Source organism: Arachis stenosperma, chromosome 4, assembly GCF_014773155.1.
Source record: "Arachis stenosperma cultivar V10309 chromosome 4, arast.V10309.gnm1.PFL2, whole genome shotgun sequence".
NCBI lineage: Eukaryota > Viridiplantae > Streptophyta > Magnoliopsida > Fabales > Fabaceae > Arachis > Arachis stenosperma.
In genome coordinates this window covers 147,482,094-147,626,272 of record NC_080380.1, presented here as the reverse complement: position 1 = coordinate 147,626,272, position 144,179 = coordinate 147,482,094, and the positions used below count along the sequence as shown (strand labels likewise).

Here is a 144,179-nt window from a genome sequence, read left to right as displayed (position 1 = left end):
CACAGCTTTAGACATGGAAACGATCTAAACTTGAAACCTCTCCACAAGACCGGTCTATAGGAAGCAAGATAGTGATTAATGATTCCCTAAGCATTGATAAATTCAAATTTCACCATCCATAGACAAAAGTCACAGTTGATTAGAACTTGATGCATAATGCATATTACTCATTACTTATTCATTAATCAGAATGCAATAACTAACAGGAACAGCTTGGGACAAAGGCATAGTTACATACCGTGTTCCTTCCTCTTCAACTTCTTGTTATCCTTATCCTTAATGTCACTAGGAAGTGGCAAGAGACTCTCTGTATACATAGCATCGGCTGCACTGATGTCATGCTTAGAAAAAAGATATTTAACACGTGGGAGCAGCTCTCCTCCCACATTATATATGAGAAACTCTTTCTTAAAGGCTCCGTTAAAGAACAACCCCTCAGGTTTAAACTCGTGGATTATCAAGGAGGGTATGGGCAGTGCAACATCAATCTTGGTCCATGAATTAGTCCTCAACGAAAAACAATGAAGCTGATTTTTTCTTAACGGCTATAACTATTAAGTAATCATCATTTGATGCATCATGACCGATGCCTTGAAGAACCGCATTTTGATTATACCAATAATTCTTTTCTTTAACAACATTATAGTAAGATTTTTTTTGTGGCATTGGGTCAATGGATTCCATAGAATAATATAATATGGTTCATAGTGGTGTAGCAATACAAACCCTCTGCATGATCCAAGAACAAGAAAACGGGAATGCTCATTCTTCTTCTTCCTTGGGAAAGGGAGAGAGAATTCTTCTATTGAGGCGCCAAGTGCGTGTAGGTCAACGGAGCCAACCAGTTCAAATTTCTTGGTGAAGAAGTATGAAGAGATGGTGAATACTGATGCTCTTATGGTTGTTATCCATGCATGAAGCAAGCTCTGTTTTGTTCTGCTTGGTTCTTATGGAATTGATGAACAGTGTCAGGGAATTAAGGGTTGTGAAACCCGATAATTTACTGATATTCTTGGTTACTACTAATTACTAGTATGACATTAAGTTAAAGCCTCTAACTCTAATTTCATTGGATGTACCTAATCTTGTAAGGATAAGCCATCCGCTAAAAATTATTTATAAAATGATTATTTATCTATAGTAATTTACTACACTTTTTATTTTTAATATTGGTTTAACAATAGTAAAATATTGGTTGTTTAATAGCTAAAGATTAGCTAAAGAATCTTGTAAATCAATAAGAAAACGGAGTGAATATCAATGAAAGAATACTGTAGTTTGTCGAGAATACATACAAATTGATAAATTTTCGAAGTGTTCACATGTCAAATCTCATTGAAATGTGATTTTCTGTTTAGACAATACACCAAGTATTACATTATTTCTACCAATCACAGCATAGAACAAAAGGCAATTAATTATGTTTCCCTTTATAATCATCTAAACAGCGGGGTTAATGCTGAGAAAACAAAAACCAACAACTTAATGATAGATCACTCAAAGATAATGCAGAAAAAGGAAAAGAAATGTACATTAGATAAAACACACAAAAAGCAAAAAGAAAATTTTCAACATATATAGGAATAGGAGATGAAGAACAAAACAGATCATCTAAGAATGTTACTATCAGACTAAACATACAAATGTTACTATCAAAGATAATGCAGCAAAAGGAAAAGAAATGTACATTAGATAAAACATACAAAAAGCAAAAAGAAAATTTTCAACATATATAGGAATAGGAGATGAAGAACAGAACAGATCATCTAAGAATGTTACTATCAGACTAAACCAAAAGATATATTGGATTAACAAGATGTTAAGCTCCCTTTTCACTTTTCAGACATACGAGTTTTATCCCGTTCATATTTAGAAAGAAAATTCTAATCCAAAGAAAATAAAACTAAAGTTTCTTGAAGCTTCTTCCCGCTCAACTTTGAGAACCCTGCTCTTCATTTACAACAAAATCACATGTCTAAGTTGTTCACTTGTATGTTGGCTCCCGATTCCCTTTCTCTACTTGACCCCTTTGTGATTCTAATCTTTGGCAACATCAAGTTGTTCAAAACATTCACGGTGAACTTCATGGCCTGCAGAAAACAGCTCCACAAGATCGGACTATAGGAAGCAAGACAGTGATTAGTGATTCACTAAACAGTGATAAATTCAAATCTCACCATCCATAGACAAAAGTCACAGTTGATTAGAACCTGATGCATAATGTATATTACTCGTTAGTTTTTCATTAAACACAATGCAATCAAAACTAAAATGAATAGCTTGGTGCAAAGCATAGGACTGATAGGAGAATATACATACCGTTTTCCTTCCTCTTCCTGTTTTTCATCATGTTCCTATTATCCTTATCCTTAATATCACTAGGGAGTGGCAGGAGACTCTCTGTATACATAACTTCGGTTGCACCGATGTTAAGCCCACAACAAAGATATTTAACACGTGGGAGCAGCTCTTCTCCCACATTATACATGAGAAACTTTATCTTTTTTATTTTATCCGAAAGAATTATTTCTCCAATAATACCACCATTATTGAATAAGCACAGAGGCTGAAAGAAAAGAAAAGGAATCTGATAGAGAGTCCAAGATGAGTGCACTTTATATTCTTTCATCACCCATATGTCAGTGCTACAGCTATCACGACTGTGATAAAACAAGGCTAGGCATCCCCCTAGTAGGGCGAGACCTGGATAGGACTCATAGGAGCATGCCAGTTCCGGCTCAGACATGGTTGAAAAAGTCCTTTCCTTCAGATCAAAGATAAGAATAGCATCCCTGTGATCTTTAATAGGCAAAGGCACCCAATGAATAGCACCATTCAAGAATAACCCAGCGGACGTGCGCTGAAAAACATGCAAGGGTTTGGGGAGTGCAGCATCAAGATGAATCCAGGAATTGGTTCTCAAGGACAAGCAATCCAAGTGATCTTGTCTTTGCCGCTCGCTCCAAGCTGCAACAACTAAGTAATCATCCCGGGATGCATCATATCCAAATCCATACAGACGGGCACTGTCGGGAAGCCTAAAGCCATTGTAGATAGGAGAATCAATACCAGAGTAAGATATTCTTCTGCTGGATCCAGTCAGTGGGTTCCATACCACTAAACATTGAGGGTGACGATGTAAGAGAACAAAGCCTCAGCAGGATCCCAGGACCCAAAAATAAGAAGGTTGTTTCGTATTGAAAGGGATACTCACCTCTTTTAGGTGTGATGCATCATTGTCATCACTAAATACTAGTGCGTCTAAATAAAGTAAGTAAGCCACAGTGCCGTTTTTTATGCAGAAGAATGCATTGGTGGAAGCGGGAGAGTGGTGAAAATGCAATTCAGCAAAGTGTGGATCGGAAATTAGAGAGTACCACAGCTTCGAGACGCACCTGAGGCGAAAGAGATGGCTGGCCGGCACTCTTAGTAAGATTCTGTGAATCAACTCAAGAGGGAGGATGTCATGAATGCTCTTCTTCTCCATGCTCGATTGCTCTTTTTGTTTGTTCAACGTGTGCTTCTGCCACTTCTTCTTCTTATAATATTATTATCCGTGCTTGGAATGTTGTGCTTTTGGCAATTCATAATACTAATTCACGAAACCCGGGACTTGAAAATTTCCTTGAACCCAGAAGACCTTGGAAGGAAGGGTCAGTTTTGGATTGGCGATTCGGAAAAAAAAAGGGAAAATAGTTCATTATTTGGCTCATTAATTTAAATATGGCTCTGAAGGTGGTGTTTTCCTTCTTTATGGAGGAAATATGTGTTTTACGTCTAGGTGGGCGTTTGGGGTGAAGGCCACCACGCAGGGGGCGGGGTGCAGGATACACGTGGAGGGCGGGAAGTTGACGTGGCAGCATGTGGTTGGAGGAAGAGGGTTTTACGTGGGGGGCGTGATGACGTCAGCACGCGGGGGCGTGCTGACGTGGCAGATGGTGGTTCGTCGTTTGGAGTAGCACGTGGGGGGCGTGCTGATGCAGAACGGGGGGGCGTGCTGACGTGGGCCTATCACGTAGGGGGCGTGATGAATCAGCACGCGGGGGCGTTTTGACACGTGGCAAGCTGTGATTGGATGAGAGAATCATTACGTGGGGGGCGTGGTGAAAGCTATCCTCTATATAAGGCAGTGCTCTGGTTCATTTTCATTCTGAGTAAGAGTGTATGAGTGTTCTTTGAGTGTTTCTGAAGAGTAATGGAGGGTACTGCAAATTTGGTGGTGTATCGCAACGGTGAGATAATACGTAATACTCATGAGGGAGTTCGGTTTGTGTGCCAAAATCCGTTTTCGTTTGTGGTTCCATGCACGATGACGTTAATGGAGCTTCAGAATGGTCTCTGTCAAAGCATGGAGAACAATACGTCAATGAGAGTGAGCAGAATACTGTACCGGAATCCGGTTATAGTTTTTGGTGGTTTAATACAGTTTGATACCATGCCAATCACAGACGAAGTGAGTATGCAGAATATGTTTCAAATTCACCGGCAGACTCAGATGCGACAGCCACAGATTGAGCTGTATGTTGAGTTTGAAACCGTAGAGGCGGAAGGGACTCAAAATGATTTAGAGGTGGCGGATGATAGAAACGCAGTGTATGAGGGAATGAATAGTGACAGTGACGAGGACTTCGAAGCCACTTATGAAGCCGGAGATGAGGATGAGGATGGTGATGTGGGAGTTGAGACAGCAGCGGAGAATGTAGTGGTTCATCCCTCGACCAGTCAACCGATGAACGTGCCAAGTTTTATGCGTGAGGTGGATCTCGACGCCATGCATGCACCGGAGTTTCCGGAATATTCAAACATAGGTGCGTGATGATTAAATAATACGTTGTTGTTAATTTATGCATTGGATTAATTAGTAAAGGACGATTTCTACTTTCTGTAGGCGTTGCTAATCCTGAGGATGGAGAGTTTCGGATTGGAATGGAATATGGTTCTAGAAAGACGGTCGTGGCAGCAATTAGAAGTTACACTATCGCTAGAGGAGTTGACTACGACGTGTATGAGTCTGAGCCACAGACCTTCTATGCAAAGTGCAAGATGTATGCGCGCGGGTGCGATTGGCTTATCCGAGCCAGCTTGATAAGGAAAAAAGGTTGTTGGGAGATACGCAGATACAACGGTCGGCACACGTGCTCAATGGGAATGATTTCACAGGATCATTCGAAATTGGACTCGGATACAGTTGCGGAGGCTATAAGGCCATTGGTCGAGACTGACCCGTCCATCAAGGTGAAATCTATAATAGCCGAAGTCCAGTCAAGGTTCAACTATACCATCAGTTACCGAAAGGCTTGGTTGGCAAAGCAGAAATCCATAGCAAAGGTTTTCGGTGATTGGGAGGAGAGTTACCAAGCCTTGCCATGGTGGCTCTCGGTTATGGTTCAGAAGATGCCTGGGTCAGTTGTCCAAATAGAAACACGACCACTATTCAACGGGAATGAGGAGGCGCAAGGGGTAAAAATACTCCATCGCGTATTCTGGAGTTTCAATCCATGTATTAGGGCATTCAGGCATTGCAAGCCCCTAGTTCAGGTTGATGGCACACACCTATATGGCAAGTACAAAGGTACACTTCTGGTCGCTGTTGCACAAGACGGGAACCAGAACATTGTGCCTATCGCTTTTGCCTTGGTGGAAGGGGAGACAGCCGACGCGTGGCACTTCTTTCTTAGAAATCTGCGAATGCATGTTGTAAGAAAAGATGGTGTGGGAATGATCTCAGACCGGCATGAGTCAATTCGGGCAGCAGTGAATCGTTCCGGAGGTGACTGGCAACCTCCAAGGGCATGGTGGATGTTTTGTATAAGGCACATCGCCAGCAACTTCCTACGAGCATTCAAAGTCCCTCACTTGCAAAAGCTTGTGGTCAACATCGGGTATTCAAGAACGGTGGAGGAGTATAACATCAACTATAAAAGGTTGGAAGAGCGAGGCGAGGCATATGCCAGGTGATGCGACGACATCGGACTTAGACATTGGGTACTGGCGTTCGACGAGGGACATCGATGGGGCCATATGACGACGAACCTTGTCGAGTGCATTAACTCAGTGTTAAAGGGTGCTCGTAATTTACCTGTGTTGGCACTAGTCCGAGCAACATATTATCGGCTAAATGAACTTTTACGCGGAAGAGTGCCGAGAGTCACGAACGCAAGCGTGCTGGATTTACCTATTCCGCATTTGCACAACAGCGGATTGAGGCAAATATGCATCAGGCTGGGAATATAGTTGTGCACCGGTTTGACAGACGGAATGAGGTATTCGAGGTGCGCGAAATGACTAGCGGAAAGGTGTTAGTGGTTGATCTTGCGCGACGGAGGTGTGACTGTGGGCACTTTCAGGTGGAAAGAATACCATGTCGCCATGTTATTGCTTGTTGTGCTAACCAGCGTCTCGATTGGCAGCTGTATGTGCATGATGTGTACAAGATGACAGAGATCCGTAAGGTATATAGATTCGAGTTCACACCATTAGGTGATGCCGAGACATGGCCTGATTATGAGGGACCCACATTGGTCGCTAATCCTGCCCTGAGGCGAACGTCGAAGGGTCGCCCGAAATTGACCAGATACTTGAACGAAATGGACTCACGCGACATGCGTGGTCCTCGGATATGTCGTCTCTGTGGTGCTCAGGGTCATAGTCGGAGTCGATGTCCTCAGCGTCCTGGACCGAGTGGTGCGGGAGTTTAGGGTTTTATTTCCTTCATGTTTGTATTTTTAAATTTGCAATCTGTCAACTGGGGTTTTTTTATATTAGTCGTCAGTCGTTTTTGTATTTCCAAATCTGAGAATTTCCATTGATGTTTAACAACAACTTAATCTAAACATTTATTGCCTTCGTGAAGTAAATATACGAAAGATAAATAAATTTTACATCGGCTAACATACACAACATTAAATACAAATTACATCGGTTAACATACAAAACATTAAATACGAATTACATCGGTTAACATATAGAACATTAAATATGAATTACATCGGTTAACATACAGAACATTAAATATGAATTACATTAAACCTTAGGAATATATCTAAAAAACCCAACCTAATGCTCACTTCCTACGACCCATCCAGTGCAGTGCCTTACCCATCATGCCCTGACCTGCCCGCGACGGAGTATACCTATCTGGCGGATTTCGCTCCGTCCGTAGGTCATATGGGTGCCCCGGATCCCGATCATCTGCACCTGGAGCGACTGACCCACCTGCCTCTGCCGGAGTAGTCGACCCTGCTGCCTGTGCCGGAGGAGCCGACCCGCCTGCATCTGCCGGAGGAGCCGACCCTCCTATCCATGCTGGAGCGGATGAACCGGGGTAGTACTCGTCAACTACTGTGTATGTCCGCCGAGGGAATCCACTATCACACGACGCACCCACTGACGAGTGCTCGGAAGCATGACCCGGCAAACCATGTGTCGGACCGACTGATGCCCCATGTGGATCAGCTGACCCTGACGGTGAATGCATAGCACTAAAATCTGACCAACCACCCAAACTAGCGTGACCACCGGTGGAGAAGTCAAACCAATCATCACCGTCTGGAATCGTCAGTACGGGCTGAGAGTGCTGAGAGTGCTGAGAGTGCTGAGACTGGCCCGGGTGGCTTCCCTGACTGTGATGGCTACCATGACCCTGCTCCGGTGGCTGTGGTACATAATACGGAAACGGCTCAAACACTGCATGCTGAGGTGCAGGTGGCTGAGGTGCAGGTGGGTCCTGAGGAACATAATCCGACAATCTCAGCAAATGTCCGTACGATTGCACATACCAATCCCTGTACTCCCTGCTCGGTATAAAGTCCCAGGTCGGAAGGGGGTGCAGATCCCGCAGTCGAGTGTTTCGCCTGTCGCCCCACTCCACTATCCATGGCCCATGCAAAACTGTCCAGTCATGCAGCTGCACTCCGCGAAGAGCAAGGCAATGCTGGTCCAATGGAATGACCCTTGCTCCTTGCGGGGGAGGCTGTGCGAATCCAAACTGACGCATCACTCGGTCCGCAGGGTGCCACTCGATACACTCGAACGACAACAACGGAGCAACGGTATCGCACACATCAAGATGTCCATGTAACTCACCGGGTATGATCATTCCTTCGTACGGCCGCCACTCAAACTGTCACATATAATTCGTACGTCAGAACCCTAACATTAATGTTTGGAAATATGAATCACAGGAACCATAAATATTTACCTCCTGCATGTAGTCTATATCAACCCTAAAATTCACTACGGTCTTCGCTAACCACGATGTGGTCCGTTCCGAATGGCTCCACCTAATACATCATACATTGAAAAAAATTACATAAGTAACCTAAATGGAATATGCATAGCGAATATAATCTCCGACAAGAACTATAAATATTTACCTCATGGCAACTGGTATCTCAGCAGGTGGAAGGGTATGTCTCGGTACCGGCGCAAGAAACGGCATTCGCTCCCATGCCCACACAAACAACAGATTAAGAGGGCCATCCATCTCCTTCGTATCATATCGTGACGCACGGCACAATGCTCTGTAAAGATGTGCAAGACATGCTGACCCCCAGCTATACGTATGGATCCGCTCGAAATCGCGAAGCAACGGTAGATACTTCGCGTGGGCGTATGCGGTCGACTTATCTGTGAATAGCGTCGACCCTAACAAACAGAAGATCTGGCATCTGACGTATCTCCTTATGGACTCTTCAGTGTCCAACTGTTCCGCATCTCTGATACGTCGAACCCAAGCAAGCTTTATATAGGATTTCGAATTACCACTGACTACTGGTTCGCGTCCAAATACTGCCATGCTCTGACTTTGAACGAAGTCACTACTACTGTCAGTCCATCCACTCACAGGTTCACCATCGATTGGTAAGCCAAATATATGTGCGACATCTTCCAATGTCACTGTAACCTCACCCACCGGCAACACAAAAGTGTGACTCTCCGGCCTCCACATTTCAACCAAAGCAGCTAACAAGGGGTGAAATCCTCTTATCACCCCAATCCTCGATACGTGGTAGAATCCCGTGGCGCGTAAGTAATTTTCCACCCTCGGGTTCCACGTCTGTGGCGGATCCAGTTTACGCACCAACAAATTCCTGTTAGGCTGCATTAACAAAAATATATTTATTAGATAAATTATAAATATAAATTTTTTAATAAGCAAATATAAATATTAACATATTTATTTATTTTAATATTTTATTTATTAAAATCATTAACGTATATTTCAATATGCATTTATATATTAAAACCCTGAACCATATATCTACCCTATACAAACCCGTTTATTATTATTATTATTATTATTATTATTATTATTATTATTATTATTATTAATATCTTATTTTTAAATTAATATTAATATAATTAAACCTACTAGGCGATACTTATGCAACTATATATTTTTTTAATATCCAATAACAATGCATATATCTAATAATATTTATTTATTTATTTATTTATTATTTTATTCTAACAGTTATATTTTTTTATTTATTTACAGATTATATTTATTTATTTTACTATATTATTGTAATAAAATACTATGGTAGAAAAAATATATTTTATTATAGAATTTTAATTATTATATCATATAATATACATTTTATTCTACTATATTTTTATAACATAACACTAATCCAAAACTAACAGAAAAATAAAATAAAATTCTGAAATAATATGTTAAATAACAAAAAAAATTAAAACTTAACACATAATAAAATTATAAATTACCAACTTACATAAACTGGATGATCCAAATAATTTATAATATGTTCTTCCGGAGCACTATAATTACGAACCATTTCTTCAAATAAAACCAAACTATTTTTTTTTTCTTATTTTCCAATCTTTTTCTTTTTTCTACAGCAACCTTCTTCCCCTACACACCTCTTTCCCTCTATATAATGTTAAACCCAAAATCACTCTTACTTCAAACACTCTTCTTTCTTCTACTCTCCCTAACGTTACCTGCTGCTTCTTTCTTTACACACTTCGAATACTTCTACTACTTCTATATATAACCATTGAAGGCTTAAGCATGCAGCTTGCTTGTTGTTTCCCGGGGAGGAACACTGTTCCTTGCATGGCAGCAGTCAACACGCCCCCCCCCCCCCCCCGTGGTGCAGAGCATCGGAACTCCGCGACGCCACGTCCTCCACGCCCCCCCCGTGGTGCTGCATGCCTGCCACGTCCTCCACGCCCCCCCCCCCCCCCGTGGTGCTGCATGCCTGCCACGTCCTCCACGCCCCCTGCGTGGTGCTGCATGATTGCCACGTCCTCCACGCCCCCTGCGTGCTGCATGGCGTCTGACACCCACGAGCGAGCGCAGCACGCCCCCTGCGTGGTGGCTACTCCCTCCATCCTCGGGTAAATTACTCCATTCTCCCATAACTTGCAAATACACCAACACCTTTTCCATATTCAAAATAATTTCCGTCATTATTTTATCTTTTTTTTTTAAACAAATAAATAAAAAAAAGTTATTTCATGAATAAACTTTACAAGAAAAAAGTCTTAAATATTAAAAATATTTAGTTTTATTTAGTTGGAGAAAAGAAAATACTTTATAAATTTAATTACAAAAACGATAGGTTGAAAATTACAGTTTACATCATTTTAATTTTTGAAAAGCTTTTAAACTATATTCATAATTTTACAAAAATACCATATTCTTTTTACATTATACATGACTGAAAAAATCTGGTTACAATTACAAAGTAAACAAAAGAATAAGAAGTTTTGGAATTAGAGTAAAGTTCATAATTACTCACAAATAATACGAAAATAAAATTTTATAATTAAATTTGAAAAAAAAAAGTTTTCTAGAAATATGTGCTACTAGTAAAATTCAAGTTAAGTTTGGTAAATAATTTAATTAAGTTTTTTTTAAAAATAATTTAAATAATAAATAACTATATTAAAAATAATTTATAAATAAGTTATTTTGTATTTAAATTTTTACTTCTAAATGCTTATTTTTAAAAAATGTGATAAAAAAATAAGTTAAAATTTTAAAAAAATTACTTTTAAAATTTTTAGAACGAGCCATTAGCCTTTAAATTTTTTTTTTCTAAATCAAAATAATGACAACCTCGAAGACTTTGAGGAAAATTTAGAATTTAAAGTAAAAATTAAATTTAAAAAAATTAGGATTAAGAATATATAAATTATAATACAAATATGTTATCCGTACATAAAAATTAATTATCCATATAAAATATATATTAGAAGGTAAAATATACGCTTAAAATAAATTAAACAATTTATATATTACACAAAAATATATAGTGACAAATTTAATAATTAGTATTTAATATTTAGATAATATTTTTATTACAATTATTAATTATAATAAATTATAATTTTTGATAAAAAAGAATTATAAATTTCTTTCACTTCTACTTTCTTTTACTCATACTCGGGATTTGAAATTGCTTTGGAAACAAAAGACTAAGAGTAGGGTAAAGGAAGGATCAGTTTTGCATTATTCAAAAAGTAAAATCCCAAAAAATTTATTTTATCTTTTGGATAATTTTAAAATATAAATATAGAAAGTATTTTTAGATTTGTTCAAATAAAAAAAATTATTCTTAATTAAATTGCCTAAAATAATAAAATTAAATTTGACAACTACGAATGATAAAATAATATTTAGAAATGTTTACTCAATATTTAACTTGTTAGATTTGATATACAATTAAGGAAAATTAACTAAAGATCTCAATAAAATTAATTCAATAAGCCTGTTAAATACCAATTTAAATAAATTTTTTCTATTTAATATATTTTTCCTTCTCACATTTTAATTATTTATTTAATATTTTTTACTTCTATCTTTTATAGAAATTTGTGCAATTAACATCAAAATATTTATACTATAATAAATTTGTCAAATAAAATAATTTAATAAATAATTTTGTAAATTATAATCAATTCCTGAATCCCAAACAACATTTGTTTTATTTTCTCTTTTATTAAATTGTCTTCTGCTCCACTACATTTTGTGTGCAAAAAATCTGCCTTAGAAAACTTTATTACATGCTTCATAATAAATTTTTGTGGGTTGGCATAAGCAATAATTTTGTGTGATATAGCGTCAAGATTTTTTTTTTCTTTTTGAATTTGCCATAATTTACTTGAAAATACTTAAAATCAATCATGTTAATAATGAGCAAGATTAAAAAGAAAATTGCATATTTTGTCTATATAATTGATAAAATAAAACATCTTAAATTTTATAAAATTTGATGTTTAAGCTAGTATAAATCCCAAAAAATAATGCTCATTACACCGAATAATATAAAATTAACTTAAATCTTTCTTATAACGGCATAGAAGTAATTTTTATGATATAAAATTAAAAACTAATTCTATAAAAAGGATAGTAGGATACGAGGTAGATATGATTATACTAGTTCGTTTGGGAACACCAAAAAGTTACTTTTTTCAACTTTTGACTTATAAAAAGTTATATTAATGTGTTTGGTACAATTTTTTAGATAAACTTTTAACTTTTCAAAAAGTTATTTAAGAGCTTTTGAAAAAGTTAAAAAATGTGACTTTTCCTATTTTCAAAAGCTATTTTATCACTCTTATTTAATGCACAACTTTAAAATAAAGACTTTTATAATAACTATCCAAACTCAAAATAACTTATTTAAAAGTTATTATTAATAAAAGTCCTTATATTTTAAACTCATTTTTCAAAAGAACTTATTTAAAAAGTTTAGCCAAACTGGCCCAACATTACAACATTCTTTACCTAATGTTTAGCTATTAAACAACCAATTTTTTTTTTGTTATACATATAAGTATTTTTGGTTTATAAGTCCTACAAGTTGGGCTAAGCCCAACAAAACACACACGTTTTACTCCCCCCACTCGAGTGTAAAGACACGCGTGTCAGTGAACCGTTTCCAAAGCGCGTTCATTATGAAAGACTTTTCTTCTTCTTCGTCAATCAAAACCCCAACCCTCGAGATTCAAGCCACATTCGAAACCAACCGCAACTCTAAAGAAACTTTCAAACTTCTCGCCAAAAGTAGACGAAATCAACAAGAAAACATTCAAATCTCCATTAAAAAATACCAAAAAGAAAGAAGAAACACTATTCAAGGTACTGTTTGACTGTTCTTCTACGTTTTTCAGATTTCACTTTCTGATTTAGAAGGCGAAGCATTATATCGTCGTATTTCTCTTGCTGTTTCATTGTTCTTGGTTTAGGTTTGATATTACTATTCTGATGAAACTGTTAAAGCCGTTTACGCTGTTTTATGTACTTCTAGTGAATGGTTTAACGTGTGTTTTCATCTGTTTTTGTGGATGTTTTGTGCAAGTTTACATGTTTTTGAAGTAAGTTTATATACGTATAAACTCTGTATTGTATTTCAAGTGAAATTAACTTTGAGTGTATATAGCCGATTTTTTGGTATTTATGTCAGAATTCGAATGTGACTGGTGTTTTTAGTGGCATTTTGAACTTAAATATCATTCTGAACTCATATAATGTCATGTAATCCAAAAAATAGAGGTGTATGGGACTGATATATATATATATATATATATATATATATATATATATATATATATATATATATATATATATATATATATTAAGAGTATTAAAGTGTAACTGGTACTGTTGTAATTGTGCTTAATTTTGTAGTGTCATTGTATGCATGTTTGGTTGAGTTAAATATCATTTTGAACTTATTTAATTTTGCGTAATCGAAAAAAATAATAAATGTGTATAGGATTGACTTTGGTTGTATGAGGCTGGTATTTAGGTGTATGTGTTTGATACTTACCTGTTATTTTTATCTGTTGACAATATTTCTTATTCCTTGCATAAAAATGACAACCAAAAGGCAAGGTGAAAAAAAACACAATATATATATATATATATATATATATATATATATATATATATATATCTTAGAACAACAAGTCAATTTTTTCTAATGTAAATATAGGTTATTTAAATGAGTCTTATCATTTTGCTTTGTTTACAGCAAACTAAAAACTTGAAATGTGCCACGCGACTTTTGAGTAGAAAGTTTGAAAAGATAAGCGAGGCAAAGAAAGCCATCGTTCACGAATTAGGATTTGGCGGCCTCATGCACATCCCACCAATGAATGTGCCATACAAACTGTTAAAGGAGTTGGCTAACTCCTTTAATTTGGATAAAAATAAACTGGAGACAAGCTATGGTTCGTTTAAAATTAAACACAAAACAATAGAGGCTGCCCTTGACCTCAATACATCAGGTAACTGATTACAGAAAACCTCTATAGTTGCATTATCTTTAATCTATTCTTTGTAATATCTTATTCTGATCTTATGTAATCAAGTAAAAAGTTTAGGTGTATATGAGTGATATTTGGGTGTATTTCAAGTGGTTTAGAATTAAAGTATTTTCTTTTTTATAGGAGATCTATTTTCCGATAAAGTGAGTTATAAGAAACTTTCTAAGGAAAACAAACTGATTTTTAGAAGGTTCCAGGGGAACACATTAAAGAATTTGACCGATGAGATGATGAATATCGGTGTTGACAACGACCAAGATCGCTTGAAGTTCAAGAGGATTTTCATCCTCTATATTCAGATGGCGTTCTTGTTGCCAACTACGATAAACAAAGTATCTCCTGTGCACCTAGCTCCAATTTTTTAGATGGACAAAATAACGAAGGGCAACTAGAGCGCCCATGTGCTCAATTTCATCATCAAAGGCATAACCAATTACCGTTTGAAAAATAAAAAATCGATTGACGGATGCCTATATGCCTTGATAATAGTCTATTTCCATCTAACAAAGCATGCAAATAAAAAGGGAGAAGCAATCTTTGGACTGTCCTAGATTAGCAACTGGAATAGAGAGCTGATGGTTGTGAGGATCAGAGCAAACATTGATGGTGAATTAGTAACTCAACAGAATACCTTCTCTAATTTGGATTTATTTTATTTATGTAGATGGTGTAAACTAACATTTATACTATTTCAGGGAATCGTCAAGAAGGCGGAAACGAAAAAGAAGTTGAAAGAAAGGAAAGAAAAAGAAAAGAAAGAAAAAAACAAAAAAGAAGAAGGCAAGTTCATCCGAGAGTGATCCATCGGAGAGTGAACTTGATTTTTTCTCTGAGTCTGAGTTTGAAGAAGACTCAAAGGAACCAAGAAGGAAACAACTCACCAGGACAGCCAAAAAGTAAAAAATATTTTTGGGTGTATTTTGTCATTTTTAGGGTATTTTTTGCTAATGATTGTTTGTCTTCTAGAATGGAATCCAGAAAAAGGAAGCAGATTTTGGAGGATTCCACTTTCAGAAAGTGAAAGTGAATCCAATGATGAGTAAGATTCTGAAATTATCATCGCTTTTTTTTCTATGTATTATCAAAATTTGATGTATTAATAGAGTGTTTCTCATTTAATTTCAGAAGTGAAGAATTATCACCAATTAAAAAACATAAATCAAAGAAAAAAATTCAGACTCCCCCCAAAAAGTATGCACTGCTTTTGAGAGTAATAGAATCGTCACCTTATCATCAATTTTATTGTGTTTGTCTGATTCAAAATTTTTTTATTTTCAGGACACAATCCAAAAAAAAGCAGATAGTTGAGGATGAAGAACATATTCAATCCTATGATGAGTAAGATACCTTGTAAAGTTATCTTATCCTTTATAATCAAAATTATATTTTGTTAACATGCTCTTTTGAATGTACTGTCAGAACTGATATTAGAACTGAAGTAATAGAAGAATTATTAAGAGAATAAAAAAAGAAAAAAACTAGTGAAAAGGATGCTGCACAGGGGTATGCTGAATTTGGGTGTATATTACCCTTTTTAAGGTGTTTTGGTTGCTGATAATTGTTCTTGCTTTTCCAAGATGAAGAAAGCTGGGGTCCCATCAACGGAAGGCCACTATGACTCATCCGAAACATAAAATCCTTTATTTGATAGAATTTTAATATCTTGATTTAACTTAATAGTATTTTTACTGAATGATGTTTATTCTATACTTAGAATGCCGGAGGTAAACTTAGAAAGTAAGAATGATCCTCTGTTTCAAGGACAAACAGATCAAAGCAGCGTAAAAAAACCTGTGGATAGCATGTAATTTCTGTTTTCTAATACCGGTTGCTTAATTCTTTTTTTACCATTTCCTTCTAATTTTGCATATATTTTTTTAGAGAAAAAAACTCCTTTAATGTTATATTCAAGAAAAAAAATGCACGAAAAAAAAATCTGCAACTACGTAAGTTCTCAAAAAACAGAGCCTGTGTTTCTTTTTCAATGCTTCAGGTTTATTTTAACATTATTTGGGTGGATTTCAGGTTGAGTCTGGAAGAAGAATTGGTGAGTGATCCAACTCAACAAAAGATGATCGTTTTTCAATCGCCCTCTGAGCCGCTTAATATGTGAGTTTTACAACTAAATTTCAACCTTCTAATCATTTATTTTAAGGGATTTTCTTAACTTTTTATTTTTGTCTTATTAGAGTTCTGATTCAAGTTTGCATGCCTCTGTCCCAGACAACAGCAGCAAGTCCTGTGCCACCATTTGAACCATTCCCCCAACCGAGAAAATTAGTTAAGAAATAACTAAGTGATGAAGAATAATATTCGGGTGTATTTGGTTATTATTTGGGTGTATTGATTTCTTATTTGGGTGTATATCATCAAAATTGAGCTGTAATTAGTTATTTTATAATTTGATTCGTTTTCTCTAACCCTGCAGCACTCCACAACCCCAGAAACTCGATGAAAGCACATTCACGGTACCACCAGCTTCATCTAAAATGTAAATTCAGCACAATATAACTCTCTTTCGATATCATTCGTCTATTCTTATTCTTATAGTATCTTATATGTCAACACACAGTAATACAGCCCCTGTAATTGGTTTTTTATAATCTAATTTGTTTTTTCTAATCCTGCAACACTCCACAATCACAGAAACTTGATGAAAGCACAGCCATGGTGCCACCAGCTCCATCTAAAATGTAATTTTAGCACAATATAACTCTTTTTTAATATCATTCGCCTATTCTTATTCTTTTAGTATCTTATATGTCAACATGCAGTAATACAGCCACTGTTGCACTCATGATGATGGCCAACACAGCATCCTATGTACCTAAAGAATTTTCGATACCATCATTCAGCCTTGGCTTTACTGATTCAAGTCAAGAAGAAACACTGACCCAAGAGGGGCAACCAGAACCTCAGAAGGAAAAAAGTCCTGAGACACCAATACTAATCGAAGAACTAGGGGGGCTAGTGGAGAAAATTGCAAACAGTGGGGTAAAGGCAGCATTGGATTTTGCAGAGGATAAAAGTGCTCCGATCGAAAAGCAGCCTCCTGGCCAAATTTTTGAAAAGTTTGAAACTCCTGCAAAGAGCAAGCTAATGTTGGGCGAAATAAAAGAAAAATGCTACCTATGGGCCACACGTGTAAAGACATACGGGGATGGAAGTATGAATGAGTATGATGCAGTGTGCACCCTCAATGCCCAACAACCATTGCTATTGTCAAAAGTCCACTTTGCGTCTCTAAAAGCTAGTACATATATCGAAGTTGAGGTAATATTAGAATAAGATTAATGATTTTATTATGACGTGTGACTGCAATGTTGATTGATGTAATTAATTTGAGTTTTTGTTTTTCTAGATTGTCAATGTTATGTGTTTGATCCTGAAACAACAAAATATTAAAAGATTTGAAGAAGAAATTTACTGTCTCCCGCTAATATTGTGGTAAGGTGTATTGTAATTAAATTTAGGTGTATTTGTGTAATCTTTTGGGTGTATTAAATATTTCTTTTGCTGTTTCACAAATGTTGCAGAACATGGCTATTGAAAATCATGGAGGTGGGAAATTCTTACAACCGAAATAAAAAAAAGCCATTTATGATTGAAGACTATAAAATGTTCATACCCTTTTTGGACCTGAAAAAATTAGCATCACATCCATATGTAAGTTTTCGTTTCTAAAACTTCTTATCACAATTCCTTGGCTATGCCAATTAAACTAAAATACTGTTCAATGTGGACATGCTTTAGATATTTGCACCTATTTGCTATATGGAGCATTGGTGGTTATCGGTGGCTAACGTTAGAAAGAAAAGATTTTATGTCCTTGACCCATATCATAAGACATGTCCCTCCGAACCCAGAATGAAGCTAAATAAATTTGTTGTAAGTTGATTCTGTTTTTTGTGTTTTAATATTTGGATGTATCTCTGTTCAAAATAAGGTGTAGTTTGTGATCCTTTAGGTGTATTCATTTAATAGATTTATTCTCTCTTATATTTTGCTTTGTTTTTTGTTTTTAGTGGTATGTGATTTTTAGAATTAGGGTATATGCTGGAGGCACCTCTCAAGAACATTTCAGGCCACCATATGTTGACATTTCAGGCAAAAAAATACAGTATAATTTTTTCACTCTGAAAATTGTGTTTTCTCTTGTTGTGCTATCTTAATTTGCAAATTTATTTTTGGTTTTTAGCTATGATTGTGTTGTTTATGTAATGAAATGGCTTGAAATAATCCAGCCTCAAAACATTAAAAAGAAAAAGTATGAATAGGATAATTGGACTCAAGTAATTGTGTTTAAAACTATATAACTCTCTATTACTTTACTAAATTAACAGAGTTGATAAAAAAGAATATTCTTTTAAACTGTAGGCAGAGGTGGACCACTTTAGAGTTGAATTTGCTTCCCGTATTCTGTTTTATGAGATGAATCGAGATAAGATACAACCATTAGGAAAAGTGAAGCAGTGAGATTGTCCAAGGCATCTGCAACATTGTTGAGTCCATGTTGTCAAATAGATTTAGATGATATTGAGAGTTATGATATTGATAGTGACTAATTTGTATGATATGTAGGTTGGGAATAGGTTGAACAACTTTTGTATAATTTGGGAATAGGTTCAACAACTTTTGTATAGTTTGTGAATATTTAATTCAATCTTATTCTAAATTTTGTTTGCATAAATAAACTTTTATCAACCTGTCTGTTCTGTATTCAAAAGCTGTCAATTATAGGTTCAAAAAAATCAAGAAGAAAGAAGACCAGACATACTAATACGTCCAATTACTTTTAGTATACACCCAAAAATTGAGTTCTTACATATTTCCATGGAAAAACTAACTAGGAGTTATGGAATTTCAAAAATTGTATATGTATTGTAAATTTTAAACAAATAAATCCCTTCAAATATTTCAAAACACTAATTTCCAACACAAATAGCACCATCATATATATATATATATATATATATATATATATATATATATATATATATATATATATATATCAAACATAAAAGAATACAAAAATATACCAAAAAAATTGAGCGTTACACCAATATACTGTTTTTATACACCTAAAAACCTATCCCATGCTACTGAATCCCTAAACTGATAATTCATAACAAGTCCGTGATATTGGTTGGAATTTGGTTGCACCACTGATGCAGCATAAAAAAGGTTTAACTGGAAAAAAATAAACTCACATATTAGCAAAATTATTAACAACAAAATTAAACTCAATTACCCACTATTTAAAGAACATCACTTTTACCTCGCTTAAAGCTTTCGTTTTCTTCTTTTTTGAGGTATTTGCAATCTATTTGTCCAACTTTGAACCTAGCCTTTTTTTTTATGTCCTCTTGTTCAAACCCTTGGAGGGCTTTGAAGCTCGTTAACGGATTCCAAGATAGCATCTTCGTGAGATAACGAACATGTCCCCTTCCTTTTGGCTTTCAGTTCTTCCATCTCAACCACGATGTTATCGTAGGCGCGGTGCAGAATGGCGATGAGCTCCTCGGATTTCGATGCAAATTCACATATATTTTGCGAACGAAATACCAATTTGTCAAACCTCTTGCTTCTTGGTGCCAACAATGGCTCGTCGTGGCTGCTCTTGATGTGTGTATGTCTCCTCTTTACGTTCTTGCTCAATCGTTTCAATATGTATCTCAGTGACACTTTGGTTACTCGTTCAAAGCTTAACACGCTTAGGGTGCAACGACACAATATTCCTCTTGACTCGAATAATAAGCATTGGCATTTCACTTGGGCTGCTATTGAGTCGTAAATAACCGCAAACTTGTTGAATGTTGAGCTGGAAATTATTCTCCAACTTCGTATACCGAATAGCCTAAAGCGGAGTTGGTTAATCTTATGATGCAATTCACCTTCCCTCTGAATTGTGCTTGGACTTCCCTGAACTTTTGGTAAGTGTACACATGTTGAAATTGAACTTCTATGGAGGATTTTGTTGTACACGGTATGACGGTGCGAAAATCTGCAACATCCGATTCTCTCTCTCTTTGCTCCCTGCTTCCGAGGCAATTATCGTATTGTTTGACGAATTGGATGAGTGAGCTGTTCCAGGTAATGAATTTGTTAAAAAATACATGCATACTCTCGCTCTTTTGTGTGCTTCTCATCCCGGCCTAAAAGTGGTGATCCAGATAAATTGGAATCCATATATGACGGTCTTCGTAAAGCTCTGCAAAAAATACCCAAATCAGACTATAATACACTAAAACACATGTAATTTACACCTCTACTGCAGATTGTAAAAGACATTACGTGAAAGCCACTTATTATCCACAAGACCATACTTCAGCAGAAAATCATTCCAATTCGTATCAAATGATTCTTTAGTATAAGCGTTCTAAACAACATGGCTCATTTCTTGTTCGATTTCTAAGTGTCCCTTATAGCTGTTTAATTTGCCTAAAATCTTCTTCATGATGTGCCAAATATACCAACGATGAATTATTGTGGGCATACAAGCCTCGATAGCCCTTTGCATCGAATCGCATTGATTGGTGAGAATCCCTTTCGGAGCATTTCCTCCCATGCAACGAAGCCAACATTGAAATAACCATTTGAATGATTGAATATCTTCGTTATTCATCAAAGCGCATCCAAGAAGTATTGACTGACTGTGGTGATTCACCCCGACAAAAGAACCACAAACCAGATTATACTTGAAACAAATTTCAAAAATAACAGAATTAAAATCATTAAAATACACCCAAATAATAACCGTATACACCCAAAAACCTCCAATATACACCTCTATATCATAAACCAGAATAACATGTTACCTGTTTGTATTGTAGGTAGTGTCGAATGAAATCACATCTCCGAAATACTCACAGGCAGCTCTGCTCCTTGCGTCCGCACAAAAAGCAAGCTTAATCGACTGATCGTCCTCGAGTTTGAGCTCGAAAAAGAAATTCTGATTCTTCTCTTTCATTCTTAATAAGTATTTCCCGAATTCTTTTGCATCATCTTGTTCTGAAACATTCCGCACTTCTCTCATCATGTAACTCCTCACGTCTTTTTCGATAAAATTTAACTCACGATGACCCCCGCTGCTACAACAAATGATTGGTAAGTTTTGCTTGGTCTGATACCGACTTCCTCGTTATTCTCTATTGTACAGCGCACTGACATGCTTAGTCCCTGTGCTGTTTGAGCATTTCTGCTTGATTTGGACAGCAGGGATGTAAATGATGTAACACGACCTTGGAAATGATCCAAACACCAATGTCTTTCAATATGTGTATATAAATTTTTGCAGGACAATTTAAACCAGCTGAGGGATTTGTCTTCTCGGTCGGAGATATTTTCAATTTCCATTTTTCCTCTCTGCTACATGTAATCAACTTATTCTTAATTTCGTTTTCCTTCTTATTTGTGCTCCGAACTCTTGTAGAAAAACCTGCAGCCTTCGAATAATCCTTGTAGAATTTTGCAGCATCTTCAAGGGTGTTAAAAGTCATCCCAACTTTGGGAACAAACTGCTCATCAACACCATAGAGGGGCTGCAAAATACACAAAAATACACCATCATTAAATAGATACTAAAACAATTCAATTAAAAGAATACCCTCCGTCAGATGAAAAGTCATAAACTGTAAATACACCCAAACTTTCCTAAAATACACCCAAATATACCTGATTTACACCCGAACGTCTATTATAAAATGCACAAAATTCATTAGAACTAGTACATTAGATTCAATTCAAACAAGGAATAATTAACAGCAAATTTCACAGGCAAGGTTCACGCATTATTCAGCTACACAATCATAAACTACTAACAGGATTCAAATTCAGACTCAATTATTAACTGAAACTAAACCATACCTCAAGAACTTCATTCGATTCAAATGCAAAATTTACTTCGCTCTGGTTCAGCTGACAATCTGAAGTTAAATAATCCATTATCTTCAAAACGATTTCAGAGCTTGATTTCAGAAACAATAGAATTCGAGAAAAACTAAGAAAGAGAGAGAAACACACGTAAACGACGAAGGAGAAGGCAGATTGAAACGTACGTAAGCGGCGAAGGAGAAGGCATAGAAAAACGCACGAAAGAGATCGAATAGAAAAGGCAAGAAATTCGAAAAAGGAAGCGAAATCCTTTCAAAAAAGAAAGTTATATATTCACGCATTGATTGATTGAAAAATTTGTTAAAGAGACGCGTAAAATATACGTGAAATAAGAGGCGCGTATTAGGGGTAAGTGAATATCAAGATTTGTAAAACTTGTATAGTAAAAAAATTTGTATGCGGAGATTAATTCTTTTTTTATAATAAATTTAGATATAGTATATATTATTATTTATTAAAACACACGTAAATACGATTTAAAATTTGTGTGTCAGTGTGTCCCGTATCTGTGTCAGTGTCCGTGCATCGTAGTAAATAAGTGATTCCTATTAAAAATAGTGTAGGCATTGGATGAAATTTAAACTACATGTGAAGAATTTTCTTAGCTTCTTCTTATATCATTTTTCCACTTGTGGAATTTGAGCATCTTACTAAGAACAAGTCAATCTCTAAATAAATTTAGAGATATTGTATTTTGCCTGACAACACTCAAATTCTTATATACTATTCAAACATTTTTTCCACTCAATAATTGAAGTTTCTTTTCCTAGTGACGATTGAATGGTTGTGATTCTTCTCCATACTTTTATACTGTACAACAGTGATGATTTCTTATTTTCGTGAACCACCATATATGAAACGAAATGAGGAGTCATTTTTATATAAACTTAGCATCATTCCATGATTTAATTTAATTTCCACCAGAATTTTCGTAATACTAATTAGGGGATGTTTATGGTGGGGTAAAACCGAGTTTATTTTGATTCAGATCTTATTTTAAATATATACTGATTTTATTTTTTAGACTCTAACCTGACCTTAAACTCGATGAAATCTAAGTATTTTTAGACCACAATTATAACGGGTCCAAATAGGATGAAAACCAGGTTTTTAAAACTCTAATAATAATTTATAAAAAACTTATTTACAAATAAACTTATTTATAATGCGCTTATTTATAAAGAAGAAATTTGTTACTGAAAAGTTGATATCCATATTTGAATTTGAATTTGTCCATAAATTCTAATTAGATATTTTTTGATTTATTTTCTAATTTAACAAGTGTGATTAAAAATAAAATAATAAACTTATAATTAATATAACATAATATTAAAATTAATTTAAAATATATATATCTTTTTTAGTTCTCTTATAGTGCACATAAATCGGATAAAGCCGAATTCGTTTTGACTCAGATCCAACTCAAAATAATAACTGAGTCTATTTTTAAAACTTTTATTTAACCCTAAATCCAATAAAATTATATCAAATTAATCTTTAAAATATTTAGAATAACCAGACCAAACCTTTAAACCGAAGTACACCATGAACACAATACTAATAACTAAGTCACAGTACTCACAGAATTTTATTTTGTTAGGGTGCCACCGGTAATACAAAACGACACTATAAATAGAAACTCAATGAAAGATTTTTTTAATCTTATATTATTTTATACTTATACCTTGTGGAATTTGAAGGTATGGTAAAACATATTTTACGACAAACTGGTCAAATTTGATGGTAATAAAATATCCAAGGACTATCAAAGCGTAGACTTGTATGTATGTATAGTAGACTTGACAAAGTACAGCGACCAATATTTATATTAAGGGAAAAAGACAGATATGTCCCTAACTTTTTAAACTTTTGGCAAATATATCCTTGACAAAATTTAAATACAAAAAAGTCTTTGACTTTAACAAACGGAGGACAATTTAGTCCTTCCGTCTATTTGCCTCTCATACACCTAACGGAACTGGCTGACGTGGCTGAAACGGTGTACAGGTGTCCGTTACGGTGCCACGTTGGAAGGGAAAAAAGTTCGAAGGACAAATAAGTCCTTGACGTCATTTTACAAATAAAGTTCGAAGGACAAATAGGTCCTTGAGAATTTTTTTTTTCATTATACTTTTATTATGCTTCTATTATGAGAATTTAGTTTATAAAATTAGGCTAATTTTTTTTTGTATGGACAAAATATTGGTGTTTTTGTTGAAAATGGGAGAATGTAGTGTAATTATAGATGGGTTGATTTTTTTTGTGGGAAGTCAACACGTGGGGGGCGTGGTGAACACGTGGCATCATTTTGGCCAACACGTGGGGGGCGTGTTGAACACGTGGCAGCATCTTAGCCAACACGTGGGGCGTGTTGAATAATTTCCATAATACTGTAATACACTTCAAATGTCAATATTCAACCAAAACACCAATTTTCTTTCCATATTAAAAATAATTTCTGATAAAATTATGCTTGTATTTTGAAATCTAGTTAACTTATTTTATTCTACAATTTAAATTATTTGTATTAAAATTGTAGAAATTGGGCTTGTTATGTTTCTACTCTTTTTCTTAAATTGCATTAGTTTAGTTTTAGTGCATTTGTGTATTATATTAGAATTTGTTAAATTGCATTAGTTCAGTTTTCATCATACCAGTGGCATTAGTTAGCATCAGTTCATTTATGCATCAAGTTAGCATTAGTTCATTTGTGCATCATTCATATATTAAGTTAGCATTAGTGCATTTGTGTATTATATTAGAACTAGTATTTTTATGCATAATAACATTACGAGAATATATTTTTTTTAAATTATAGTTCACTTTGTTCTAACAGTATAAATTATGCATGACACAAAAGATTTATAAAATCAAACTACTTTTACAAAAAAGTCGTAAGTTGACAAAAGTTTTTGACTAAGAAGACCAAGATATCTGCAAATAAAAAATTAAATAATAAGATTTTTAGTTATTATTTTTATATGAAAAAGTCTAATTTTTTATTAGTAATTAATTTTAACATTCGTTATCTAAAATTTAAAATAATTTAATGTGTATAATTTTACATTTAAAATATTTTAATTGTAAAAAAATATCGAATGACATATTTTGATTTGTCAAATTACTAATATAAAATATAATTATATATAGAGTAAAAATAGTAGAGAGAAATATAAAAATGGAGAGAGGTAGATGAGAGAATTTAGGAGATGAGTTTATTAATTTTGAAAAAAAAAAATTTTCAAGGACCTATTTGTCCTTTGAACTTTATTTGTAAAATGACGTCAAGGACTTATTTGTCCTTCGAACTTTTTTCCCTTCCAACGTGGCACCGTAACGGACACCTGGACACCGTTTTAGCCACGTCAGCCAGTTCCGTTAGGTGTATGAGAGGCAAATAGACGGAAGGACTAAATTGTTCTCCGTTTGTTAAAGTCAGGGACTTTTTTGTATTTAAATTTTGTTAGGGATGTGTTTGTCAAAAATTTGAAAAGTCAGGGACCTATTTGTCTTTTTTCCTTATATTAAAAAGCATATTGACAATGAAATATATGCTATTTTAAAGGATAGATGTGAATCGGAAATTTTGATCGCATTAAATTTATCGAGTCGGATCGGATTTAATATATGCAATTTTTAAATTTAGATTTAATCTGATCTGTATATTTGTGGATCGAATCATATATCGGATATTGGATATATTCACAAATCACAAAAATATTTTTAAAAGTTTATTTTTATTAAAAAATATCAATAAAATTTATTTTTTTATTTTTTTAAATATGTTTATTTTTAAAAAAATAATATTAAACATACTTTTCTTAAATAATAATTAAAATAATACAACATATATGATAATTATTAGTTGAAATAAAACATAAAAAAATATTTATTTTTTTTGTGGATACGCGGATATGCGGATACTTATACAAAATTTACGATCTAATCCTATTAGTGTACGGATCGGATCCGATTCGATATTCTTGCGAATCGGATCTATATCCACAATTTTAAAATTGGATTCAGATAAATACTGCGAATGTGCAGATCGAATTCGATCCATGAATACCTCTATTATTTTTAGTAATTTCATATATAGAAGAAAGAATAATTGAAATGTAAATGGGAATTACTGGATTAGCTAGCATTAACTTTCTACCACAATTATTGAAATGAAATATATGGTTTTATTTCACAGGCAGTCTTACTATTACAACAAACTTAAAGCTATTTGAAAGAAACTAAGAAGGTACATTGAGATAGGATTGGTAGGAGTATCCGAACCTATGAGTACCCGACCTGCTTTTATTTGGTCGGGTAGATAATAATCTAGTCCAAGACGGATTTTATTTGGGACAGACGTTGAATGAGACAGTAGAAACGAATTTATCCTAAATCCATATATATATATATATATATAGCGGGATTTAAAATCAATTTGGATCGAATAAAATCAAACCGAAAAAATCAAAAACCAAACAATTCGAACAAAAATTTTTGTTGTTCAATTTTTGGTTCTAATATTAAAAATTCTAATCAAACCGAACCAAACTGGTTCATCTAAAACACCCTAACAAAACCATTAGACCAAGTGACCCAAATCAGATAACCTAAAGCCCTAACCTAGCGACCCTCCCTCCCAGCAGCGCGGAACCCCTTCTTTTCCGCCATTGACGCCGCCGGACAGCACCATCGCGGCGGCGCGGCCCTTTCCTCTTCCTCTCCCTTCCTCGTAGGCTCGTAGCGCTTCGCTCTCTCCCTCATCGTCGACGGCTCCACACACCACCTCTCCAGCAGCAAGCCGTCTCCTCCACGAACTAACAGCCGCCGTCGTCCTGGACGAACCGCAGCAGCACGCACCAGATGCAGTCGACGCTGCCGCCGTTCGTCGCTGAAACCGTGTCGTCTGTCCAGTCTCTTCTTCTCCGTCATTGAAGCAGTGTTGTCCTTCCATCTCTGGTTTTTGTTTCGTCGCCGCCGTCGTCTTACCATCCTGCACCTCGGACGTCCTCTGTAATGGAGCCTAAGCCTCAGGTTTGTTTTTTTTGTTCTGATTCTATTTTTTTTTAATTCTGATTTAGTCTTCTTATTGATTCTAATTTGTAATAAACACTTGGTTGGCTTGTTCTTGATTCTGTGGTTGAGATTGTTGATTCTGATTTTGTTTTTTTAATTCTGGTTTAGGGTTGATTCTGAACTTTTTGTTTATTTAATGTTAATGCAGGAAAGGGGAAGGCGAAAGAGGAAGAATTTGTGGAATTGGTGCACCACATGAAAATTTTTGGAATTAGTTTGGTGGTATTTCTGATTCAGTTTGGTTCTATTTCCGATTCAGTCTCTTATTGCTTTTCGTTGCTTCTTAATTTTCCCGAGTCAGGTTGATTACTCTTCCATCTGCTTCCGCTGTTTTTGCAAAATTGTTAATGATTTTAATTTGTTGTGCTGCTGCTACTTTGTTAGTGATTTCTGAGTCAGGTTGATACCTAGAGAACTCCAGTCTATACCCAGAGAACTGAGAAGTCTTCTTCCTCTCGCGAGCCCCTTGCCGTCGAAGTCTTCTTCCTCTCCCGAGTCCCTCGCTGTGTCCCGAGCATCTTGCCGTCGCTGCATCCCGAGCCTCTCGCCGTCGCTGCGTCCTCTGTTGCTGTCTTCCTCCTCTGTCTTTCTCTGTCCGCAGTAAGTCCCCCCCCCCCCTCTCACATTATGAATTTGAATCTATACTTCACTGGATGTTTGAATCTTGGTGAATTTGTGAAATAATTTGTGAATTTCTGCTGTAATTTTGTTTATATATGTGTACTTTGTGAAATAATTAGTGAATTTGTGCTGTGATTCTGTCAATTTAACATTTTCCTTCAATTTTTGTTCTACTGGGAATTATGCTAATGATTCCGTACAAGGGAAGTCCAGGTTAGTTCATGACTTCATTCTCCATGTCAATTAAATGGAGTACTTTGTCACTATGAAACTGTTTAATGAGTTTCTCAAGTGGTTTTGAAGGTGCGTTTTCTGCAATGATGTGCTATTCCACTCATTCTTTTTACATCACCCCTTTTATTGTGTTGATTTTGGATATAAGAATATAAATTTTTTATGAAAAGAAAATTTAAAAGATTTTTGATATGTTTATCTTTATAATTAATTTACTTTATTTAAAGATTTTTTTATCTCAGGAAAAATATCTCTGCATATTTGCAGAATTGTATATAACATAGTTCAACTGGTCAACGAAGATAGTTCTTTGGTAGAGTTTTTATTATTTTGACTACTAATTATACTGTTATCTTCTTATGTGGGATTATTTCTTTTGTGAATTTGTTCATGTTCATTTTAAATCGTTATCCACTTTGGTACTAATCGCAGATGTTGGCATGTTGCAATTTATATATGTTAATGTTGCAATGGTATACTCAGATTTTTCAATAGGTGCTTCATATATGCTTTGCTTACTTTTTTTCATTTTTTTTAATGCAGGTCCTTTAAGATTGATAACAGTAAGTACACAAAAAAAAAATCAGAAGCATATAAGAATCAAAGAAAATCAGTAAACCAATCATAAAACCAATCCACACAATCAGTAATGAGTAATGACAACATCACTGACAGAATATCAGAAAAAATGAAAAATCAGTAAACCACAAATCAGAATCAAGATTCAAGAACATCATCAACAATCTTAAACCAATCAATGATAATACCAATCCACAATAATGATAATAAGTCAACAACAATTGAAAAATCACAGAGGTGAGGGACTGGAGGGTTACTGGGCAGCAGAACTCGATAATACCAATCCACAATCATGACAATAAGTCAATAACAATTGAAGAAGAAAAATAAAAAATCAGAGAGGTGAGGAACTAGAGGGTTACTGGGAAGCAGAACTCGAGAAGAGGTGGAGCGTCGACGAACTACTGCCAAGGAGTCGTGGAACTGGAGTAGAGAAGAGTTGGAGCACGGTGGAATAGAGCCGGCGCGGCAGAACAGCGGCTGTGGGACAGAGGAAGGAAGCGAGACGAGTTGTAGTGGGAACGGTGCCTTCGAGCAGTGGCGGAGACGACCGTGGTGGGGAAGGCGGCTTTGACAGCTGCGATGGGCGGTGACACGGCGGTGGCTGGACAGAGCAAGTGTGGCAGTGACGAAGGAGCTCGAACCTCAGAGATGCTGCTGCCTGCTGGGTTACCGTTTTGGCTGGGTTCCTTTTCTTTTTCTTTTTTTTTTAAGGAATGAAAAGTTGAAAACAGTGTTGTTTTGGTCCAAAATACAAAAACTGGCCTGATTCACATGGTCTTATACGTTTTCTCGATTGCTTGGATTCAAAGGCATTTATTCTTTTTTATTTTCTATTATACGACATTAAATCAATTGTTGTTGACTTATTGTCATTATTGTGATTTACTGAATTTTCATTTTTTCTGATATTCTGTCAATGATGTTGTCATTACTCATTAGTGATTGTTGTGGAGTGATTTATTGGTTTACTGATTTTCTTTGATTATTACATGCTTCTGATCTGTTAATTTTTTTGGTTGTGTACTAACTGTTATCCTTGAGATTATTGGGTTGCTGTAATATTGTTAATTGTTATTGGGTTGCTGGTAATTTTTAAGTATGAATGAGAGTATCAATCAAAAAGCATCTAGCGATAATAATGCATATACTAAGAATAATTTGGCTTCTAAGCTCTTGTTAGGTTGTTGTATGTTTGTCCAATTGTTGATTTGAATAATTATTCTGATCTAAATTCATGTTATTGATCTTGTTAATTTAGTAATTTGATAAATTGTTGTTGAAGTGCTCTGTGATTGTTAGGTTGCTGTATTTTTATCTAATTGTTAATTTGAACAATTATTCTATCTTAGTTCATGTTCTTGATCTTGTCTAGTAATTTGATAAATTGTTTTTGAGGTGTTGTTCTTTGATCCTGTGATTGCTAGATGGCTGTATTTTTGCCAATTATTAATTTGAATAATTATTCTGATTTGAGTTCAAGTTCTTGAATTTGTTAATTTGATAAATTTCTGTTGTTGTGGTGCTATTTTTGATTTTGTGATTGTTAATTTGTATAATTGTTATTTTTAATGAGACATTGTGGTTGATATAGTATTTTTAATTTGGATAATATTTTAAAGTTTATATTAGACTATAGTTATGTTTTAATGTGTTTATTTATATTTTATTTATTACTATAATATGATTTTTTCAGTTGAACCAATTAACTAGTAACCAGAGCAGTTGGATGACTGGTTTAGTTTTCTAAACTTTGATCTTTAAACATCATTTTGGAACTAATTGACATGAAATATATAAGGATGGTTCTGAAAACCAATTTGAATCGGTTGATCGAACCGTGAGCCGATCGCAAATTTGGTTAGGTCCATAGTAAAAAACCATCAAGTTTAAAAATCAATTTGAGAATTGGAATATCAATCGAGAACTAGTTAGTCAATTGAATCGGGACCCCGAACGGTTTTGAAGCTAGAACCAAAATAACGTCGTTTTGGATTAAAAAAAAAAAAGGCTGAAGAGAAGAAAACTTGAAATCAGTAAGCCATCCATTCTGTTCCACTCTCAGCCAAACTTCCATCTTCCATTCCCCCCATCTAGCTGCAAGTCCCCATCGTCATCAGCCTCTCCTTTCCGTCCTTGTCATCTTCTTCCCGTTCTTGTCATCTCCGGCTTCCATACCATTTATGCCGTCGTCCTAAGAACGCTGACACTTGTTTGCTTACGAATGACGCAAAAGTTTAAAAGCTACCATTTTTTGTCATAGCTGCCGGTCACCTCTCTTCGAATCACTCTCGTTACTTCCTAGGTATGTTTTCCACTCTCTCTCTCTCTCTCTCTCTCTCTCTCTCTCATCTTCTTTTTCGATAGTTCTTGTCTGTTTCATCCACCAACATATCAATATATATTGACATAATCACCATTCACCATATTTCACAAGTCAACAATCTCGCGTTGACTCCAACAAGATGGCGCTGCACGCCCTCACCCTACTACTGTGCACCTTCTCACTCTCACTCTCCTTTGCTGTAGCTTCGTCCCACATGGCTTCTTCTTCTTCTTCCTCTTGTTCCGTTGTCACGCCATCCACTCCTCTTGTTTCCTTCCTCGAACAGCTCCAAGAAACGGCGCTCCAAACCTTCGGGGACTCCAACTTCGATCCCAAAACCTACGTTGACTTGCCCCTCAAGTTCACCCTCTCCGAGACACACCAAGCATTCCAGAACCTTCCAAGACTGAGTTCCAACGGGACCGTTTCTGCGGAGGTGCTGAAAGGCTTCATCAATAGGTACTTTAAGGGCGCAGGGGATGATCTGGTGTGCTGGCAGCCACATGATTTCGTTGCAGAGCCAGAAGGGTTCTTGACGAAGGTGAAGCACCCGGAGGTGAGGGCGTGGGCTTTGAAGGTTCATTCGCTTTGGAGAAACTTGAGTCGCAAGGTATCCCGTGAAGTCGAAAAGAACCCGCAGCTGCACACTCTGCTTCCCCTGCCGAATCCTGTTGTTATTCCTGGTTCACGCTTTCGTGAGGTCTATTATTGGGACTCCTATTGGGTCATTCGGTTCGTTCTTCTACTATTTCTCTTTCTCTTTCTCTTTCTCTTTTCAGAGCATTATAAGGAATAATGATGCATTCATTTTTGAGTGGTGCAGGGGCTTGCTGGTGAGTAAAATGCATAAGACTGCTACTGCTATTGTGATGAATCTTGTTTCTTTGATAGAAAAATATGGATTTGTGCTCAATGGGGCTAGACAGTACTACACTAACAGGAGGTAACCACATTTTCCATTCCTACAAAGATCTAGATCTAGGAAAAAGGATAGGTAAAGACACATTAATTTCTTTTAAACAAATAGCTTCCTAAAAGAACCACCCATATGATTGGACTTTCTAAATTTGTCATCATTTTTGTTGACTGGTCTAAGTCTAAACTTGGACTCTGCCTTTTGCTTTTGCTGAATAAAAATGTTTGGATATATTACGTGCATGAAATTATGGATGTTAAGTTAAATAAGGCAACTTTATGTTATTGACTCCCAAAGTTTCGGTTCACTGAATTATATTATATGCTATCATTTTTTGCGATCTTGCATTAACTTCACTAATAAGCTGCAAAAGGATAGTGTACTATGAGTTCTGTTATAATAATTTTGCCTGCATATAATGTCATTCTCATTACTACACCGTATGTAATAAAAGAATTTGTAATTATAATTCTTGCTTTTACAAACGAGAATAGAAACTATAACCTTGAATATGATTTTACAGTCAGCCTCCTCTTTTAAGCTCTATGATTTATGAGATATACCGCAGCACTGGTGACATTGAGTTAGTTAAAAGATGTTTACCTGCACTGCTTAAGGAGCATGCCTTTTGGAATTCAGGTATTAAACCACAAAATTTCACCTTATATTTATCGACTATGCTTGTAGAATACTTTTATGTGTTTGCCTCTTAGTCTTACCCAAGTGTAATGGCTTTATCTTATATTTTATCTTTAAGATATACATAGAGTGACCATTGTGGATGCTCAAGGACACTCCCATAACTTGAATCGCTATCAGGCAATGTGGAACAAACCCAGGCCAGAGTCGTCCACAATGGTGTGTGTGCTTTGTTAACTACTGTGGTATTGATGCAGTGGTATTTCATTCAAACTTGTAATTTTGGGTAACAAATTCCATGGCACAGGACAAGAAATCTGCTTCCAAGTTCTTAAATATTTCAGAAAAGCAGCATTTTTACCGTGATATTGCCTCGGCTGCTGAATCAGGATGGGATTTCAGCACAAGATGGATGAGGTACTATATTACATAAAATTAAGATTTTTTGCAAAAAGGGGGAAAAACACAACTTTAAGTTCTTACCGACGTATTTATGTTTTTGATGAAACCATGTTTTGTTAATACAGAGTTCCACCTGACTACAGTACACTAGCTACAACATCTGTAATACCTGTTGATTTGAATGCATATCTGCTTGGGGTATGTCTTAGACCAATTGACTAGAAAAACCTGAAATCAGAGTTCGAAACCTCATTTAATTCTGATGAATATTGATCCAGATGGAAATTAATATTGCCTTCTTTGCAAAAGCTATTGGAGACGAAACCACTGTGAAACACTTCATGGAACTTTCTGATGCTAGAAAGAAGGCAATAAATTCTGTTTTCTGGAGTCCAAGCAAGAAGCAATGGCTCGATTACTGGCTCAACAGTGGCACATGTGAGGTATTTCCTATTGCTCCTTGTAGAAATCCGCCATAAAGAGGGATATCATAGCCTTCTGCTGCTGCATTGCTAATCTCTTCGACACTCTTAGGTGGCTCATGTTTGGGAAGCTAAGCATCAGAATAAAAATGTATTTGCTTCCAATTTTGTTCCTTTGTGGATGGAGCCATTTTACTCAGGTATTCTTGATATGATATCTTCATCAAATAACAAGTAAATATAATTGCATGATTGGTTATCCTAATCATTGTGGTATCAATCCCTTGTTAATTTTGAACTAGCAAGCCTGAACTTTTTAGAATCAAACATGCACGCGGACAGTTAGTAACTTAGGATTAACTAATACAAGAGTAAGCCTTACAGTTAAACCCATCTGTAACTTCTTATAGTTATCCCTCCAAAAGCGTGTTATGTATTAGGGGAGTATTTTGGGGGAGGAAGTAGTGCATGAGAGTGTATGCTACTGGAACTCTCAGAGGCACAATCAGGATACCATATTTCAAAGCTTTACATTTTTTGTTCAATTTATTTCGGTAGAATTTCCTGTCTTGTAAGTTGAAAATTTGGTATATTTTATATTTCATTAGATGGTTCGCTTGTGGGTAACGTTGTTCATGCTCTCAAAACTTCTGGCCTGATTCGTGCTGCTGGAATTGCAACTTCTTTGACTGATTCAGGACAACAGTGGTAAGTAATAAACAATTTGGATTTGAGATATATTCTTGTACATCAAATTGACATGCATTTACCATCCAATAATACAATAGTGTCTATAAGCTAAGTGTTTTTAGTGACTCATTTGAAACGTAATAGGGACTTCCCAAATGGTTGGGCTCCACTTCAACACATGCTAGCAGAAGGCCTGGTAAAATCAGGGTCAAAAGAAGCAAGGTTGTTGGCTGAGGAAATTGCTATCAAATGGATTAGAAGCAATTATGTTAGTTACAAGAAAACAGGGGTAATGCATGAAAAGCTTGACGTGGAGAAGTGTGGAGAATATGGAGGCGGGGGTGAATATGCACCCCAGGTATGTCCTAATTAATATAGCTGGCTTATAAAATCACAAATTGAAGTTGCTTTTCACAAACACTTTTTCATGATCTGTGCCATGTGAATCTGACTATGTATTGGTTGGTAACTGTGTTGCAAATGCAGACTGGATTTGGTTGGTCTAACGGGGTTGTGTTGGCATTCTTGGAAGAGTTTGGTTGGCCTCAAGATCGGAGTATAGATTGTTGATATGTGTGTTCAGATTCAAAGTTTGAACAAGCCTTGAGCCTGGTATTGTTTAGAGGATGATGCGCTTAAATAAGGAAGTGTCGACTGTTGAGCACTTTTTCTTGCATCAATAATTTTTCTTGTGTGTAAGAGACTTGCTAAATGATTCCAATAATAGTTTACCCTTCATGTTTCTGCTTTACTAAGCATTTTAGAGAAGCCAAACCAGGTGTTCTAGTAGTGGCTAATTTAGTGTGTGAGTGGATGGGTGAGTGTATTTGTGTGAACAAAAAAAAAACAAAAAAAAAACATAAGCGAGACTATCTTTAAGCATCATTTTGGAACTAATCGACATGAAATATATAAGCATGGATCAGTTGGTCGAACCGTGAATCGATAGCAAATTTGGTTAGGTCCATAGTTAAAATTACTATATATATATATACTAAAAATCTTTTTTCTAAAATTAAATAATTATATCCCTAATAACATTCTATAAATGATTAGAATGAGATAAGAGTTCTTACCCTTTACTACTGGAGCTGCAAGTGTTGAGGAGGGAAAGAACATTACGGAAACCAAAAACAAGAATATTGCAAAGAAAATCGGCTTCATCTTATGATATGATATGATTATTATGAAATACCTATTTCTGAGTGAAGATGAGACTACACTTCACTTTTCCTTATGCATGGCAATATATATTATTATCATGCATTTATAGTCTTAGAAGATTGAAGGGTATTCAAGCAGATATGTTTTGCAATTTTTCTTGCATATTAGTACCGCATGCGTCCTACTCATTTAGACTAAGTACATTATCACAATTTTGATAATCCTTCATGGTCAAGTCGTCACAAGCAACATTATATATTTTATGTTAGCCCTTCGTTATTAACAAACGATAATATTAGACAGCTAATTAGGAGTGCAGTCAATTGCAGTTAATTAGTTAAAAAATAAGTCAGTTATATAAAAAAAAACTTCTACTACTCTAATTTTTTGAATTTTAAAACTAGAAATAAAATGAGATTGATTGAGTTGACTTATATTGTAGTTGATTTTCTAAATTTTTTCTAATTCAAATTGTTCGAAAAGTTGAATTGGTCATTCATAATTTTTTGCTTGAATAAATTTGTTTCTTCTCTTTTAAATTAATAATGTATATCTAAATTAGTCTATTATTTTTTAAAATGTCAAACAATTTGATCTATTAACCATTTTATATGTTTTTTAAGAAAAATTAAAGACTTTATGACTTTTTAAAAAATATTAGAGATTAATTTATTTAATATTCTAAAAATATATATATATAACCCTAATTTATCCAGAATAAAAATTAATAAGCCCCAATTTGATATTTCACTCAAATAACAAATATAACACACATACATTTCTTAATAAATTGATCATGAGTAGCAATATGATGCTTGTTACCTATTTTTTTTTATTCGTTTAATGTTGATGATAATTAATTATAATAAAAATATATAAAAATACATAAAATTAACCGCATAACATCTTTTTTTAGTTTTCAATCTTCATTTCCATTTCTCCCCTTTTTATATTATATACTCCTCATTTAGCACTATTATAATTTACTAGTGCTTGGTTTAAGTTTAAAGCACAAAACACAACAGGAGCGGCAACAAAAAAAAAAGGACAAAACAGCTCCGGCTCCATTTTGATTGTGATATACCAAAATTTTTTTTAAGAACTTAGTTTTGCCATGATTTGATCAATTTTGCCAATTATACATTTTTTGAGATTGGTGTATTTCTGTAGATTTTAAATAGTGTTATTCATGTTTTTAATTTTGACAATTGAGTTGTTTATGAAATATCGTTCATTATTATTGCAAATAATTTAAGATCACTTTTGAGAAGTGTATGAAGCAGATTATTTACTGTATTTACAGTTGTATTAACTAAATTGGTTAATTTATTATTTTGGTAAAGAGTACAAAAGATAATGAAATCACTTAATAAAATTAAGTTCTGTTATGATTAGTTATAGAAAATATATGTCTAACATATCAATTGAGATTAATTTTGTTAAAAAAGAGTCTTGGGCAGAGTCTTAAATATATATGAGCAGAGTCTCTATGTGCAAACTCAACAGCATTGTTAATAATTTAATATGTTCATTTTTTAAATAGCAATTACATAATATTCTAGCATTTTAAATTTTCCTTTTTTTTTTAAACAGATTTTGTTTATGTTCATCCACAAGATCACTTCAGGCCATATTAAAATTGTAAAATTATTACTTGTCCATTATAATCAATCTTTTTGTGCTAACAATTTTATTAAAATTATGCATAAATAGTGACTATCTTAATAATATAATTGAGTATTATATTGTTATTAATTGATGAGATAAAAAATTATTTAACTTTAAATTTATACTTTGACAAAATTTAAGATTTTAGTTGATGTAATATTTTAAATTGGGATCATAATTTAAAGTTTATATTAGACTTTAATTTATTTTTAATATGTTTATTTATATTTTATTTATTATTTTATTATAAAATAATTATTTCAATTGAATTACAGTTAAATAAATTGGATCAATAAATTAATTAATCAATAATTAGAACAGTTTGATTATCGGTCCGATTTTTAGAACCTTGTATAGTAGTATCTTCTTGACTGAGTACTACCTGAAGGAATAATAAAATAAGAATAAAGCTTTACATTCAAACAAAATACTTATCTAAGTCTATTTAAGTTGTTATAACAACTTTTTAAATCACGCGCTCATTTTTCTTCTCCTTCTCCTCGTCTTTTTTTCTTCTTCTTCTTCCAAATTCGCGCAAGTTCTTCTTCTTCCCTTCTTCTTCTCATCCTTCTTCTTCTCTTTCTCTTTCTTCTTCTTCTTCTTCCAAATTTGCACACGCAGATTCTTTTTTCTTCAATGTTGCATCTTCTACTTTTTCTTTTTTGTTATCGTCATCACCAATAATACCAACATTTTGCAAGCATTTTTATTAGTTCTGATTTTTTTTGCTACCATCATTAAATAATTTCAGTGCATTTCTTAATTTATTTCGATCATTTTTGTGTTAATTAAGATTCACTTGATGCTGCTGATAAATATTGACCAAATTTTTTATTTCTTAAGTAATTTCGGTTTATTTCTTAGTCTAATTGATGAGATTCATTTGGATCAAAGATGAATTCGATGTGTTTTTGTTAATGATTGAGTCTTTTTTTAGCAAAAAAGAATAAAATTATTTATTATCATTTTATTCAATTGTATTAGATTTTATTCAATTCCATTCAATTTGTCTTGAAAATCATTCCAACTATTGGGACAAATTATTCATCGACAACACACCTGAACTGCAAATAAATCGAAAATATTATTAAAGCAAACCATGGTATAATACCAAATGAACCGAATACCATATATGAATCTCACCCAATCATATTCTGAATTTCACAAATTTCAAGCTTGCTTGAAATAAAAATTGGGAATAAATATATAGAAAACTGCTACCAAATTAAATGATTTGTTAATAATATTAGTTTTTGCGCAAGAAATTATACACTAATAATAACTATAACTATAATTAATATTAATAATCAAGATTTTATCTCTCAACTGCTTGCTTCTTATTCTTCAAGTGATTCGTGGTTTTAATTGCGGTATAAAATGAGAGAATAGGTAAGTAATCTTACTTTGCCGTCATCATAATATAAAACCAATTATTGTTTTATAAATATTGTTCTTTTCTTTATTTTTATTAGATACTTATGTTATTTTTTATATAAATTCGAATTCAGAAACATCTGTATCTAGAATAAACTGAAAATATTATCAAAACAAAACCATTATATAATACTAAATGAACCAAATATTTGTTTATTATATAAATTCGAATTCAAAAATACTTGCGTCTAGAATGAACCGAAAATATTATCAAAATGAAATTACTGTATAATATTAAATGAACCAAACATTATCCATTATATAAATTCAAATTCAATTTAAAATGTTGATTTTTGTTAACAAAATATTGGTTGTTGTTGGTGATTACGATAACGAAAGAGAAAAAGGAGGAGGAGGAGAATGAAGAAAAAGAACCCGCGTGCGCGAATTTAAAAGAATGAAGGGGAGAAGAAGAAAAAATAGAAAGAGAAGATGAAGACGAAAAAGTTGTATTAAAATGCACCTGTGATACACGCTAGTGTGATACACGTTGGTGTGATAAAAATAATTTTTTATTGAGTTTAGACCAACTTAATTAAATTTGGATACAAAAATATTTCAATTTGTAATTGAGCTGATAAAATAATCAACAACCGGTGGTGTCGGTGGTGTTAGTTTAAAGGATTATTTTGTTTAATTATGGTGCAGCGATTTTCAAGTTGACTTGATTATATGGATGAAAACTCGTTTAGACAAATTATTCTCCTTTAAATTTAAACAGTACACAAATTGAGACCAAACTTATAATTTATTGGAGACGCCATAAATTTAAAAAATGGGAGTGGGAAGGAAAGAAAATACATTAAAGGGAATATAACGATGGTGATTGATATATTTTTTTCGTTTTAAAATAATTTTCCAAAACTAAAGAACATATGTATTGAGAAAAATAATAAAATATTTTTTTAATGTTTGAGATTATATAGTAAAAAAAGTTATTAATTGATATATATACAGAGAGAGGGAGGGAGGGGGGAGTGGAGAGGAGATAAAAAAATTAATGTGTATTATTTATTATACTTGATAAATGATTAAATACAAGTATTTATAAGATAAAAGTATAAATTTAAAATTTAATTTAAGTTTAGAGAAATTATTTGGTGTTTATGAAATTTATGTTTAATTTATATAAAAGTAGAGATAAAATAAGATAAAGTTCATTTTTTTTAATTCTATGAGTAAAATTTAAATGTCATAGAAGAGATTTAAGTTTTTAACAAGCAAACTTTAAATATATAAAAATATTATATGGTTAATAAAATTTATTATTTTTTGTTAAATTAATATTTTAAATAATAAAAATAAAATATTTAAAGTGTTAGTTAATATTGATAGAAAATATTAACCTTTTTCATAAATATATTATATAAAATTAAATTAAATTTAAAGTTCAATTTAATAAATTGTTAGTCATATCATTGGGGTATGATATATATTACTCCTATATATATATATATATATATATATATATATATATTGTCTGGTAGATATTTTTTCCATTGACTAAAATAACAAAGGCGAAGACTTGCAAAGAAATCTCATAAACGAGTGAACTTTAAAATCGACGTCAATTAACCAATTTTCTTTTATAAAAAATCTTTTAATAGACAAATCATGTCATGCTCATTGCTCAATCAATATCAATCAATTAAATTAATTAATTATATGATTTTCACAAGCATTCAAGTTAACATTTTGATAACTTCAACCGTGAATAATAAGAATAATTGGTTCTGTTTAATTTTGCTGCAGATTTCTAGCTTTGCACAAATTTACATAAAGTAGTCTTCTTATTTTACCAATTTAAAAATAAAATTTTGGAACAAATCTTAATATTGTAGATTAATTAAACATTAAAAAAAACAAAACTTTTATTTCCCTTGAAAATAAAACCTCAAAACACACACACATATATAATTTTGATGTATTATCTATGTAAAATTGTTTTACATCGCATCCAATTATATATAATACCACATTAATAAAAATAACTATTTTTTTACATTAAACATAAATAATCATTTAAATGTGTAAAACTCATCAAAATGGAAAAACTGAAAACTAACACAAAGTAAGTGTTACATATTATTCTATATATAGAAAATGGAAGGAGTTTATTATGCGACCTTTAATTAATAGAAAAGTATATGGTACTGTTACGGTAGGTACCCGGAGATTAATTAGATAGATGGCGTTTGATGGCCCAAGTGTGTGAAGGAGGAGAACTCCGGGTGGATCTGCAACTCGGGAGGCTCCGTCCGACTTGTGTTCGTGAGTGAATGGGGGGTGGTACCTGCAAAGACACTCCGATGCCTAAGTTAGCGAGAGTGTAAGCAGGTCTAGAGAGTATTGGACTTAGAGATACCTGAGGGGTGTCAGTGTATTTATAGTGGTGAGCCAATAACCACCGTTGGTGTAGTGCCGTATCTTTAGGGCGCTAACCGTCCCTATTATCTTGGGGAGGTTAAGATATGGCTTTATGAAGCGATTAGAGAGATTTTAGGGGCGGTTACTCATTTGAATGAGTGTTTATCTGCCAACTGATCTCACATCCGACTTCTTTAGACCAAGTCGTGGTTGATACCGACTTCTTATGTGAAGGTCGGTACTTTAGCTAGGCTCAACCCTTCAGGTTAGGCCTTTTTAGTTGGACCTGGGCCTTTGTATTGGGCCAGGGTATGAACAGTGCCCCTACTTGAGCCCAAATTTTCTTTAAAGTTTGGGTTCAAGTATTTAACTCGGGTACGTAGTCGACTTGTTTGAAGGAAACACGGGTCTTAGAAACCGACGTGATTTTCGCGACCTTTTGTTTCTGACAGTTACGTCAATTCAAGCGTCGTGTCCGTTGGGGAAGCGTTAAGGGCTTTGGTAACGGTGCAATCTCATTAATGACTGCCCCGTTTTTACCATTATGCCCCTTGGCATGTTTATAAATACTTTCCCTCTCTTTCCATTTTCCGTTTCTGCAATCTTTCAAGCTTCTTCTTATCTTGTTCGTGCTGCATTCTTGCGTTCGAAGATCACTGTTCTTCTCCAACCTTCATTTCTCGGATAAAGGTTAGTTTTGTTTCTTCCATGTCATGCTTTATGTTTGCATGTTTTTGTTTTGTGAGTGGATAGGTTAACCTATAGACTCTAGCTTCGTATCTCTCCTCTTTAGGGGCCGTGTTTTTTGATTTTTCATTTTCTTTTTCCCTTTTGTAGGTTTCTGCCACTTTTCTTTATATAAAAAATGGCTTCCGTAGACGTTCTTTCTCAGTGGGTAGATGTTACGGTCCTTGGGAAGGAACCGTTGGTCGATGCTGAGTTCATCACTCATCTTCGTACTCATCACAAGCTCTGTACTTCGGAGGAGGACGAGCCAAAATATGAACTGATAATCCCGGGTCCTGAAGACCGGGTCTGTTTTGGGAGAGAAAATGAGGCGGTCCCTCATTTTTTCTTTATGTATGAATGCATGATCACCCGCTTGGGTGTTTTTCTTCCTTTCTCGGATTTCGAGATATCTGTTTTGCAACACTGTAGAGTTGCCCCTACTCAACTTCACCCCAACTCTTGGGGTTTTTTGAAGATCTATCAGTTTGTTAGCCACGCTCTGGACTTTCCGACTTCCTTGAGAATTTTCTTTTATCTTTTTCATATGACTAAGCCCTTTAGTGGGCTAAACAACAAACAACAATGGGTATCCTTCCGAGCCATACAAGGTCGGAGAATTTTCACCCTTTTCGACGAGTCTTTTCATGACTTCAAAAACTTCTTTTTCAAAGTACAATCTGTGGAGGGTCACCACCCCTTTTTCCTGGATGAGCGTTCCTCCCCTCGCTTCCCCCTTTATTGGTCGCCGCCTTCCTCTTGTGAAAAGTATGGTCCTGATGACCTGGATGAGGTGGAGGCGGCCATTGTGGGGTTTTTCCGAGAAGCGTGGGGGAGGGCCCCATACTTGGATACCAGGAAGATTCTCCAGGGGACGCCGACTTTTGTTCAATCTCAATTAGGTAGTGCATGCATTCCTAGCTTCCGAGTTGTTTCTACCGACTTGAATGTTGCCGACTTACAACTATTGGTTGTTTTTCTCGTAGATATGGCAAAGAAGAATGCTCAGGAAGCTTATCAAAGGGTGCAGGAGGCTAAAGCAAAGTCCCGGGCTAGGTCCGGGGGTGCCAAGACAGTCGTCTCTCCTCCTCCTCCTCCTCCTCCTCCTAAGAATGTGGGTACTCCCTCTCAACCCATTATTATTTCCTCCTCAAGTTTGTCCCGACCACTTCCTTCTGCCCAAACTCTCTCCGAGCCAGAGAAGAAGAAGCGCAAGACTTTAGAGTCTGGCTCTTCTTCTTTTGATGGTGGGGTTAAGGCGGATGCTCTGGCATTCGTCCGAAAGAACATCTATCCTTTTATAAGTATGGATGATGTTTCTGTTCGAAACCACCTTACCGCCATGGCCGAGGAGAGTTTTAGGACAGCGGGTGTTTGTGGCAAACTTTTGGACATTTTTGAGAAGACTCCCCTCAGCTCCCTGGGGGCATCCTCGAAGGTTGAGGAGCTAGAGGAGAGGCTTCTTATGTATGAAAAACATGAGAGGGAGTTGAAGGAGGAGAGGGATAAATTGAGGAAGGAGAGGGATCACCTTAAGGAGGAGGAGAGTAAGCTGCGGGCTCAATGCACTTTGGAGGCTAATCTGAGGAAAACAGCACAAGACAGCTACCACAGTTTATTTCAAGATATATATTGTTGCTGTGAGGAAGGACTTGCTGAATTCTCGGAACGCATACGCCGAGTTGGAGGACTCTATCGCCGAGGGCGCCGAGGAGTCTTGGAGAATTTTCTTGGAACAAGTCAGAGTTATCGCTCCCGACTTGGACCTTTCTCCTTTACATCCTGACAAGGTAGTTATCGATGGCGCTATCGTTGATCCTCCTGTCCCCGAGGTCGTTTCCGAGTCAGACCTGAAGACTCGGGGGCAGAGGATTATTGAGTCTCCTCCTCGTCCTAAGGATGCTCCGAGTTCTTCCTCCGTTCCTCCGACTGGTCCTGGTGGCGCCCCTCCGAAGTCTGGAGGTGGTGATTCTTCTACTCCCTTGAAAAGATAACTTTATATTTTTTATGGCTATATGGGGGCCCGGCCTGTGGGTCCCCCCCTTTTTTAAACTTTATTTCTCTGTTGGTGGTTGTGAACAATTTCTTTCTGGCCTTTTAAGGCCGTAAACAAAATATTCTGATCTGTGCCCTTTTTTGGATAAGGGTTTTTAAACAAAGTAGGTGCCCTTTTTTTGGATAAGGGTTTAAGTTACCTCGGGCGTGCACATGCTTTTCTGTTTTGGATATGTTTGATCTTTTCGGGAAAACCTTTTTGTTTGCTTGCATTGTTTTCTCGAGCCTTTTTCGTTCAAGGGCTTTTATGCAGCCTTCAAACTTTTTTCAGGTTTTCCTATCTCTTTTCTGTATCCTTTATACTCAACTTTGCTTTTTGATGAGTTTTTCATGACTTAGGTTATTTTTGCGATGCGTATTTCCTTTACTCGGAGCTCGGTTTTCTTTTACTCGGAGCTCTTTCGAGTTTGTTTTACTCGGATTTTCATTTCGACTTAAGAGTCGGATGATTCCCGAGTTCTTACGATCAACTCATATAACCTCTTTACGCCGACTTGTACCTCGTCGTTTTATCCTGACGACCATCTAGGTCGGTTCATGGGATTTTCACGTTTTGTCGAGCTTAAGTCGGCGCATTTCGTAGAAAGACTTATAAAAAATAAAGAAGGATATTAAGAGAGACATAGTAAATGAAAAAGATCTTTATTAATTGGGAAGGTACCTTTTTGCTACTAAGGGTCTTGATAGCATATTATCCCTTAGCCTCTACTGTGATGCCTCGTTAAAAACCCTTCTCCAGAAAAAACCCTTTTTGGGGAAAAAATCATGAAGTTGGGAAAAGAGTACATCAGGGAGTAGAGTTCGCTTCTAACTGTAGTACCTTTTCATATTACAAGCATGCCACGACCTTGGTAGCTCAGTGCCGTCCAGGTCGGTTACTTTATAATAACCTTTTCCTAAGACTTCCTTGATTTTGTATGGCCCCTTCCAATTTGCAGCGAGTTTTCCTTCTCCTGATTTGTTGATTCCAATGTCGTTTCTGATTAGGACCAAGTCATCTATAGCGAATGTTCTTCGAATGACTTTCTTGTTGTATCTGGTAGTCATCCTTTGCTTTAATGCCGCTTCTCTTATCTGGGCACGTTCTCGGATCTCGGGGAGCAAGTCGAGCTCCTCTTTGTGCCCCTGTATATTTCCGACCTCATCATGGAGAATTACCCTTGGGCTTTGCTCATTGATTTCTATTGGAATCATGGCTTCTACGCCGTAGACTAGTCGGAAGGGTGTTTCTCCTGTGGCGGATTGGGGGGTTGTCCTATAAGCCCACAGCACTTGGGGGAGCTCGTCAGCCCAAGCCCCCTTTACTTCCTGCAATCTCTTCTTTAATCCTGCCAGTATGACCTTGTTGGCTGCCTCGGCCTGCCCATTGGCTTGTAGGTGTTCCACCGAGGTGAATTGGTGCTTGATTTTCATACTGGCTACCAGATTTCTGAAGGTGGCGTCGGTAAATTGGGTTCCATTGTCTGTGGTGATGGAATAAGGTATTCCATACCTTGTGATGATGTTTTTGTAGAGGAACCTGCGACTTCTTTGAGCGGTGATAGTGGCTAATGGTTCCGCTTCTATCCACTTCGTGAAGTAGTCTATTCCCACGATCAAGTATTTGACTTGCCCTGGTGCTTGGGGAAAAGGACCTAACAAATCCATTCCCCATTTTGCGAAAGGCCAGGGGGAAGTTATACTGATGAGCTCTTCTGGTGGAGCCACGTGGAAATTTGCATGCATCTGGCATGGTTGGCATTTTTTCACAAAGTCTGTGGCATCTTTCTGCAAGGTCGGCCAATAGAATCCTGCTCGGATTACTTTCCTGGCCAGCGACCTTGCTCCGAGATGGTTTCCGCAGATCCCACTATGTACTTCCTCCAACACCTCGGTGGTTCTTGAGGTCGGTACGCACTTCAGCAATGGTGTTGATATCCCTCTTCTGTAAAGGACATTTCTCACCAAAGTATAATGTTGTGCTTCCCTTCGGATCTTTTTAGCTTCTTTCTCCTCTTTGGGGAGGATGTCGAATTTCAGGTACTCGACTAAGGGATTCATCCATCCGAGGTTTAGTCCGGCTACCTCAAGTACCTCTTGTTCATCTTCTGTTTTTGATACCGAGGGCTCTTGGAGGGTTTCTTGAATCAGGCTTCTGTTGTTCCCTCCGGGTTTGGTGCTTGCTAACTTGGATAGGGCGTCAGCTCTGCTATTTAGATCCCGAGTTATATGCTTAACCTCGGTTTCCGCAAAGTGCCCAAGGTGTTCCAAGGTTTTTTCCAAGTATTTCTTCATATTGGGGTCATTTGCCTGATACTCTCCACTTATTTGGGAGGTCACCACTTGTGAGTCGCTGTAGATCATCACCTTTGTAGCGCCAACTTCTTCTGCTAACTTTAATCCGGCTATCAAGGCTTCATATTCTGCCTGATTGTTTGAAGCCCGAAATTCAAATTTTAAGGAAACCTCTATCTGGGTTCCTTTTCCATCTACCAGTATTATGCCTGCGCCGCTCCCTGTCTTGTTGGAGGATCCGTCTACATAGAGTTCCCATGTAGTCGGTTTTTCCTCTTGTTCACCTGCATATTCTGCAATGAAGTCGGCGAAGCATTGGGCTTTAATTGCTGTCCGAGTTTCATATCTCAAATCAAACTCGGAGAGCTCTATCGCCCATTGAACCATTCTCCCTGCAACATCCGTCTTTTGGAGGATTTGCTTCATGGGTTGGTTCGTACGGACTCTTATTGTGTGAGCCTGAAAGTAAGGTCGTAGCCTTCGTGAGGCTATCACTAAGGAGTAGGCAAACTTCTCTAGTTTGTGGTACCTTAGTTCAGGACCTTGTAGGACCTTACTGGTAAAGTAAACCGGGTGTTGCCCGACCTTGTCTTCTCTGATCAGAGCTGATGAGACAGCCCTGTTTGCTACGGATAGGTATAGGACAAGGTCTTTTCCCGGTACTGGTCGTGTTAAGATAGGAGGTTGACTTAGGAATCTTTTGAACTCTTGGAACGCCTCCTCGCATTCTGAAGTCCATTCAAATTGGCATCCCTTCCTCAATAAAGAAAATAGTGGAAGGGATTTCAGTGCCGATCCCGCCAAAAATCTGGAGAGGGCTGCAAGTCGGCCATTGAGCTGTTGAACCTCTCTCAAACAAGTCGGGCTTTTCATTTCTAGGATGGCTCTGCACTTGTCGGGATTGGCCTCAATCCCTCTTTGTGTTAGCATGAAGCCTAGAAATTTTTCTGCTTCTACTGCAAAGGCGCATTTTGTGGGATTTAGTCTCATCCCATGTAGCCTTATAGTGCTGAAGACTTGTGAGAGGTCGGTTAAGAGGTCGACTTCTTGCTTAGTTTTTACTAACATGTCGTCGACGTATACCTCCATTAGGCTTCCTAGATGGGGGGAAAACACTTTGTTCATCAGCCTTTGATACGTGGCTCCTGCATTCTTTAGTCCGAATGGCATGACCACGTAGCAATAGTTGGCTTTTGGTGTGATGAACGATGTTTTCTCCTGGTCGGGTTCATGCATCGGGATTTGGTTATATCCCGAGTAGGCGTCCATGAATGATAAGTATTGGTACCCCGAGCTGGAATCCACCAGGGTATCAATACTCGGTAGAGGGTAAGGGTCCTTAGGACATGCCTTGTTCAAGTCGGTATAGTCGACGCACATTCTCCATTTACCATTCTGTTTCTTGACTAGCACTACATTGGCTAGCCACGTTGGGTATTTGACCTCCTTAATAAAGCCGGCTTCCAAGAGCGCCTGTACCTGCTCTTCTACTATTGAGGCTCGCTCTGGGCCGAGCTTGCGTCTTCTTTGCTGTACAGGTCGGGATCCTGGGTAAACCGAGAGCTTGTGGGACATGAGCTCGGGATCAATCCCGGGCATGTCGGAAGCCTTCCATGCGAAGAGGTCGGAATTAGCTCTTAGGAGTTCACCCAACCTTTGTTTTAGGGTTTCCCCTAGGTTGGCTCCTATATAAGTATTTTTTCCTTCCTCCTCACCGACTTGTATCTCCTCGGTCTTTCCTCCCGGCTGGGGTCGTAGTTCTTCTCTGGTCCTTGTGCCGCCTAGCTCTATGGTGTGGACTTCTTTGCCCTTCCCTCTCAGATTTAGGCTTTCGTTATAGCACTTCCTTGCCAATTTTTGGTCTCCCCTTACCGTTGCTATTCCTCCTGGAGTCGGGAATTTCATGCAAAGGTGGGGAGTGGATACCACTGCTCCAAGACGATTAAGGGTAGTCCTGCCAATTAAGGCATTGTAGGCTGACCCTTCATCGATGACTATGAAGTCTATGCTTAGAGTCCTTGATTTTTCCCCTTTTCCAAAGGTGGTGTGAAGGGGTAAAAATCCCAGTGGTTTTATTGGCGTATCCCCTAATCCGTAGAGGGTGTCGGGGTAGGCTCTCAACTCTTTTTCATCTAACCCTAGCTTGTCAAAGGCGGGCTTGAAAAGGATGTCCGCCGAGCTTCCTTGGTCTACTAGGGTTCTGTGGAGGTGGGCATTGGCTAGGATCATAGTTATCACCACGGGATCATCATGCCCGGGGATTATCCCTTGCCCATCCTCCTTTGTAAATGAGATAGTGGGGAGGTCGGGTGTCTCTTCCCCGACCTGATAGACTCTCTTGAGATGTCTTTTGCGAGAAGATTTGGTGATTCCACCTCCCGCAAACCCTCCTGAGATCATATGGATATGTCTCTCTGGGGTCTGTGGTGGCGGATCTCTTCTATCCATATCATCTCGCTTCCTCTTTCCATGGGTGTCCGACCTCTCCATGAGATATCTGTCAAGCCGACCTTCTCTAGCCAGCTTTTCTATCACATTTTTGAGGTCGTAACAGTCGTTGGTGGAGTGACCATATATTTTATGGTACTCGCAATACTCGCTGCGGCTTCCCCCTTTTTTATTTTTAATAGGTCTAGGGGGCGGCAGCCTTTCAGTGTTGCAAATCTCTCTGTATACGTCCACTATAGAAGTCTTTAGAGGAGTATAAGAGTGATATTTCCTGGGCCTCTCGAGACCGAGTTTTTCCTTCTTCTTGACTTCCCTTTCCCTCTCTTTAGATGAAGAAGTGGGTCCAGGTCGCCAACTCAGGTCTCTTAATTTTGCATTCTCTTCCATGTTGATGTACTTTTCAGCCCTTTCTTGTACATCACTTAGAGAAACGGGGTGTCTTTTAGATATGGACTGTGAGAAGGGACCTTCTCTGAGTCCATTGACTAACCCCATTATGACTGCCTCTGTGGGCAGGTCTTGGATCTCCAAACATGCTTTATTGAACCTTTCCATATAGGCTCGTAAAGACTCTCCGACCTCCTGTTTTATTCCCAGGAGGCTCGGTGCATGTTTTACCTTGTCCTTTTGGATTGAGAACCTCATCAAGAACTTCCTTGAGAGGTCTTCAAAGCTGGTGATGGATCTCGGGGGGAGGCTATCGAACCACTTCATCACTGCTTTCGATAAAGTGGTCGGGAAAGCCTTGCATCTCGTAGCGTCGGAGGCATCAGCTAGATACATCCGACTTTTAAAGTTGCTCAGATGATGCTTTGGATCCGTGGTTCCATCATAGAGGTCCATATCGGGGCTTTTAAAGTTCTTTGGAACCTTTGCCCTCATTATGTCCTCGCTGAAAGGATCTTCTCCGCCAGGGAGTTGGTTTTCTTGTTCGTCGCGGGAGTTCTTGAGGGAGGATTCTAGCTGTAAGAGTTTTCTTTCTAACTCTTTTCGCCGTTCCATCTCCTCTTTGAGGTACCTTTCAGTTTCCTTCTGTTTCTCCCGCTCTTTCTCCAGTTGTTCCAGGCGGCTATGGACTAACTCCATCAGTTCGGTTACGTGGGGCGGTCCGCTCTTTTCTGACTCACGCCCGTCTGAGGAATTTACCTTCGGATTCTTCACTCCGGAGGTACCCTCTCTGTGTTGGTCATTATCTCGATGTTGGGCCATGTCTCCATTGTCATTACCCATGTCTAGATTCTCTTGTTCAGAATCTGTTTCTGCATGGCCTTCTTCGTGGGATCTATCCGCCATCGATGGATGATCTCTCGGGTCCCCGGCAACGGCGCCAATGTTACGGTAGGTAACCGGAGATTAATTAGATAGATGGCGTTTGATGGCCCAAGTGTGTGAAGGAGGAGAACTCCGGGTGGATCTGCAACTCGGGAGGCTCCGTCCGACTTGTGTTCGTGAGTGAATGGGAGGTGGTACCTGCAAAGACACTCCGATGCCTAAGTTAGCGAGAGTGTAAGCAGGTCTAGAGAGTATTGGACTTAGAGATACCTGAGGGGTGTCAGTGTATTTATAGTGGTGAGCCAATAACCACCGTTGGTGTAGTGCCGTATCTTTAGGGCGCTAACCGTCCTTATTATCTTGGGGAGGTTAAGATATGGCTTTATGAAGCGGTTAGAGAGATTTTAGGGGCGGTTACTCATTTGAATGAGTGTTTATCTGCCAACTGATCTCACATCCGACTTCTTTAGACCAAGTCGTGGTTGATACCGACTTCTTATGTGAAGGTCGGTACTTTAGCTAGGCTCAACCCTTCAGGTTAGGCCTTTTTAGTTGGACCTGGGCCTTTGTATTGGGCCAGGGTATGAACAGGTACTAATATAAAATCTGTTAATTTATTGCTAATAATGATTATTATTATATTTTAAACATATGTATAAAGTGACACATATAAAAAATACATCTATAAAAATATTTCTATTAAAAACAACTATAAAAAAAATATTTTTATTAGATACATCCGTAAAAATACTTTCATTAATTAATTAAGGCTTTATTAGGTGGAGATCAGAGCAGATAGGCGTGTAATCATCATTGCATCCTCTATCTGGCAACAGGTTTAGGAGGAGGTTTTCTACGTTTTAGACGTGGACGATGAGGAATAATATGAAGAGGACTAGGAGGGGGTGGATGTGCTGCTCTAAGATATGAATTTTTTCCAATATAAGCTGCTGCTTCTCTGTATTCATCACCTCCTGCATAATAATAATAATAATAATAATAATAATAATAATAATAATAATAATATTCTAATTTAATTTTTAACATTTTTTGTTTGGACATAGGCTTTGACAAAAAAAAAAAATTTAATAAATTGATTTTTATTTTTTTTATGATAATATTAGATAAACTAATTTGTTATCTATTAAAATTTTAATTATATTAATTTAGTTAATTATCTCTCAATTTAGCTAGGGCATGTTACTATATGAATGATTAGGAATGAGATAAGATGAGAATTCTTACGCTTCGCTACTACTGGAGCTGCAAGTGTTGACGATGGAAGGAACATTACGGAAAACAAAAGCAAGAATATTATTATTGCAAAGAAAATTGGTTTCATCTTATGATATGATTTGATTATTAGAAAATACTTATTTTTTGTGAGTGAAGATGAGAGAGACTACACTTCAATTTTCCTTAGTTATGCATAGCGATATCATGTATTTATAGTATTACAAGATTGAAGGGTTATTTCAAGTAGATATGTCTTGCAATCTTATCTTTCATATTAGTGGGAGACATGCGTCCTATTCTCTTTTTGACTAACAACACTAGTGAGAATTTTGATAGCCCCACATACAATTTAAAGATCGATCTATAGCGGCTCGTACCTACCAAACTTTTGTTTATTTATTTTAATTAATGAAGATAATTTAGACAATCTAAAAATTTTTAATAGTATGAAATTAAGTTTCAGTTAGAATTGAATTGAATTTTAATATTTGGAATATTTATTAAATAAATTAAAATTTTATAGTAGATAATTTTTATTAATATAATATTATATTTAAATAATAAATGTGCTTACTTATTAAATTATATAAAATAATTAAAAATTTTATTGAACTAAAATTTGTTTATTCTTTTAAAAAAATAAAAATTAGATTAATCTAAAAATATTAAATTTAACAAATATTGTTATTAATTAAAAAAATTAAATAGTTCTACTTCATAATTAATTCTAACAATAAACTAACTACAAAAAGTAAACATAAATTATTAAGAACTAATTTGTTGAGTGGTCTAATGACATAGCATGTTAAAAAAAAATAATTATTAATAATAAATTATAACAACTAATTAAACACCTAAAATTTATATGTGTGGATATTTTTTTTATTTATAATAGATCTTCTTAAAAAAGGTATGTAATATATATATATGAGTTGAAAAAAAAGAGAGAAAAAGAATAAAAGTGGTGGAAAAAGAGAAAGAAAAAAGGGAATAAAGGTAGTGAAAAAAGAGAGTGTATGTATTAAAAGATGGAAAGTATTGAAATAAAATGAGCGAAAAAATTTAGAAAAAATTATTAAATTAAAAAATTATTTTAGATATATTTTAAGTTTTAAGTAAAAATTTAATAAGATAAAATTTTAAATTTGATATATTTTAGTTGTAATTGATTTTGAAAAAAAAATTAAATTGAATTTTATCTAAATTAATTTAATTATTTTTATTTTAAATACTGAAATTAAATTTAAATTTAAATTTAAATTTATAACAAAGAATTGTACCTACCACCTTACTTACATGGTCATTGGTCAAGTCGTCACAAACAATACATGTTATGTACTTATGTACTTATGTTGGCCATTCATCAACCTTAATTGTTTGGTAAGTTGAATTGGTCGTTGACAATTTATATTCGAATAAATTAACTTTTAATAAAATTAAATTAATATATTAGCTAAATTTATCCTTTATTTTTAAAATGTCAAACAGTTTAATCAATTAGCTATGCCGCAATTTTTATTGGCCATTTTTCTTTGAAAAATAAATATTTTTTATTATTTTGATAACTAGAGATCTCATTAACACAATATGTTAGAATTAATATATCATTTTTAAAAATTTAAGAAGAAATTATTTGCTTAATTGTATATTTTATATTTTGTTGTTTTAAAATGTTTAATCAAAGTTCATGATTAAATTTAAGATAAAACATTAAAAATTAAAAAAAAATCGGTACTCTAATTTTTTTATTAGTTAATTTAAAGAGTTATGAAGTATATTAAAGAATATATTCATTCTGACATGAAAAGGGATCACTCATTTATTTATTTTCATTTTTTAGTTCAAAAATATGACTAAATAATTCATATTATATATTTTGTCATTTTATTCCCCAGAAAATTAAAGCTGTCTCTTTTATATATTTTTTAAGTTTATTGAAAAATAATTGCTTTCTTAATAGTTAGACTCGTAATAATAATAATAATACTCTTGATCATCGCCGAAATAAATTATTGGTGCATAAATCTACAAAAAAAATTAATAGTGCTCTTGGTTCACCAATTTAAAAATAAAATTTTGGAATAAATTTTAAGTAATCTTGAGCTAATATTACTGCAAAATTAATTAAACATAAAAAAACAGCAGCTTTATTTCCCTGAAAATGAAAGCTCATATATATGCTTTAATAAAGTAGAAGAAGAAGTAATCTTTGATTAATTTAATTATTAACAGCACTAGAACGTGGAGGTGGAGGTGGAGGTGGAGGTGGAACTCCTCCTCCTCTTCTTCTTCTATATAAATCACTTCCAACAGCACTAGGAGGAGGTGGAGGTGGAGGTGGAGGTCGTCGTGGTCCTCCTCCTCTTCTTCTTCTAAATCTATATGAATCACTTGCTCTTATGTATCCTTTTTCATCACCTGCATATAATATTTATACATTTTTTTTTGTCAGAATTCGAATTATTGACACTTATTTAAATAGATTAGTGTACTAATTATTAGACCAATTCAAATTGATTCTCATACTAACTAATTTACCTTTGATTGGTTGAATCTCTCGAATTGCTAGAGTAGCTGAAGAGAGCAAGAAGGCCATGGAAGCCAAAAGTAAGAATGCAATAAAAATGGCCTTCATGCTTGATTATAGAGGATATACCTTGTCATTTATATTTTCTTTCTTTTTGCGTGGTTATATATCGATCATTATATCTCAAGTTGCTGTGTATTTATATTGTCCATAACCGTGTATGAACTATGAAGTGGGGGGAAGGGATTTCAATTATGCCTCTAGAATTATAGAATTTTTTTTAAATAGTAATTTTAATTAATATTCCAATTAATAAGAGGACTTATAGAGAAAACATAAATTAATGGAAAGATTTGATATATGCTCAGTGTATTATGATAGGTTAATTAATATGATATTTTAGATATTTATTGATGTAGAATCGTTAGTTAGCTAGAAGGGAGTGATAGAGAGAATAAAAAATTATTATCAAATATTCATCAAGATTTATATATTATCTATTATTAAAATCAGATTTCTTTAATTAATAGCATAGTTGATCTAACATATTCTTAAAGATATTTTTTTAATTTGTTTTATTTGTATTAATTTTTTGTTTTATATATTTTGATTTTGTTCGATTTTGGTTGAATTGTTTTTTGGGTGATTTTTTTTTTCGCAAATTAGTTGCGAACTACTTCAAGATCAGACCAAAATATATAAAAATACTTTTAAGTTTGGAACAAATCTTCGAGCCAAATCGAACCGTATGCACCTTTTCGATCCACAACTAACTAGCTTCTCATATAATGGCATAAGAAAAATTAGTTATATTTGTAATAGAGACCACTTTAATAAAAATATTAAAAATGTTTTTTTTTTTAAATGTTCATATATGTCATGTTATTATTGGACATTTTTGTTAAATTGGTTAATTTATATTTTAATAAATTAGAATAAAATCAGTTTATTATAGCAACAACAATAAACTTAATTTTTTGCATTATAATTATTAGACCCGATTTGATCTGATCGAATTATACAATCTAAATCAAATATCTTTAATTTTTTGATAAAAAAAAATAAATATATCCCTGACTTTTTATTTTACGAACATTTAAATTTCTAAAAATTTAAAAATATAATTAAATTCTTAAAAAAATTGAATTTATTATTATTGTTATAAAAAAATTGATTTTATTCTAATTTGTTAAAAAGTTCAAAAATAACTTATTCATTAATACGTCTAATAATATACGACACATATATATTTTTACAAAAAGACGTTTTACGTTATGGAAGTATACTCATTGGTAATATATATTTCCATATGACACAACGAAACTTCATACAAATCACTCACAAATTAAAGCTCAAGTACCGGGCGAAAAGATTTTTGTTTACACATAGGTAGTAGTCCAAGAAAGGGTTATTCACACATAAACATAAATAGTTGTAACACTCAAACATTCAAACCAAGAAACTATATTTATTAGTTATTTATTTTGATATGGTCAGCATGTAATTGATTTTTTCTTTTTCTTTTGTAAAACAAAATAACAAAATTTGTAAGTATAATACCCACACTATATTGGCTCTAGGATCACTCATATAAACGACGCTATCATATTTTTCATCTCTCAAACTCACTAACACTCATAAAACAAGGGAGAGAATTTTTACAAACATACCCATTTCATTATGAACACACATACAATACACAAGGCATATGTGTCTTTATATAGGCAATGCTTCCTACTAAAATAATAATTTATGAATCACAAATTAATTTTGTAATGACTACCATTTTATGACTTGGTTTCATGAATCTTCTTTCAACTTGCATTGTAGCTTCTATAATCTTCTAATTTCAATTCAATTTGATTTTGAATTCTTTAATGTTGTAGAATGTTGTAGTTATACTACTCTCTTGAATGTTCTTCAAAAATCTTCAAGCTTCCAACATTAGCTTCTAGCAATATCTAGCCAATTGATGATTATTGTATTCAACTCAAACTTTGCTTCTTCAATTCTTTAACCATGCTTCATGAAAATTCTAATCTATGCAAGTTGATAGATTGCACAAGAAGTTTGTAGAATCTTGGTGATGAACCATGAACTTGTAACCACTTTGAATTCAAATTGAATTTTGCCTTTGACTTTTCTAAACTTTTGTTACTTGATTTAATTTTCTAACAAAATTGAGTAAACTATCTTCTAATTTTAGTGATTTATGATGGGTCATATATAGAAAAATTATTTTTCTACTACTCTAGTTATTTTATATATGCTCCAAAGAGAAAAGGAAATCTAAGTAGCAGCAGAAAATAGTGCTCTTAGGTTCACCAATATATAAAAATGAAATTTTGGAATAAATCTTAATGACCTTGAGCTAATATTTTAGATTAATTAATTAATCAAACAAAAAAGAAAAAGCCAACCTCTGATAATTGAAGCCCAATATATGGTTTTTATTTCTGAAGCACTATTACAAACTCAAAAGAGTACACACAAAAAGAAATTGAAATCAATACATGATGAGGTCGGTTATTCTACGTAGCAGCCAATAAAAAAAACATACAAAACGAAACAGTAGTTAATATGAATTGGAAAAGTATATGAACCAACTAATAATCAATTAAGAATGGAACAATATAATTAATTATAATTAGTTTTATTAATTTATTTTTTAAATTATTGTTGACCACGTTCAAAATATGAGGGAAGATATGTTAGTGATAGGAGAGAATCACGGAACAGATGTTTTGATCATTAATTAGTTGATTCTATATAATTAATTATGTTTTATTAATGCGTAACACATGAAATATAGAAATCATATCTAAAACCATCTAATTTACAAGAAAAAGAAACATCCGTGTGCCTATCAGTAGCAATATCCGGTTAAAGTCACCGATACCTCTAATTTATCAGTTGGTTCCTAGCATTGTTGATATGAATTATATTATTATTTCTCCTAAGACGACCTCAAGTATTAACTAATTAATTAAGGCTTAGGTGGTGAGCAAGGACCACGCATGTATGGATTATTAATGCATCTTCTATATGGAGTATTGGCAATAGGATTAGGAGGAGGATTTCTTCCACGTGGATCATATGGTCTTTTTGGATGATATACTTCTTCATATGAATTACTTCCTGATGGACCAATAGGAAAATCAGGAAGAGGAGGAGGAGGTGGATGTAATGCTCCTCCTCTTCTTCCATATCTATATGTTCTTCTGTATACTCTTCTCTCATCACCTCCTACATATATAAATAACACAAATTTAAATTAGCTGACACTTTTTTTTATATATTAATTAACCTTTTCTTCTTTTAACTAAAAATGTTGACTCTCTAATATTTTTTTAATAAAGTTCATAATTAATTTTTAATAATTTTTGTTTCGGACATATTAGGATATTTTGGTTTGTGTTTTTATTTTCATCTGTGTTTTTTGTTTTATTTTCTATTTTCACATTTTTTTTGCAAAATTAAAAAACAAAAAATCATTAAAAATAAAAACACAAACTAAATGCACTCTTAAGTTTTTAACTAATAAAAAATTATTTTTTATTTTTTTAAATATTAAATAAATTAAATATCTGTTAAAATTTTAAATAATTTAATTTCTCAATTATATTATTTTTTATAAAAAGATAAGACCAATTTGTTATTTTTAAACAATATTGGAAATTAATTTATCTATTATTCTAAATAATTGGAAACTAATTTATTCAAACAAAAAATTATGAAAGATTAATTTAAAATTATGTTTAAATAATAAAATTCAAAGACCAAGCATGTAGAGATGTCCTAATGTATATAGTATCTATTAATTATAACTATTTATAGACATCTATTGTCTCTCTACTTAAATAATTATAGTTTCAATATATATATATTCTTTTTTTACAAATATATAGGAGCTTATTTTAAATTTGAAACGTGAATTTAACATAAATCTTTTCTTTTAAATTTTTAAATTTAAACTTATATTAAGATTCTTTATTTCTTCTAAAATTAAATGCTCATATCTCTAATAAGTAATAACACTCTATAAATGATTAGGAAGGAGATAAGATGAGAGTTCTTACGCTTCTCTACTACTGAATATGCAAATGTTGAGGAGGGAGGGAACACTACGTAAACCAAAAGCAAGAATATTGCAAAAAAAATTGGCCTCATCTTATGATATGATATGATTATTAATTAGGAAATATTTATTTGTGAGTGAAGATGAGACTACACTTCAGTATTTAACTATTTATAGTATCACAATATTGAAGGGTATTCAAGTATATATGCCTTGCAATGTTATCTTGCATATTAGTAGCCACATGCGTCCTATTCATTTAGACTATGGAAACTAATGACAATTTTGATAAACCAGCATACACTCTATAGATCAATCTGTGGTGGATCGTATCACCAAGTTACTTTAATTTCATGGTCAAGTCGTCCCAAATAACGTTATGTTAATGTTAGCCACTCATCAACTCAAATTGTTTGGTACGTAATTAGTTAGTTGAATTGGTCATGCACAATGTTTTATTCGAATAAATTAATTTGTATTAAATTAAATACTTTAGTTTCTTATTTTGTAGCCACGTACCATACGTTGTCTACCTCATTTTCCGTTTTGATTTGCATGCATGGAAATATAACTGCGACATCATGCATCATGCATTTTTTTATAGTGCCAAGAAATTAAAGATTAGATATTATAGTAGCAGCATGATGCGTATTGCTCAGTGTAGTTTAAAGGATTTTTTTAATTATGGTGCAGTGATAGATGTTCAAGGTGACTTGACTATATGGACAACGAAAATATATATAAAATATATATAAAGAATGGTCGTTGATAGACTCTTTAAGTTTTAAAATAATTTTCCAAAACTAAAGAACATATGTTTAAGGAAAATAATAATTTTTTTTTGGAACGTCTGAAATTATATAGTAATAAAAATAGTTAATATTAATTGATAGCACCATTATGTTTATACTTTATAAAGATGGATTTTCTTAGTGGCATGTGGGGCAAGTGTCCGGTCTCATTGAGTTTTATAAAATTCTCAAGTAATATATATATATATATTAAATTTTAGTTATCTTATTATATAAATAATTTTGATTCCATTTTTTATAACTATAATATTATTAAAAAATATTTAATTAAATTTTTTTATAAATATATAAAATTTAATTTTAACTATTTAATAAAAAATAATTAAAGAAATAATAATAAAAAATAAAAAGTCAAAATAAGCCACCCTAATTCTAACTATTCCTGAATCCAACTTTCTCGCTGCTATTTTTTATTTTTTTCCAGTTTTCTATTTTTCTATTTTCTCTATTATATTTTTTTATTTAATTAAAAATTTATTCTTATCTTTTTGTAATTTTTATTTTATTAAATTATACATTTGTTTTATAATTATCCTACCGTGTAATATTTTTATTTTTTGGTTAATGGCTATTGTATAATAAAATTTTATTAGTATTTTTTTCTTATGATTAGTTTGCTGAGTATTTTATATTTATATTATACTTGTAATTTTTTTGTGAAATTATAAATTATATTTCTATAATATTGATATTTATTAATAAATTAATTTAAGCTTATAAATCTCTTTTTTAGCAACAAAGAAATATTAAAAAAATCATTATCATTAGAATTTAAATTTCAAAATAATTTATCAACCTCTTCTAGTAAAAAAGATATTTTTAAAATTTAAAATAAAAAGTCTTATAAGATATTATAGACAATGACCAAAAATTTCAAATTTTATTTTATAATAATAAAATATAATTATAAAAATTAGGATAAAATATATTTTTTTTAATATTTGTATTTTTTTAAATATTTCTAATATTTAATTTCATTCAATTTTTGTTCTCTAATATTTTTTATTCATTCAATTTTATTCTTAATATTTTTTATTTGTGTCAAAACTATTTCTAAAAATTTTCAATTTATTCCTAACATTTTATATAAGTTGACATCTAGGGCCGGGATAATTTTAATACAAATCAAAAACATTAAGAACAAAATTAAATACAGTTAAATATTAGATATATTTTTTAAAAAATATAAATATTAAGAATAAAAAGTACACTTTATCTTAAAAAGTATCTTATTATATATAATTTGTCCTTATTAACAAAATTTTTTGAATTCGTCACTGTACATATATACAGAGAGGAGATGACAAAAATAATGTGTATTATTAACTATACTTGATAAATTTATCAAATACATGTATTTAAAGTATTTACAAGATAAAATTTGATTTTAAAATTTAATTTGAATTTATAATAAAGAAATTTTAAATATGTATTATGTAAAATTAAATTTCAAGTTCAATTTAATCACTTGTTAGTTGTTAGTCATATTGTTTGGATATGATATTAGTATATTACTCATATATATATTGTGTGTGTAGTCATTATTTTTCCATTGACTAATAAAATGACAAAGCCGAAGACTTGCAAAGAAGACTCATAAACGGGTGAAGTTTAACATCGTCATTGATTAATCAATTTCCTCTTCAATACGAAAAGAAAAATCTTTAAATAGACAAATCAACAACATGTCATACTCAATCAATTGAATTAATTTATTATATGATTTTAACAAGCATTATATTCAACGTAAAAATTTGATAACTTCTACCGCGATCTTTCATTTTGTTTCGGGTTTATACTTTATAGCTTATTCCTTTAGGTTGTGTTTATTTATTAACACGAGACATAAAAATATAAAATTATGTTTAATAAATAAAATATAATTAAAAATATTATGTTTAAAAATATTAAATTAATGTATTTTACGTTTATTCTGCTAATAGAAAGGATAGAAAAATACTAACAAAAAATATAATTTTTTTATTTTTATTAATTTTTTATAATTATTTTTTTAATTAAAAAAATAAATTAAATTTTTATAATTTATTATAAAAATATAAAAATATTAATTTTTATATCTCTATTATTTATGTTTTATTATCAATATTTTATTTTATTTTGTTTTTAGAACCAAATACAGCCCTAAGCACGTTGGTTAAGGTTAACTAGATTTTCAAATTGATAATTCCTCCATTTCAAAAGTATGCTTTTTTATTTATCTTTTTATTTTTTACGTTCATTGAAAAGTAGTTAAATTTCTAGTAATAATTAAGATTCATAATAATACCCTTCATCACCGCCAAATTAAATTATTGGTGCATAATCTACATAAAGTAGTGCTCTACCTGATTTACCAATTTAAAAATAAAATTTTCGAACAAATCTTAACCTTGACCAAATATTATTGTAGATTAATTAAACATAAAAAGCTAATACTCCTTTCCCCCGATGAAAATTAAAGCTCGAGATCGCTTATTCTACTGGCTAGTAAAATAAAAGCATACACACTGGTAATTGGTACGTGCATACAATATAGAACAAGGAGTTCATATTATGCATTTGGACATCATCAAAACTGATCGTACACTTATTTTTATATGAAATTAATAATAAATTTTTTTAAAATAATTTAAAAAATTTAACTAATTTTACATATACGATGACAAGATATTATTTGGAAGATTTTGAGAAGGAATCAAATAATAGAACATAAGATAATAAGATATCACATTCAACTCAAAACCTTAAGGTAATAAGTTAATGAATTTCTCATCTTATAAATTCCTTATTTTTCTTTGCTTTCTTTGATATGAAATTATCTTCTTACACTCCTCACACTTGCAACATTAACAAATATGAATTATTGTTTGTTCTTAGACGACCTCGATCAATTATTAATTAAGGCTTAATTATTAGGTGGCGAGCAACCACGCGTGTATGGATTATTAATGCATCCTCTATATGGAGTATTGGCCATAGGATTAGGAGGTGCTGTTCCATAAACATAGCGATTAGCAACAGAGACAGGAGGATTAGGAGGTGGTGGATGGTGTGTTCCTCCTCTTCCATATGGATTAGGACGAACACCAATAAGATGATTGGGACGAGGAGGTGGAGGTGCTTCTCCAGGTCTTGCTCCTCTTCTATACCCTCCCTCATCACCTGCAAGTAAATTATGTCTTACTAGCTAATTAGTAGCCACATAATACTATACTTAGTATGGTGGAAATTAAGATGCAGTCAACTTTACGTGAAATTAATAATTGAGAGTCGTTAGATGACTGAACCTAAATTTTCACCTACTTAGTATAACTAATTTAAGGAGTACTCTATCTTACTTTTGATTGGTTGAACTTCTCGAGCTGCTAGAGTAGTTGAAGAGAGTAGGAAGGCCATGAATGCCAAAAGTAAGAATGCAATAAAAATGGCCTTCATGCTATGATTTATTGTGTATATGTTGTCACTTATATTTTCTTTTTTTTTTTTGCATGACTATATATCCCAAGCTGTTGCGTATTTATATTGCCCCTAAACCGCGTATGAAGTGGAGGGAAGGGATTCAATTATGCATATAGATGATAAAGTCTAAATAATAGACTTAATACATTAATAAGAGTGATGTTAACAAATGTCCTAAAATTACTAATTAATTAAAGTGTTTAATAAAAATGTTTTTTTCTTTTAAATTTATTAATAGTAATTTTAATTAATATTCTAAAGAGTACTTGTTAGCAAAAACACATAAACTAATGGAAAGACTTGGTCAGCGTAATATGACGGATTAATTAATATGATACTTTAAATATTTATTTATGTGGATTTAAGTAGATGGTCAAAAGCTACTATCTTATCCTAAGACATGAGAATATAATATTTGCTGATAAAATATTAAAGATATAATTTTTTATATGTATTTATTTTTTTATTAATTTAAATTTATTATGATAAAGTAATTTTATAATATCATATTAAAATTTTTATAATTTAAGTTGTAGAATTTGTTTTTATTGACCACCAAAAAAATAGTGCAATGCTGATAAAAAAAAGAGAGAAAGACTTTGCAAAAAATTTAAGCAAAACTAAAAAAAGATCAGACGTGTTAAAAATATTATTATTAATATATTTTTTTTATAAAAATAGGTTCATCACATAAAAAGACCTAAAATCTGATTTGATTCAAATATAAATTAAATTGGATTTATAATAATATAATGTTATTAGAAATTTATTAGTAGACAATAAAATTAATATTAATTGATAGCGCCACGCTATCTCGTCTTTATGAATATGACAACATATTATTATCTAATGTTATTCTGCCATTGACTGAAAAAATTATGAAGATTCTGATATAAACACTAAGAAAATATAGAACAAGAAAGAACTAACGGCAAGAAAAGAAAATAAGAATAATTGAAAATACAGAGAACTAATATTGAAGTGAACAATAAATTTTTGAAAGAATAAAGTATACAGTACAAAAATAAAGTGTTCTACCTATTATTATAAGGTGGATGCTCCGGTAAAGTTGTCAAATTTAACTTTTTGTAAAGATGTTTTTCATCTTGTGGTTGTTATTGATTTAAAAGCGTATCACTAAAAGTGTTGCTTTAAAGAGAAAGTGTTATCCTTAATCGTTAACTTGGCTCTGATACCAATTTTTAACGTCGACTTTTCTAATTTTTTAATTTCTTTTTCGGATTTTGATAAAAAATAATTTGCAAATCCATAATCTAAAGTATTGACCATCTTTTAACTTTTCAATCTTGTTTTAGTTTATAATATTTTTTTTGCATGGATTATTGTATATAAAATCTTTTATCTGTTTCTCTTTTTCTTTAATATAATTTCTCAAATCCTCAATAACTTCTTTTATTTCTACACTTTCTCTTGTTTCTAAATATCTGTTTAATTTTTCAATTTCATTCTCCATTTTTTCTTTCAACAACTTTAATTTTTTTAAGTCATAATATGGTTTTCCAAGCATTTATAAATTTTTTAAGTTTAATTCCAATTTGTTTATATTTATTCTTATTTCTATCCTTTTTATTATAAGATCATCAATTTCAATCTGAAGATTATTTAATTTCCTTTTATACTCCTTTATTTTACTTTTTAATTTTCTCGTCCTTTCTCTTTTTATTTTATTTTCTGGTTTTTCAATCTTTTTATGTTTCATTATTTAAAATTTCTGCAAATTCTATCATCGATTCATCACTATTTTCTAGAGATTCTATTAATTTTTCTAGCTCTTCAACTTCTCTTTTCAACCTGTCATAGATTATTTTTAAGGCTTCAAATGCTCTTAGATTTATTTCAGAAAACTGTAAATAATTCAAACGATTTTCTCTTTCAAATAGCTCTTGTTTCTTATCTTGATAAGTTACATATATTTCTTCTTTATTTATTGTCATAATTTAGTGTTTAGGGTTTCATTTAATTTTTCGACCTTTTTTGTTAGTTCTTTTATTTCAGAATTTTCTTCTTTAATTTTTAACTTAGATAAACTTAAAGGGCTATTAATTTTAGATTCTCTTATTTGAAAATTTGATGAAACTAATTTTTCTGATGGTTCTTTTAATAATAGAACTGGGTTTTCAATAGCTTTATATTTTGGTATTTCTGTTTTTACAATTTTCTGAAATAATTCATCAACATAAATTCTTTCTCTATTTTTAAATATTATACTATAATGGCTATTTGTTAAAGCATAATTTATTACATATGTAATTGAAAATGGTTCATCATCTTGTTCCATTAGATTCTTTCTATGAAATTTATAAGCCAAACTTATAGATCTTCCAAGGTTTTCAGTTGATAAAGGTATAGCGTATCCAAGATGGGCATTAAATTTAACATTTACGTTTGCCAAGTTTTCATGAACAATTCCAATTATTTGATCTATTGGGTCATCAGTAATTCTTTTGTCACAGATTGCTAAGCTTATTGGTGAATTAATTCCTTTCATATATGTAGATTTGATTAGGACTTGTATAGTACTAATATGGATCCATCCAATTTTAGATCTTTTTTGTTGATCCTTAATTTTCTCAATCTGTTTACTCAATTTTTCATCATTTATCAAAGCTATTTCAAGTTCTCCATTGGCGGATTTTATTTTTATAGGGGCTTCAAGTTGAATTTTTCCATAATATATTATATTTTTTCTATTAAAAACTTCTTTTAAAAGATTTTGTTTATTAAAATTTTCATTTGATTTGAGATTTAATTCTGTTTTTAGAACAACCTGTTTTTCATTATCTAATAAGGCAGATAATCTATAATAATCAGATTCTTCCGTTAATTCTAAACTTTCTAAATAATTCATAACTAAGAGATTAGGATAAAGGCGTACCTTTCTGGAGAAAAACTTCCTTTATTTAGAATATTTTACATAAGATGTTTTTATCTCCAGAGGGGAGATTGTAGATACTAACTCCAGAGGGGAGTTTAGAATTGGTTTTTCCTAAGGGAATTCTTCTTCAGACTATAGAATCGCCTCGGCAGCTTCCTCCTTGCTCTCCTAGCATATGAGTACTCTTAGCTTCCTACTTTCTATTGTCTGATGTCTTCTACAATTGCATAAGCAACCTATTTATAATGGTTGGGTCTGATGGACAATTCTCATCCTTACCCTTCTTATGACGTCATTGCTTACGTCATTGTTTATTATCTTGCACCAGCTACATTGTTGGTGCTCTATGACCTAAGCGCTTACGTCACTATGCAATAATGTTGAGAGATGCTTCAGATGTGCTGTCCTCCTCTTTCATTATGTGACCTTCAGATGCGTTGTCTTCTTCCTTTATCATGTGGGTTGATTCCGTTTCATTATTGTTTTTTTCAGATAACTCTGAAACACATAGCTGGCACTTGTGGTCTTCTCTGTCTTTTATCAAATAGCAGAGATTCCTCTTTATCCCTTCGGGGAGCTTTTCTAAGAGTCCAGATAAGTTGTACAATGCTGATTCAAATTCCACTAAGAGTCTCATCTCTCTTTCCTCAATTTCATTCTTTTTACTGGACACAAGCAAAGTATTTCTGCTTTTATAATTGATTCTTGTGTGAGATTCCCTTGTTATCTTTTGAGTTCTTTCGAAGACCCTTGCTAGTGTGCTGGCTAGTCTTCCTTCATGACTGTAGATTGTTAAATCTTGAACTTGATCAATTGGTTGAAAGTTTCCTGGGAAGACGGACATGAAGATTACTTGATGTGCTGGAACCAAGCATTCTTCTTCTTCATTAAAAATAGGTTGACTATTCGTAAATTTTAGGGATATATCCCTTGGATTTACGTTGTCAATCATATTTTCAAATCTCTTTACTGCATCAATGAATCCTGCAGGAAACTCATTAATAATTTTCAAATCATTAAAAATTAAAATTGTATCAATTAATCCATACTGGAAAAATTGATAGGTGTCAGATGGGGAAGCATCTGGAAATATAACCAGCTTTGTTAGCTGTTCTTTGGCAATAGGATAATATCCCAAGGTTGCCCTTTTTTCTTCAGTCCAATTCAGGACTATGTTAAGGGTTTCTCTGAGATTTGATCTACAGACCCTTTTCTTTTCCTTGATTTCAGCCCTTGTAGGAATGTTTCTTATTATTCCTGTTCTCTGGGTTTGAATTGGAGCTTTATCTGCTCTTTTTAGGGTTTGCTCTGGATGAAGAGCTTCATATTCCCTGAAAGATTCCTTTGCTTCTTCCAGTGTTAAAAACCCTCCTTTATGAATTATCCTTGATTGATGTGTAAATGGTGCTGCTTTTTCCCAGGCATCATATACTCCTTTCATGGGGCCATTATAAATTACATAATATTTTTTATCTTGGGTGGATTTTTTGATAATTTCAGCAATTGTTTTATTTTCTGGAATTTTTTCTTCACCTGATTTGTCCACCACGCTTAGCTGGCTGAACTCTGATGGTTTTGGTTGTTGTGTTGATTTCATTGCTTCGATGACCTTCTTGAGGGATTGGATCTGTGTCCTTATTTGCTGACAATGCTTGCATTTTTCGAGTTCTTGTTCGTATTTCTGAATTTCTTGATCTAATGCGTTGTAGACGAACTCCATTCTCTTGTTAATGTATCTGCAATAACATTTTTGTCACCCTTAATATATTCAATTTTTATTGGATATTGAAACAAAAATAATTGCCATCTTACCAATCGTCCATGATTATAATCAACTTTTAAGTTATATCGTATGAAACCTATTAAGTAACTTGAATCTGTTCTTAATGTAAATTCTTTGGGTAGTAAATCAATTTTCCATTTCTTAAGAGATTTAATTGCTGCTAGAGTTTCCCTTTCATGAGTAGTATATCTTTGTTCTGTTGGAGTAAAAATCCCTGAAATATACCTGCAAAGTAATTCCTTTGGGGGATATTTAGAATCTAGTGATTCTTTTTCTTGTTCCAAACTTTTTATAGCTTTCTTAGCTTTTAGAAATCCTGACCAGATTATGTCTGAAGCATCTGTTTCTACTATTAAGTAGTCATTTTCTTCTGGAATATAAAGTTCTGGAAGTTTTTCACATAATTCTTTAATTCTTTGAATTTGTATACTATCTTTTTCATCCCATTTCCATACTTTTTTAGTACTTATTTTTGGAAATAAGCTTTTAGTGTATTCTGTTATATTCTTTAAAAATCCCTGATCAGAAATATAATTTATACACCCTAAAAATCTTTGTAATTGTTTTCTATCTTCTATTTTATTAGGAAATAAATTTACCTTTTCTAAAACATTTGGTTGAAGTTTTAGCTTTCCTTGAGTGGATAGAATTAATCCAAGAAACTCTATTTCTTGTTTTGCTATTCTTGCTTTCTTTTTACTAAGAACTAATCCTTTTTCTTTATATCTTTCTAAAACTATTAATAATTTTTGAAGATGATCTTCTTTATCCTGTTTTGTAAAAATTAGTATATCATCAATGTATACTAAAACAAATTCATTTAACTCTTTTAGATTTTCTTCCATAAATCTTTGATAAATACCTGGGGCTTGTTTTAATCCGAATGGTAATACATTCCATTCATAAAGCAACACACTTGTTGATTCTTTTGTTGGGCAAGTAAAAGCAGTTAATTTCTTTGTTTCTTCGTCTAAACGAAGTTGTCAATATCCTGATTTTGCATCAAGAGATGAAAACCAAGTTGCTCCTTTGATTTTTTCTAAAATAGAGTCTTTTCTTGGAAGTTTATGAGCATCACCAATAGTTGCTTCATTCATCTTCTTATAGTTAATAACCATTCTTCGTTTTCCCCTTTTAATTTCATTATTGTTTTCGACATAAAAGGCTGGAGCCGCATGAGGACTTTTACTTAATCTTATAATTCCTTTTTCCAAAAGATCTCTACATTCTAATGAGAACTTTTCTCTATCTCTTGCGGAATAAGGAATTTTATTTGAAACATTTATCTCTTTTGTAGGATCTTTTAATTTAATGCTTACTAATTCGTTATTTGTATTTTTAATATCTAAAGGATTTTCGGCACAAATTTCATCCAAAAGTTCTTCTATCTTTATTTCAAGATTATTTTTGGGAATGTTTATCTGAAAGTATAAATTTAAATAACATGTTTCTAATATAGAAAATATTTTAAATTTTAAGATCTTATCTATAGTAGTAGTTGGTATTTTTATACGTTTTGATTTTTGATTTATTGAAGAATCGTGTGGAGTTTTTAAAACTATATATGTTAATTCTTGAATGAATGGATGATATAGCTTTAAAAAGTTATTTCCTATGATAAAATCCATCCCGGAATCTAACATATATATAGATGGAATAATGAACCTATAATTTTGAATAAAAATTTCAGCCATCTCTGCTTTTTGGTCAATTTTATGTATTGATTTGTCAGCTATTCTAACTCTTAATGGTTTCTTTAATTTTTTCCAATCAAGTTTTATATTTGAACTAGCAAAGCATTGTGTTGCTCCAGAATCTATAAAAGCATTTATAAACTTTTCTGTTATTTTTATAGTAATAAATGTGGCATTATTACTCAGTCTCTGAGTCTGTTTCTGAGACATATTCAAAAATATAGTCTAAGTTATCATCAGATTCCTCTAAAGGTTCCATGAAACAAGACTTAGCAATTTCTATTTGTTTAGTAAGATCTTTTTTATCCTTCTTTTTCGGACATTCATTTGCATAGTGTCCTTCTTCTTGGCAATACCAACACTTACAGTTTTCTTTTTTATTCGGGCAATAGTCACTTTTTTGTCTTTTATTTTTATTGTTATTTCTTTTTCTAAAATACCTCTTTTTTCTCCAGTTTGGATAGTATTTTCCTTTTCTAAATTGGTATTTTCTTTTTCTTTGAAAATTTTTATTAAGCCCATATTTTTGGGGTATCTCTTCATTATCCTGACAGCAAATTCTAATTATATTTGCAAATCTTTTTTGAGTTGCTTCTTGCATACAACGTTCTTTTATTTCCTCTCTTATTGCAGAGGTTGCTCCACCAAAATTATTTTCAATTGTCCCTCTATTTATTTCTCTTATAAATCTTCCCATTATAAATTCATTAGCAGGATATGGAAGTTTTGTTATATACATACTAAGATAATGATTTTTATCTTCTTCTTTTAATTTGTAATAATGTATTCTATATTCACATATATAAGACTCCACATTACATAGATCATATATCTGAATATTAGTTAAATAGTTTTTTGCTTCTTGATATTCTTTATTATAGACTTCTTGTCTATGATCTATAATATTTTTTTCAAAAAATTCTTTATATAGAATCATCATTATATATAATATCTTATCATAAGCTGTTGTTTTTGTTGCTAATTCTTCTATTATTTGGTTTTCTATTGATGTCATATAATCTCTTATAGTTCCTTTAGTATGAAATCCTATATAATTCCAAATATCTCTTCCAGACAATTCACTAAATTTTGGATTAGTAAAGGCTTCTAATAAAAAGGAATTTAACCAATTTTCGAAAATTTTTTTTTCATTCTTTTTACAGTCTAAGTCAAGCATTCTTTCTCCTTCCATTTCCTGGATTTTAGGAACGTATTTTGATGGTATTTTTGTATATTTTGAATCTTTATTTATAAATCCTTTTTTAAAAGCATAATTATCAAAACCTGTTTCCCATTTAAATTGAGATTGATTATCCTTAGATGTTCCAGTTTCATTTTTTACTTGAATTGGAATTGCTGGTTCTTCGTCACTTGAATAATCTAGGATGTGTTCTTCATTTTCTATATTTTCGGAATTTACTAATTCTTCTTCTATTTGAAATCCATGTTCCATAATATTATTTTCTTGAGCCATTTTTAATTGTTTGAAAAGCATTGTAACTTCTTCTAATTTTTCTTCAATATTCATAATTTCAATGGTGGTTTTACTTTTAAATCTGTTATGTTAATTATATTTTGAAATTTTTCTTCTTTGGGATTCTCTTTTTCTTTATTTCTTTGAAATTTTATGGATACTAATATTTCTTCAAGCATATCTACTATAGAATTTAGTTGTGGGTTAAAAGTATGATAAAGATGTGGGGAATCATTTTCATGGTAACATTTTTTAGAAATTTCATATGAAAAATAAGTTTTTTCAGGTTTTTGAAGACCTTCAATAAAACTTATAGTAAAATAAAGATTTTGAGAAAAATCATTTTGTATTGATTTTAAGAATTCGGTATCATTACAATTGACATTAGTTAAAATCATTAATTTTTTATCTATTAATTTTGATAACTTAATTATTTCTTCTCTTAAATATTCTAATTTACTTTTTTCTATTAGGTGACGCTTTTCTTGTAAAGGGCTACGATTTTTAAGTATTATGTAGTTAGAAATGTGGTTTTAGAATATATGGCTTAGATTTTGCCACGTAGACATCTTTAAAAAAAGTTGTTTTTGGCAACTTTATGTGAGTGGTGCCTTTATTATAAATATACATAGCTCACTCACATAACGATATATTATTAATACCAAGGGCACACTAGGTGAAACTAACCACAACTAATTACCAATCAATCTTGATTTAATTATTAATCAATTTTTATTTTTTTTGTTTGTCTGTTAAGCAATTCTGATACTTTAGTGTACTGTCACTGACAAAAATGACAAAGTCAAAGACTATACTTTAACTCAACATCTATCAACTCTATATATAAACATGTCTTGCCCAATCAACATATAACTACTCAACGAAACATCATACAAATTACAAACCACTCACAAAGCTCAAACACCAAATAGTTTGGGCCAAGATTATAGTTTTTCTTTTGGGCTCATATTAAAACCAATAAAAGGCCTTTAATTTGACAAACACTAATTAAAACTCCAAATTCATGACAACAAAAAAACTTCAAATTAAAGTTACAGTCTTAGTTTTGTATATATTTGAATTTGAAATTAGTAAATTACAACACATATGCATGGAGAAGTGACAGCATTAGTGATTGAATTGTCCATAACTGATTTTTTTTTACTTTTACCTCATCAAAAGTTATAATATTAATATGTAATATAATTTTTAAAATTAATTTACAACTTTTCAAAAAATTATTTAAAGCATTTAAAAAAAAGTTAAAAAAATTATAATAAAAAGTTTCTTTTAAAATAAGTAGTTTTGTGAATAAAAAATTAAATACAAAATAATTTATTTATAAATTATTTTTAAAATAAGTCCTGTTTTTGTTTTTAATTCTTTTTCTAATTTTTAGTGAAGGAGTGAAAATCATTACTATGACCCGCTTTTAAAAGGCTGGTTTACACTGACTTTCAAGATAAAGGCCATGAATAAATCATGAATCAATTACGATGTCTTAACTTTTTATTTGTCTTATGAAATTCTTTCTTCTAGAGTTGAGTCACCAAGAATCAAATTATAAACTTTTAGGTTATCATTGAAGTTATGATATCATGATAAAATCAAATTAATAATAATAATAATAATAATAATAATAATAATAATAATAATAATAATAATAATAATAATGAAGCTGTATGTTTTTGTTTATTAGGATGAGTTTACAAAGGCACACGTTTAATTATTTTTTCACCTCCTAAACTAGCTAGAAAATATGTATAGGATCTCAGCCAAGGTACACTTTAGGATTTTAAAGAAATACATTCCGGAAATTGATAACAATAAACCGTAAATCATAAACCGTAATCCACAAAAATTAAAAAGGTACAAACATATACACACCAATAAGAGAATATATTTATTTATGGAATTTTGTGGTCATTGGCAAATTATGTTTTTGTTTTGGACACACCGGGACCTCCGGGACCACCGGGTTTCAGTGGTGTGTGACCAGGACCAACACAGTTACTTGTATAAGGGCCGCATCCAGCAATCGGAGATGGTGTGCTTCCTCCTGCACAACATAATAATAAATTAATAATAATTATCATTTAGATATTAATACTATTGTTAGAGTTGGTATAGTTTCTCTTATAAATCTATAATTTGTTCTTATCGATCTTCTAAAATTTAAACTTTTGAAATAAGTAATTTGATATTCAAACTCGGTAGCAGTAGTGTGCTTACTTACCATTGGGTGGTCCAGGTCGACCAAAAGTTGAGGTGGGAAGAAACATAACACAAACCAAAAGAAAGAATGTAATAACAACAATAGTACCCTTCTTCATGGTCATCGCCAAATTAAATTACTACTGCATACATCTATGCCTTCGTATCTCTGTATTTATAGACACAAACAACAGCTTTTTTAATTAACATTATAACAAAATTTATAATATCTTACTGCCAAATATGTATTGTCAAAGTCTTATCTTTTAAATAAACACATGCTAAGTAATTTACAAAAGGACTTGGTCAGGAGGATATTTGACTATATACATATTTATGCGCGTGATCAGTTCACTACCATGAATAAAGAAAATGCAGATTAAACCAAGCAGTACTCCAAAACGAAATCTTAATCACTGTTACACCATCCTTATTCAACCCATGTACAAATTATTTCAATTTTTCTCATGTTGTATTCAATTGTGCAATTTTATTTGAAATGTATGTGAGCATCTTACTATAAAACAGGTCAATTCGTAACTATGATGTAGAATGGGAAAAGAATAATGATGACCTTATATACTAACAGACAATTTGGCTTCTTGACGTTGGACTAACAACACAATTAATTGTTAATTTTAACGTTTTATCTTATTTATTTTTTGTTAATGGTTGAAATTGTCTACACTATCCAGATGTCAGTAGAAGCAGGCAAATCTCTTGCCGAAAAATAAAATAAAACAAAGGAACGTAAGAACTAAGGATTTGAACCATTCAAATTTCAAGAGTGATAAAATGGATTGAAAAAATAAAGTATGGAGGAGGATTGGTAACTATTGTGAAATAAACAATAATAATTGTTTCACCCTTCTTGTGATTAATTTGGCTTCAGAAAATATTTTGGGGATTTAATTGATAAAGATTACAACTTATCAATTAATAGACATAGGTAGGAAGGGTGATGAATAATCCTATTTTAAGATATTGATCTCTATTCTCTAAAGTCCAAATAATATACAAGTGTTGATCCATACTCATTTTCAAGTAGGCATAAGTCTTTCTGTTGGAGGGAAAAATTTTCACGATACAAAAACTAAGCTGATGAGGTGATTATATCTGACACATAAATACAAATTGTAAAGAAGAAAAATTTCCAATCAACAGCGATTTGTAGCAAACACACGCGAATAAGACTAAGACTGGCATTGAGCCTCAGCTTCAACTAATTTACCAAAGTTGCAACTTCAATTGTAACCACTTATCCTTCCTATTTCTCATGAAAAAACAAATACAATAATGTGATCACCATCATAGAAGAACTGTATAGATTAAATCATTAAACCAAGCACTAATGCAAATGAAATTGGTCATTCAGTGTTAGACCCTTATTCAACCCGTAAGAACTATTTCCAGTTCTCTATTACTTACTGTGACCAAAATGCCTACTTTGATCTTTCATATGAAATCACTTTCTGTTTCAAGATTTTAGATGTCAAAATGGCTACTTGGGCCTTCATATGAAGTCACTTGTATAAGGTGTTTCTACGAAATTTCCAAATAATATTATTGTCTTTGAATCTTCCAGTTTCCCGAGGATCTACCTGAACCACCACCTTTGGACTGCGGAGATTGGACCATCCAGGAATGGTGCATAGCGGTGGATAATCGGGATAAACGTCCTACCAATTGTAGCCCATACATTCCGATGATAAGCAGAGGTAACAGGAGCTTGATACATGAGCTTCAAAAGCTACAGGAAGCAAGACAGCAAAATAAAAGCGATTACACTTTCTATTAATTTGATTGTGTTGCAGGCTGGGTTCTGCAGAATACTTGCTAGCAAAAGTTGGAGAAGATTGCAAAAATTACATCTTTCTAATCAATTAACCATTCTTTTTGGGTTTCATAAACTAAAAAACATTACCATATTGCAATATAAACAGTGATGAAAAAGAAATATCTTGATTCTGTGCAAAAATGTATTCCACTATCCACCTTACCTTTTGGGTGCTAATTGATGCATGAACAAAGAGAACACTACTTAACATCATTATTCAAACAAAAAACCCAGTATGTCCAGAGATTTAAACAGAAATAAGACAAACCTGCCAGTACATAAATGTCTGTATTATATTGCGCTGCCACCTGCATGTGTTGTTCAAAACAAGGGTTAAAAACAAAGTAAACTAGTCTTCACAGATAAGGAACATTTAGCAGAGGAAAATCAGGAAAAATAATTAAGGAAAAGCTTAGAAAACTAACGAGAACAGCGAGATGATCAGCAGGAATCCCAGACCAATCTCAGCATGTGATGCGAGTATGTTGAGGGTAGTATTGTTTGATTCCACCCAAACACATGGCTCTTCCAAGTATTTCCTACTCAAATGAAAAAGCAATAAAATAAGATGTCAAACTGATGTTATATTGTTATCTAAAATCAAAATTTTAAAATGAACAAGATCCTAACTACTAAAGTTCAAAATAGAAACAAGATAGAAGAAGTAAGCCTAGTGCATTTAATTGAGCAGTGGACTACAAGTAGTTAACAGTTCATTCAAATTTAAAAGTATGTCAGGAATCAGTGAAGCACAATTATCAGCTCATGCTCCCAGATCACTTACACATATTACTTTAGACTCTACAGCTTAAAATTTTGACATCACATAAAAGGCACCATGACTGAGTAAGTAGGAGATACTAACCAGCCCCACTCTTCAGTATTAAGGCTTGTTTGCATAACACTAATTACTTTCTAAAATGTCATTTTAGTACTTCTAGAGAAGCTAAAATATCAAGCTGCTGCAAAATCACATTTGAGCAATCAATACAAACACAGAATAACTTGTTTATAAGATCCTTTCACATACGGACTTACATAAGCTACTTGGCCAGACAGACCCTACGTTAAAGTTTACCACAATAATGCACATCTATTAGCAATATATTCTTTTTAAAATTAGTAACATAAACTTTAAAACAGTTATTCACCTGTACAAGGTAGAGCGGCTGAAATTGCGTCTAAGGAACTTTGCAACATGTTCTAATGCCCGACAAATGATAGGGATCAATGCAACTGCAACATATTTAGGGAAAAGTATTAATAAACACAGAATAAACACTGAATATTCTAATCAGGGTAATTAATCAAGGGAAACTCACGTTTGAGGCAAAGATGTGAAGTAACAAATGAAAGGCAGTAGACGAAGGTTATAAAATCTTTTGTTGCAATTATTGTCTGAAAGTAAATTTGCAATCCCTGCAAATTCCATGCTGTTGGTTTCTGCAATAGAATAAGGCAATACATTAAAACAAAAGCAGAGACCCAAATCCAAAGATAACATTAACTCTAAATACAAAATAATCATCTCTAAAATCATAACAACAAACTTACCCCATATAATGAGTACAAGGAAAACAGAGAAGAGCATGTGGTACCCAAAAAAGAAAGTCGATAAGCCCTATTAGAAAGATGTCCTGGCACCAGTGGAATGAGTGAAAGGGCAGCCACAACAAAAACCTATACACGTGATATTAAATAAAAGCATCAGCACATAAGTAAACTTAGCAAATCTGCAATTCAAATGCCTCATACAACAAAGATCCTTGTCCTAATGTTTAAAATCTAAGGTCTCAGCATTAAGATTTTGAACATTAAGAAAAACAAAGATAGCCAGCAGTGGCATCCACTTGTAAGAAAATCGAAATCAACATTTTCAGTCATTTAACAATATTACTAAACCTTAAACTAAACTTTCTAAGCTCCACCTCATCTTTCCTTCTCTTAACTAATAAGTCATAACTTCAGTCAATACTCAATAGGAATAAAAAATTTCACAATTTAACCAAATTAAAACCTGATCATTTAGCTAAAACCCTATGAAGCATAAAAAGAGAAAGAAGCATGTTTATTACTGGAATAAGAGTTTACCCAAGCATTAACAGAAAACTGAACGGTTTGGCGATCCCAACGCAAAGGTGCTGCATTAGGAGCTTGCGTCGCATATGTTCCCGAACCCGAAGATCTACCTGAACATGCACACAGAAAGAGAAAAAAAATAAAAAACAAAAACTAAAAACTAAAAAAAAAAGGAAAAACAAAAGGAGAGAAACTGAACCTGAATTACTTCGTGAACGAACGCCTGCGTTGGATGAAGTAGTGGAAGACGAGGTGGTTGAAGAAGAACGCGAACTACTGGTAGAAGACATTGGCTCTACGACGAGATCGGGATCCTGTGAAGCACAAAACAGAGTTGAAAATCCAAAATGTTAAGTCCATGTTTGGATTAGCTTACAGAATCAGAAGAAAGCGTTTTGAGAAAGTAGAAGAAAGCGATTACGATGTAGCGTTGGTAGAATTTGTGCTTGAAGTGGTTGATGACGTCAGGGCGGGAGGCCATGTTGGGAGGGATGAGGACGTTGGCCCAATAATCGGCCCATCGAGAATCGCCGTCGTAGTCGTACGACGCCGCCGCCTCTCTCTTAGCTCTCTGAGCTTCATCTCCCATTTTGCTCTGCTCTCTGCAAATACCTGCTTCTGCTGCTTTATGTGGCGGTGTCGTTTTGGTGAGTTGTGAGTGAAGCTATTTAGTGTCGTTTACTTCGTTGGGGATATTGGATCGATTGATTCCTGTTTACTAAAACGACGAATAGAAATGAGGGGGGTTTTAGCTTAATACTTTGCTAATTGGATGCAAAGAATTTCGCAATTGAGTAACGCATCTCAATTCTCATCTCATTCACCTTCTTTCTTTCTTTCTGTTTTTGTCACACTTATAAACCCTTACCTTTTGTTATTTTTCTTTTCTTTTGCTTTTTTCTTCTTTATTATACTGTATATACGTAAAGAATTAGGTGGATTCTATGGTGTAGAAAGGAAATTGTTTCTACATGTGTAGAAGGATAGGTGTCAATGTATTAGTAGTTTATGTTGATGGCTCTTGGATGGGGAAGAATTAATTAGAGTACACAATTATTGATTCATTGGACCCACAAAAAAAGAGAGTGTGTAACATTATATATATGTTATAGAGACAACTTATTAGGTTTTTTTATTTTAATAAATTAAATAAATATTTTATTTATTAAAATAAATAATTTAAAAAATTATTACCGTGTAGACGAGATATATGTATTTATAAATATAAAAATATATTTTATAAAAATAATAAAAATATTAATAATTTAAATTAGACCAAAACTCTTAAAAATAGAACATTTCAATTAATATGGAAGGTGGACGATCTTAACCGTACTACTTCCATCCACCGGCGTTTTTTATTAGAATTTACACTAAATCAATTCAAATAATAACAAGGCGGAATTCGAATCTCCAACACTTGCTTAAGCAAACTAGTGAGCTAACCACTAGACCAAGTTCATTAATTAGTTAGTTAAAACTGCCTATTTCTTCTATTATTTTGAAACTGCTTATCTTTCTTATTATTTGAAATATTCTATTTTTAAGAGTTTGATTTAATTTAAATTATTAATATTTTTTATTATTTTCAAAAATTATATTTTTATATTTACAAATACATATATCTCGTTTACAGTAAGGAAATATATGAAAATTGAAAAATACACATATCTCGATACGGATAAAATTATCTCGTTTACAGTATAAACAAGATAAGAGATGCTGATGTATTTTTCTAATAATTTTAAAATTATTTATTTCAGAAAATAAAATATTTATTTAATTTATTAAAATAAAAAATTCTCACATATTATTTGATTTATTGTTAATAATATGTATATCACTAATTAAATTAGAATTAAGTCCATTAGATGAAAAAAATTTTGAAAAAAAATAATATCTTTTTTAATATTAACCAAAATATTTTTCATAGAATTTAAAAAAGAAAAAGATTTGGAGACTAACTTACTTTCACTCTTAAAATTATTACTATTAAAAACGAAAGAATATATAATTTAAGTAATAGGTAATTACTATTCATTTACTGTGGTTAACAAATTTAATTTGTTTTTATAATTATATGTCCTAAATATATTACTAATTATTTTTATATTTTTAATATTTTACATGTTTTAATTTATAAATTGATAATTTACTATTATTAAAGGTATCCCATTTTTTTAGAAGAAATATTTAACTTTGAACAAAAGACTAAATTAGAACGATATAAAATGTTTTAGATAAAAATAAAATATTTTAAACATTAAGAATAAAATTAGAACTTAGTTCAAATATTATGGACAAAAACATATTTTTTCAATTGTAAATTGTTATTTATTTTTAAATATTTAATAATAGGATAAAATATACTTTTGTCCTTAATGTCCTTAATGTCCTTAATGTTTTCGATTCATTCAATTACAATTGAAAAAATATTTTATTTTTGTCTAAAATATTTTATATCTTTTTAATTTAGCCTTTTGTTCAAAGTTAAATATTTTCTTCTAAAAAAATGGGATACCTTTAATTATAGTAAATTATCAATTCAATTTCTAAATTAAAACATGTAAAATATTAAAAATATAAAAATAATCAGTAATATATTTAGGACATATAATTATAAAAACAAATTAAATTTGTTAACCACGGCAAATGAATAGTAATTACCTATTACTTAAATTATACATTCTTTCGTTTTTAATAGTAATAATGTAAGAGTGAAAGTAAGTTAGTCTCCAGATCTTTTTCTTTTTTAAATTCCATGAAAAATATTTTGGTTAATATTCAAAAATATTTTTTTTTTCAAATTTTTTTTCATCTAATGGACTTAATTCTAATTTGATTAGTGATACACATATTTATTAACAATAAATCAAATAATATGTGGAAAATTTTTATTTTAATAAATTAAATAAATATTTTATTTTCTGAAATAAATAATTTTAAAAATTATTAGGAAAATACATCAGCATCTCTTATCTTGTTTATACTGTAAACGAGATAATTTTATCCATATCGAGATATGTGTATTTTTTTAATTTTCATATATCTCCTTACTGTAAACATGATATGTGTATTTGTAAATATAAAAATATAATTTTTGAAAATAATAAAAAATATTAATAATTTAAATTAAATCAAACTCTTAAAAGTAGAATATTTCAAATAATAAGAAAGATAAACAATTTCAAATAATAGAAAAGATGAGCAGTTTGAAAATAATAGAAGAAATAGGCAGTTTTAACTAACTAATTAATGAACTTGGTCTAGTGGTTAGCTCACTAGTTTGCTTAAGCAAGTGTTGGGGATTCGAATTCCGCTTTATTATTATTTGAATTGATTTAGTGTAAATTCTAATAAAAAACGCCGGTGGATGGAAGTAGTACGGTTAAGATCGTCCACCTTCCATATTAATTGAAATGTTCTATTTTTAAGAGTTTGGTCTAATTTAAATTATTAATATTTTTATTATTTTTATAAAATATATTTTTATATTTATAAATACATATATCTCGTCTATATGATAATAATTTTTAAAATTATTTATTTTAATAAATAAAATATTTATTTAATTTATTAAAATAAAAAAAACCTAATAAGTTGTCTCTATGACACAGATATAATGTCACACACACTCTTTTTTTTGGGTCCAATGAATCAACAATTGTATATTCTAATTAATTCTTTCCCATCCAAGAACCATCAACATAAACTACTAATACATTGACACCTATCATTCTACACATGTAGAAACAATTTCCTTTCTACACCATAGAATCCACCAAAGAATTATACTATGTGTACACTCAATTTAGCCACTAGTATAAAATACATGCTAAAATATAAATACACATTGAAAATAAATTAAACTGCACATGTATTTATATAAAAATATATTAGTGGCTAATTTTGGTGTACAAATAGTATTTCTCATACATAAACTATACAGACTAAATTGTGAATTTTTTGTATAAGGTATTTTTTATTTAATTTTAATACACTGATAAATAATTTTAGAACTTAGAATTTTACATAGTTATTTAAAATATAAAAGAGTTTACATAATTATAAAATCATATTCATGTATTTAGATGACCTTTTAAATAGTGAATTTAAAAATTAGTAGTACAATTATTTTTTTGTAAAACTCTTTTACACTAAACATGTATAAAAATTAGTTTTTTATACAAGAAATTCAAGATAAAAGAATAAAAAAAAAAGACCAACTTAACCTAAAAAAGATTTTGCGGAAAAAAAAAGCACCCCAAGAAAAGCATTTGTTACATAGAGATGAGAATGCAAAATTGAAAACCTATTCCGGGTGCAAATCCATTTTGAAACTGTCACAAAAGGATAAAAAGAATTGGCATCGATACAAAGATAAACCATATATTTAAAGTGTTTCGGAATCTTATATGTTTAGAATTGATAAGCGTGTAATATCTGAAATAAAAGTCCAAATATAAAATATCCATGGTTTATAAAATAATGAGGTGATGGATATCTAAACTAGCTGTATAATATAATGCATTTTCTTGTTGCAGATTGATCAACAAATCATACATGGTATTATATTATATCATTAATCATTGAAAACTTATAAATACAAGTAGTTATGTAACAAATGACCTAAATTATAAAAGAATAGAAGGCATCATAGCAAGCAAAATCATGTTGGCAAAAGAAACAAAAAAGGGTTAAAAAAATGATACTTTCGAGATTTACAAGAGTTATAACACAGGATCTGGCCACCATCAAATTACCATCATCATCATAATCATCTCAAATAATATTCCTAGGTCCTGATCTATTCATGGTTGCTGAGTCATGTTGCTCTCTACTCATCCAGCTACTTTGAGACTCATTAAAGAAACTGGAACTGTAATCTTGGCTACCAAAAGCCATCCTTCTAAACATTCTGATCTGTGCGGATTGTTGCGCAGAATCAAAGACTGAACTCTGCCCCGGTCTGATTCCGTTGTTGAGATCGGAATTTTCGTCTAAGGAATCTAAAGCTCTTACCACCTAGGAAGTGATGCATGAATTGATGCATGCAGGGTTAGTAACTTGGAAGTTAAGAAAAGTATAGTCTTGAGGAGCTTTATGAAAACAAGATAACAAATTACCTGACTCATCCGTGGCCTCTTTATTGCCGAGTGACGAACACAGGCTGCAGCAGCCTCAATCATCCGGAACATTTCATCTCTGTTGTAGTTCTTTTCCAGTCTTGGATCCACCAAGATTTTGAGGTCCTCGTTATCAAGTGCTTCTATCAATAGAGGCCGAGCCTGGGAATAAATTGGCCTAGTAAGTAAATAAAACCTCGGAATCTATGGTTTCTATAAATTCAAGTGTTATAATGATAAGCAAAGCCATGTTAATTCTAAGTTTCTAACATAGGAAGTACCCATTCAACCAGGCTTTCGTCACCGATAGGCTGAGAGACATCTACAGGCTTCCGACCGGTAATTAGCTCCAAAAGCACCACACCAAAGGAATATACATCGGACTTTTCAGTCAATTTTCCGCTTGTTGCATACTCTGGTGCCATGTACCTGCAATTCCATAAGCAGAAAGAGGCCTAAACAACAAGGTATGAAAGATCACTGATGAAGCTACACGTAAACGCATGCTACCTACCCAAAGGTTCCCATCACTCGGGTAGTAACATGTGTATTTGAATCCAGTGCCAATTTTGCAAGTCCAAAGTCTGAAACCTGTTGGCCAAATCATACCAAAAAGGTGTCAGATTGTAAATGTGATTTAAGCTGGCAATGAAGCATGAAAACTTGCTTATTCCCTGACCAATTATGTTGCAAGAGTTCAAAAGTGGCTTACTTGAGCTTCGAAGTTGTTGTCAAGCAGGATGTTTGATGACTTAATATCCCGATGAATGATGCGTGGATGGCCTGATAAATTCATTAAAATTGAAGTAAGAAACAGGGATGAAGATACAAAAAATATTATGCCGCAAAAAAAAAAAAAGGATCAACAACTAAAACACAAGTAGCTCTAAATGTAAAATGAACAAGAATACAATCTTGTCCTTCAAAACTTTCAATGTAATTAGTCATAAGAAAAATATTTATATTTTATAAGAATGTCTCCAAATCTAAAAGACACCCCTAGTACAAAGAAATCCTGTTTACTGTGGATAGTGAATAAATATGGAAAACAAGGAAAAACAATGAAGAAACTTACAGTCTTCATGTAGGTAAGCTATTCCTCGAGCAGCCCCAGCTCCAACTTTGACTCTGGTAGGCCAATCCAAAACTGGTCTGTTTTCACCTGTAAAAGTTGTAAATTACTCATTAAGCTATAGATCAAAATTTACATAGGACGGTACCCGTTAAACATAAACTTATAATTGCATCATTACTGAAACTTTTTAGGAAAACCTACTTTGGATTGGAGGAGTAGAACTCAAATGCAATATTAACGTAAATATTAATGAATACATATGGGAAAGAATCTTGTGTATCTACTTGCAAGTTGCACAATCATTAAATATATAATGCATAATTTTTTTCAAGAGTTCTTGAGTTCACCCCCAAAATATTTAAATAAATAATGAGAGCAGCACAGTATGATTAGTTTTTAACTTTTCATGCTAAAGAATGGACTTCATATATGACATTTTCACATGGTTCAACCAAAGTGGATATAAAATATATCTTTTGAAGTTGTAAATTTGTAATAAGTTGTTAATAAGTATTACATTTTCTTACTTATTTGAATTTCTGAATCACAGAGATATCTTACTTACCATGAAGATGGTAATGAAGTGTGTTGTTAGCAACATAGTCATAGACAAGCAATCTTTGATGCTCAGATATACAGTAGCCCACCAGGGAAACAAGATGGCGATGATGCACACGGCTAATAATCTCAACTTCTGCTCTAAATTCGCGTTCCCCTTGCCCGCCACCAACTTTAAGCTGTTTCACAGCCACTACTCTTCCATCAAAAAGCGTACCTTTGTAGACCGCACCAAATCCACCTTCTCCCAGTAGATTTTTTGGAGAAAACCCATCTGTAGCTTGGATAAGTTCTTCGTATGTGAACCATGATCTTGAACTACTTACAGCACCTGGGTCTGATGGTGAATACACAAAATCACTACCAGAACCACTACCTAAGTAGTTAGCTGGTGATTGTGGCCTCAGGAATAATGTACCTAGCACAGAATACCAATGTTTCTTAAAAGATTGTATATATTATAGCAAAACTTTGCACAATTCAATTATTAGTTACTTTATAAAGCTGCCTATGAACATATTCCATTCACAAAGTACCACTTTAAAAATAATATATACAACTAAAATTCAAACTTCTTTGGAACAAAATAAAGTCCAGCAAGAATTGATTATCACACTTAAAATCATTGTAATAAGCTGAATTCGTCACACATTTGTGTACACATGAAGGACACTGCTAAGAGCACAACACACACACTAAAAATTATGTATATTCTATGAAAATTTTACACATTTCAATTATTACCTAGTTCATAAAGCTGCCTACAAACACAAATTTATAATCAGCTGAATTCATCAAATATGTCTACACAGGAAGTCACGAAGGACACTACTAAGAGCACAGCACAAACACATGAACTTGTCACATATTTGTACACATGAAGAACACTGCTATGAGCACATGTAACAATCAAGGTTGACAACAAACAACATGTAATAAGCTTATATAGTTAAGGGATAGAAGTGCAAAATGCAATACCTGAATTGTGAGACGAGGTAAATGGTGAAGGCAAAGTATAACCAGCTTTTGGTCCCTTTCCTTTCTTCTTTTTCTTTGAAAACCACAAAGCCATAACAAGAAGGCTGAGAACAAAAAAGCCAGCTATAACGGCAATAGCCACAGCTCCTCCAGAACCTAACCCTTTTGAATGTGAAGATGGGGTATTCGAGGTTATATTCTCGGTGCCGTCATTAGTTGGTTTAGCAGTGGGTTTCTCAGTTGGAAAAGAGGGTAAGGACTCAGCTGGAGCCCCAGCTGCTGTTCCATTATTAGAGGGACGAGACAAAGATGATGGAGGTGAAGACGCCGAAGGGACTGAAGGAGGAGTTGATGGCAATGTGGATGGAGCAGGGACATCTTTAGAAGGAGGTGCAGGAGGAGTGGATGGCAATGTTGATGGAGGGGGAGCATCAGTGGAAGGAGCAGGTTTAGAAACAGATGGAGGGGATGCATGTTGTGAAGGAGGCGAAGGAGGCAGACGAGAACTCTCTGGTGGCTTTCCCTTTGGCGGAGTAGGGGTGGATGGTGTTGGCCTTGGCACATTGGCTGGAGGTGAAGGAGATGGTGAAACTGGTTGAGAAGGAGGTGGAGTTGATTTAGGAGGTGCCTGTGAGGGTTGAGGTGGAGGGGAAGTGGCTATGGGAGGCGGCGGGGACGAACTTGGAACCGAAGGCGAGGCCTTGGCAGGAGGAGGGGCAGCAGTGGCAGCTGGTGGTGGTGGTGAGGATGCAACTGAAGGTGGAGGCGATGCTGGTGTTGAGGGTGGTGGAGAATCTGGTGGTGAAGGAGGGGATGGAGTTGGTGGAGGTGTAGTAGATGATGGTGGAGGTGAAAGGGATGGGGTAGGAGGAGAGGTTACAGGAACTGAAGGGGAAGGAGGTGAAGCTGAAGAAGGGGTAGAAGGAGATGAAGGTGCAGGGGTATCAGAGGTTTGATTTGGCTTAGAAGGAGAAGATGGAGATGGTTGTGATGGTGGTGGTGGATTAGCAGAAGATTCTGGTGGAATTGCAGAAGGTGATGCATTTGGAGAAGGAGAGGTTGAAGCCATATCTTCTATGAATCTACCCTCAACAACAACAACAACAAAAATGTGCTATGTTACTATAACACTCCCATCAATATCATCCAAATTTCAATAACACTCACAAATTTCCAATCCTTTTTCACATAACCATCAAATTCAACACTCCAGATCAAGCATCAACTCCAGGTTTCAGATCATCATCAACTATTCTACTACCACAAAATGCTCAAATTTTCTTCCAAAATCAAAACTTCTAACAACCACTAAGACCCAACTCCCAAAAACAAAAGCTTAGCTTAGCAGCAAAAAGTCAATACCCATGAACTACTTTTATCAAAGTTGGGAACTTTTGCAACTTTTGCAAGCTACAGAACCTGACAAATACTAAAGGTAAAGCGAAATTCACAATGGGAAAAGAGAAAGGTAGCTCAGAAATAATTTAAAAAAGGAAAAAGAAAAACCTTTTTCTTCTATTTGCAGCAGAAGACAAATGAAGGAGCACCCAGCAGCATTATGACCCAGATTTATCACTTGCAATTTCCACAACCTGAGAACACAAATTCGAGTCCAAAATGCAGCACACCCAGATCTCCAAAACTAGCACAAGCCACAACCCATATACCAAAGATGAAAACTTTACCAAAATCTGAATAAAGGGTATTTGAAGGACTAGTTCAAACGTATTGGAAGTTCCACAATAGCTTTCAAAATTCAACAGGAAAAGGAAAAAAAGGAGAAAAGAAAAAGAAAAAAAAGAAGCTTAATTTGCGGAATATGGTAACAGTGGAAGACACAGCAACAAATAAGAACGTGGAGACGACTTTGAGAAGAAAGTGGGGAGTCCCTCCCTTCACACAAGACACAGTCTCTCTCTGCTTCCTCCACTCACTCACAAGCACATGCACTGGCTAATGGAATGAAAAAGCTTCTGTCTTGTTCTGTAAAAAAATAAAATAATTAAAATGAAAATTATTGAGAGCACAAATTTAATCATTAACCACATGATTTTATTTTGTTTTTTGCTTTGTTATCCCTTTTTGGATTAATTATTATGTTCCTCTGTATAAAATAAAAGCTGAATTCTATGTTGTCTTTGTCATGGTGCTTAAATTGTTTAACTTTATTTTTAAAGTAAAAAATAAAATATTTAAAAAAAAATAAATTATATAAAATTTATTAAATATTATTTATTTATCTTTTTTAATAACTTAGGTAAAAAGTAATAAATATTATAGCATTCACTAAAATAAAATTCTCAGTGTTATTTGAGTATATGAATAACTTGGTCGGTATGCATTTTGAAATATGAATTTTCAAATTAAAAAAATTGATAAGATAATAAAATAAAAAATTAATTATCATTAAATTTATAATTTTTATTATATATAAATTTTATTATATTAATTCGGTCATAATTAAATATTTATTTTTTTATTTTATAAATTTCTTCATTTTAAAAAAATTTTATCTTTATTTTTGAGATGATGAATAACTAAATCAAATATGTTATTGATATAATATATTAATTGTAAGTGTAAATGTTATTTATTATTGAGTATAAATGTTAAATAATTTTATTAAAAATCGCATAAATGCCAATAATTTAACAATGGTACATTTCGTGCTTTGGGAGATTCTAATACTTCTATTCCTCTTAAATCTAAATTCCATGGAATAACATTTTTTGTCATCCTCAGTGATTGACGTGTCATTTGAGGCACCAAAAGATGATGTTTAGCAAAAAAGACTAGAGACTAATCCGTTACATCACATGTGATAAACTATGGTTTAAACTTCAATTTGATTGAAAGGAATGTTGATACTTATAATAGAAGATATTTGTATGTGTGAAAGTAAGCTAAAAGAAATTACTAATTCTATTCTTATTCTTATTCTTATTCTTATTGATAATAATCAAGCTATATGGGAAAGATTCATGGATTATTTGAGTAATAATGTACTTGTAGAGATACTAACCTATTTTTGGAAGTCACTAAAATAAAAGGACATGTTATATATACATGAAAAATAAGTCATTAAATTAATTATTTATGTCAAATATAAAATTATACATTAGCTAATTTAGTAGTTACTTTTTAGTTTGTAGATAATATTTTTGTAAAACAATATATTCAAAGAAACAAATACTAATGATAGATTAATATAACTACTTTTTTTTTTACAGAATATAACTACTTTGATTACATGCATTATAATATTTCCATTTTAATTTAGTGATTGTATTTGGAAAAGAAACAACACACACTTTGAAAGAATTAACAATAAGCATAAAAAAATTTATTCAGGTACGTTGACCACAATAATAAAATAAAATAAAAATGTTTGGAATAAAAATCTTTAATTAAAAGTATTTTATTATAAGATGAGGAACGTGTTTGCAATAAATATATAGAACAGATCTATGGAATGGAATGCTGTACCGAGTAGCTGTGATTATGAACCATGCATGGTCGGCATTAAATACATAAATTCTTTTATTCATTGGTCAATATTAAATAAATAAATTATACTGAAGATGATTAAGTAAAGTAGAGATCAAAATGTTAATTAAAGTGTTATTTATATTAGTTGGACCAGTCAGAGGGTTGATTACTTGGCTTGATTCCATTGTCTACACTTATATAAATGTATTTTTTTTATGATATTAATTGTTTTTTGAAGAGGGAAATGAGGGAGAGACTGGTGAATGGTGACAGTTTCTTCTTACTGTCACAAATAATCCAAATGCATGAAGCTGTCCATTCGAATTGTTTATGATAATTTGTCACAAACCATGTTGCTTCATCCTTCAAAGCAAAGTTTAAGATTTGGTGAGCTAAATAAATAATATTTTTTCTTTTTCTATTTTATTTTAACAATGGATAGCTTCCTGGTTTCTCTCCTTAAAAAGATGGCTTACTTGCACTCTTTTGTGATTTCAAATCTTACCAATAAAATATATATACATATATAATTCTTATTACTAAAGAATACCATTTGTTTTATATTATTGTTTATGTTTTATCAAAAACCAGAAGATTTACCATGAAACCGATTTTATAAATTATGATTCAAAGTAACAAGAGACATCTATCTATAAAAAAACACTTAGATTTCTTATCTTCTTCAATGCAACTTCATTGACATAAACACCTTCTAATGCATACACAAATGCCTTCCTTCCCAAACATCATAACTAGTCCACTCCACAACCTCCTTTATAAAACCAACATTAGAAAACAAGAGTTCAGTACACACTAAGCCTCTAAGGTAGCGTTTGTTTTCAGGTACTAAGACAGAGACTGAGAGACTGAGACTTAGTATCGTGTTTGTTAGTTCAGAGACTGATACTAAAATTTTTGTCTCTGTTTCTAAAATTTCAGTATTTCAGTACCTCCAAAAAGTAGGGACACAGGAGACTGAAATTTTTAGAGATAGAGATTGAAACTTTAATAACATTTTATACCTAAAATACTTTCATTTCAATTAATTAATTTCAATTTTACCCTTTGTGCAAATTAAATTAGAGTTTCATTCTTGTTTCAATTCCTGTCTCTCATTTTGTACCAAACAGAATACTGAGATTTGTTTCAATCCCTGCCTCTTAGTCTCAGTCTCTCAGTCTCAGTCTTTCTGTCTCTGTCTCTCCACCAAACGCTACCTAAGGTAGCGTTTATTTTGAGGTATTGAGACAGAGACTGAGAGACTGAAACTCAGTATCATGTTTGTTGGTTCAGAGATTGGTACTAAAATTTCTGTCTATGTCTCCAAAATTTTAGTAGTTCAGTATCTCAAAAAAGTAGGAACATATAAGACTAAAATTTTTAAAGATATAGACTGAAACTTTAATGACATTTTATACCTAAAATACCCTCATTTTAATTAATTAATTCCAATTTTACCCTTTATGCAAATTAAATTAAAGTTTCATTCTTGTTTCAATTTCTGTATCCCATTTTGTACCAAACAAAATACTGAGATTTATTTCAATCTCTATCTTTTAGTCTCTGTCTCTCAGTCTCAGTCTTTCCGTCTATGTCTCTCCACGTTTGTTTTGAAGTATTGAGACAGAGACAGGAAGACTGAGATACAGTATCATGTGGTACTAAAATTTCTGTCTTTATTTCCAAAATTTTAATATTTTAGTACTTCCAAAAAATAAAGACACAAAGAACTAAAATTTGTAGAGATGAAGATTAAAACTTTAATAACATTTTATACCTAAAATATCCTCATTACAATTAATTAATTCCAATTTTATTCTTTGTGCAAATTAAATTAAAACTTCATTCTTGTTTTAATTTCTATCTCTCACATTATACTAAACAGAATACTGAAATTTATTAAAATTTATTTTAGTCTCTGTCTCTTAGTCTCTATCTCTCAGATTCAGTCTTTCAGTTTCTATCTCTCTATCAAATGCTACCTAATTTTTCAATTTGATCCCTTCTGAATTTTCAATTTTTCTCCCTTCTTAACTTATAGTTTTTGTGTTGGCCCTTCTAAAAAAATTTCTAACTCCACCTCTGGTAACAATGGTAGAAGATGAATTATCCCAAGCCTACAATTTAAACTCATGAGGAACAAACCATATTCCGCTATCTCTCTTGTTAGTCCAGCATTATGTGACCCTCATTTAATTCAAATGCCACCCCATACCATAATATGCATTCACAGCTTCAGTAATATTCTATGTAATATGCATATCATAGAGGAAGTATCCAAGATGATGAAGATGCTCATCATAAATTTCACTTGTCTTTAGATGATAATGTTAAGTCTTAGTTGAACAAGATAACGCAATATCCTTATATATCCTCTTCTGTCTGAATCCCAAAATTGCACATCAATTTTGTTCATATAGGCTTATAGCGCCATATTTAAGAATTATCACTGAGGTGACTTTTTGGATGCTCAAGTCAAATTTGAGTTACTTTTTTTGGCTTTGGAAAAGGTAGAAGTCATAATTACTGTCTTTATGATTAAACTTTGGAAATGGCATCGGTTTAAGTCTTTTATTTGCCAACACATTCAAACTAAAAAAAAATAACTCTTAATATGCCAAGCCTGTTGTAAAATAAATAAATAAATAAATAAGATGTACCAAATATAAAATAAAAATGTGTAAATAAAAGATTTTAGTATATTAATATTCATTAATATAATTAACTCAATATAGAGATAATTCATATATTTATTTATATGTAGTAATGTAAATAGAGAAAGAAAAATATTAGTAATATAAAGAAAGAAAAATGGTTGTTATTGCTGTGTATTCTCGAACCAGACTTTTTCTATTTATACATGTAGAAGCATTCTCTTTTTATAGCTTCATAAATATGTAGTCCAACCTTAAAATTTTTGCACGTCCACTATTAAGTTTTTGGACCACCCAAAATAGTTTGATGGGAGAAATGGTCATTCATATTTATCACGCCAAATAAGTCAAATAATGCAATATAAATCTAATTTAGGCTCAGTTTGGAAACAGGTTAAACAATAAATAACTATATTAAAAATAGTTTATAAATAAATTATTTTGTGTTTGTATTTTTATTTTAAAAGTATTTACTTTATAAAAATATGATAAAAAATATAATAGTATTATGAGAGAAGTCATTTTTTTAATTTCTCTATAAGCTCTTAAATAACTTATTAAAAAGTTGCAATTTAATTTTAAAAATTACATCTAATATTAATATTACTAATTTTCATAAATCAAAAATTCAAAAAAAAAATTTAAAACTTTTCAACTGACCTTATTAACAATAAATTCTTGTGTGTGTGACATAATTCTATTCTTGACCTTTTGATTACCAAAAAACAATGAATTTATTCTTCATAAATTACAACTCTTATAAATAATTAGAAAAGACATTTGCGTGGAGCAGAAGTTGAAAAGTTCTTCCTATCAAAGATGGCTTTACCAGGAGAAGAAAAAGATGAACCTTTTCTGTTCCCATCAACGAGTTATGACAGTAACCCTCCCCAATACTTATCTTCAGACCTTCTTTCATCACCTTTACCCACACATTCTTTCTTCCAGCCCTTTGTTGGCCACTCTGGCCTCCCAGTGTACATTCACCCTTACAACGTCGAATCATCAGCTTCCTCTATTTCTCTCTGCTATCCATCTCGCCGTGTTCATTCAACTTCCATAGACCAGGTATTCAAAGCTGATCTCACTATCTCTCCCTCAATTCAACAAACCCAACAAGGTTTTCAATCTCATTGTCATGTCATATCTTCCTTCAGTGATCTCAGTGTCACTTTGGATATTCCTTCTTCTCATCTTACTTTCTTCCTTGTTAGGGGATGCCCTTTTGTTACTCTCTCTGTCTCCCATCACACACCACCACTTTCCATATCCACTGTGCACAAAGTTTCTTCCTTTACTTCAAATGATTCATTCACCAAGTATACACTTAAGCTTGACAATGATCAGACATATATACGCTTCTTCACCGATCAAGTTTAGTTACAGCGATGGCGTGATTACTTTCTCTAAGGCTGTTCCTTCTGATACTGACGATGGAGATGGGGTTAATGTGATAGTGAGGATAGCATTGTTGCCAAGTTCAGCAAATGAGGATATTCTTGACCGGTACAGCACTTGTTACCCTGTATCTGGTGATGCTTTCTTCACTAAGACATATTGTGTTGAATATAAGTGGGAGAAGAGAGGGTTTGGTGATTTGTTAATGTTAGCACACCCTCTCCATCTTCAACTTCTGTCTAAAGGTGAGGGTAATGTGACTATCCTTGAAAATTTTAAGTATAGTAGCATTGATGGGGAACTTGTTGCTGTTATTGGAAATTCATGGTTGTTAGAAGCAGATCATGTTCCTGTGACTTGGTACTCTATCAGAGGTGTTAACCAACATTTTTTTGATGAAATCAAATCAGCTCTTTCCAAAGATGTTGTTACTCTAGGTACGGTTTATCTAACAAAAGATGTTTACCGTAATGGGAGAATCATTGCAAGAGCAGCAAGGTTGGCTATAATAGCTGAAGAAGTTGGCTTTATTGATGTGATCCCAACTCTGAAGATGTTCTTGCATGAAACCATTCAGCCATGGTTGGATGGAACTTCTGATTTCGACAGTTTTCAATATGATGCAAAAAGGGGAAAGATTGATATTGACGCATACAGTGCTGGGTACTTCCTTTATGGAATTGCAGTGCTTGCAAAGATTGATCCAGTTTGGGGAATGAAATATAAGCCTAAAGCCTACTCACTTATGGCAAATTTTATGAACTTGGCAAGAGGATCTAACTCAAAATATACACGTCTAAGGTGTTTTGATCTGTACAAATTGCACTCTTGGGCTACAGACCAACTGAAACATTGTTATTTTGGTGTTGGAATGCAACAGGACAGCACCAGTGAAGCTGTAAATATTTACTATTCTGCTGCATTGATGGGCCTAGCTTATGGTGACATCCATCTTGCTTCCATTGGATCAACTCTTGCATCCTTGGAGATTCATGCTGCTAAGATGTGGTGGCATGTGAAAGAGGGTGATAATCTCTATGAAGATGATTTTGCAAAAGAAAATAAGTTAGTTGGTTTTCTTTTAGCTAACCATAGACTGAGTAAAATGCGCGATTGTTATACTGAGAGGGAGATTAAGATTGGCCTTCATGTTTTACCCTTATTGCCTATTACTGAGTTCTTATTCAACAATATTGATTTTGTCAAGTACCTTGTGAAGTCGACACCATCTGAATACAATGATAATTTAAAAAAATAGATGTAATGGATTGATTGTATAAAATATTTTAGATAATCAATATATTAAAATTAAACTCATTCTTAAATAATAATTACTCATATAAATTTATTTTTATACAGAAATAATAATTAATAATTGTTAGATAATATATTAATTAAATATATTAAACTTTAATAAATTTCAAAATATATAAAATTTTTATTATAATTGTTATTACTAAAGAATACCATTTGTTTTGTTTTATATTATATTATTATTGTTTATGCTTTATCAAAAACCAGAAGATTTACCATAAAACAGATTTTATAAATTATGATTCAAAGTAACAAGAGACATCTATCTATAAAAAAACACTTAGGTTTCTTGTCTTCTTCAATGCAACTTCATTGACATAAACACCTTCTAATGCATACACAAAATGCCTTCCTTCCTTCCCAAACATCATAACTAGTCCACTCCACAACCTCCTTCACAAAACCAAGATTAGCAAACAAGATTTCAGAAATCGATAACAATGGTAGAAGATGAATTATTCCAAGTCTACATTTTAAACTCATGAAGAACAAACCATATTCCGCTATCTCTATGATCCTCATTTACATGCCACCGTACCCCATACCATGCTGCTGCATAATATGCATTCACAGCTTCACAGTAATATTCTAGTTCTACATAATATGCATACCATAGAAGTATCCAAGATGATGAAAATGGTCATCATAAATTTCACTTGTCTTTAGATGATAATGTTTTAAGTCTTAGTTGAACAAGATACCTCAATATCGATCCACCTCTGTTTGAGTCTCAAACTTGTACATCAATTTTATTCAAATAGGCTTACATCACCGTATTAAAACATAAGAACTTATATTAAACGTAATTTATAAATAAATTATTTTATATTTGATTTTTTAATTTTAAAAATTTTTATTTAAAAAAAACTTTTTATTATAAGAAAAGTCACTTTTTTATTTTAATTTTTTTATAGACATTTAAATAATTTTTTAAAAATTATAAATTAATTTTAAAAATTGTATCAAACATTAATATTATAACTTTTCATAAATTAAAAGTTATATAACTAACTATATAATATAAAATTCTCAATAGAGTTGGGGGAGGTTAGGGTTGGGAAATTTGCTAGGTCATCAAATCATGGTGGCCACATCATAATCGTGCTAGCCGAAAATGTGTTCCGGTGAACTCGGAAGCACTCATATCAAATTTTAAAATTTTTTAGGGACTATTTTGTCAATAACAAAAGTCAAGTATCATTTTTTCAGCGTCAAAATTTTTTGGGTATCGATTTGATATTTATAAACAAACGCCCCTGCAATCGAATAGCAATCGGTTACTAATGTCAGGTATCACTTCCGTTGGTTGGAGAGACTAAAAACTCCCTCTTAACATCTTCCTCTTCTTCTTCATCCTCCTCCTCTTATCCTCCATTTTCTTCTTCTTCTTCTTCTCTTTTCTCTTGGCATCTCCATCTCCATCTCCATCACCATCATCATTGAGTTTCACCTTTACCAATACCACTGTAGTTTCCTCTTCTTCCTCCTCTTCTCCTTCTTGCCCTAAACCACCACCCCCCTAAATCACCTTCTATTAGATCAACCCCAAAATTGCCACAAACATCCCCGATAGCAATTACGTGCACACCTTTGACCATGCCACCCTCCCTCATTTCGAAAAATCCCTTCTTTCACATGCCCTAAGTTCTCCAAACCAATCTCAGAATCTTTTTCAATGTGAAACCACTACTCTTCAATCACATATGTAATCATTTTACTAACACATCTTACTAAGCTCCTTAGCTTATGCAAATACTCAGACACCTTATATGTATTTTTGTTCTTCACACTTACATTTTTCGCACTCACTTTCAACAGCTCCGTGAGTTGTGGTTCCTCGAGCGTCACACTAGAACCATTTACATGTTCTTCCACCTCATAAGCCTTATCGAAATTTCCAAGCTTGCATAATCCAAACAAAGCAAGGTCAAAAGTCCTCAAGGACAAATCCATAATTCTAAACGGCCTTTGCAAGCTCAAATGCACGGTTGGCATTGCCTTTTGCAGCGGCAAGTATGGCAACTATGGTGAGGGTGGCTTCATTGGAATTTATTCCGAGGCTGATCATGTGATCGAAAATGTAGAATTTGTGGTGCAACACAGTGTCTTTAAGCGAGGCGTCGTTGACAGAATTGAAACAGAGGTAGAATAAGGCATTAAAGTGGTCCTGATTGATACGAGTGTTGGTCGAAATGGCGTCGTCGTATACGAAGATGGCAGTACTTAGGTCCTTGGATTTGGAGCATGAGTTGAGCTCGAATTGGAACTTGGCCTTTGGAGTTTGTGCCTTCCTCTTGTTGTTTTTGTTGTTGTTGTTGTTGTTTGGTTGGAAATTTTGGTTTCAAAATTTGTACCATTTGAAATCCTATAAGCAGTAACTTTTTCAATGAATCTATATAGCAGTTACTTATATACTGGTAGAATTTAGAGAACTAGTAGAGGATTGTTTAGCACACACAAGAAGAGAAAGAAAATGGAGAAGAGGATGATGATAAAAAAACAAGAAAGATGTTAAGAGGGGGTTTTTAGTCTTTCCAACCTAAGGAACTGACACCTGACACTAGTAATTGTTTGCTATTCGATTGATCGTTTTGTATATTCTTTTTAGTAGATGGGAGCCTAGATGGGATTTAAGAATGATTAGAGTGTGCTATATCTCATAGAAAAAAATGCCAGAGAGTAAAAATGGTATTTAGCATATATATATATATATGGTTAACCACAAAAAACGGTCCCAAATTATTTAAACGCCGAAAAAATGCATTAAAATTTTACTATCGACAAAAATGTCTTCAAATAATTTAAAAAAGCGACAAAAATGTCCAACAGTAAATATATATTTTCAAAAAATGCCTTAGAGATTGAATTTTGATGCAATTTTTTGCAAGCATGATTAGAAAAATGTGATATTATTATTCTTAAAGTTTGGTGACTTTTTTGCTAAGTATATATTTTTTGTAATTTTTTAAAAGTATTATTGGTTGTTAACAAAAAATTACAAAAAATATATATACTTAACGAAAAATTACCAAATATCTTATTTTTTAATCATGCTTGCAAAAAATTACATCGAAATTCAATCTCTAATATATTTTTTGAGGAATACATATTTAATTTTAAATAATCTTGCAAAAAAACTAACATTAAATATATATTTCTCAAAAAATACATTAGAGATTGAATTTTGATACGATTTTTTACAAATATAATTAGAAAAATAAGATATTATTATTTTTAAAATTTGGTATTTTTTGTTAAGTATATATTTTTTTATAATTTTTTAAAAGTATTATTGGTTATAACAAAAAAATTATAAGAAAATGAGAAATGCTATTTGTACACTAAAATTGGCCACTAATGTATTTGTGTATAAATACATGTGTGGTTTAATTTATTTTTAATGTGTATTATATTCTAGCATGTATTTTATATTGATGGCTGATTTTGATTTATATGTAGCATAGCCCAAATAAAATATATGCTTAATAAAAGATCATCAAATTTTAAAGATAATAATATTTGATTTTTATAATTATGTTTATAAAAAATTATATCAAAATTTAATTTTTAAAATATAATTTTAAAAATATATATTTATTGTTAGACATTTTTATCATATTTTTAAATTATTTAAAAACATTTTTATTGATGATAATATTCGAGTACATTTTTATCTTATACACACTTAGGGCACACAACGGTAAACTATAAATAATGAAAAGAGATTTGTGGGCCACTAAAGTTAACAAGTTCTTCCTGTCAAAATGGCCTTCACAGCAGAAAAAGATGAACCCTTTCTGTTCCCGTCAACGGATGATCAACGTGACCCTCCCAAATTCTTCTCTTCAGACCTTCTTTCATCGCCTTTACCCACACATTCTTTCTTCCAGAACTTTGTTGAAGCAGATGGCAACAACCCAGTGTACATTCACCCTTACCTCATCAAATCATCAGCTTCCTCTGTTTCTCTCTGCTATCCATCTAGCCGTGCTGATTATCGTTACATATACCAGGTATTCAAAGCTGATCTCACCATCTCTTCCTCAACTCAACAAACTCAACAAGGTTCTCATTCTCATCCTCATGTCATATCTTCCTTCGGTGATCTTAGTTTCACTTTGGATACTCCTTCTTCTGATCTTACCTTCTTCCTTGTTAGGGGAAGCCCTTATGTCACTTTCTCTGCATCCCATCACACATCATTAATTTCCATAGCCACTGTGCACAAATTTTGTTCCTTTACTTCAAATGATACATTCACTAAGTATACACTTAAGCTTGACAATGATCAGACATGGCTTCTATACGCTTCTTTACCAATCAAGTTTAGTTACAGCAATGACATTGTTGCTTTCTCTAAGGCTATTACTTCTGCTGGTAATGATGGAGGCGGGGTTCCTCTGGTAGTAAGGATAGCATTGTTGCCAAATTCAAGTTCACAACTTGAGCATGTTCTTGACAGGTACAGCACTTGCTACCCTGTATCTGGTGATGCTTTGTTTACTAAGCTGTATTGTGTTGAATATAAGTGGGAGAAGAGAGGGTTTGGTGATTTGTTAATGTTAGCACATCCTCTCCATCTTCAACTTTTATCCAAGGATGAGGGTAACATTACTGTTCTTGAAGATCTTAAATATAGGAGCATTGATGGTAACCTTGTTTGTGTTGTTGGAGATTCATGGTCATTGAAAGCAGATCATATTCCTGTAACTTGGCACTCTATCAGAGGTGTTAACCTACGTTTCCGTGATGAAATCAAATCAGCTCTTTCCAAAGATGTTGCTGCCCTAGGTTCTCTTGGCATAACAACAAATGAGGCTTACTATGATGGGAGAATCATTGCAAAAGCAGCAAGGTTGGCTCTAATAGCTGAAGAAGTTGGCTTTGTTGATGTTATCCCAGCTGTGAAGGAGTTCTTGCATGAAATGATTCAGCAATGGTTGGATGGAACTTCTGATGGAAAAGGTTTGCAATATGGTGTAAAATGGGGAAGGATTCATATTGAAGCACACAGTGCCGGGTACTTCCTTTATGGAATTGCAGTGCTTGCAAAGATTGATCCAGCTTGGGGAATGAAATATAAGCCGAAAGCCTACTCACTTATGGCAAATTTTATGAACTTGGCAAGAGAATCAAACTCGAAATATACACGTCTAAGGTGTTTTGATCTGTACAAATTGCACTCTTGGACTACATACCTATCGAATCATTGTGATGATGTTGGGATGCAACAGAACAGCACCAGTGAAGCGAATCATTGTGATGATGTTGGGATTCAACAGGACAGCACCAGTGAAGCTGTAAATATCTACTATTCTGCTGCATTGATGGGCCTAGCTTATGGTGACATCCATCTTGCTTCCATTGGATCAACTCTTGCATCATTGGAGATTCATGCTGCTAAGATGTGGTGGCATGTGAAAGAGGGTGATAATCTGTATGGAGATTATTTTGCAGAAGAAAATAAGTTAGTTGGTTCTCTTTTAGCTAACCATAGACTGTGTAAAATGCGCAATTGTTATACTGAGAGGGAGATTAAGATTGGCCTTCATGTTTTACCCTTATTGCCTATTACTGAGTTCTTGTTCTCCAATGTTGATTTTGTTAAGGACCTTGTGAAGTCGACACCATCTGAATACAATGAAGGAGACACATGGATGGGGTTTGTGTACGCACTTGAAGGAATTTATAACAATCAAGTTGCATTGAAGAAGATTAGAAGCTTAAAGGATTTTGATGCTGGCAACACAATGAGCAATCTCTTGTGGTGGATTCACAGCAGGCATGATTATAGAAAAATGGGATCCTGTCATGAGAAACAATGTTGCTTTTGTCGTTACAGCTGTTGAGAATTGACAATGATTTCAATGTTTATGGTTAATACATTGTGATGAGGCTTATCACTTTTGGATTATCTATTTTCTGGTTTAACATTTGGATAAAATATTTGTTTTCTTTTTTTGTTGATGAGATGTGCTGCTCTAATATTTTAAGGTTTAGATTATTGTGATTGACAGTGTTGAATGTTGAATGTCTGGTTCTTGACGAGGACTGGCTTATAGATCTGTCATCCTATTGAGTTACATAGTATTGTTTCATAGTGGAACAAAAAAGATGATGTTAAAGTTTGCAGCCTTTTTGTCTAATTAAAGAACAATTCAATCATGTAGTAGAACAGTACACTATCCAATGAATTATAATTCAAAATGGAAGTGCTAGTAACCACCATGGCTAGTTCTTTATTCATGTCTTTAGATGATCATCTTAATTTTAAAAACAGATTTTCATAATATAATAATATAAATTTTTTTATATATTCAACACGTTGAGAATATGAAAAAGTTATATTTTTCATAACTTTTAATAAAATATTTTTTGTAACTTTTTGTATATTCAATTATGTAGTTTTGCGATAATAAAAATAACTGTTTTTTATATTAAATGTACGAATGATATGGGTTTAAGTTATCTGTGTTGAAGAAGTCAATAAGAGGAAGAGGCAAAAAGGGATCTTAACTCTTAAGTCTTAACTACATATAAAACCACTTGACATCAGCGCCGCTCAAAATCACTTCATGCATGCAGATGCAGATAATGGCAAACACAACACACTTAGATGATGATGAACAACCTTTTCTCTTCCCACTCACAAACTCCAAAGTGCTCCCTGACCCTTCAAAGTTCTTCTGTAAAAACCTTTTCTCTTCTGCTTTGCCTACAAACTCATTCTTCCAGAACTTCGTCCTCAACGATGGCAACATCCAAGAGTATATTCATCCTTACCTCATCAAACCCTCTGATTCCTCTGTTTCTCTCTGCTACCCTTCTCTCTCTGTCTCCTCACGTTCCATGCAACAAGTCTTCACGCATGATCTCACTATCTCTTCCTCAACAGGTTCTCATTCCCGCCATGTTATATCTTCCTTTAGTGATCTCAGTGTCACTCTTCATTTTCCTTCTTCCAATCTCACTTTCTTCCTTGTCAGGGGAAGCCCTTATGTTACTGTTTCTTTGTCTCAAAATGAATCTCTTTCTATAACCTCTATACATAAAATCTCTTCTTTTTCTTCAAATGCTTCACCCACTAAGTATTCTCTTGAGCTTGACAATGGTCAGAAATGGCTTATCTATACTTCTTCATCACCCAAATTTAGCTTCAGCCATGACATGAAAATCACTTTCGCCAATGTTTCTTCTGATGGGGCTCCTGTGATGCTTCGGATAGCAGTACTGTCAGATTCAAGCTCAGTAAACGAGGCTATTCTTGACAGATACAGCTCTTGCTGCCCGCTTTCTGGAGATGCTTTGTTCACTAAACCGTATTGTGTTGAATACAAGTGGCAGAATAAAGGTTTTGGTAATTCGTTGATGTTAGCTCACCCTCTCCACCTTCAACTTCTGTCTAAATATGAGGGTAATGTGTCTATTCTTAAACATTTTAAGTATAGAAGCATTGATGGGGAGCTTGTTGGTGTTATTGGAGATTCATGGTTATTGAAAACTGATCCTGTTCCTGTGAATTGGCATTCAAACAGAGGTGTCAAACAAGAATCCTATGATGAAATCAAATCAGCTCTTTCTAAAGATGTTGAGGATCTAGATTCTTCTGCAATAACAACTACTTCATCTTATTTTTATGGGAAATTGATAGCAAGGGCAGCAAGGTTGGCTTTGATAGCTGAAGAAGTTGATTTTCTTGATGTGATTCCAGTGGTTAAGAAGTTCTTGAGTGAAACCATTGGTCCATGGCTAGATGGAACTTTCAATGGGAATGGATTTCTATATGATGAAAAATGGGGCGGAATTGTTACGAAACAAGGTTCTACTGATCCAGGTGCTGATTTTGGCTTTGGAGTTTACAATGATCACCATTATCATTTGGGATACTTTCTCTATGGAATTGCAGTGCTTGCAAAGATTGATCCAAAATGGGGTAAGAAGTACAAGCCTCAAGCCTATTCACTTATGTCAGATTTTATGAACTTAGGAGGAGGAAAAGCAGAACATTATCATTCAACTATGAATCATTATCATTACACACCTTTAAGGTGTTTTGATCTTTACAAATTGCATTCTTGGGCCGGAGGACTAGCCGAATTTGCGGACGGAAGGAATCAAGGGAGCACAAGTGAAGCTGTAAATGCATACTATTCAGCAGCATTGTTGGGTTTGGCATATAATGATACAGAACTTGTTATATTAGGATCAACTCTTGCAGCATTGGAAATTCATGCAGCTAAAATGTGGTGGCATGTGAATGGAGAAGGAGATAGTAATATGTATGAAAAAGATTTTGTAAAAAAGAATAAGTTAATTGGGGTTCTATGGTCTAATAAGAGAGAAAGTCGATTATGGATTGCACCTCCTGTGCGGAAAGAGTGTAGGCTTGGGATTCAGCTTATGCCATTGGTACCTGTTTCCGAATTCTTATTTTCTTATAAGAGTTTTGTGAAGAAGGTTGTAGAATGGACAATGCCTGCTTTGGATAGAAAAGGTGTTGAAGATGGGTGGAAGGGATTTGTGTATGCATTGGAAGGAGTTTATGATAATGAAAGTGCTTTGGAGAAGATTAGAAGCTTGAAGGATTTTGATAATGGGAACTCATTTAGTAATTTGCTTTGGTGGATTCATAGCAGAGGTAGTAGTAAGTAGTTTTGATTATGATGGCAACTCATTCGGTCATTACTGCCTTATTGTCAACTATTCATCATGATTTCAATCTTATCATAAAGTGATGATACTATGTATAAGTTTAGTATACTGTAACCTCTTTTCCATTACTCAATGTGAAAAAAAATTAAGGCTTCTATTTACTCTTGAGAAAATAAATCGGCAAAGATTTGAAAAAAGAAATTACAAAAAAGGATATCAGAAATATTGATCATTTTAAAATGAGGATGTTTATTTTGAAATTATGTGGTGAAATTTTAGAGTTGTATTTGTTCATAATTGCTAATACAAGTTTCAATCTAATTAAGAAAATATTGGAAATAACAATATTATAGCAAATATGAATGTTATAAAAAGTGGATAACTAGGAAGATAGACAAAATGCATAAACCTTTTCCCATCACTTGGCAAAATAGAGTAAAAGAGAACGAGGATAGTTGAGCATCTTATAGGAAAGACCAGGATTTTGAATAATAAATTGAAAATCATGTTCTAATTTTTAAAAATTCAGGAAGTATTTTTTTTTAAACACAGTAGCTAATGAACTATATAGCACATGAAAATAATCAGATGATAAAATTATTATAGTCAGATGGATAACTTCAAATATTAACTAAACCATAAAATAGAAAAGGCAAAACACATGTCAAAGCATATCCAAAATGGTTCCACATGTATCCCTCACCTATAATATATAGCAATCAAGTCTTTTTACACAGTCTAAAAGCCAACATGTAACTAAAATTATCCCTTGTCTTCTCTAAAGAGGCATCAGCATAGTTTTCTCTAATAAAAAAACATGTATATGCAACTATGATAGTGATTTATCATGATGATAAAGATAATTCTTTTATAATTTAATCTAAATTATTTTTTGTCATAAGATTCTTAATATATAGCAATCAAGTCTTTTGATCTACCATATGGTTTGATTGTAACTTCAAAAGCCAAAGCTTATAACACAGTCTAAAAGCCAACATGTAACTAAAATGAGTTATCCCTTGTCTTCTCTAAAGAGGCATCAGCATAGTTTTCTCTAATAAAAAAACATGGATATGCAACAATGACATTCATCGTATTATAACACGACTCTTATAAATAATTAGAAAAAACATTTGCATCTAAAACTCTCAGTCTCTCACTCAAATTAACAAGTTCTTCCTATCAAAATGGCTCTCACAGGAGAGAAAGATGATCCTTTTCTGTTCCCACCAATGGATTATCAAGGTGAACCTCCCAAATTCTTCTCTTCAGACCTTCTTTCATCGCCTTTACCCACACATTCTTTCTTCCAGAACTTTGTTGAAGCAGATGGCCACAACTCAGTGTACATTCACCCTTACCTCATCAAATCATCAGCTTCCTCTGTTTCTCTCTGCTATCCATCTCGCCGTGTTGAATCATGTTCCATAGAGCAGGTATTCAAAGCTGATCTCACTATCTCTTCCACAACTCAACAAACCCAACAAGGTTCTCAATCTCATCATCATGTTATATCTTCCTTCAGTGATCTTAGTGTCACTTTGGATATTCCTTCTTCTGATCTTACTTTCTTCCTTGTTAGGGGATGCCCTTATGTTACTTTCTCTGTCTCTGATCAAACACCATTATTTTCAATAACCACTGTTCACAAATTCTGTTTCTTTACTTCAAATTCTTCACTCACCAAGTTTGCCCTCAAGCTTGACAATGGCCAAGCATGGCTTTTGTATGCTTCTTTACCAATCAAGGTCGGTAACAGCTATGAGACTATGATCTCTTTCTCAAAGAAATATACTTCTCGTGATCATGGGGTTTCTCTGGTAGTGAGGATAGCATTGCTGCCAAATTCAAGTTCAGAACTTGAGGATGTTCTTGACAGGTACAGCACTTGTTATCCTGTATCTGGTGATGCTTTGTTTACTAAGCCATATTGTGTTGAATATAAGTGGGAGAAGAGAGGGTTTGTTAATGGTGATTTGTTAATGTTAGCACACCCTCTTCATCTTCAACTTTTATCCAAGGATGAGGGTAATGTTACTGTTCTTCAAGATTTTAAGTATAGGAGCATTGATGGGGACCTTGTTGGTGTTGTTGGAGATTCATGGTTGCTGAAAGCAGATCATGTTCCTGTGACTTGGTATTCTACTAGAGGTGTCAAAGAAGAATCTTTTGATGAAATCAAATCAGCTCTTTCCAAAGATGTAGCTGGTCTTTGTTCTTCTGAGATAACAACAATTTCAGATTATTATTATGGGAAATTTATTGCAAGGGCAGCAAGGTTGGCTTTGATAGCCGAGGAGATTGGTTTTCTTGAAGTGATCCCATCCGTGAAGAAGTTCTTGCATGAAACAATTCAGCCATGGTTGGATGGGACTTTTGATGGCAATGGATTTCTATATGATGCAAAATGGGGAAGGATTAGTGTTGAAGCATACAGTGCTGGGTACTTCCTTTATGGAATTGCAGTGCTTGCAAAGATTGATCCAGCTTGGGGAATGAAATATAAGCCTAAAGCCTACTCACTTATGGCAAATTTTATGAACTTGGCAAGAGGATCTAACTCGAAATATACACGTCTAAGGTGTTTCGATCTATACAAATTGCACTCTTGGGCTTCAGGGCTATGGAATAATTTATATGAACCTGAAATGCAACAAGACAGCAACAGTGAAGCTGTAAATATTTACTATTCTGCTGCATTGATGGGCCTAGCTTATGGTGACATCCATCTTGCTTCCATTGGATCAACTCTTGCATCGTTGGAGATTCATGCTGCTAAGATGTGGTGGCATGTGAAAGAGGGTGATAATCTGTATGAAGAAGATTTTGCTCAAGAAAATAAGTTAGTTGGTTATCTTTCTGAGAACAATAGACTTTGTAAAATGCGCAATTGTTATAGTGAGACTGAGTGTAAGATTGGCCTTCATGTGTTACCCTTATTGCCTATTACTGAGTTCTTATTCTCCAATGTTGATTTTGTTAAGGACCTTGTGAAGTGGTCACCATCTGGATATAGAGTAGGAGACGGATGGATGGGGTTTGTGTATGCACTTGAAGGAATTTTTAACAATAAAGTTGCATTGGAGAAGATTAGAAGCTTAAAGCGTTTTGATGCTGGCAACACATTGAGCAATCTCTTGTGGTGGATTCACAGTAGACATAATTATAGAAAAATGGGATCCTGTCATGAGAAACAATATTGCTTCTGTCATTGCTGCCCTAATATTTTAAGGTTTAGATTATTGTGATAGTGTGTTGAATGTTGAATGTATGGTTCTTGATGAGGACTGACTTATAGTTCAGTTATCCCATTGAGTTACATTATATTGTTGCATAGTTGAACAAAAATGATGATGTTAAAGTTTGCAGCTTTTTTTCTAATTAAAGAACAATTCAATCATGAAGTAGAACAGTACACTATCCAATGGACTATAATTCAAAATTCAGCCCCTCCATGTTAAAATTTCTGGATCCGTCCTGACTATCTCTACCCCAAAAGGTTCTCAATCCCGCCATGTTATATCTTCCTTCAGTGATTTCAGGGTCACTCTTGAGTTTCCTTCTTCCAATCTCACTTTCTTCCTTGTTAGGGGAAGTCCTTATGTTACCGTTTCTCTGTCACAACATGAATCTCTTTCCATAACCTCCATCCATAAAATCTCTTCTTTTCCTTCTTTTTATTTGTATAATTGATTGAATCCTCTTATTCGTTTAAATTTAATTCTATTGAATTAATTATTTAAGGTGTCATGCTATTTCTATTTTTAAAGAATTTTTTAAATATTATTTAACAATTCTAATAACATAATAACAATTAAAAAAGACATAACAAAAAAAATTTTAATGTAAAAATAAGACAAAAAAATAAATTTATTTAATAATTTTTCAAGATATATATGTTTTTTTTATAAATAATTATTGTAAGGCAGGAAAAATTATTAAATTCTAACAATAATTATTAAGGATAAATGATTATTATAATTAAAAATAATGTCCATTTAACTGATATAGAAATAAACCATACCAAACATAACAACTTAAAAGGGTTACTTTTGAAAGAACACAGTTTATGATGTTTAATTTTTTACTATTTATTAACAAAAAACATAATTATTTAATGATATTTATTTTTTAAATCTGCTATGTATGCAATTTTTTGACAAAAATTTACTCATGATGGTAATTCTATTAATGGTGTAAATGCGGATAATTATATATATTTTTACTTTTTGATATAATCGATATATTATTAATAATAAATAGCAATTAACCCCTCATATTTTTAATCAAAGCATTTTGACGATAGTTTCTATTTATAGATATTAATGGATGATTGTTTCTTTAAAAATAAAATACATTATGACTTTAGGTTATTTCATAATTAACAATAATACTTTATTATTTCTCTAAAAATAAATTGCATTATAATTTTAGGTTATTTCACAATACTAATTAATGTTCATAATATTTAATTACTCTAGATCTTTTTTATTTTCTATCGTTTGTAGTTAATTCCAAATTAAAAAGATTATGTTGAATTGTTGAATAGTCGAGTTAATTTAGTTTATTTGTTTATTAATATAATTGATTGAAATTATAAATGATAAATAAGATAAGCAAATAATTAAAAAAAATAAAATATTAGTAATTAGTTAAAATAGATTACAAAATAAATTATAGGGTATTATTTTATTTAAATTATTAATAATTAAAAAAAATAAAAGGTCAACAATTATGTTTAAAATAGACACTAAATTTAATTTTATGATACTAATTTATTTGAGTTGTTAATAAAATTTTATTATTTTTAGATTTATATCTATTCAATTTATGTATTTTATTTTATTATACTTTAACCAAAAATTAAGACGTGCATTTTGAATTATTTATTTAAAAAGTATAGCAAAATGAGTTATATCAATTATAATTAATTATCGATAATAAAAATTAATTAATTGATTGTATTAATTTGTAAGATGAATAACGTATAATAAATGTTGTGAAATTAATTATAATAAATTAATAATTAATAAATTTACTTCTACTTAATATATTAAAATTGGGTTTCTCCCAACTAATGAAGATGAGGTGTCAATTTCTCGTGACTCCGTTTTTCCTCCAAAATGAATGCACTATTCTCTATTCTAAATTATTTTATAAAAAATATCTTTATTATAATTAATATTTAATAAATAATACATAATTATACTAATTTAAGAACATATCTTCATTATAATTATATCAAATTAATATTTAATGCATTATTATACTACTTATCAATTATCAATTGAATAATGATATTATAATTGCACCGGTCGTGTAATCATGATAAGAATATTTGATTCTAATAATAAAATGATCAAATCTTATGATATTAATAACGCACATTAATTTTAAATATTTTTAGTTATTTTAATTATATTAATTTTAAAAATATTGATATAATTCTAATTCTTATTTATTATCCAATAATAATAATAATAATAATAATAATAATAATAATAATAATAATAATAATAACTTGAAAAATACGTATATAAACTATTTCAATTACCTGTGTATTATTATTAAAATTCTATATGTTCCTAAATATAAGTCTTAAAAAATACGACATGACACCGGCTATTAGTGTAGAGTTACTTAGATTTGTTTAAGAAGATATAATAGAATTTATATTTTTAAATTTCAAGACATATATTTCTATTTCAATTTGTGTATATCATGTATAATAATATTTTTATTCATTGTCCGGGATTTCTCTGATTATGATAGAAGATAATGATTCTAATCATGATATGACAAAATTATATAATTTTAACAAAACTAATATATGATGTGTAATTAATGTATATAATAAAAAATTATCTTAATAATAAGTAATTTACATATTTACTTTTGTTTTACTAAATTGATTATGATAGAAGATAATGATTCTAATCATGATATGACAAAATTATATAATTTTAACAAAACTAATATATAATGTATAATTATTGTATATAATAACAAATTATTTTAATAATAAGTAATTTACATATATATGATGTGTAATTACTGTATATAATAAAAAATTATCTTAATAATAAGTAATTTACATATTTATTTTTATTTTACTAAATTATCTTAATAATAAGTAATTTATATTATTTATTTAGAATAAAAGTATAAAATTTATTTATTTATAGAAAAATATTACATTACTTTAAGTGCAAAATTATAAAAAAAATAAATTTATTTAGAATAAAAGTAATGTGATTAAGTGTAGTTTACTTTGATGTGATTAAAAAATAATTAAATACTACGTACAGTAAAAAATTAATATTATTAAAGAATAAAATTAAAATTTATTTTTATGTATCATTTTGTCCCCAATATTTTTGTCCTATTTAAGTGGCTAACGTTTCAAAATCGTCTCAATTTTGTCTCGCCATCAATTTCATTAACGGATCCCTAACGGCAGGACAACATTGAGTCAATTTTGAAACGTTAGGGACTTAAATAGGACGATTGAAATATTATGGACAATTTTAAAACTTACCCCAAACGTTGGGGACAAAAATGATACTTTACTCTATTTTTTATTTCGAATTAAATGAGAATAAAGCCAGAGATACTATTTTATTTGGTCTTTAGGGTTTAATGGGTGTCACCCTCAAATATGAATAGTAACTTTCGGATTTTGGTCTCCAACACATCAAAGCCACCTCCGTAACTCTTTTTCCAAAAAAGGAATTGCGATTCAACTCTATCAGGAATACAGAAGGTTTTCGAAGAACAAGGGAATGGTTTGAATTTGCACGAATTCTAAATGTTCGAACTTATAATGTTGTTTCAGTTGGTTGTCATTACGAGAATGACTTTAATCTATACGTTTCTAAGGACTAGAATAGATTGAATATTATTTTAAGTAGTTTATTTCTAATATTGGTATTTGATTAAATTAGTTTTAGAGAAATTTAAATTGTTAACTCAATTTATATATTATGACTATTTTTTTTTAAAATATTATTTTTATATTTTTTAATATAAAATTTCTTTTTTTTTCTTCTGATTTTTAAGTTTATTTTCTTTCTTAGATATATGTATCACATTTTTTTCTATTTTATATTTCAGATTAGTAATGTAATTATTGAGAAAAATATATTTAAAAAAGAAAAAAATATTAAAACATCACTATTTAAAAAAAGAAAAATATGTAAAAAAAAAGAAAACAAGAAATTAAACATTACTATTAGAAAAAAACTGTTAATATGCGTATGAATGGAGTTGGGATTGAGGAATATATATGGATATAAAAAAATAAAAAAATATTGCATGATTGTAGAATAAAAAAATCATATATATAAAACGAAATAATTATAACAAAAAATAATTAATATATGTGATTTAAATATTTTTAATAATCGATAACATAAAGTTTAACAAAATATAATTCATATATTTTATTTATTTATATATATGTATATATTAAGAAAAACTACCGTAATTAATATATATATATATATATTATTTAATAAAATTAATATATAAGGTTATGAAAATTTTCATCCAAATTTAACAAGAACAAGACAACTTACATGAAAATAGTTTTCATTGATAATAAGGTAAGTTGGTTATTTTTCATGATTTTTTCAAATGATGATAGGTCCATTTTATAAATATTTTTTGTTCATATTTTAAATTTATTTGATAAGTAAACCCTTATACGAATTAAAGACAGTGCGATTTTATAGATTTATAAGTGCTAATAGCCTTTATATTTAATTTGTTTTATAGTGTGATAATAGCCAATATATTTGTTGGTGGATTTAACTATTACTATATTATTTATGATCACATTCAGTATATATACATATCTGATTTATTGAAGAAAGTAGATTATTAAAACCGATTATAACTATTTTAGAGTTAATCCAATTAATACTAGATTAAAAAAAATAATGTATAACATGTTACTTTTTTATTAATTAAATTATTATAATTCAAATTGATTTTAAAAAATAATTTAAAATTATAATTTCATTCTTATCACGTGCATGGCACGGATAATTAGACTTGTTATAATACTAAAAAGGATTAGAGATGATTACTCTGATATTATCCTATTGAGGTATTTAGGGTCTATTTGAAAAATTTTAAGAGCTATTTGTTTTTAGTTTTTGACTAGTTAAAAGTAATAGTATTAATATTTGGTGTAATTTTTAAAATTAAATTGTAATTTTTTATGAAATCATTATTTAAGTGCTTATAGAAAAGTTAAAAAAATAAATTTTTTTCATAATAAAAAACTTTTATTATATATTTTTTTTAAAATAAATATTTTAAAACTAAAAATACTAAATATAAAATAATTTATTTATAAATTATTTTTAATATAAATATTTATTATTTGAACTATTTAAAAATAAATAAATATAATTGATTAATTATATAAAATATTTTATATTATCAATAAATTAAAATTAAATTCATTCTTAAATAATAATTACTCATATAAATTTATTTTTATATAAAAATAATAATTAGTTAGATAATAAATTAATTAAATATATTAAATTTTTAAATAAATTTTAAAATATCATATTCTCACGAGAAGACAATTTTATATTGGCCAATACTCACATGTGTAATAAATATGGAAAGATGGGTTGTTTGATGATAAAATCATATTTTATTTATATAAAATATAAAATTCACCTAACATTACTCATTATTATTTGGTGTTTGTTATGGTCACTTATAATGTTTAAAAGATGTTGCTTAATTGTTAAAATAGGTTAAATAATTAATTTTTAATTAAAAAATATAAAAGTTAAAAAAATTTAAATATTTTAAAATTTTTATAAAAAATAATTTAAACAAAAATTAAACACCAAACAAAAAACCCAATAAAATTAGCTTTATTATTCTTTCTATATTTTTTCATAGTTTGACTATGTATGTGAGTGGATTCCTTTCGTATTTACCCTTTCAGAAAACACAATTTTCTAGATGTAATAATTACTGTAATAGGCTACTACTATTACATAGAAAATCCAACAGGCTCACCTAAGAATAATTGTAGTCATTAAATTAAAATGGGTTTAAGTTATCTTTTCTGTGCTGAAGAAGAGGAAGAGGCAAAGAGTGATCTTAAGTCTTAAGTATCTCACATTCTCTCATTGTATATATAAAATCACTTCACATCAACACTCCTCAAAATCACTTCATGCATGCAGATGCAGATAATGGCGAACACAACACACTTAGATGATGATGAACAACCTTTTCTCTTCCCACTTACAAACTCGAAAGTGCTCCCTGACCCTTCAAAGTTCTTCTCTAAAAACCTTTTCTCTTCTGCTTTGCCTACAAATTCATTCTTCCAGAACTTCGTCCTCAACGATGGTAACAATAAAGAGTACATTCACCCTTACCTCATCAAACCCTCTGATTCCTCTCTTTCTATCTGCTACCCTTCTCTCTCTGTCTCCTCTCATTCCATGCACCAAGTATTCACACCTGATCTCACTATCTCTTCCTCAAAGGGTTCTCAATCCCGCCATGTAATATCTTCCTTCAGTGATCTCAGTGTCACTCTTGATTTCCCCTCTTCCAATCTCACTTTCTTCCTTGTCAGGGGAAGCCCTTATGTTACTGTTTCTTTGTCTCAAAATGAATCTCTTTCTATAACATCCATACACAGTTTCTCTTCGTTTTCTTCAAATGGTTCACCCAACAAGTATTCTCTTAAACTTGGCAATGGTCAGAATTGGCTTATCTATACTTCTTCACTGATCAAATTTAGTTTCAGCCATGACTTGAAGCTCACTTTCTCCAACAATTCCTCTGATGGGGCTCCTGTGATGCTTCGGATAGCAGTTATGCCAGATTCAAGTTCAAAAACCGAGGTTGTTCTTGACAAGTACAGCTCTTGCTACCCTCTCTCTGGGGATGCTTTGTTCAATAAGCCATATTGTGTTGAATACAAATGGCAGAAAAAAGGTTTTGGCAATTTGTTGATGCTAGCTCACCCTCTCCATCTTCAACTTCTGTCTAAAGATGAGGGTAATGTGAATGTTCTTGAACATTTTAAGTATAGAAGCATTGATGGGGACCTTGTTGGTGTTGTTGGAGATTCATGGTTATTGGAAACTGATCCTGTTCCTGTGAATTGGCATTCCAACAGAGGAGTGAAAGAAGAATCCTATGATGAAATTAAATCAGCACTTTCTAAAGATGTTGCGGATCTAGATTCTTCTGCAATAACAACTACTTCAACTTACTTTTACGGGAAATTGATAGCAAGGGCAGCAAGGTTGGCTTTGATAGGAGAAGAGGTTGGTTTTCTTGGTGTGGTTGCTGAGGTTAAAAAGTTCTTGAGTGAAACCATTGATCCATGGCTAAATGGAAATTTCAATGGCAACGGATTTCTATATGATGAGAAATGGGGCGGAATTGTTACCAAACAAGGTTCGACTGATCCAGGTGCTGAATTTGGCTTTGGAGTTTACAATAATCACCATTATCATTTGGGATACTTTCTCTATGGAATTGCAGTGCTAGCAAAGATTGATCCAAAATGGGGTAAGAAGTACAAGCCTCAAGCCTATTCAATTATGTCAGATTTCATGAACTTAGGAGGAGGAGAAGCTGAACGTTATCATTCAACTTTGAATCATTATCATTACACACGTTTAAGGTGTTTTGATCTTTACAAATTGCATTCTTGGGCCGGAGGACTAGCCGAATTTCCGGACGGAAGGAATCAAGGGAGCTCAAGTGAAGCTGTAAATGCATACTATTCAGCAGCATTGTTGGGTTTGGCATATAATGATATAGAACTTGTTATATTAGGATCAACTCTTGCAGCATTGGAAATTCATGCAGCTAAAATGTGGTGGCATGTGAATGGAGAAGGAGATAGTAATATGTATGAAAAAGATTTTGTAAAAGAGAATAAGTTAATTGGGATTCTATGGTCTAATAAGAGAGAAAGTCGATTATGGTTTGCACCTCCTGTGTGCAAAGAGTGTAGGCTTGGGATTCAGCTTATGCCATTGGTACCTGTTTCAGAATTCCTATTTTCTTATAAGAGTTTTGTGAAGGAGGTTGTAGAATGGACTATGCCTGCTTTGGATAGAGATGGTGTTGGAGAAGGGTGGAAGGGATTTGTGTATGCATTGGAAGGAGTTTATGATAATGAAAGTGCTTTGGAGAAGATTAGAAGATTGAAGGATTTTGATAATGGGAACTCATCTAGTAATTTGCTTTGGTGGATTCATAGCAGAGGTAGTAGTAAGTAATTTTGATTATGATGGCAACTCATTCGGTCATTACTGCCTTATTGTCAACTATTCATCATGGTTTCAATCTTATCATAAAGTGATGATACTATATATTAAGTTTTGTATATTGTAACCTCTTTTCCATTACTCAATGTGAAAAAAAATAAGGCTTCTATTTTTACTCTTGTGAAAATAAATCAGCAAAGATTTGTAAAGGAAATTACAAAAAAGGATATCAGAAATATTGATCATTTTCAAAAGAGGATGGTTTTTTTTTTGAAATTTTGAACTGAAATTTCAGAGATATATTTGTTGATAATTGCTAACACAAGTTTCAATCTAATTAAGAAAATATTGGAAATAACAATATTATAGCAAATATGAATGTTATAAAAAGTGGATAACTAGGAAGATAGACAAAATGCATAAACCTTTTCCAATCACTTGGCAAAATAAGAGTAAAGAGAACAAGGATAGTTGAGCCTCTTATAGGGAGAACCAGGATTTTGAACAATAAATTGAAAATCATGTTCTAATTTTTGAGCTAAGTGCTCTAGCTAGTATAGCAGTAGAATTTTTTTTTTTTACGCAAAGTAGCTATAATGAACCATAGAATAGAAAAGACAAAACACATGTCAATGCAAATCCAAAATGCTTCCACATGTATCCCTCACCTATAATATATAGCAATCAAGTCTTTTGATCCATCATATGGTTTGATTGTATCTTCAAAAGCCAAAGCTTATAACACGGTCTAAAAGCCAACATGTAACTAAAATTATCCCTTGTCTTCTCTAAAGAGGCATCGGCATAGTTTTCTCTAATAAAAAAATATGGATATGCAACTACGATAGTGATTTATCATGCTGATATATATATGACCATTGAACTGACTCATTTTAAAAATTCTTAATAGTTATAATTATTGTATATTTGTCAATAGAATATATATATATGACCATTGAACTGACTCACTTTAAAAATTCTTAATAGTTATAATTATTGTATATTTGTCAATAGAATATTCTTAAGATTAATATAGTAATATAGTTTTTTTTTTAATCTGCAACTGTCATAGTAATTAACAATATATTTATTATACTTTAATTCTCGACACCTAATACCCAAAGGTGCTAGTTGAATGAATATTGGGTATAATTTAAATACTTGTAAAATTAATAAAGAATCCGTCAACTCTTGGTAAAGAGTTTGAGTTTTATGATTATAATGACTGAGATGAATAAAATCTTGGCCAAGGGAATTGAATGAATAAATAAATGAGGTTTTTAGGTCATTCACAGTTCATTATAATAATCGTAACAAGTTAGAGTTTAACAATTAAACCATACTATAAGGGTTAATCAAGAGGTGGAAAGATGGAAGAAATTATACTTTGTTCTTCTAAGGTTCTTACTAAAAATATATTATTTCATACTATGGAGTCGTTGAGGAGTGTTGCTTCAACCATGATTAGTAAATTTAGTATTACTAATTCACTACTCGCTTAATATTAAACCTATGGGGTCACACACTAACGAGTGTTTTAATCTTTATTATAAAATTATTTAATTATTATTTTGATTTGATCAAATAAATAATTATATTAATTCAAATGGAATATTATTATATTTTTACTAACACCAAGAATATAATAATAGTATGATAATTGAGAATATTAAATGAGATTTAAGAATATTTAATTATTCTATTTCTAAATTTAAATTATAAATTTGGATGAGATCTTAACGGATTCTGTTTCAAAATGAGTTATGATATGATTCATAAATTTGATAGATTCAAGTTTAAAATATTAAGATATAATTTAAATTTGAATTGAAATTCAAATTTAAAATCAGTAACAAATCTCATACTATATATATGTATAGAAAAAGTAAAGAAAAAAATAGATGAGAATAAAACACAAGAATTTTAATCCTTTATCTCTACACACAAACGTATGTGCTTGATTCTTGAAGAAGAATTTTATAATGTGCAAAGAGTTGTAAAAGACTTTTCAATTTAAATCAGATGTCTATTGGTCAAAAAATTGATAGTAAATATTAGTCATGATATAAATACGCATAGCGCCTTCTACCTTAAAAAAAAAAAAGTGATTTTTGCTAATATACACAATTATTTAAATATGATCTATATATTATTATTGAAATAGATTTTAACCACAAAATAGATTTTAAGATTATTTTCTTTTTCTTCCACGGGTGTTATGAACATGGTAATCCTTAGTAAATAATTAGAAAAAACATTGGCATCTAAAACTCTCAATCTCTCACTCAAGTTAACAAGTTCTTCCTATCAAAATGGCTCTCACAGGAGAAAAAGATGAACCTTTTCTGTTCCCATCAATGGATTATCAAGGTGAACCTCCCAAATTCTTCTCTTCAGACCTTCTTTCATCGCCTTTACCCACACATTCTTTCTTCCAGAACTTTGTTGAAGCAGATGGCCACAACTCAGTGTACATTCACCCTTACCTCATCAAATCATCAGCTTCCTCTGTTTCTCTCTGCTATCCATCTCGTCGTGTTCATTCTGGTTCCATATACCAGGTATTCAAAGCTGATCTCACTATCTCTTCCTCAACTCAACAAACTCAACAAGGTTCTCATTCTCATCATCATGTCATATCTTCCTTCAGTGATCTTAGTGTCACTTTGGATATTCCTTCTTCTGATCTTACTTTCTTCCTTGTTAGGGGATGCCCTTATGTTACTTTCTCTGTCTCTGATCAAACACCATTATTTTCAATAACCACTGTTCACAAATTCTCTTTCTTTAGTTCAAATTCTTCACTCACCAAGTATGCCCTCAAGCTTGACAATGGCCAAGCATGGCTTTTGTATGCTTCTTTACCAATCAAGGTCGGTAACAGCTATGAGACTATGATCTCTTTCTCAAAGAAATATACTTCTCATGATCATGGGGTTTCTCTGGTAGTGAGGATAGCATTGCTGCCAAATTCAAGTTCAGAACTTGAGGATGTTCTTGACAGGTACAGCACTTGTTATCCTGTATCTGGTGATGCTTTGTTTACTAAGCCATATTGTGTCAAATATAAGTGGGAAAAGAGAGGGTTTGATAATGGTGATTTGTTAATGTTAGCACACCCTCTTCATCTTCAACTTTTATCCAAGGATGAGGGAAATGTTACTATTCTAGAAAATTTTAGGTATAGGAGCATTGATGGGGACCTTGTTGGTATTGTCGGAGATTCATGGTTGCTGAAAGCAGATCATGTTCCTGTGACTTGGTATTCTACTAGAGGTGTCAAAGAAGAATCTTTTGATGAAATCAAATCAGCTCTTTCCAAAGATGTAGCTGGTCTTTGTTCTTCTGAGATAACAACAACTTCAGCTTACTATTATGGGAAATTTATTGCAAGGGCAGCAAGGTTGGCTTTGATAGCGGAGGAGATTGGTTTTCTTGAAGTGGTCCCATCCGTGAAGAAGTTCTTGCATGAAACCATTCAGCCATGGTTGGATGGGACTTTTGATGGCAATGGATTTCTATATGATGCAAAATGGGGAAGGATTAGTGTTGAAGCATACAGTGCTGGGTACTTCCTTTATGGAATTGCAGTGCTTGCAAAGATTGATCCAGCTTGGGGAATGAAATATAAGCCTAAAGCCTACTCACTTATGGCAAATTTTATGAACTTGGCAAGAGGATCAAACTCGAAATATACACGTCTTAGGTGTTTCGATCTGTACAAATTGCACTCTTGGACTTTATATGTACATCTTTGTTATTTGGAAAGTGGATGGCAACAAGACAGCAACAGTGAAGCTGTAAATATTTACTATTCTGCTGCATTGATGGGCCTAGCTTATGGTGACCTGCATCTTGCTTCCATTGGATCAACTCTTGCATCATTGGAGATTCATGCTGCTAAGATGTGGTGGCATGTGAAAGATGGTGATAACCTGTATGAAGATGATTTTGCACAACAAAATAAGTTAGTTGGTTATCTTTCTGCTAACCATAGACTAGATGTAATGCGCGATTATCAAAGTGAGAGGGAGTGTAAGATTGGGTTTCATGTTTTACCCTTATTGCCTATTACTGAGTTCTTATTCTCCAATGTTGATTTTGTTAAGGAGCTTGTGAAGTGGTCACCATCTCTATATAGCGTAGGAGACGGATGGATGGGGTTTGTGTATGCACTTGAAGGAATTTATAACAATCATGTTGCATTGGAGAAGATTAGAAGCTTAAAGCGTTTTGATGCTGGCAACACATTGAGCAATCTCTTGTGGTGGATTCACAGTAGACATAATTATAGAAAAATGGGATCCTGTCATGAGAAACAATGTTGCATTGGATAAAATGTTTGTTTTCTTTTTTGTTGATGAGATGGGCTGCACTAATTTTTTAAGGTTAGGTTATTGTGATTGAGAATGTTGAATGTTGAATGTATTGTTCTTTATGAGGACTGACATTGTTACATAGTGGAACAAAAATGATGTTAAAGTTTGCAGCCTTTTTTCTAATTAAAGAAGAATTGAATCATGTAGTATCCAATTAAGTAGTTTTGAATTAATAAAAATAACTGTTTTTTATATTAATAACATGAATGATAATTTAAAAAAATAGATGGGATTAATTAATTGTGTAAAATATTTTATATTATTAATATAATAAAATTAAATTCATTTTTAAAAAATAACTATTCAAATAAATTTATTTTTATATAAAAATAATAATTAATAATTAATAGATAATAAATTAAATAAATATATTAATTTTTTAATAAATTTCAAAATATAATCTTCTCAGGAAAAGACAATTTTATATTCGCCAATACTCACATATATAGCAAATATATACCTAGCATACACAGACGTTGTTTCACTTGTTTGATGATAAAACTATTAAAAATGTTATATGTATATGAAAATCAGTTGTTAAAATTAGCTACTAATATATTTGTATATAAATATTGTGTAATTTAATTTATTTTTAATGTGTATTTGTATTCCAATATATAGTTTATACTGGTGACTGATTTTGATAACTAAGTTAAGTGTACATATAGCATTATTCTTAAACTATATTTTATTTATAAAAGATAATAAAATCCACGTAACAAATTTTTTTTTGGGTAGTTAAAATCCACATAACATTACTCATTATTATTCTCCAAGTATTTTAATATGAAGAGTGCTAAGGGCCAATAAATTTTGTGTTTTATAACCATTAATTGGTCATTAATAGTATTTTTAATGGTGTGAGATTACATCCAATAGTGAGAGATCATTCATTTTTTTTATGGTTAAGTGCTGGCCAGAAAACATCAAAGTTGCTAGCCCCTAGACTTTCTTTTTTACTAATTTTTTTACGAGTTAAATATCAAAGTAGTCCCTGAACTTGCACTCGAGTCTTAAAGTAATCTTTGAAGTTAATAATTACTCAGATTCATCCTCAAAATTATCCTCCGAAACTCATAGTAATCCCTAAAGTAATTTCCGTTCATCCTTACCATTAAAAAAGACCGAAACGACGTCGTTTTGTATTTATTAAAAAAAAAAGAAAAACACGCTCTTGACCTCTCCCCTCTCCCCTATCATCTCTGTTGCTATTGACTTTGCTCTCTTTACTCCCACCCGTCTCAACTTCGAACTCACCGCTCTTACGGCGGCCGCCACCACCACCACCACAATCATCTTTGCCATTGCCTCCATCGACGGCGAGCTCAACTCGGTCATATCCAAGGCACCGCGCGAGCTTGCAGGAGAAGAGGAGCTCGGCAATGGCGTCATGGCGAAGCTTGAATTTCTTGGGGCAATCGGAAGCGGCCACCATGATGGCGTTGTCAATGATGCTGAATATATATGTCAGAATTCGCCTTCTTGAAGTAACTCCTCCAGTGATCTTGTGACGCTGTTGAGTTCATCGTCGTCACGAAGATCGATACTGGATCCAATGGTTTAAAAAAACCTCAATCGACAAATCACTAAATAGAGTCTCAAAATTGAGATTGTGATGATGCCATTAATATGCAGGATCAGAAGAATTAGAAGGTATTAGATGGATTTTGGATTATGTCGTCGAATTATTATTATTATTAATGTTTTTTCTTTAAATAAATCTTTTCAAAGTGATGACTCCAACCAATTCTTCCTGCTCATTTACTGCATAAATCCTGCGAATAGACTAAGAAGAAAGTGTATGGATTACATTGCATGTTATGGGCTGTGCATTTTTTCCAGTTTCTTGGGTTGCTGCAGCAGTTTTTTTCCTGAAATCATTCATAGTAAGCTTTCTTAAAGTCAAAATAAAGGGATGGTGAAGACTACTAATCAATCAGTTTTCAACGAGCTTTTATGATTGCCATAAGGAAGAAAGAAAAGGAAAAGGGGACTGGATATAGGTTGGAGAAAGAAAAGGGAAAGGGGAACTAGAGAAGGGAAAAAGGAGCGTGAAAAGGAAAGAGAAGGGAACTGGGAAAGGGTTGGAGGAGGGAAGAGGTCAAGAGCGTGTTTTTTTTTTAATAAATATAAAATGGCGTCGTTTAGTCTTCTTTAATAGTAAGGATGAACGGAAATTACTTTAGGGACTACTATGAGTCTCGGAGAACAATTTTAAGGACGAATTTGAGTAATTATTACTTTAAGAATTATTTTAAAACTTGAGTGCAAATTCAGAGACTACTTTCAGATTTAACTCAATTTTTTACATAGTTTGACTATGTATGTGAGTGGGATACCTTTCGTATTTAGTATTTATCCTTCCAAAAAACACAATTTTCTAGATGTCACCAAAAAAGTATGATGTACTTGAATAATTGTCATTGTAATAGGCTACTACTAATCTACTAGTACATAGAAAATGCAACAGGCTCTCTTAAGAATAATTATAGTGATTAAATTAAAATGGGTTTAAGTTATCTTTTCTGTGTTGAAGAAGTCAAGAAGAGGAAGAGGCAAAGAGTGATCTTAAATCTTAACTACACATTCTCTCATTATATATATAAACTCACTTCACATCAACACCACTCAACAGTGCATGCATGCAGATGCAGATAATGGCAAACACAAGACAGTTAGACGATGAACAACCTTTTCTCTTCCCACTCACAAACTCCAAAGTGCCCCCTGACCCTTCAAAGTTCTTCTCTGAAAACCTTCTCTCTTCTCCTTTGCCAACAACCTCATTCTTCCAGAACTTCGTCCTCAACGATGGCAACAAACAAGAGTACATTCATCCTTACCTCATCAAACCCTCTGATTCCTCTGTTTCTATCTGTTACCCTTCTCTATCTGTCTCCTCTCATTCCATGCACCAAGTCTTCACTCCTGATCTCACTATCTCTACCTCAAAAGGTTCTCAATCCCGCCATGTTATATCTTCCTTCAGTGATCTCAGTGTCACTCGAGTTTCCTTCTTCCAATCTCACTTTCTTCCTTGTTAGGGGAAGCCCTTATGTTACCATTTCTCTGTCACAACATGAATCTCTTTCCATAACCTCCATCCATAAAATCTCTCTTTCTTCAAATGCTTCACCAAATAAATATACTCTTCACCTAGACAATGGTCAGAAATGGCTTATCTATACTTCTTCACCAACCATATTTAGTTTCAGCTTTGACATGAAACTCACTTTCTCCAACATTTCTTCTGATGAGGCTCCTGTGATGGTTCGGATTGCAGTTATGCCAGATTCAAGCTCAGAAAACGAAGCTGTTCTTGACAGGTACAGCTCTTGCTACCCTCTTTCTGGAGATGCTTTGTTCACTAAGCCATATTGTGTTGAATACAAATGGCAGAAGAATGGGCTTGGTAATTTGTTGATGTTAGCTCATCCTCTCCATCTTCAACTTTTGTCTAAAGATGAGGGTAATGTGACTTTTTAAACATTTTAAGTATAGAAGCATTGATGGTGACCTTGTTGGTGTTGTTGGCGATTCATGGATGTTGGAAGCAGAACATGTTCCTGTAACTTGGCACTCTACTAGAGGTATCAATTAAGACTCCTATCATGAAATCAAACAAGCTCTTTGTAGAGATGTTGGTGCTCTTTGTTCTTCAAAAATAGCTAATACTTCATCTGCCTGTTATGGTAAGTCGATTGCAAGGGCAGCAAGGTTTGCAATGATAGCTGAGGAAGTTGGTTTTCTTGACTTGATTTCACTTGTTAAGAAATTCTTGAAAGAAACCATTCAGCCATGGTTAGATGGCACTTTTAGAGGGAATGGATTTTTGTATGAAAAGCAATGGGGAGGGCTTATTACTAAAAGTGGTGCTGATAGTTCGGGAGTAGAATGTGGGTTTGGAGTTTACAACCTTCATCATGCTCAACTAGGTAACTTTGTGTATGGAATTGCAGTTCTTGCAAAGATTGATCCGAATTGGGGTAAGAAGTATAGGTCAGAAGCATATTCACTCATGGAAGATTTCATGAACTTGGGAGGAAAAGATTCAAAATCTAAGTATACACGTTTAAGGTGTTTTGATCTGTTCATGTTGCACTCTTGGGATTCAGGGCTAGAGGATAGTGATGTTGGAAGATTTCAATTGATTAGTAGTGAAGCTGTGAATGCATATTATTCAGCAGCGTTCTTGGGTTTGGCATATAATGATGCAAATCTTGTTGCTATTGGTTCAACTCTTGCAGCATTGGAAATTCATGCTGCTCAAATGTGGGGCCATTTAAAGAGGGATGATGAAAAGTTTGAGGAGTTTACAAAGGAGAATAGGTTAATGGAGGTTCTATATTCTAACAACAGGGAAAGTAGAGTTAAATGGAATACACTTGCCTTTCATGTTCTTCCATTGTTGCCTATTACTGAGTTCTTGTTTTCCAACGTTGGTTTTGTGAAGGAGGTTGTGGAGTGGACGATGCCTTGTTTGAATAGGGATGGTGTTTTAGAAAAATTGAAGTGGTTGGTTTATGCAATGGAAGGAATTTATGATAATGAAGGTGCATTGAAGAAGATTAGGGAGTTGACAATTTTTTATGATGAAGGGAACTCATTGAGCAATCTGTTATGGTGGCTGCACAAAGAGGCCATGGAGAGTCATTGCAAGAGCAGCAAGGTTGGCTCTAATGGCTGAAGAAGTTGGCTTTATTGATGTGATCCTAACTCTGAAGAAGTTGTTGGGCTTGGCATATAATGATACAGAACTTGTTTCATTAGGATCAACTCTTGCAGCATTAGAAATTCATACAGCTAAAATGTGGTGGCATGTGAATGGAGGAGGAGATAGTAATATGTATGAAGAACACTTTGTAAAAGAGAACAAGTTAATTGGGGTTCTATGGTCTAATAAGAGAGACCGTGGATTATGGTTTGCTCCTCGTGTGTGGAAAAGAGTTTAGGCTTGGGATTCAGCTTTTGCCATTGGTACCTGTTTCCGAATTCTTATTTTCTAATAAGAGTTTTGTGTAGGTGGTTGTGAAATGGACTATGCCTGCTTTGGATAGAGATGGTGTTGAAGGTATTAGAATATCATAATTAGAAAACAAAATCAGAAAAATATCAAAGAGGATTAGAAAAAAATCAATGTAATTTATTAGGATATTATTTCATAACGAGTGTATTCTTGGCATACTCTTGATTTATATATTGGTAAGAACCTTGTAATCACAGATGAGAAATATGAATAAAAATAATACTTTTCTAAAAAAAAATGTTACCATGGTACAAAAAGTTTAGGAAGAAACGAAAAATTATTTAAAAAAATATTATTTTTATTATTCATATTTCTCATCTGTGATTACAAGGTTCTTACTAATATATAGATCAAGAGTACGCTAAGAGTACATTCCAGGCAGTAGTAATTAATTTCTTGAGTTGCTTCTTGACTCGACATCAGTATGATTGTTCATTCCAACAGATTTCTTGATTCCTTCCAAATTAAAAAGAATTTGACCGAGAATGACCTCTATCGAAATACAGGGCCCGTTAACCGTTGGATTCTTCTCGGAAACAACCTCACCCCAAAATATAGGTAAGAACACAAATAGATCTACAAATATACTTGAAAACACGATCAATCGTCTCAAAGTCTTAATTGGAGTTCACCTTTTCCTTTTTCTCTTCCTTTGATATGAAACCGATGGTTGACTCCATGACAATAATAAATTTTCGAGCAATTTTGTTGTTGATATTTTCTATCAATGTAGTCAAATTCGTCGTGACCTTGGTCATAATAGCGTGTTTGTCGTTAATTTTGGACAACAGGAAGAGGTATTGAGCTAGAACCTTTGAGAGCTTACCTGCGGCGCCAATGGCTCTTATGCGGATCCTCGCAAAAGATGCCGATTCAAAAGTTATGCTACTTTTATTGCTGTTTTTCAGAAATTGATCAATCATCTTCTTATAAGCAACCAAAGCAGAAGAAAAATGTCCTTCTTCAATGGCTACTCTGTCATATTCTAACTCCAGAAAAATTTCGCTGATCATTCCTTCGCTTAATTCAACGGTCCATTTGAGAATCATTGATCGGACATTAGCACCTCCTTTTTGGTGTTTATTAGAATATCATAATTAGAAAAAAATCAGGAAAATATCAAAAAGGATTAGAAAAAAATCAATATAATTTATTAGGATATTATTACATAACGAATGTACTCTTAGTGTACTTTTAATCTATATATTGGTAAGAACCTTGTAATCACAGATGAAAAATATGAATAATAAAAATAATACTTTTCTAAATAATTTTTCGTTTCTTCTTAAATGCTTTGTACCATGGTAACATGGTATCAGAGCAGAGTTAGGCTCTAGGGATTCAAAATTCTGACGAATTCACATTACAAATTGCACATATGCCATGCAATAGTTTTGGCATGCGATCGTCACAAACCAATTCTGACAATTTATTAATTGGTTTCAAACTAAACGGATATAATTATCCATTATGGGGAACTCTGATGGGAAAAGAAATTAGTGGAAGAAGAAAGAAAAACACACCAAAAAAAACTGTTTTAAGATTGTGGGTTAGTGGAAAAACAATCCTAAGTCATCAAGAAATCAGAGTAAGGGAGCCGCCACTGTGAGCATCCGAGAGGTCACCGGTAGCGAGGCCAGAAGAGAGGAAGCAAGTCACGATGATAAGGCGGCAGCAGCAGTAAGGGCAAGGACTACCGAACTCCTTGGCTGCTCAGCCCAGACCGCGACTCAATACAAAGGGGAGACCCAAAATCAGAATCCAATTAAAAAATAAATGAATGAATTTTCGATTGTGGGGCTACCGATACTATGACTCATGACCTTCATGATTTTAACAGCTTGACTATATCCTCAAAAGCCCATATTGACACAGCTAGTGGAGAATTAATTGATGTTAAAGTAGGAGGCTCCATTACTATTTCAGAAAAATTAAAAATAAAAAATTGCCTCTATGTCCATGCACTATCATCAAAATTATTGTCTGTTAGCCAAGTAACAAAAGAACTAAATTGTGTGGTACTCATGTACTCTACCTTTTGACATTCTTACGACATTGGACGTGGTACTGAGCGAGAAGGCCTTTACTACGTTGATGAAGTAGCACACCAGGGTCATGCCATACTTGCTCACGGAACGGTTACAAGGCAACTTTAGTTATGACACAGGCGTGTCGGACATCCTTCATTTGGATACCTCAAATTACTATTTTCTAGTCTTTTTACAAGTAGTACTGAACCCCTCAAATGTGAAACTTGTATTCGTGCAAAAAATCACAGAGTTTCTTTTCCTCCAACCAACACTAGAGTCAATTCTAGTTTTTCTCTAATACACTCTGATGTGTGGGGTCCAGCTCCTATTTTCCATAATAATTTTCAATATTTTGTGTTATTTGTGGATGATTTTTCTCGTATGACTTGGGTATATTTTTTAAAACACAAATCTGAAGTACCTGATAAGTTCTTTGCTTTCTACCAAATGATTCAAACTCAATTCAACAAGAAAATCTAAGTACTTCGCTCAGATAATGGTGGGGAATTTATAAACCAATCAATGCGCAATTTTTTTATGAAAAATGGTCTTATCCATCAAATCTCCTGCCCAAATACACCCCAACAAAATGGTGTGGCTGAGCGGCAAAATCGTAAGTTACTTGAGATGATCCGAGCCATGCTTTTTGATGCACAAGCTCCAAAAATTTTTTTGGCCTAAAGCTATAGCGACTTCTGCCTACTTACTAAATCGCCTACCTATCCAAGTTCTCCACCACAAAACATCCTTGCAAGTCTTGGCTACTCAGACTACAATCCCGCCTATTCTAACCTTACCACCTCGAGTATTTGGATGTTCCGTCTTTGTCCATATTCCCAAAGCCAATAGAACCAAACTTGATCCTTGTGCAGAGAAACGTATTTTCGTTGGGTATGCTACACACCAAAAGGGGTATAGGTGCTACAATCCAATCACTCGTCGTATTCATGTGACCATGGATTGTGATTTTTTAGAATCTGAATTTTACTTCAGCCGCCAACATGGCATTCAGGGGGAGAACAATAATGAACCACCAAGTTGGATAAATAACCTTTGTTTCCCAGAAACTGTTCAAACAGAGCAAGTAGATGGAGCCACCAAGCATACTTCACTCAACGTAGAAAACAACTCGGTACATACAACCAGTGAGAGTCCTCTGGAGAATGTCAGACAAAAGGTAAGTAATTGTCAACCTGATAATTTACTCCCTGTTTTTAATGAGGCCACTAACAATAACAGTATAGCACTGAAACATGAAGAACCAGAGCCCAATACCTTTACTCTTCCTCCAAGAAGAAACAGAGGGATACCTCCTGATCGGTACTCACCAGAACATGTTTCTCGTAACTCAAGATACCCGATAAGAGTGGCTAGAGAAGGAATAGCAGATGTTGCAAAGGCTTTTTCCACCAGACTCTTAACAGAAGACATTCCAAGAACTGTCCGAAAAGCTAATGAGAAAGCTGAATGGCGAAAAGGCATGAATACAGAAATGGAAGCTCTAGAGAAGAACGAAACTTGGGAGAAGTGTATCCTACCGACAGGAAAAAAGCCAGTCGGGTGCAAATGGGTTTTCACCATTAAACACAAGGCAGATGGCACTATTGAACGGTACAAGGCAAGGTTGGTGGCCAAAGGTTATACACAGACCTATGGTATCGACTGGCCAAAGGTTGGTGACCATTAATGCAATGTAAGTATTTTTAGATACTATCATTTTTTAAATTTTGGACATTGGTAGCGACTTTATTTCCGACGACGAGAGAAAACGATAGATCATTTTTTTGTCAAGAAATATGATAAATGGTCTAATTTTTTTCTTTTATTTACACTCATAAACATATCATTATTTATTAATAAAACTAAAACGTGCTTCAATTTTTTATTTTATTTAGTTGAAAATATCATTTTGTGAAGTTCATAACCATCATAGGCACTAAAACTTATGGCCACCATAGAGTACACCTAATTATAAATATCAACTCTCAACTAATATTTACATGTTTGCCTCATTATTTATTTAAGAGCTTTAGAATTAGGTTATTTAAATCAACTAGCTATAGAAAACAAAATTTTAATTTTAATTTAAAATATTTAAATATTATATTAGTTACTTTTAAAAAGACAAAAATACATTTTATTAAGACTAGTGACGAATTTATAAGTTTGAACAACCAATTCAACAACAAATTATATAATAGTTGGCTGTAATATTTAATGTCTAAAAATGATGGATTAAACCATAATAGCTCCTTTAAATTCATATCAAATTTCATCTCGAACTATATGTCGACTAAAAATAATTAAATTTATCAGCAAATCTAATCTAAATTATTATATCTTTACTAATTTTATTACTGTACCATGCTATTAGTGTTTTATTATGAACTATGACTCAAATGACCGATACTCATAATTGCTTCGAATAAACACTCAATTAAGTATCAGTCTATCATAATGTATATTATTGGCATTTATAATAGAAAAACCAAATACGTTATGTAAAAAATATATTTTAACCTATTATACCATCGATTTTGTGATCGATTAGATATTTTTTAAGTAAAAATAAGTGATCTTTAAATAAAATATTAGCAATCAATTTAACAATCAAGACAAAAAAAACTTTGGGATGATTAGAAAATTTTTAATAGCTAAACAAGTTGTTAATGACAAATTTAGAGATTGACTGAGCAACCAACATAAAAATTAAGATAAAATTAAGCCACAATTTATGATGACTTCTAATTATCTATATACTTTTTACTTGAATTCGATATTGTTTTTAATTATTTAGAATTAAGTGGTATGTTATAGATGGAATAAATGGTATGTTATTCAATATTACTTATAATATAGTTAATTTTTAAAATAAAAAAATAACATATAAAACAAGTATTATGAGATAAATTATAATATCAAATAAATAATTAAAATAAATAAATTTAAATTTATTAATTAATTAGAATTTATAAACAAAATTAATAATTTTAATAATTTATATATTAATAGAACATGTAAATTCCTAATAATACGTCATAAAAAAAATCTCAATAATAATCATAATTGTCATTTTATTAAAAATATAAAAAAAATTATAATTAATGTGTTTGTAATTTTACAAGAATGATACATTAATTGTTTAATAATTTTATCAATATGCATTAAAAGCTCCATTAAAAATGCTTATCGAAAATGAAAAATAGGAGAGAGTATGAAAATATTTGGTAAGTGGCTTGAGTCTTGATTTTGGAACTATAAAAAGATATAAATTGAAATAATATCTCTTAGCTCTTAAAGTACAGTAGCTGTATAATTTGGTGTTAGAGAAAAGCCATTTGCAGTACAATAATATATTCTCTTACATCTTAGTTGAATGTTAATTGAGCTTGAAATAACCTTAAATTTGTAAGATTTATTAGGTTTGTGATGCCTTGTTAAACCTACTTTCTACACAAAACAAGTTCTTATCCCAGAAGATAATAATCTCTTTGTACAATTTCAGAAATGCTCAATAATTATACTCTGACTAAAAAAAAATCTATGAATAGCACACAATAAATTTAAAACTTCAAAGTTAATCTTAGCTTGCATAGCTAAAATTTCCTCCTAATTTGCATGAAAGAAATATTCTTCCACAATTTGAAGCCTGAAGGGTTTTGATGATGGGAACTCATTTAGTAATTTGCTCTCGTGGATTCATAGCAGAAGCTTATGGAAAACAGAATAGGGGAATTCTGTTATGAAAAACACTAAAACAGTTCTCAGCATAGAACAAAAATGTGTTGCATATACTCTATTCTAAGATCTTGGTCAATATAGCTAAATGTGTATACCATGCTCCATATAATTCTATTGTAGAGGCACTTAGAGTTAAGAGTTAAGACCCTCCTCATCTTCTGAAAAGTGTTGAAATAAATTCACCATAGGAATCTCTTTCTCCACTAGGCATCTTTACTGAACTTTCATTCAAACAAAGCAAGAATATAATCAAAGGAAATACTTAATAATTATAGCCTATTTTGAAAGAAAAACCTAAGTCTATGAATAGCATGCATACAGAATCCAAATTCCAAACTTCATAGGTAATCTTGAACAAGATTAAACTGCTTGCATAATTAAAAATTTAAAATATCCTCCTGATTTGCACGACTTGATCATTAAATTTGAATAACCTAAGTCCATAAACTATTAAAGGGTGCAATTCAAGAAATAATAACATAGTAATACTAAGTTTTCGATATTGAAACCACAGGAACAACGACAGGACCAACATTGTTTTAATTACAAGAACCTTGATGATCTCCATGGCCTCATCTGCTGTGCAGCTACCATAACAGATTGCTCAATGAGTTCCCTCCATCATCAAAACTTGTCAACTCCCTAATCTTCTTCAATGCATCTTCATTATCATAAATTCCTTCCATTGCATAAACCGACACCATCCTTATTCAAACAAGGCATAGTCCACTCCACAACCTCCTTCACAAAACCAACATTGGAAAACAAGAACACCGTAATAGGCAGAATTGGAAGAACATGACTGCAAAGAGCAAGCACTTTCAAATCCAGACAACCAATCCAAAATCCTCCTGACCTCCGGTTAGACCATTGAGTCCCCAGTAACCTATTATCCTTTGTAAAATCATCACACTTTTTACCGTCCCTCTTTAAATGGCACCACGTTTGAGCAGCATGAATTTCCAATGCTGCAAGAGTTGAACCAAGAGCAACAAGATTTGCATCATTATATGCCAATCCCAACAACCCTGCTGAATAATATGCATTCACAACTTTACCTTAATTCATTTGATATCTTCCATCATCACTATCCTCTAGCCCTGAATCCCAAGAGTGTAACATGAACAGATCAAAACACCTTAGACGTGTATACTTAGATTTTGAATCTTTTCCTCCCAAGTTCATGAAATCTTCCATGACTGAATATGCTTCTGACCTATACTTCTTACCCCAATTCGGATCAATCTTCGCAAGAACTGCAATTCCATACACAAAGTGCCCCAGTTGAATATTACGACTGTTGTAAAATCCAAACCCAGATTCAGTTCCTGAACTATCAGCATCTTGTTTAGTAATAAGCCCTCCCCATTGCTTTTCATACAAAAATCCATTACCTTTAAAAGTGCCATCTAACCATGGCTGAATGGTTTCTTTCAAGAATTTCTTAACAAGTGAAATCAAGTCAAGAAAACCAACCTCTTCTGCTATCAATGCAAACCGTGCTGCCCTTGCAATCAATTTGCCATAATAGAAAGATGAAGTAGTTGCTATTTTTGATGAACAAAGAGCAGCAACATCTCTACAAAGAGCTTGTTTGATTTCATCATAGGAGTCTTGATTGACACCTCTATTAGAGTGCCAAGTTACAGGAACATGTTCGGCTTCCAACAACCATGAATCTCCAACAACACCAACAAGGTCCCCATCAATGCTTCTATACTTAAAATGTTTAAGAACACTCACATTACCCTCATCTTTAGACAAAAGCTGAAGACGGAGAGGGTGAGTTAACATCAACAAATTACCAAGCCCTTTCTTCTGCCACTTGTATTCGACACAATATGGCTTAGTGAACAAAGCATCTCCAGAAAGAGGGTAACAAGAGCTGTACCTGTCAAGAACAGCCTCGTTTTCTGAGCTTGAATCTGACAGCACTGCTATCCGAAGCACCAGAGGAACCCCAACAGAAGAAATACTGGAGAAAGCTGAAACTAAATTTGGTTGGTGATTTAGTATAGATAAGCCATTTCTGACCATTGTCAAGAGTAAGAGCATATTTTAGTGAACCATTTGAAGAAAAAGAAGAGATACTATGGATGGAGGTTATAGAAAGAGATCCATATTGAGGCAGAGAAACAGTAAGATAAGGGCTTCCCCTAACAAGGAAGAAAGTGAGATTGGAAGAAGGAAACTCAAGAGTGACACTGAGATCACTGAAGGAAGATATAACATGGCGGCATTGAGAACCTTTTGAGGAAGAGATAGTGAGATCATGCGTGAAGACTTGGTGCATGGAACGAGAGGACACATAGAGAGAAGGGTAGCAGAGAGAAACAGAGGAATCAGAGGGTTTGATGAGGTAAGGATGAATATACTCTTGTATATTGCCATCGTTGAGGACGAAGTTCTGGAAGAATGAGTTTGTAGGCAAAGGAGAAGAGAGAAGGTATTTAGAGAAGAACTTTGAAGGGTCAGGGAGCACTTTGGAGTTTGTAAGTGGGAAATGAAAAGGTTGTTCATCATTTAACTGTCTTGTGTTTGCCATTATCTGCATGCACTGACTTTGAATTCTAGTCTAAAATTTAGGCACCATAGAAGGAATATATATAGAGAGGGATATAATGAGGGAATGTGAATTAAGACTCGAGACTTTTAAGATCACTCTTGGCCTCTTTCCTCTTCTTTAACCCAGAAAAGATAACTTGGACTCATTTTTAAGTTAATTACTATAATTACTCTTAAGTGAGCCTTTTGGATTTTCTATGTACTAATATCCTAATATAGTTATTAGTAATAATCGCATCTGGATAATTGGAGTATATTTACAAGAGTTTGGTGGCATCTTAAAAGTTGTTTGATGGGTTTTATTAATATGTATTTTATTTAATTTTTTACAAAAATAATAATTAAAAATTATTAAATAATTTTATATGTTTAACTATATTTTTATTTATTATTTTTATATGAAAGTAATTTTATATAGATAGTCACTTTTTAAAAATATTTTACAAATTCTATATTATTATACTACTAAAATATGTTTTTAGAATATAAAATAATTAATAAATTCTTAGTGAAATTTAAACTAGTTATGGTGTCGTCAAAAATATCTTTTCCTTTTTTATAAGAAGCCTCATTTTCTTGGTTAAAACTAACTAAACAGATAACTTATTTGATCACATAATTTGGTGTATTTTAATATAATTATCTTACCATTATTACAGATTATACAAGTGTTATTAAAATTAAAGTTTTTTTTAATATTTTAGTAATTTTTTAAAAGAACACTTTTTAAAAAGTGTTCTTTAACAATAAAAAATATTATTTTAATTTTAAGAACACTTTTTAAAATATCATGCAGTAACCATAACATAATCATACTAAAATTATTCTTATAATTTATATTCTCTATCTTAATTATATGTGAAAATTATATGTATATGTAAAATTATATAATATTACTATAAATTAAAAGTATAAATTTCATAATATATTATTAATATAAATAACAAGTAATATATATAATCGAGTCAATTTACGAGCTAACGAGCTTAATTTAGTTAAGTTTAATCATGACTCGTTTAATATATGAACTCAAATTTAGAATTAAGTTTATCTCACAAACTCATGTGTTCAATGTATTTAGATGTCAACAAGTCGAATTTAAACTAATTCACAAATCGGCTTGATTCATTTTCAGCTTACATAAGATAACTTTATGTTAATAATTATCATTTAAGAATATCTTAAAAAAATTTATATTATTATACTACTAAAATATGTTTTTAGAATATAAAATAATTAAATTCTTACTGAAATTTAAAGTACTTATGATGTCATGAATATCTTATACCTTTTATAAGCCCTTTTTTTAAAAAAAATAAAAAGATAAATAAAAAATAAAATAAAAAGATAAATAAAAAATACTAGAAATTTAACTACTTTTCAATACTAGAAATTTAACTATTTTTTAAATACTAGAAATTTAACTACTTTTCAATGAACGTAAAAAATAAAAAGATAAATAAAAAAGCATATTTTTGAAATGAAAGAATTATCAATTTGAAAATTTAGTTAACCTTAATCAACGTGTCTAGAACTGTGTTTAGTTCTAAAAATAGAATAAGATAAAATATTAATAATTAATAATAAGGTACAAGTGATAAAGATATAATAATTAGTATTTTTGTATTTTATTTGACAATAAAATAAAACAAATTATCAAAATTTAATTTATCCTCATTTTTTTAAAAAAATTTAGAAAAAAAAATATAATAAAAAAATTATAATTATAAAAAATTAATAAAAATAATAAAAAATAAAAATAAAAAATAAGTTATATCTGATGGTTTCAGTGGCTAAGAGAAGGGGGGTTGAATCTTAGCCCCTTTTTGCTTGCTGACACTTGCTGGACTTAGAGAAAGCTTTTCTGTTTTTAGCTCGTCCCTAGTTACGAGACATTTTCATTTTGTCTCGTCATTTGACACGAGACATTTTTTATTTTTCATCTTGAACAGTAAAAACAGAATTGAAGTAGGAAGAGAGAGAAGATAACACCCATATATATCCTGGTTCAGCTGCTAAGTGCAGTGCAGCCTACATCCAGTCTCCATCACAACAATGATAGAATTTCACTATAATCATCCAGATTATAACTTGTAAAGTGCTAACCCAACTTACAAGGGGATTCCCACAGAATCATGAAACACAACATAGATGAACAAAGGACCTCTAAGACATCTATGGCTTTTTCTTTTAATTTTGCTCTCTCTGCCTTTTTCCGCTCTATGGCTTTTTCATACAAACCTCACTGTTTGCCTTTTTTCCATGAGACTCAAGACATGACAAAAATTAAACAGAAAAATACTAAACAGAAAACATTGAAAGCTTAGGTAGCTCTGAGAACTCTGTGCCTTGCACTCTCAAATCTTACTCCTTTAATCAAACCATGACTGTTCACCTCTTTTATAGAGAAGTGAAGCCTTCACAGTTGAAACACAAACCCGAGCTCAGCTTCTTTTCCTTCAACAAAACCGGTTCGGCCATACAGAGAGAAGAGGTAACTCATGCAAAAACCAACATGCAAATACCTCTAGTCCTTCCTTAGTCATCACTCTTCATCAATCCGAGCGCTCTATCCTTGGCTTCCTCTCCAAGATGGATTTCTGGCCCTTGATGCTTCATGATGATGATGACTTCATCTGCTTCAATCTCTGCCTTCAACCATCACTTCGCCACTCTAGCTACTCCCTGTGGTGGTTGAGCAGAATCAAAGACAAGCCATGCCTCCAAGGATATTCCCTATTGGCTGAATCTTCATCCTTCTTTTTGAGTATGAAGGATCCGAGATTACCTCACCAAATCTTACCAGATTAGGTGATAATCTCAGCCACAGCATACTTTTCTTTTTCTTTTTCGTGCCATCAACTCGATGGTCTTTAGCCTTGCTTTTCTTTTCTTTTGGTAGCTCCAAGTAGCTTCCATGGCTTCCTGTGTAATAACCGAAGAAAGAAGAGGAAAGGGATGAGAGAGAAGAGAGAAAATATTCAATGGATTTGAACAATAATCAATGAACAAAGAGAGAGAAAGTAAAAGTTAATTCAAGTTTCCCACTTCCCTTTGTTGAGTAGCGTGTAGTGTCATAATAGCCATCAAATCAATCTTCTCTCTCTTTCTTATGTTTCCAATGCATTAATTAAATTTGAAATCCTTCAAAATAATGAAGTGGAATCCGTTGGAAGCATTTAGGCATTTCATTTGCTTCATGGATTCGAATAAGGCATGGAAGCATTCATCAACATTGGGCTTGGTACCAATAAATTTCATTTTGGCCCAACTAGTAACAATTTCTTTCCTGATGGATTTTGAATCAAACATAGGAAGCTTTTTTTGGGCTTGGAGTAACAATATTAATCTAGCCCAGTTAATCAAAAATTCAGCCATATATCATTGAATATTTTTGAATCAATGCTGAATTGGAAAGCAAATTCACACTTGGGCTGCAGCATTTTATTTTATTTTCGGCCCAATTCAAATCCTGCATTACAAAATTATTAATTAACATATAATCAAATAACATTGAATTAATAATTTTGCAATTAAATATTTAAATAATGTTTACTCATCACTAATATTAATTTGAAATTTTTTAAACTCATCAATATCTTTATTAGTATTTTATATCTTTTTTATTAATAAAATAAATACATAATATATTAATTTAATATCATTAGACACAATATTTTTAACTATATTTTATTTATTAAATACGATTTTATATCTTTATATTTCTATCTTTAACGTCTCATGTAGATAAACAAATACAGCCTAAATGAATAAGTTATAAACCCGCAACAAAATTAAAGATCACGGTAGAAGTTATCAAAATTTTTACGTTGAATATAATGCTTGTTAAAATCATATAATAAATTAATTCAATTGATTGAGTATGACATGTTGATTTGTCTATTTAAAGATTTTTCTTTTCGAATAAAAGAGAAAATTGATTAATCAATGTCGATGTTAAACTTCATCCGTTTATGAGTAGTCTTCTTTGCAAGTCTTCGGCTGTCATTTTATTAGTCAATGGAAAAACATTGACTACAAACACTATATATATATATAATATCATACCCAAACAATATGACTAACAAGTGATTAAATTGAACTTAAAATTTGTTGTTACATAATACATATTTAAAATTTCTTTGTTATAAATTCAAATTGAATTTTAGATTCAAAATTTTATCTTGTAAATACTTTAAATACATGTATTTTATCATTTATCAAAGTATAGTTAATAATACACATTATTTTTGTCCTCTCTCTCTCTGTAACATAATGGTGCTATCAATTAATATTAACTATTTCTACTATATAATTTCAGACATTCCAAAATTATTTTTATTATTTTTCTTAAACATATATATGTTCTTTAGTTTTAGAAAATTATTTTAAAACGAAAAGAGTATATCAATAGCTAATTTTTTTACATATGACACACACTTTGGTGTAACGCTGGGTTATGGAACGTAGAGGAGATTTACACGGTTATAACAGCGGTTAAGTGACGAAGAAAAATCGGATTGTCCGATTTCTTGCAGGTGAGAGGGGACACAAATCGGACCTTTCGATTTGTGGTTGATGGATGGCTGTGTGCAAAGAAATTAGACCCACCGATTTCATGCACGAATGATAAAATTTTTTTGACCCAAATAAATCGGACCCACCGATTTCAAAGCTTTTGGACAAAAATTTTGCAGGGAACCTAAATCGAACCCAACGATTTCTGGGTATCCAATTTTTTTTGGCAGGCCGTTCACTAATCGGACTGTCCGATTTTAATGTTCAAAAAAATTCGAATCACCAAGGAAGCGGTCGGACAGTCCGATTTCAGTATATATATATATATATATATATATATATATATATATATATATATATATATATATATACCCAGCCTAAATTGAGTATCCTACTTCATCTTTCTCTTCTCCCGTTCTCCAAATCTCTACAGCCTGTCTCTGTCTTTCTCTTCTTCTCTATTATCATGGATGATAGAGTGAGATTAAAGGTGTATTATGATGGCCAAATTTTGTTACAAACATCTGAAGGAGTGAAATTTGTGTGTGAAAATCCATTAGATATTATGATTCCATTCACACTGTCATTTGAAGAATTAAAAGGTGTGATTTTTGAGAAGATGGATTCTCAAATATCTAGAAGAGTATCGTGTATTCTGTACAAATATCCTATATCCGTGTTTGGTGGGTTCGTTCAATTTCAAACGAAATACGTGACTGATGAAGCGAGCATGCAAGAAATATTTTCAGTGTATTTTGAAAGTCGATCCCGAATATCGTTCATCGAATTCTATATTGAGTTCGAGCAATCTGCAGCGGACCGAGATATTGAATTGGAAGATTACAACAGTGATAATGAGGAAGAGTTTGAAAGTAACTACAAGGTCGTTGATCCGGGTATAGATGAAGATCAAGTTGACGATGCTATGGTGGCAGATGTGACAGATGTGGCAAATGCACTAGCAAACCAGCAGCCGTTTGTGAAGCCGACTTTCATGCGGTCATTGGATTTGGAGGCAATGGATGCACAAGAGTTTCCTCAATATGTAAATATAGGTACGTCATAATTTTAAATAATGATTTGTTAAATTATGATTTGTGCATATGTTTTGAGTTTGAGACAAACATGTAAGACAACGGTAAATAGGCAGAATATAGCATATAATTAGTAGTTGCTTAATGTTTAATTATCCATTAAACATGTATGTTGAGAAATTTAGTATTTGGCATTCTTGTGTTATTATTAATTTATTAAATATCATTTGATGACCTAGTTGATTAACTTATTAACTATTGAATGATTTATTCTTGACTTACGGATCATAGATTTTATTGATGCGACATGTATTTAAGAATTATTTATCAAAATATAAAATTTGTGATGTGATTGCAGCAGAGCTTCCTATTATGATAGATGATGAATTTACCGTGGGAATAAAATTCAGTTCTAGGGAGGCAGTAATTAAAGCGATGAAAGATTATACCATCCGCAGAGGTGTAGATTATCGGATGCATGAGTCAGAACCGACAACATTCTATGCTAAATGAACCCAGTATGGCGCAGGATGTGATTGGCTGATCAGAGTGAGCAAAATGTCCAAAAAGTATTGTTGGGAGATAAGGAGGTACAATGATAGTCACACCTGTACTAGGGCCACCATTTCTCAAGATCATTCGAAGCTAGATTCCAACACAATTGCAGAAGCAATAAAGCCATTGGTAGAAGTTGACCCATCTATAAAGATAAAATCAGTGATTGCGGAATACGACGTGAATTTCCGCTATGTATGATCCCCCTCATGGCATCATCACTCCTACTCGAGTCAACAGAAAGTCTACCTCTAGAATTACTAGAGGAAGTGTGCTGTCGAGGTCTCGTATCCAGCAATAATCTACCTGGAGCAATCCCACTTGGTTGGGCCCTCTGGTCGGTAGGAATGTCTCCGTAACTTGGCATAGGAGCCATGAATCCAAGCATCTGGCTAAACGAACCCTGTTCACCTGATTATTGGTGCGGGACACTCCAATACTGTTGATGTACTGGATATGGTGGTGCGAAATAATCCGCAGAATGCGTGTCAGGAATGTATGGTGTGAACTGCTCAGGCTCTTATTGTGCTTGTGTTTGTGGCGATTGCGGTGGCGATGGTGGTGGCGGTGGTTGTACTTGTTGATTCTTCTGTTTATGGATAGAATCACCCTCCTGATTCTCTTGCGGTTCGAGATCTGACAGATGCAAGTGGTCACTATATGTACCTTGGTACTAATGCAAGTAGATTTCTAGCTGATGTTGCGAGGACACCATGTGCTCGACAAGAACATGACTATACTGATTCGTCCAATGTATAACCCAGAATGAGTGGGTTTCAGACCAATCTTGATTCTTGGGACATGTCAGAACTTCGCCGTGTGCTTCACCTAGATCCCGCTCTTGATGAGGAACACCCTGATTCAAGTCAAATTGCCTCCTTAGTCTATCAGATGCATACCACTCAATGCATTCAAAAGATATAAGCAGAACTGTGGTACTCCAAATAGCCGAATGCTAACGGATGTTAGGAGGACTCACGCCTGAATCGATCCGACCAATTGCATAAGCCTTCCAAACAAACTGCACACGTTATGCAAGTAAAAGAGGATTACACACTGAATAATAATACAGCTAAACGAAAATAACTACTTATTTATTACAACAAACCTGTCTTTCTTGCAGATCATCCAGTGCTCTCCTAAAGTGAGCAAGGCTACGAAATCTATAAGGCCGGTTTTCACGATTCCAGTTACGCCACCTGACATCAGACAATTCATTAATTAACATTTATCAATCAAATTTAAAATACATTTTTTCAAAGCATTTAGTAATTAAATTTACCTATTTGCAATCGGAAAGAGTCGAGGGTTGCCAGAAATCGGCGCAATAAATGGTAGACGGATCTAAGCCCAGGTAAGCAAAAGTGTTAGCGGACCATCAATCTCCTTACAGTCGACACGAGTTGCCCTACACAACGCTCTATATAGGTGTGCCAGGCATGCCGATCCCTAACTGAATTGTATGATCCCAGCAAAGTTACGAAGTAACGGAAGAAATTTCCAGTGCACCCCTGCCCCAGACTTATCTCCAAACACAACGGTCCCAAACAATAACATTATGTGGCACTTCACGTACCTCTGAATCTGAATATCATCAACCAACACTAAACGATCTTTCAATCCTTGAAACCACGTCAACTTGATGAAACTTTTCCTACAGTCTGCCTTCCTAGGTGCAACACCAAACTGATCCAAGCATTCACCCTCTAATGTCTCATAACTACTAAGTGTCGGTCTTGTAAATGGCAGGCCATTCGTCGGAAGACCAAGAATTAACGCCACGTCCTCCAGCGTCACGACACACTCACCAACCGAAAAATAGAATGTGTGAGTCTCAGGGCGCCATCTATCGATCAGAGCATTAACCAATACCAACTGACATTGGACAACTCCAATATGTGAAACATGATAAAAGTCGATGTACCATAAACGCCCCTCCATTATTGGATTGTACCAATCCGGCGACATATAGTGATCACATTGTAATATCCGTGAACCCTACGAAACATAATCATAGACCACGTTAAACAAATGTAACATTCTTTAATTAACAAATTAAATTTGTATATCAATAATAATAATAATAATAATAATAATAATAATAATAATAATAATAATAATAATAATAATAAATACATTAATTATGTCATTTTCAACAATTATTATATTAAAAACAATTTTAATATTTATACTTCTAACACAAATAATAATCTCATAGAACTATTCCATTCTACTCTAACAACACACAATAATAAATCATTAATCCTTTATTGAATATCTATATTACACTCATAAAAAAAATAATTGGTTCAATAATTTTGATATATCTCCTATATTATACTCATAATTATTTATTGTCATACCTTAAGAAAAACTATTACTACAATTAATTTATTACTAACAATTAATACTACTCAATTTATTTATTATCAAACCTATAATCTTAATAAAAATTATTACTATATTAATAAAATTTTATATTATTTAATTTATTATTACACGTATAATCCTAATTATTGCAATTAATAACAATTAATATTAATTATTTTATTATCATTCAAACCTACACATTTTAATAAAAATTATTACCACAAAACAATTGATCACAATTAATTTATTATCATACATCCATAATCTTAATATAAATTAATATTATTACACTAATCTCAAACCTAATCACTATAATTTATTATATTATTACTAATCTCTAATATTATCCCTTTATCTTAATTAAATCAAAATATTCAAACATTAATAAATTTCTAACATTGTGATTTGTGAGACCAGGGTCAAATCCAAAATCAAGGCTTCCAATTGATCGAACGGTTTAGAAAATTACACGTGACACACGTCCATTTATATAATGATTGATTAAAAAAAAAAAATTGGCATCTTAATATTGATTTGGGCAGAATTTATGATGATAACAATAATAGCTCTTGTCATTAACAGAAAAGTAAAAAAATGATTTCACCCAAAAGTAAATATATTAACACCAATGGTAATCCTAAATGAACAAGCCATAAGTTTAAAGAGTGGTAATTAAGTAAAGGACACAAGCAAAAACACTACTAATCTAATCTACCATAGCTTATCTTATGTTAACATTGAAGTCATTGTCAATTCTCATGGCTCCCATGACCACAATTGAATTTCTCCTCATCATCTCTGCGGTGAATCCACCATAACAGATTACTCAATGAGTTGCCACAATCAAAACACTTCAAGCTTCTAATCTTCTTCAAAGCAATTTGATTGTCATAAATTCCTTCAAGTGCATAGACAAACCCCTTCCACCCATCTCCATCTCCATCTGCAGGACCATCTCCATATCCAGACTGTGTCCATTCCACAAGCTCCTTAACAAAATCAACATTGGAGAACAAACACTCAGAAATAGGCAACAAGGGTAAAACATGAAGTGCAATCTTACTCTCCTTACTAGTATAACAATACCGCATTTTCCTATTTCTCATGTTAACTGAAAGATAACCAACTAACTTGTTTTCTGTAGTAAAATCTTCTTCATACATATTATCACCCTCTTTCACATGCCACCACATCTTAGCAGCATGAATTTCCAATGATGCAAGAGTTGATCCAATGGCAGAAAGATTGTTGTCACCATATACAACACCCATCAATGCCGCCGAATAGTAAGCATTTACTGCTTCACTGGTGCTGTCTTGTTCCCTTCCTTGATCAGGGAAGGTCTCTCCACCCCAAGAATGCAATGTGTATAGATCAAAACACCTTAGACGCGTATAATTCTTTGAGTTCAAATCATGTTCTCCACCTAAGTTCATGAAATCTGCCATAATAGAATAGGCATGAGGCTTATACTTCATACCCCATGATGGATCAATCTTTGCAAGCACTGCAATTCCATAGAGAAAGTATCCTAAATGATAATGGTGGCAACCATATTTATGATAGTCAAAATCTTGATATGAACGTTCTTTGGTAACAATTCCACCCCAATTTGCATCATATAGAAATCCATTGTCATCAAAAGTCCCATCCAACCATGGCTGAATTGTTTCATGCAAGAACTTCTTCACGGATGGGATCACTTCAAGAAAACCAATCTCCTCGGCTATCAAAGCCAACCTTGCTGCCCTTGCAATAAATTTCCCATAATAGTAAGCTGAAATTGTTGTTATCTCAGAAGAACAAAGAGCAGCAACATCTTTGGAAAGAGCTGATTTGATTTCATCAAAAGATTCTTCTTTGACACCTCTAGTAGAATACCAATTCATAGGAACATGATCTGCTTTCAGCAACCATGAATCTCCAACAACACCAACAAGGTCCCCATCAATGCTCCTATACTTAAAATCTTGAAGAATAGTAACATTGCCCTCATCCTTGGATAAAAGTTGAAGATGGAGAGGGTGTGCTAACATTAACAAATCACCATTACCAAACCCTCTCTTCTCCCACTTATATTCAACACAATATGGCTTAGTAAACAAAGCATCACCAGATACAGGGTAACAAGAGCTGTACCTGTCAAGAACATCCTCGAGTTCTGAACTTGAATTTGGCAACAATGCTATCCTCACTACCAGAGGAACCCCATGATCACGAGAAGTAAATTTCTTTGAGAAAGAGATCATAGTCTCATAGCTGTTACTAACCTTGATTGGTAAAGAAGCATACAAAAGCCATGCTTGACCATTGTCAAGCTTGAGGGCATACTTTGTGAGTGAAGAATTTGAAGTAAAGGAAGAGAATTTGTGAACAGTGGTCATTGAAAATAATGGTGTTTGATGGGAGACAGAGAAAGTAACATAAGGGCATCCCCTAACAAGAAAGAAACCAAGATTGGAAGAAGGAAAATCCAGAGTAACACTGAGACCAGTGAAGGAAGATATAACATGGTGGGATTCAGAACTTGTTGAGGAAGAAACAGTGAGATCAGGGTTGAAGTCTTGGTAAATGCAATGAGAATGAACAGAGCGAGAAGGGTAGCAGAGAGAAAGAGAGGAAGCTGAGGGTTTGATGAGGTAAGGGTGAATGTACTCGGGGTTGTCGCCATTGCAGAGAAGGAAGTTATGGAAGAAAGAATTAGTTGGTAATGGAGATGAAAGAAGGTTTGCAGAAAAGAACTTAGAAGGGTGAAAGCAATCACGTTCGTACATTGTTGTTGGGAACAAGAAAGGTTCATCTTTTGTTGAATCCATTTTTTGTTTTTGATGGGTATGGAGGTTAAAGCTCTGGTTTTTATAGCTGAGAAACTAAGACGATGAAGACTGAGGATTTAAAGTGTAAACCCTTTAAACAAATCAATTATATATTCTATTATATTTATATATTTATATTTTATATTTATCTCTAGTTTTACAACTAGCACATGTCAATTTTTCATTGTAATTAGAATCAAATCTTTTTCTTTAAGATTAAGAAATTCTCCTCTTTTTCTTACTAAATTTACAACCAAAATATGTCACATATCACTCTCTCATTATAATTGATATTAAATCTTTCTTTCTAAAACTAAGAATTCTTCCTTATTCCTTACTAATTTTACAACTAAAATGTATCACATGTCACTTTCTCATTGCAATTGAAATCAAAATTTTTCCTCTAAAATTAAAGAGTTCTCCCTTCCTCCTTCTTCCTTTATCTATTTTTTTCATTCCTTCAACCACTCTATCTATTTTATATATCATTATTAATATCAATGACTAATTACTAATTTAACAATCAAAATGTGCAACATGACATTCTTTAATTGCATTAAAATTAAAATTGAAATATTAAATTTGAAATTGAAATATACCTATATTATGTATCATATATTACTATCTAATTTAATAATCAAATGTGTCACATGACACTCTCTTATTAAAATTAAGAAAAATATTTTTTTTAAATTAATAAACTCCCTTCCTAAATTCTCTCATCTATCTCTCTCCATTTTTCTATTTCTAAGTTGCAAGTTGATTTTGTCTTGTAGCTATTCATAAAAAGACAAAAATAGCCCTTCAATCATAAAAAAAAAAAACAAAAGATAACACACGTGACTTGAAAAAACGCTGCAAAATTTTATTTTTTTATTTATTATAAATTATATTATTTATGAAGTCTCATAGAAAAAAGAGAATTTTGTTTAAAAAATACTTAAAAATAAATTTATTTCCAATAATGTGAGATAAACTTATAAATATAACAAATTTATTAAAAGAAATAATATTTTTTTTATATTTCAAAAATTATATATATCATGTTATTTTATATTGATTAAATAATTATGTATCTATTTTATATATTTTTTCTTAATTTAAGAAGTTATGATTTATAAAATTGGCATATTAATTTTAATTGAAAAAAAAATTAAAATCATAAACTTTAATCTTATTTTGTACATGATATATGACAAATTATTAAATTTAATATTTGCAAATATGATAATATTATGTTGTTACAATTTATTTTTTCATTGCTCAAATAAAATTATTCAATTTGAGTAATTTATTTTTTATTTTTAAAGGTATAAATGGTAATTATTAATTATGATAAATGATATATCTAGTAAAAAAAAAATAAAACTTATTTTACTTCTACTTTTTTAAAATCAGAGTATTATTGATTTTTTAAAAAATCAAATAATTTAATTTTTTAGTAAACATTTTTGTTTTAAATGCATCTAAATATGTTTAAAATTTAATAAAAATACTTTATTATTTTAAAAAGTGTTTTTCACCAAAAAAAAAATTAATCTAAATAAATACTTTTTTGAGTAATACTACACATCTAAATCTTTTTATGAACCAACTCTAACCAATTAAATTATAAGAATTAGAATATATTAGCTAGAATTGATTTTTGTTACGTTAAACTAACTTGGTTATACTTGATTAATAAAAATATTTGGATGTATAGTATTATTTTATTTTTTTCTTTAGGTTATTCAATGTATTTAATGTTAATATTATTTCTCTTTAATAAGTATAGATAAACTAAAAAAACAATCTTACTTGCCTTACATATAATGATTTTTTTAGTTTTTTCTTATATAATAGTATTTAAATACAGCATGAATATTTCGCTTTAAAAATATTTTTATAATATATGATTGAAATTTGTCTTTTACTATATTATTTTATTTAAAAAAACAAAGAAAAATAAAAGAAAAAAATTGGTGATAAATATTAAATATATCTCTATAATTAAAAATATTTTTTTCTTTTTATTTTTTTCTTATTCTTTTTAAATTTTCTGTTTCTTTGCATTTGTTTATCTACTTATTTATAATATATTAAAGGTGAAATTAAATATTATTTATTCTATATTAAAAGTAAAACTAAATATTATTATCTTAAAAAACTAACACATAATATAAGTAAAAAATATTGCACATGCATCTTAATAGTGAAGTTGACATATTTTTTCTATTCAATATTTTCTTCATCCTACTAATATTAAAATCTTTTTTGTTTCGTTAACTTTTCTTAATTATCATACGGTATGAAAAAAATATTAATAATAATATTTATTAAAATCTAAATTAAAAGATGATTATTCTAAATAGATTCTAAAAAATCACAACAAAAAAGTTCATATATGTTCATTTATTTCTTTGATAAGAATTATCATTATTTTTTAAAATGTTAAACTAAATTTTATCATAAAACAAATAGGAGAAAAGACTTAAACAAAATAATATTAATTTAGCACAATTATGATTCTAAAATTTTTTATTTAATTAATTATAAATAGTATAAGTAGATATCTTTAACTTTTAACTTATAAGTGTAAGCAATTAGTTAATATAATTTAACAAAAATAGATTTAATATTTTTTCATATCCTGACCCAACACTATGACCCAGGTCCAAACACATGCTAAAAGGCCCATTCCAAAGAATGACCTTCGCCACCCACCGACCTTCCAAAGAAGTCGGGCTCGATGGATAGCTGTCAGATAACACTTATTCAAATAAGTAACTATTTTTGAAATCTCTTAATCTACTTTCAAGAGCCATATCCCAATTACCCTAAGATAAAGGGACGGTTATCCACCTTCAAAAGTGGAACTACTCCAACGGTGGTTATTGGATCACCATTATAAATACACCGACACCCCTCAGGTATCTCTAAGTTCCAATACTCTCTAAACCTGCTTATCCCCTGCTTACCACCCCCCATTCTTTCACACGTAGAACTCAGACGGCGGCTCCCAGACGTGAACCAAGTTGGAGACCACCTTC

General features: G+C 32.3%; 12 protein-coding genes, 1 long non-coding RNA gene and 4 pseudogenes across 18 annotated transcripts; 9 read left to right on the top strand and 8 right to left on the bottom strand.

Moving 5' to 3' along the window:
* Positions 1 to 2,193: 2,193 nt before the first annotated feature.
* On the bottom strand, positions 2,194 to 3,487 carry LOC130975887 (F-box/kelch-repeat protein At3g06240-like). The gene is made up of 3 exons (XM_057900605.1): positions 3,396 to 3,487; positions 2,320 to 3,038; positions 2,194 to 2,210 (listed from the first exon to the last, which is right to left on the bottom strand). The coding sequence occupies exons 1-3, from the start codon at positions 3,485 to 3,487 to the stop codon at positions 2,194 to 2,196; spliced, it is 828 nt and encodes a 275-aa protein (XP_057756588.1).
* Positions 3,488 to 4,195: 708 nt separating this feature from the next.
* LOC130975886 (uncharacterized) lies at positions 4,196 to 6,698 on the top strand. The gene is made up of 3 exons (XM_057900604.1): positions 4,196 to 4,808; positions 4,889 to 5,954; positions 6,140 to 6,698. The coding sequence occupies exons 1-3, from the start codon at positions 4,196 to 4,198 to the stop codon at positions 6,696 to 6,698; spliced, it is 2,238 nt and encodes a 745-aa protein (XP_057756587.1).
* A 19,952-nt stretch (positions 6,699 to 26,650) lies between these two features.
* Positions 26,651 to 34,999, top strand: LOC130973416 (probable trehalase). 5 transcript variants are annotated; one of them, XM_057897915.1, is made up of 15 exons: positions 26,651 to 27,231; positions 27,422 to 27,574; positions 27,658 to 27,873; positions 28,672 to 31,012; positions 31,145 to 31,765; positions 31,857 to 31,976; positions 32,473 to 32,588; positions 32,707 to 32,807; positions 32,896 to 33,005; positions 33,116 to 33,188; positions 33,269 to 33,433; positions 33,525 to 33,612; positions 34,021 to 34,120; positions 34,247 to 34,460; positions 34,589 to 34,999. In XM_057897915.1, exons 5-15 carry the CDS (start codon positions 31,173 to 31,175, stop codon positions 34,670 to 34,672), a joined length of 1,764 nt encoding a protein of 587 aa, XP_057753898.1. In that variant the 5' UTR covers positions 26,651 to 27,231; positions 27,422 to 27,574; positions 27,658 to 27,873; positions 28,672 to 31,012; positions 31,145 to 31,172; the 3' UTR covers positions 34,673 to 34,999. The 5 variants fall into 5 exon arrangements, with proteins under 5 accessions (XP_057753898.1, XP_057753901.1, XP_057753900.1 ...); XM_057897918.1 differs by having other exon boundaries at positions 27,422 to 27,873; positions 30,971 to 31,012; positions 31,237 to 31,765; XM_057897917.1 differs by having other exon boundaries at positions 27,422 to 27,873; positions 31,237 to 31,765.
* An 8,975-nt stretch (positions 35,000 to 43,974) lies between these two features.
* Positions 43,975 to 52,358, bottom strand: LOC130973575 (uncharacterized). Its single transcript, XM_057898170.1, has 2 exons — positions 50,756 to 52,358; positions 43,975 to 50,484 (listed from the first exon to the last, which is right to left on the bottom strand). Exon 2 carries the CDS (start codon positions 49,529 to 49,531, stop codon positions 44,324 to 44,326), a length of 5,208 nt encoding a protein of 1,735 aa, XP_057754153.1. The 5' UTR covers positions 49,532 to 50,484; positions 50,756 to 52,358; the 3' UTR covers positions 43,975 to 44,323.
* A 512-nt stretch (positions 52,359 to 52,870) lies between these two features.
* Positions 52,871 to 57,577, bottom strand: LOC130973049 (uncharacterized). The gene is made up of 3 exons (XR_009083994.1): positions 57,353 to 57,577; positions 53,285 to 56,519; positions 52,871 to 53,164 (listed from the first exon to the last, which is right to left on the bottom strand). It is a non-coding gene; the product is annotated as an uncharacterized LOC130973049 (long non-coding RNA).
* A 3,277-nt stretch (positions 57,578 to 60,854) lies between these two features.
* Positions 60,855 to 61,718, bottom strand: LOC130976276 (proline-rich receptor-like protein kinase PERK9). The gene is made up of 2 exons (XM_057901095.1): positions 61,502 to 61,718; positions 60,855 to 61,325 (listed from the first exon to the last, which is right to left on the bottom strand). Exons 1-2 carry the CDS (start codon positions 61,596 to 61,598, stop codon positions 61,069 to 61,071), a joined length of 354 nt encoding a protein of 117 aa, XP_057757078.1. The 5' UTR covers positions 61,599 to 61,718; the 3' UTR covers positions 60,855 to 61,068.
* Positions 61,719 to 72,711: 10,993 nt separating this feature from the next.
* Positions 72,712 to 76,263, bottom strand: LOC130972903 (uncharacterized). The gene is made up of 9 exons (XM_057897241.1): positions 76,021 to 76,263; positions 75,799 to 75,913; positions 75,612 to 75,709; positions 75,075 to 75,200; positions 74,843 to 74,963; positions 74,672 to 74,756; positions 73,946 to 74,059; positions 73,789 to 73,828; positions 72,712 to 73,433 (listed from the first exon to the last, which is right to left on the bottom strand). Exons 1-9 carry the CDS (start codon positions 76,186 to 76,188, stop codon positions 73,281 to 73,283), a joined length of 1,020 nt encoding a protein of 339 aa, XP_057753224.1. The 5' UTR covers positions 76,189 to 76,263; the 3' UTR covers positions 72,712 to 73,280.
* Positions 76,264 to 80,167: 3,904 nt separating this feature from the next.
* On the bottom strand, positions 80,168 to 85,289 carry LOC130976409 (proline-rich receptor-like protein kinase PERK8). Of its 2 annotated transcripts, XM_057901274.1 has the most exons (9): positions 84,843 to 85,289; positions 83,337 to 84,418; positions 82,366 to 82,776; positions 81,801 to 81,887; positions 81,438 to 81,508; positions 81,240 to 81,316; positions 81,007 to 81,154; positions 80,726 to 80,887; positions 80,168 to 80,624 (listed from the first exon to the last, which is right to left on the bottom strand). In XM_057901274.1, exons 2-9 carry the CDS (start codon positions 84,403 to 84,405, stop codon positions 80,382 to 80,384), a joined length of 2,268 nt encoding a protein of 755 aa, XP_057757257.1. In that variant the 5' UTR covers positions 84,406 to 84,418; positions 84,843 to 85,289; the 3' UTR covers positions 80,168 to 80,381. The 2 variants fall into 2 exon arrangements, with proteins under 2 accessions (XP_057757257.1, XP_057757256.1); XM_057901273.1 differs by having other exon boundaries at positions 83,337 to 85,289.
* A 5,009-nt stretch (positions 85,290 to 90,298) lies between these two features.
* On the top strand, positions 90,299 to 92,135 carry LOC130975885 (glucan endo-1,3-beta-D-glucosidase 1-like; annotated as a pseudogene).
* Positions 92,136 to 95,945: 3,810 nt separating this feature from the next.
* Positions 95,946 to 98,102, top strand: LOC130976751 (glucan endo-1,3-beta-D-glucosidase ARB_01444-like). Its single transcript, XM_057901675.1, has one exon. It carries the CDS (start codon positions 95,956 to 95,958, stop codon positions 98,038 to 98,040), a length of 2,085 nt encoding a protein of 694 aa, XP_057757658.1. The 5' UTR covers positions 95,946 to 95,955; the 3' UTR covers positions 98,041 to 98,102.
* A 681-nt stretch (positions 98,103 to 98,783) lies between these two features.
* LOC130976449 (glucan endo-1,3-beta-D-glucosidase ARB_01444-like) lies at positions 98,784 to 100,874 on the top strand. The gene has a single exon (XM_057901319.1). It carries the CDS (start codon positions 98,786 to 98,788, stop codon positions 100,841 to 100,843), a length of 2,058 nt encoding a protein of 685 aa, XP_057757302.1. The 5' UTR covers positions 98,784 to 98,785; the 3' UTR covers positions 100,844 to 100,874.
* Positions 100,875 to 101,995: 1,121 nt separating this feature from the next.
* On the top strand, positions 101,996 to 104,242 carry LOC130973192 (glucan endo-1,3-beta-D-glucosidase 1-like). Its single transcript, XM_057897633.1, has one exon. It carries the CDS (start codon positions 102,031 to 102,033, stop codon positions 104,089 to 104,091), a length of 2,061 nt encoding a protein of 686 aa, XP_057753616.1. The 5' UTR covers positions 101,996 to 102,030; the 3' UTR covers positions 104,092 to 104,242.
* Positions 104,243 to 109,965: 5,723 nt separating this feature from the next.
* On the top strand, positions 109,966 to 112,243 carry LOC130975884 (glucan endo-1,3-beta-D-glucosidase ARB_01444-like; annotated as a pseudogene).
* A 2,160-nt stretch (positions 112,244 to 114,403) lies between these two features.
* Positions 114,404 to 116,481, top strand: LOC130976657 (glucan endo-1,3-beta-D-glucosidase 1-like). The gene has a single exon (XM_057901571.1). The coding sequence runs from the start codon at positions 114,429 to 114,431 to the stop codon at positions 116,451 to 116,453; it is 2,025 nt and encodes a 674-aa protein (XP_057757554.1). The 5' UTR covers positions 114,404 to 114,428; the 3' UTR covers positions 116,454 to 116,481.
* A 1,181-nt stretch (positions 116,482 to 117,662) lies between these two features.
* On the top strand, positions 117,663 to 121,777 carry LOC130972977 (glucan endo-1,3-beta-D-glucosidase ARB_01444-like; annotated as a pseudogene).
* A 6,087-nt stretch (positions 121,778 to 127,864) lies between these two features.
* Positions 127,865 to 129,837, bottom strand: LOC130975883 (primary septum glucan endo-1,3-beta-D-glucosidase-like; annotated as a pseudogene).
* A 9,246-nt stretch (positions 129,838 to 139,083) lies between these two features.
* Positions 139,084 to 141,150, bottom strand: LOC130975882 (glucan endo-1,3-beta-D-glucosidase ARB_01444-like). The gene has a single exon (XM_057900602.1). It carries the CDS (start codon positions 141,148 to 141,150, stop codon positions 139,084 to 139,086), a length of 2,067 nt encoding a protein of 688 aa, XP_057756585.1.
* Between the last annotated feature and the right edge of the window lie 3,029 nt (positions 141,151 to 144,179).

Excerpts from the sequence above, each read along its gene's own strand:
- LOC130976276 (XM_057901095.1), bottom strand. The coding sequence starts at position 61,598 with ATGAAGGCCATTTTTATTGCATTCTTACTTTTGGCATTCATGGCCTTC. Across the intron at positions 61,326-61,501 it reads AGAAGTTCAACCAATCAAAA|GTGATGAGGGAGGGTATAGA; the intron begins GTAAGATAGAGT and ends ATTTACTTGCAG.
- LOC130976751 (XM_057901675.1), top strand. The coding sequence starts at position 95,956 with ATGGCCTTCACAGCAGAAAAAGATGAACCCTTTCTGTTCCCGTCAACG.
- LOC130975886 (XM_057900604.1), top strand. The coding sequence starts at position 4,196 with ATGGAGGGTACTGCAAATTTGGTGGTGTATCGCAACGGTGAGATAATA. Across the intron at positions 4,809-4,888 it reads TCCGGAATATTCAAACATAG|GCGTTGCTAATCCTGAGGAT; the intron begins GTGCGTGATGAT and ends TACTTTCTGTAG. Across the intron at positions 5,955-6,139 it reads CGAGGCGAGGCATATGCCAG|TGCCGAGAGTCACGAACGCA; the intron begins GTGATGCGACGA and ends TACGCGGAAGAG.
- LOC130976657 (XM_057901571.1), top strand. The coding sequence starts at position 114,429 with ATGGCTCTCACAGGAGAAAAAGATGAACCTTTTCTGTTCCCATCAATG.
- LOC130973416 (XM_057897915.1), top strand. The coding sequence starts at position 31,173 with ATGGCGCTGCACGCCCTCACCCTACTACTGTGCACCTTCTCACTCTCA. Across the intron at positions 31,977-32,472 it reads CAGTACTACACTAACAGGAG|TCAGCCTCCTCTTTTAAGCT; the intron begins GTAACCACATTT and ends ATGATTTTACAG. Across the intron at positions 32,589-32,706 it reads GCATGCCTTTTGGAATTCAG|ATATACATAGAGTGACCATT; the intron begins GTATTAAACCAC and ends TTTATCTTTAAG.
- LOC130972903 (XM_057897241.1), bottom strand. The coding sequence starts at position 76,188 with ATGGGAGATGAAGCTCAGAGAGCTAAGAGAGAGGCGGCGGCGTCGTAC. Across the intron at positions 75,914-76,020 it reads AATTCTACCAACGCTACATC|GATCCCGATCTCGTCGTAGA; the intron begins GTAATCGCTTTC and ends TGTGCTTCACAG. Across the intron at positions 75,201-75,611 it reads AGTTTTCTGTTAATGCTTGG|GTTTTTGTTGTGGCTGCCCT; the intron begins GTAAACTCTTAT and ends TCACGTGTATAG.
- LOC130973575 (XM_057898170.1), bottom strand. The coding sequence starts at position 49,531 with ATGGCGGATAGATCCCACGAAGAAGGCCATGCAGAAACAGATTCTGAA.
- LOC130976409 (XM_057901273.1), bottom strand. The coding sequence starts at position 84,405 with ATGGCTTCAACCTCTCCTTCTCCAAATGCATCACCTTCTGCAATTCCA. Across the intron at positions 82,777-83,336 it reads TACCTCGTCTCACAATTCAG|GTACATTATTCCTGAGGCCA; the intron begins GTATTGCATTTT and ends ATTCTGTGCTAG. Across the intron at positions 81,509-81,800 it reads AGCTTACCTACATGAAGACT|GCCATCCACGCATCATTCAT; the intron begins GTAAGTTTCTTC and ends TGAATTTATCAG.
- LOC130973192 (XM_057897633.1), top strand. The coding sequence starts at position 102,031 with ATGGCTCTCACAGGAGAGAAAGATGATCCTTTTCTGTTCCCACCAATG.
- LOC130976449 (XM_057901319.1), top strand. The coding sequence starts at position 98,786 with ATGGCAAACACAACACACTTAGATGATGATGAACAACCTTTTCTCTTC.
- LOC130975882 (XM_057900602.1), bottom strand. The coding sequence starts at position 141,150 with ATGGATTCAACAAAAGATGAACCTTTCTTGTTCCCAACAACAATGTAC.
- LOC130975887 (XM_057900605.1), bottom strand. The coding sequence starts at position 3,487 with ATGGAGAAGAAGAGCATTCATGACATCCTCCCTCTTGAGTTGATTCAC. Across the intron at positions 3,039-3,395 it reads AGCCATCTCTTTCGCCTCAG|GCTTCCCGACAGTGCCCGTC; the intron begins GTGCGTCTCGAA and ends CAATGGCTTTAG.